A 144,179-nucleotide genomic window follows, 5' to 3' on the forward strand; every position below is an offset into this window, starting at 1 on the left:
GGATATATTAGTACCATGGGGATGTACCAAAGCTCCCAGTACGGGAGGGAGAGCGCGGAGGCTCCTGCAGTACCGATTGACCAAACTTAAGGTCCTCAGAGGCCAAAGTATCGAACTTGTAGAACTTAGCAAACGTGTTCGACCCTGACCAAGTAGCCGCTCGGCAAAGTTGTAAAGCCGAGACACCCCGGGCAGCCGCCCAGGAAGAACCCACTTTACGAGTAGAGCGGGCCTTAACAGATCTTGGACACGGCAATCCTGCCGTAGAATAAGCATGCTGGATAGTAAACCTGATCCAGCGAGAAATCGTCTGCTTAGAAGCAGGACACCCAACCTTGTTGGGATCATAAAGGATAAACAGAGCGTCCGACTTTCTGTGACGAGAAGTTCTCTTCACATAAATCTTCAAAGCCCTCACAACATCCAAGGACTTTGAGGTAATTGAGAAGTCAGTAGCCACTGGCACCACAATAGGTTGGTTGATATGAAAAGCCGACACAACCTTCGGAAGAAATTGCTGACGCGTCCTGATCTCAGATCTATCTTCATGGAAAATCAAGTAGAGGCTCTTGCAGGACAATGCCCCCAATTCTCACACACATCTAGCAGATGCTAATGCCAATAGTGTGACCGCCTTCCAAGTAAGAAACTTTACCTCAACTTCCTGTAAAGGCGCGAACCAATCTGACTGCAGCACCACATTAAGATCCCAAGGTGCCGTAGAAGGCACAAAGGGAGGCTGGATGTGCAGAACCCCTTTCAAGAAAGTCTGAACCAACCTCAGGGAGGGCAGCCAATTGTTTCTGGAAGAAAATGGACAAGGCTGAAATCTGGACTTTTAAGGAGCCCAAGCGCAGGCCCACATCCACACCTGCTTGCAGAAAGAGGAGAACCCACCCTAGTTGAAACTCCACAGTAGGAAACTTCTTGGATTCACACCAAGACACATACTCTTTCCAAATTAGATGGTAATGTTTAGACGTTACTCCTTTCCTAGCCTGTATCAGGGTAGGAATAACTTTGTTCGGAATGCCCTTCCGAGCTAAGATCTGGCGTTCAACCTCCATGCCGTCAAACATAGCCAAGGTAAGTCTTGATAAGTGAACGGCCCCTGTTGCAGAAGGTCCTTGCGAAGAGGAAGAGTCCTCAGATTTTCCAGCAGTAACTCCAGAAGATCCGCGTACCAAGCCCTCCTTGGCCAGTCCTGAGCAATGAGGATCGCCTGAACTCTTGTTCTTTTTATTAGTTTGAGAATCCTTGGGATGAGTGGAAGTGGAGGGAACACATACACTGACTTGAACACCCATGGAGTCACCAGGGCATCCACCGCCACTGCCTGTGGGTCTCTCGACCTGGAACAGTACCTCCGAAGCTTCTTGTTGAGGCGTGAGGCCATCATGCCTATTTGAGGTACGCCCCAAAGACCTGTCACCTCCGCAAACACCTCTGGGTGGAGGCCCCACTCTCCTGGATGGAGATCGTGTCTGCTGAGGAAGTCCGAATCCCAGAATGAAGATTGCTGACAGCGCCACCGCATGCTTTTCTGCCTATAGGAGGATTCTTATTACCTCTGACATTGCAGCTCTGCTCTTCGGTTTATGTAGGCCACCGTCATTACATTGTCTGACTGAACCTGAATGGCCTGATCTTTTAGCAGATGTGCCGCTTGTAGAAGACCATTGTACACGTTCCTTAGTTCCAGAATGTTTATCAGAAGGATGGATTCTAGACTTGACCACCTTCCTTGGAAGTTTTCCCCCTGGGTGACTGCTCCCCAACCTCTGAGACTTGCATCCGTGGTTAGAAGGATCCAATTCTGAATCCCGAACCTGCGGCCCTCTGGTAGGTGAGAAGTTTGCAGCCACCAGAGGAGCGAAAGTCTGGCTTCCGGTGACAGATGTATCCTCTGGTGCATGTGAAGATGAGATCCCAACCATTTGTCCAGGAGATCCAGTTGGAAGGACCGTGCATGAAATCTTCCGTACTGTAGAGCCTCCTAGGAGGCAACCATCTTCCCCAGAAGGCGAATGCACTGATGAACCGATAACTGGGCTGGCTTCAGGACATCCCGGACCATTGTTTGTATCACCAACGCTTTCTCTGCCGGCAGAAACACCCTCTCCTTCCCCTCACCGCTCCCGGTCTCCGGCTGCTGTATGGCACCGGTTCGCTAGCCAATCAGAGCTCGCGGACCGGCAGCCAATCAGGAGCCGGTCCGCAAGCTCTGATTGGCTAACGGCGGAGACCGGGCGGACACAGCAGCGCTGCTAGGGCTTCCAGCGGCGGTGAGGGGAGGGAGAGACGGTGCGCTCTCCTCCCCTCACATCTCGGGTTGACAGGGGCGAGTGGGGCATGATGCCCTGGCCGCCGGTGGCGCCCCCCTCTCCTGGGCCTGCCAAGGCGCCCAGGGCACGTGCCCCACTCGCCTTACCCTAGATACGCCTCTGGTTTGTATCATTTTGAGCCATCCGAGATGAAATCTGGGATATCATTCCCCTAATAGAATCCACCCATGGGGGTTCGGACTCAGAAAACTGAGAAAGGACCTGGCATTCCTGAGTACATGGAAAAGACTCTTCAGGAAAAGATACACACTCTGCAGCACAAGATACAGAGTTCCTAGACATGCTTATGTGAGATATATAAACACACACACAGGAAAATGCAGACACAGTTTCCCCCAGAGTACCTTCAGAGAGTCACAGTATATGGAGCCAGCCACACAGTGCCCCAGTAGGCAGTTAATACAAAAAACCGCTGGCGCTGACTGAGTAACCTTAATATGATTAAACAGTTAATATAACAGGGTGTAGTATGGTATGCCGGCGGTCGGGCTCCCGGCGACCAGCATACCAGCGCCGGGAGCCCGACCGCCGGCATACCGATAGTGTGGAGAGCGCAAATGAGCCCCTTACGGGCTCACTGCGCTCGCCACGCTGCGGGCACGGTGGCGCGCTACGCGTGCCACGCTATTTTATTCTTCCTCCAGGGGGGTCGTGGACCCCCACGAGGGAGCATAAGTGTCGGTATGCCGGCTGTCGGGATCCCGGCGCCGGTATACTGTGCGCCGGGATCCCGACAGCCGGCATACTGAAGACCACCCAATATAACACTCTCCTCCCTGTCTATAACACCCTGGTACTGCAGAGGTGTGCTGGAGTTATGTGGAGGGCAGCGCTCCCTGTCAGCGTCTCTTCAGTGTGATCTGCAGGGAGAAAATGGCACTGGTAAGTGCTGGATCCACTCTGAGGAGAAGCCTTGCCCCCTGTAATGGCGCGTCTTCCTACACTTTATAGATTATACTGGCCTGAGGTTTTGTGCTGCTAACAGCGGGATTAGCCCCTGTTAGCATAGATGACCAGTGTAGGGTATGTGCGCTGGCCCAGGACGCCCCTCACAGCGCCGTACACCAAGTGCCGCTGAGCCTTCCGGAGTGCAGCCTGTCAGAGCAGCGGTCCCACCCTTGTTCCACCATTCCCGCCGGCGACTCTCTTCCCGGTCCGCCGGCATCATTCTCACCACTCTTCTATCTTCTGGCTCTGTTAGGAGGTGGCGGCCATGCTGTGGGAGTGAGCGGTCGCCTCGTGGGCTTGCGATCATCACCCTCAGGAGCTCAGTGTCCTGTCAGCGGAGATAGAGAACCATTAACTTCTAGAGTTGGTTCCTACTCGCCCCCTAAGTCCCACGAAGCAGGTAGGCTGTTGCCAGCAGCCTCCCTGTACCTAACACTCTTAGAAAACAATAAAACTAGAAAAATTCCTAGGAGCTTCTTCGGGTACATTTTCTAAACTGAGTCTGGTAGGAGGAGTATAGAGGGAGGAGCCAGCCCACACTATTAAACTTTTAAAGTGGCCATGGCTGCCAAGGGACCCGTCTATATCCCAAGGTACTAATGTGGACCCCAGCATCCTCTAGAACGTAAGACAAAATGGCGTGGATCGCGCAGCGTGCCCGCAAGGGGCTCTTTTGCGCTCGCCTCGCTGCCGGCATGCCGGCAGTCGGGATTCCGGCACCGGTATGCTGGACGCCGGGATCCCGACAGCCGGCATAACATAATACACCCAGTTCACATTTATCAAGTGCACTATTTATAACAGCACTCTCCTTTCAGTTTGCTGATTTATAGCCAAGTAGCACGTATAAGGGCAATATGACTAATTAGTGTCAATTTGCTTAGAGGACTGTTAAACCGTGTGAGCCAGTGATTTGATAAAATCAATTTATGTGCATCAGATCGTTCCTGTTGGAATCAGCATATGGTAGGAAGTCCAATACAATAAGTGCACAATTTGTTTTTAGTCTGGCCACCACTCTCCTCGCTCTTTCTACTACAAAAGATTCTCCCCGGTCAGGAGACTGCCGGCGAAAATACAGACGCCGGGATCCCGCCCCCCTAACAATCTCGACTATTTCCACTCGTGGGTGTCCATGACACCAATAGAGTGAGAATAGAACCTGCGCTCGACACTAAGCCCGCAAGGGGCTTTGTTGCGCTCACCCCCATCCCGCGCCAGCCATCTCGATACCGGGATCCCATCGTTGGTATGGTGATTGGCGTTCTCCTGACCGCCAGTCACACATACCCAACCCAAACTGAGTCTTGATGGCCTGTGGAAAAATGAGGTATATAAGTGTGTGAGATCACAGTAACAGCAATGACTTGCAAAAGTGTTCAATCACCATAAAAGGTCAGCAGATTTATATTTATTACAAATAAAAAGGGGAGTGTGGGCCGCACCCAGCTGTCACACCTTTCACACCAAAGTGCCAGCTCCTCCACAGTCAGTGGCGCCAAGAGGAGGGGGTGAGCGGGTACTCTTTACACAGGCCTGTTGGAGGGTCCCGCTGCCCCTCCCTTTCCATTGTAGACGGCACTGGCATGGAGGGAGAGGACACAGCTGCTGTGTGCTGCGCTATGGAGAGAGGCAGCTCCAGCAGTGTTCTCTCTCTCCCTGCATGGTGGTGGTGGCAGGGATGGGGGTGGGCTGGGTGGGTGAGCGATCGCACCCAGCCCCCGCTGAGGCGTGATACCAAAGTACAGGTGCTGCACTTTAACACTGTAACATTACGTTCAGCACTTGGCTCCTATCACCGTCTACAAGCTGGCACAGCAGACAAGGAAGTCTCCGGGGGCAGCCTGCATCTCCCGACCACCTCCCTCTACTCCGAGTAAAGGAGACGGGGGTCGGGATAAGTAGCTATGACCTGTCCCACAAAACCATGCCCCTTTTTATTGCGGCTTTGACTCAGCCACGCAAAGCTATGTCCCTTTTTTAATGGCCACACCCATGGGCTGCAAAGCCATGCCCCCTTTTAGCAGCAACCGCACTGAGTGTCTTGGCGGTAAGTTTGGTGTAAAAGGGTCAACCCAGGTTGTGTGTCCTAAGTTCGTTACCCGGGTCAAAGCTAGGTCGAACCCGGGAACGACCCAGGCAGGGGAGGAATAGGATGGAAAATCAACATGGGAAATATATGGTATCAGTCCTAGGGCCGTATTCAATAGCTGTCAGAAGCTGCCGTCTTGTCGGAAAGACGGCAGCTTCCGGCAGATTTCCTTCGGAAGGGGATTTGACCTATTCAATTTGGCCAGTTTTTTTCCGACAAGTCGGGAATTCTCAACTTGTTGTAAAATACATGGATAAGTGGAATAGGCGCCGATCCAAATGCTTCTGTCAGAAATGGGGCCAAATCCGACAGTTTTTGGTCCCCTTACCGACAATCTCAAACTGGCTTTAAAAAAGTCGGATTGAGCAGGGTGTCCCCCAGGCCAGGCTCCTCACTTCCGATAGCACCTCCCCCCCGCCGCAGACATCACCCCCCGCCGCAGACATGTCCTCCCGCCGCCAGCACTGTCAGCGCACTCGCCAGCCGCTGACAGCTCCCCCCGCCGCCACTGTCAGCGCACCCGGCAGCCACTGACAGCAGCAGCAGGACAGGACACCGGGGACGGCCAAATCCAACAGTTGAATTTGGCTCAAATCCGACAGGCACATGCAGTGATACTTGCATCTTTTGCTACAGTTGCATTTGCGACTTTATGCTAATGACACTACAATGCCCTTCCATGGTGTACATCAGACATGTCAAACTCAAAATCCCAACTGGGCTGAATTATCAAGGTCTAAAGGCCCGTACAAACTGGCCGATATATCGGCCGTTCTCTTGAACAGCCGATATACTGCGGGTCCGTCGGCCATTGTGTACGGCCAATACGTTTGTGAACTCCGTCGTTCACAGACGTATCGCGTCGAACCTGCAGCACAGCCGACGGCCAATATATCTAGATATATTGGCGCGTCGCTGTGTGTGTACGGCAGTTGGCCGACCGCCCGTACACATGCTGCGGCAGCCGGCGGTGATTGACAGCTGAACTGGGCGGGCGTGTGTACACGCCCGCCCAGTTCATGACGTCAGTCCCCGACGGATCGGGCAGTGTGTATGCTCACATCTTTCCAGTGTGTACTCACCTGCAGTCTTGTGTGGGTTGCAAGAAAAATAAATAACTAAATTAATAAATAAATAATAATAAAAATAAATAAATAAATATATATATATATATATATATATATATATATATATATATAGAAAGAAGGTGAAAACAGCGCCTACTAGTGTAGTATATTAGGATCCTTCAAATTAAAACCTCCACCAGTTCAATAACACCCTTAGAAAAACGCAAGTACCATCATGAGTGGAGTTAACCACTTCATTAAATCACACGCTCTCAAAATGGGATTTCCCGAACTGGATAGATTTCTCCCTTCAGCTTCAGAACCTCATGGTACTTCTAATGCTCAATGATCACCAATGAAAAGAAAGAAGGTAGCTGAAATAGTGTAATAAATAAGTCCAGGCTTGAGATGCCATAAGGACGAAACGCGTTGAGGAACAGAGACTGAACTGTGTCTACTACACATCAGATAAGCTATTTTTACATTATTTTGATGTACGGGTATTTGCTTTGATTTTTTTTTTAAAGTATAACATTTTTATTAACACATTGCTTCATATTACAATAATGGTTGCACTATTAAGGAATTAGCACATACGAAAAGCATCAGATGACCAGTAAAAGGAAATACAGCAATGACAGTTAAAAGCGAGATTGAATCATGAAATCTTGTCAGATAGCCACACCATATACATAGCATATTTCTATGAATATCATCTACAAAAAAAAATGTAAAAAAAATGTAAATAAATAAAAATAAAAATGAGTGCAAATCAGAGTATATACTAAAAGACCCGCTAGTCTACCCGTTGCAGAGATATGAGGAGGCTGGGGCTTCACGGCTCCCCCAACACTCAGTCTGTCAGTATTATGGGGGGTTCCCCAATTGCCATTCGCGTCTCAAACCATTCTGTGTTTTTCATTGAGTTACGAATTCTGGTTTGGAAGTCAACTGGAAGGGTAGCAATATAGCTTTCCCAGCATTCGAAGAATTGCCCCACCAGTTTGTCTTTTTGTAATGTTGTTTCTATCCAGTGCATTTGAAATAGGTGATGCAGTTTCCCTTTAAATAGAGATAAAGTAGGGGGATCTTTATATATCCAGGATTGCAGGATGGCCTTGCGTGCAGCTGCGCTGATTGCCATCAGTAGTCCCCTACCCCCCTTTGTTATTCTTTGCCTAGCCGGGATTATTCCAAAAATTGCCCATTCTGCCGTGAAGGGGATGAAGTTTATTAAATGTTCCATTGCATACTGGCGTACCTGAAGCCAAAATCGGCGGAGTAATGGGCACAACCAGAAACAATGTAAGAGGTCTGCCTTAGGTTTATGACATTTCAGACATTTGTCTGAATCCGTCATTCCCGCCATGTATTGTTTATAAGGGCAAAAATAAGCTCTATGGACTATATTGTAAAACATCTCCTGGTATTGTGCCGAGGACAAGAGTTTGCAGGAATGTAGCAAACTTTTCAATAGCGTGTCACGGGTCAACTCAGGAAAGTCTGATAGCCATTTTTGTATCCCTGAGTTAGACTGAGAGTGATCCAACTGAGTGGTTAATTTTTTGTAATGAATAGATAGGGCTCCCTTCCACTGGCGTGCGCAGCACATTTTATTAGGGGGTGCACCATGGGAGGGGCGTGTCTAGCACCATCTATTGATGGTCAACACATATAAAATATCCACCTTTGTACCAATCCTAATAAAGCAGATACATTGTCAGATGTTGTGGTGTGCACCAAACAAGCACCCCTGATGGCACTCATGCAATTACACTGCTCCTCCTCAGCCTGGTCTGGCTCCCCCTCTCTTTCCCCTGCAAGCTGCAGCAGCTTACTTACAAGTCAGTCACTCACTGACACTGACAGTCACAGACTAGTTACTGCTGGAAAAACAAGTGACCTGTCAATGCTGCTGCCGGCCGTCTGCCAGTATTGAATTTGTCTTCCTAAGAGGAACGCTGGCTGCATGCTGATCCTCATCAGTGGCTGGCGTTGGCATAGCATAGAAGGAGAGAGGGGGGCGTGTGACGGATGGGCGTGCGAGCAGCATGACGTAATCACATCACACTGTTTTTGTACATGGAGGTGGAGCTGGGAATTTGAAAGCCGGTGGCAGTGGCACCCTTGATTAACCCAGGCATCCGGTCAGTAATGCAGTCCTGCAGGGTGCAGCGCAGAGGGGACAGTAATCAGCCTGCTCGGCAATCGCTGCATCAGGCATGTGAGATCGGGGTGACAGACATTAGGGGGTGCCTGTGCGCACCAGGCACCCCCCCTGCGCACACCTATGCTCCCTTCGCGGCTGGCGGGGCTTTGCTTTGATTTTTAACAATTAAACTGGTGTTAAAACTTTATTACACTATTTCGGCTACCTTCTTTCTTTTCATTTGTGATCATTGAGCATTAGAAGTACCATGAGGTTCTGGAGCTGAAGGGAGAAATCTATCCAGTTCGGGAATTCCCATTTTGAGAGCGTGTGATTTAATGAAGTGGTTAACTCCACTCATGATGGTACTTGCGTTTTTCTAAGGGTGTTATTGAACTGGTGGAGGTTTTAATTTGAAGGATCCTAATATACTGCACTAGTAGGCGCTGTTTTCACCTTCTTTCTAGATCCATCAAAACAGACCGACTGAACACCGGTCACCTGGATTACAGCTGCCACCCTGTCAGAGGGAGTGTGGATTGGAGACAAAGAAATTGGACATTACCACTGTCTCTGGACTAAGACTCTCTTTATTTTCACTCATTTGGTGTAGCGCTAAGTACCACCTTTTCACCGATAGATATATATATATATATATATATATATATATAGAGAGAGAGAGAGAGAGAGAGATATATAGAGATATATATATATATATATAGAGAGATATATATAGATATATATATATATATATATATATATATATATATATATACATACATACAGGTTGAGTATTTCTTTATCCAAAATGCTTGGGATCAGAAGCATTTTGGATAACGGATTATTCCGGATTTTGGATTATTTTTATGCCCCCACTATAGTGCCAGTTACACATAACGTCCCCCGTATATTGTCATATAGAAATAATGCCCCCAGCATAGTGCCAGTTACACATAATGTCCCCCAATATAGTTCCAGTTACACATAATATCCCCCCAGTATAGTGGCATTTACCCATAATGTCTCCCAGTATAATGTCAGTTACACATTTTTCCCAGTATTATGCCAGTGACACATAATGTCCCCCAATATGGTGTCAGTTACACATAATGTCCCCCATATAGTGCTGGTTACACATAATGTCCCCCAGTATAGTGCCAGTTACACATAATGTCCCTCAGTATAGTGTCAGTTACACATAATGTCTCCTAGTATAGTGCTGGTTACACATAATGTCCCCCAGTATAGTGCCAGTTACACATAATGTCCCCCATATAGTGCTAGTTACACATAATGTCCCCCAGTATAATGGCAGTTACACATTTTTCCCAGTATTGTGCCATTGACACATAATGTTTCCCAGTATAGTGTCAGTTACATATTTCTCTTAGTATAGTGGCAGTTACACATAATGTCTCCCCGTATTGTGCCAGTTACACATAATGTCCTCCAGTATAATGGCAGTTACACATTTTTCCCAGTATTGTGCCAGTGACACATAATGTTCCCCAGTATAGTGTCAGTTACATATTTCTCTTAGTATAGTGGCAGTTACACATAATGTCTCCCCCGTATTGTGCCAGTTACATATAATGTCCTCCAGTATAATGGCAGTTACACATTTTTCCCAGTATTGTGCCAGTGACACATAATGTCTCCCAGTATAGTGTCAGTTACATATTTCTCTTAGTATAGTGGCAGTTACACATAATGTCTCCCAGTATTGTGCCAGTTACACATAATGTCCTCCAGTATAATGGCAGTTACACATTTTTCCCAGTATTGTGCCAGTGACACATAATGTCTCCCAGTATAGTGTCAGTTACATATTTCTCTTAGTATAGTGGCAGTTATACATAATGTCTCCCAGTATTGTGCCAGTTACACATAATGTCCTCCAGTATAATGGCAGTTACACATTTTTCCCAGTATTGTGCCAGTGACACATAATGTTTCCCAGTATAGTGTCAGTTACATATTTCTCTTAGTATAGTGGCAGTTACACATAATGTCTCCCAGTATTATGCCAGTTACACATAATGTCCTCCAGTATAATGGCAGTTACACATTTTTCCCAGTATTGTGCCAGTGACACATAATGTTTCCCAGTATAGTGTCAGTTACATATTTCTCTTAGTATAGTGGCAGTTACACATAATGTCTCCGAGTATTGTGCCAGTTACACATAATGTCTCCTATTATAGTGCCAGTTACACGTCTCCCAGTATAGTGCCAGTTACACAGAGGGGGTATTTGATTGTTTGAAAAGTCAGTTGGGGGTCTGTTTGTTTCTATCTAATAGACAGGAAAAAAGACACCCAGACGACTTTCACAACAATTGAATATCCCCCATAATGTTTCCCAGTATACTGCCAGTTACACAGGTCTCCCAGCATAGTGCCAGTTATACATTATGTCCCACAGTATAGTGCCTGCTACACATAATGTCTCCCAATGCACCCCCATCCCCTGTGCAGCATGCCCCAAAGACTTACATTAGCAGGATGCTCCTTCGTGTGCATGCTGCTTCATGTGTCATGGCGTCAGTGCTCCGGCTAGAAGGGCTCTGGCGGTCACGGCTGTGACTTGAAGTGCTGCGGCTGTCTGTCAAGGCACCCTGCTTCACACCGCTGCATTGCTGCCACTAGGCGGAGCCAACTAGCAGGCAATGTCACCATGGGCAGATGGAGGCGGAATGCCAGGGATACAGTTCCACCCCGTTCTGACCTGCCAAAGGGCCGCAAGAGGACCTCTGCCCGTGAGCTGCAAATTGTGTGTCATATGAAATTTATAACAGTAAGCTGTAACAGTAATAATAATTAGCTTTAAGAAAATCACATTTGCATAGCTACTGATTAACGTCATATATCACCACATTAATGAATCCAATCCATAGAGTGGTTATAAATGTGGAGAAAGTTATAAACAAAATAATAGATATTTCAAATGATTATTACAAACTCACAAATGGAATTAATTTATTGAGTGTAGGGGGACACAATTGGCTGATCTCACTCCTCTGAAAAGGAGGAGTCAATATATACTTAATTAGTAACAAGCGGATAAATGGGTCTAACTATATCTTATTGGAAAATTGATTGGCTATCCCATCCTTGGGTGTGTCTGTGTTGAATAGTCCTGGTTTTTAGGACATTAAAAGAGGTCTATGTATGTTCTAATAATACCATCCATGGTTATTTTATGCACTGGGGCTGTTGTACCTATGTTTCTACACGATGTATCTTTTTGAGACCAGCTTCTAACTCAAAGGCACTAGAAACCTAACCAATACGTAGTGGGTTAACAGTTATTTTCTGGTTACTAATTAAGTATATATTGACTCCTCTTTTTCAGAGGAGTGAGATCAGCCAATTGTGTCCCCCTACACTCAATAAATTAATTCCATTTGTGAGTTTGTAATAATCATTTGAAATATCTATTATTTTGTTTATAGCTTTCTTTTACTTACAGTTCTTATGAATGTAATCACAAGAGACAGTTTATTCATTATCTGATCTCTTGTATTTATTGTTATGCCAGCCATATAGTTGTTGCGAGTTGGTGGACATAACTTTGTATCAATTTACATCTGCACTATTACTGCAGTCTTGAACAGTAGACTGGTGTAAAAGATGGCTTTATGTTACAAAACTTCCACACTATCCTTTTAGGTACAAGCCTCGCCCTTGTAACAATCAGTGTCCTAGAAATCATAAGGGACTACTAATGTAATGAGTCGCCTAAATTAAAATTCCTTGAATTAATAGCCTATTAGCAATAATAATTTCTGAATAATAATTCACATAGCTTGGATAAAATTGTTTTTTGTTTATTCTATTAATTTATATTTGTATTCCAACATTTTACTTGCCCTAACCATATTGTAGAATCATATATCATCATGGTATTTTGATCTTAGGGCTATTACTCCATTACTCTGCACTCTCAGGCTAGCAGATGATTTGCTTTGCCTGGCTATAGAGATTTATTTTAAAAGATTGAATAAAAGTTATGTTTTAATATTGTATCAATATTTCAAAAGAGTGCGCCACACACTAAGCCTTTCTTTTAGTGATGAACCCACTAATGGTTTACACTAATAACGTCTAGAAAAACATTGTAATTTAGCTTAGTGGCGCACCTCCAACCTAGTTCCAATTTGACCAGGGCCTCCTTTCCTTTAGCCATTATTATAGTTTATCTATTGGTTAGTTATATATAATTATTTCTGTGAATTTTTTTTTTAAAAATACCTGTGCATTATCCTTCAGACGTTTTGTCTTTCCTTCAAGATGATAAAGGCACAAGGCAAACAACTCCAATATGTACATTAACAGTTGTGTTTAGTTTGTACTGCTGCCTTTATCATCTTGCACATATCAGTGTTTTTTCACTTCCTCATGCCTTCTCCAGGTTAATAAATCTACCCCACTGTTTTTGTACTTATTTACACGTAATTGTTAGGTTTACTCACCAGACAACTGAGGGGATTGTGGATCCTCACTTTGGGGGCTGGCCAAAAGAGCTAGTGGTGGCACGGCCGACACTGCAGAGATGCGCCGTTGGGGTGGTGATGCTGGTGCTGGAGCTTGAGCCTCAAGACGGGGCCTCTCGGGTGGCCTCGTAGCCACAGTAACCGAGCCCTGTGATGGGCGACTTAGTGGAGGTGGATTAGCCGAAGAACCTATGTGATAAGATAATCATTAACATTTTGTGTTTCTATGTGTTTGCAGAATATGTGTTTACAGTTAAATCTTACCTGCATTGCCACCATCTGCATCTCTTGGCAGTGTTGGATGTGGCCTGGCTGTGCTGCTTCTCCGGCGTACTGTAGAAATATGAAGAATGTCCTTATGAGCATACTCTTTTGTTGATATGTTTATGCAAATTACTTATTGGGATGTAAACATATGTGGTACCTGATGAGAAGTAAACTAAACGATGCTTAGGCTTGAATGCATGACTTCATTGGGTGTGTATACTTTAAATGCGAAACAATTTCACCAAACAATACATACACAAAGGCGCATAATGCACAATATTATACTACTTAAAACCCAAACGTCGTAGCTTGACACAGCCACAATATTGCACGCTAAGTTTCCAATTTTAGACGCTAACAAGAAAACACTAGCCACAAATATCTGCACAAAATTGTAAACATCAAATCCCCAAAAAAATCAATTGATCGGCAGATATATCTTCCAGTGTGTATCCACCTTTACACTGTGTTTATCCTCCTCCTCACAGAGTATTAATTCGTCCCCACTGGAGTCCACCATCACAGGTCCCTGTGTACTTTCTGGAGGCAAATGCTGGTCAAGGTCTTCCTGGAGGAATTTATCATTCATTTTGATGAACATCATCTTCTCCACATTTTGTGGAAGTAACCTCCTACGCCGATTGCTGAAAGGTTACTGGCTGCACTAAACACTCTTTCGGAGTACACACTGGAGAGGGGACAACTTAGGTAAAATAAAGCCAGTTTGTGCAAGGGCCCCTAAATTGCCTCTTTTTCCTGCCAGTATACATACGGACTGTCTGACATGCCTACTTGGATACTGTCACTCATATAATCCTCCACCATTCTTTCAATGGTGACAGAATCATATGCAGTTACAGTAGACATGTCAGTAATCATTCTCAGTTCAATCAGTCCGGACCAGATTATTATTATTATTTATTACCAGTTATTTATATAGCGCACACATATTCCGCAATGCTTTACAGATAATATTTGCTCATTCACCTCAGTCCCTGCCCCAGTGGAGCTTACAATCTGTATTCCCTATCACATATACACGCACACACATTCACACTAGGGTTAATTTTGTTGGGATCCAATTAACCTACCAGTATATTTTTGGATTGTGGGAGGAAACCAGAGTACCCGGAGGAAACCCACGCAAGTACGGGGAGAATATACAAACTCCACACAGTTAGGGCCATGGTGGGAATCAAACCCATGACCTTAGTGCTGTGAGGCAGTAATGCTAACCATTATACCATCCGTACTACCAGATGTCAGCACTCGCTCCTGACTGCCCTGCATCACCACCAGCGGGTGGGCTAGGAAATCTTATCCTTTTCCTTGCAGCCCCAGTTGTGGGAGAAATTGAAGGAGGAGCTGTTGACGGGTCACGTTCCGCTTGAGTTGACAATTTTCTCACCAGCAGGTCTTTGAACCTCTGCAGACTTGCGTCTGCCGGAAAGAGAGCTACAACATAGACTTTAAACCTAGGATCGAGCATGGTGGCCAAAATGTAGTGCTCTGATTTCAACAGATTAACCACCCTTGAATCCTGGCAAAGCGAATGAGGGGCTCCATCCACAAGGCCCACATACTTTGCGGAATCGCTCCGTCTTAACTCCTCCTTCAATTTCTCCAGCTGCTTCTGCAAAAGCCTGATGAGGGGAATGACCTGACTTAAGCTGGCAGTGTCTGAACTGATTTCACGTGTGGCAAGTTCGAAGGGTTGGAGGACCTTGCACAAAACAAAAATCATTCTCCACTGCGCTTGAGTCAGGTGCATTCCCCCTCCTTTGCCTATATCGTAGGTGGATGTATAGGCTTGAATGGCCTTTTGCTGCTCCTCCATCCTCTGAAGCATATAGAGTGTTAAATTCCACCTCGTTACCACCTCTTGCTTCAGGTGATGGCAGGGCAGGTTCAGGAGTGTTGGATGGCGCTCCAGTCTTCGGCACGCAGTGGCTGAATGCCGAAAGTGGCTGCAATTTTTCGGGCCACCGACATCATCTCCTGCACGCTCCTGTCATTTTTCAAAAAAGTCTGCACCACCAAATTAATTGTATGTGCAAAACATGGGACGTGCTGGAATTTGCCCAGATGTAATGCATGCACAATATTGGTGGTGTTGTCCGATATCACAAATCCTCAGGAGAGTCTAATTGGGGTAAGCCATTGTGCAATAATGTCCCTCAGTTTCTGTAAGAGGTTGTCAGTGGTGTGCCTCTTACGGAAAGCCGTGATACATAGCGTAGCCTGCCTAGGAACGAATTGGCATTTGCGAGATGTTGCTACTGTTGTCGCTACTGTTGTTGCTGCGGGTGGCCATACATCTAACCAGTGGGCAGTCCTTAGTCTGCCCTTCTCCACTTGTCTACATGTCCTTGGTTAAGTGGACAGTGGGTACAACTACATTTTTTAGGACACTGAGGAAACTTTTTCTGACGTATCTGTACATTCTCGGTATCGCCTGCCTAGTGAAGTGGAACCCAGATGGGATTTGATACCGGGGACACAGTACCTCAAACAATTCTCTAAGTCCCACTGAACTAATGGCAGATACCGGACGCACATCTAACACCAACATAGCTGTCAAGGCCTCAGTTAACCGTTTTGCAAAAGGATGACTACTGTCATATTTAATCTTCCTCACAAAGGACTGTTGGACAGTCAATTGCTTAGTTGAATTAGTACAAGTGGACTTCTGACTTCCCCTCTGGGATGACGATCGACTCCCAGCAGCAATAACAGCAGTGGCAGCAACAGCAGGCGTACCACTCAAGGATCCTCCGGAGGAATCCTGGTTAGGAGAGGACTCCTCAGTCTTGCCAGGGACATGGCCTGCAGGACTACTGACGTTGCTGACTGAGGAGGAGGTTGACGTTGAGGGAGTTGGTGCTGTGGCTTGCAGGAGCTTGGGTACAGGAGGAAGAAGGGATTTAGGTGTCAGTGATCTAGTTACACTCTTACCTAAAATTTCACAACTTGACACTGACTTATGATGAATGCGCAGCAGGTGACGTATAAGGGAGAATGTTCCTAGGTGGTTAACATCTTTACCCCTACTTATTACAGCTTGACAGAGGCAACACACGGCTTGAAACCTGTTGTCCAGATTTGTGGAGAACTAATTCCACTATACGAAGAGGTGGCTTTTTTTAGTATTTTGCCCAGGCATCACAATGGACTTCTTCATTCCACGGATAACAGGTGCCTCCCCCGGTGCCTGATTTAAACAAACCATATCACCATCAGAATCCTCATCGTCAACTTCCTCCTCAGCGCCAGCAACACCCATATCCTCATCCTGGTGTACTTCAACAGTGACATCTTCAATTTGACTATCAGAAACTGGACTGTGGGTGCTCCTTCCAGCACTTGCAGAGGGCGTGCAAATGGTGGAAGGAGCCACCTCTTCCCGTCCATTGTTGGGAAGGCCGACACACTTGGACTCTCCTTGGGGATTTATGATACCATTTTAGAATGCACAGTTCTTTTCTGTGCTCTTTCCAGCTTAACTTTTATCATTTTTTTAGCGGGAGGTTGAGGGCTTCCATCGTCATGTGAAGCTGAACCACTAGTCATGAACATAGGCCAGGGCCTTAGCAGTTCCTTGCCACTCCATGTCGTAAATGGCATATTGGCAAGTTTACATTACTCCTCAGACCATTAAAATTTATTTTTTGGGTTCTTTTTACTGAACTTTGGCTTTTCGGATTTTACATGCCCTCTACTATCACATTGGGCATGGGCCTTGGCAGACGACGCTGATGGCATTTCATCATCTATGTCATGACTAGTGGCAGCAGCTTCCACACTAGGGGGAAGTGGTTCTTGATCTTTCCCTATTTTATTCCTCCAAATTTTTGTTCTCCATTATCTTTCTGGAGTTATATAACAATATGCGGTACATATTGAAAATGATTTGGATTAAATATTAATAACCCCTTTATTAAATAATAGACAGCACAGTACAGCACCACTGAATTTATATAGCAGGACCACTGGACTGGATTTATACGGAATTATATGGACTTAGATGGAATTATACGTCAGGATAACTGGATTTATATGGCAATATCACTGGACATATATACGGCAATATCACTGGACTGGACTTTTACGCCAGTACCACTGGAATTATATGGCAGGATCACTGGATTTATATGCCAGTACCACTGGAATTATATGGCAGGATCACTGGATTTATACGGCAGTACCGCTGGACATATATGCCAGTACCACTGGAATTATATGGCAGGATCACTGCATTTATATGGCAGTACCGCTGGACATATATGGCAGTGTCACTGGACTGGACATATACGCCAGTACCACTGGAATTATACGGCAGGATCACTGGACATAAACGACAGTATCAATGGACATATACGGCAGTATCACTGGACATATACGCCAGTATCACTGGACATATACGCCAGTACCACTGAAATTATACGGCAGGATCACTGGATTTATACGGCAGTACCGCTGGAATTATACGGCAGGATCACTGGATTATATGGCAGTACCGCTGGACATATACGGCAGTATCAATGGACATATATGGCAGTATCACTGGACTGGACTTAAACGCCAGTATCACTGGACTGGATTTATACATTACTACTGGAATTATACGGCAGGATCACTGGATTTATACGCCAGTACCGCTGGACATATACGGCAGTATCACTGGACATATACGGCAGTATTACTGGACTTATTCGGCAGCACAGGGACACCACCACTGGACTGATGCAGGACAACACAACACCACTGCAATGGACTGGACTTATACAGCAGCACTGGACATATGGCAGCAGAGGACACCACCACTGTGACTGGACTGATGCAGCACAAGAAACCACCACTGGTATGATGCAGCACAACACAGCACCACTGGACTGGACTTATACAGCAGCACTGGACATATGGCAGCAGAGGACACAACCACTGTGACTGGACAGATGCAGCACAAGACACTACCACTGAGGACACGAGGACGGAGACACATCCTCTCTCTACACTCTCCATTGTCTTAGTGAAAATGGCGGGGACGCGCGGCTCCTTATATGGATTCCAAACCCCGCGAGAATCCGACAGCGGGATGATGGCGTTTTGCCTTGTTCTGGTTTCCGAGTCAGGCGGGAAAACCCGAGCCTGACTTTGATCCGGGCTCGTGACGTGAAGTCCAGGGGGGTTCAGTTCTCTGAGAACCGAACCCACTCATCTATAATAATAACTCATCGCCATTGTTAGATGTCATGGGGCGGGATGCAGCAAGCATTGTACTTTGCATGCGATGCTTCCTGCCACTCTCTGCATGCATATCACCATTTACTAATGCTGTATGCATGGAGAAAATGACAAAGAACAGCTCTTGCGGTAAGGTGATGATAGGACTGATGGGTTTAGGACCTGGAGTCCCATCTGCGCAGGCGTTGACTGATGTGCGTGCCATGAGGGGTGCTTGGAGGGATTTGGTTGGATATTTCTCAGAAAGGGCAGTGCGATAGATGGGCGTTGCCCATCGCATTTTGGTGTTTGGGTGCATATGCGGTACCCAGCCAAACCTCCGGAAACTGCATTTTCGGAGGTTTGGCAACCTATTTTAGCTTGCTGTATCTAGCCCAAGGGCACAGTCATATTACTGTGCATGTACCCCAACCCACCATACCATCAGCTGTTTGTGTCCACACCACACTCCCACTGCAGATGCCACCTCGCAGCGACCTTGTAATCCATAGCACTCTTTCAAATCAGAATTGTGTGTTGTATGTACGGAGTAACGGCCACACACCTTTATACAGTATCCATCACATACGTGCACTACTGGCGTGATTAGGCAATCCGTCCGCCTAGCCCCACCAGAGTGCAGAGATGATCTCCCATTCTAGTGAATGGGGCGTGTGCGCGAGACGTTCTCGGCGATAGGAGCACCTGGGCACAGACGGTGCCACGGTTAGTGTGGTTCCTTCTGTAGTACTAAGAGGGAAAAACTAATGGGTTAGGGTATTTAAATGGTTGGGTAGGGCATTATGGAAAGTGTATTACGGTTGGTATAGCGGTTTAGGATCGGGTATTAGGGTTACTTTAAGGGATAGGGTATTAGGTTTGTGTAGGGTTTAGTGGATTGGGTTCAGGATATTAGAGATAGGGGTTAAAGATGAGTTAGGGTCAGAAATAAGGTAAGGAATCCAATGTGTCCTGGATTTACAGATCTATATCTTTATGTAGATTCAGGCCCACACACGGATTAACAGGATTTTAATACCTACCGGTAAATCCTTTTCTCCTAGTCCGTTGAGGATGCTGGTGTCCACTTCAGTAACATGGGGTATAGACGGTTCCGCAGGAGCCATGGGCACTTTAAGACTTTTTCAGAGTGTGAACTGGCTCCTCCCTCTATGCCCCTGCTCCAGACCTCAGTATAGGAACTGTGCCCAGGGAGACGGACATTTCGAGAAAAGGATTTACTTTTAAGTTAAAGGTGAGATTCATACCAGCTCACACTTCAACCATGTCGCACACATGGCATTCAACAAAACACATGCCAACGGGCATGAACATCACAGCAACCATGCTTAAAACATTTTTAACAAATTAACAACTGCAGGTAAAGTACGCAGTGGGCTGGGTGCCCAGCATCCTCTACGGACTAGGAGAAAAGGATTTACCGGTAGGTATTAAAATCCTGTTTTCTCATACGTCCTAGAGGATGCTGGGTCCACTTCAGTACCATGGGGTTATACCAAAGCTCCAGTACAGAGGGAGAGTTCGGATGACCCTGCAGCACCGACTGACCAAACTGTAGGTCCTCATCGGCCAAGGTGTCAAACTTGTAAAACTTAGCAAACGTGTTTGCCGCTGACCAAGTAGCTGCTCGGTAAAGCTGCAATGCCCAGACCTCCCCGGCAGCTGCACAGGATGAGCCCACCTTCGTAGTAGAATGGGCAGTCACCGAATTCGGTATCGGCTATACTGCCGTAGAATGAGCGTGCTGAATCGTACTTCTGATGCAGCGCCCAATAGTCTGCTTATAAGCAGGACACCCAATCTTGTTGGGAGCATACAGGACAAACAGAGCCTCTGTTTTCCGTATCCGATCTGTTCTTGCGACATAGATCCTCAAAGCCCTGACCACATCCAGAGACTTTGAAGCAGCGAAGGTGCCAGTAGCCACTGGCACCACAATAGGTTGGTTTATATGGAAAGAAGAAACTACCTTTGGAAGAAATTGCTGACGAGTTCTTAATTCCGCCCTATCTTCATAGAAAACCAAGTAAGGACTCTTGTGAGACAAGGCCCCTAACTCAGACACCCTTCTTGCGGATGCCAAGGCCAACAGCATGACCACTTTCCAAGTGAGAAACTTCAACTCTATCTCCTGTAGAGGTTCAAACCAATCCGATTGAAGGAACTGCAACACCACGTTAAGATCCCATGGTGCCACCGGAGGCACAAATGTAGGTTGGATGTGCAGAACCCCTTTCACGAATGTCTGAACTTCTGGAAGGAAGGCCAATTGTTTCTGAAAGAAAACGGACAAGGCCGAAATCTGGACCTTGATCGAACCCAAATCGTAGGCCCGCATCCACACCCGCCTGGAGAAAATGGAGAAAACGTCCTAACTGAAACTCTTCCGTTGGAGCCTTCTTGGTTTCACACCAAGACACATATTTTCTCCAAATATGGTGGTAATGTTTAGACGTTACTCCTTTCCTGGCTTGAATAAGAGTGGAAATGACTTCTTTGGGAATACCCTTTCGGGCTAGGATCCGGCGCTCAACAGCCATGCCATCAAACGTAGCCGCGGTAAGTCTTGATACACGCATGGCCCCTGCTGCAGCAGGTCCTCGCGAAGAGGAAGAGGCCGAGGATCTTCTATGAGCAACTCCTGAAGATCTGGATACCAAGCCCTCCTTGGCCAGTCTGGGACAATGAGGATCGCTCGAACGCCTGTTCTTCTTATGAGCTTGAGAACTTTCGGAATGAGTGGAAGTGGAGGGAAGACCTATACCGACCAAAACACCCACTGGGTCACTAGTGCATCCACTGCTATTGCTTGATGGTCTCTCAACCTGGAACAATATCTCTGAAGCTTCTTGTTGAGACGAGATGCCATCATGTCTACTTGAGGAACTCCCCAAAGACCTGTCACCTCTGCAAAGACTTCTTGGTGGATGCCCCATTCTCCTGGATGGAGATCGTGTCTGCTGAGGAAGTCTGCTTCCCAGTTGTCCACTCCCGGAATGAAAATTGCCGACAGAGCTCTTGCATGTCTTTCTGCCCAGAGGAGGATCTTTCACACCTCTGCCATTGCCGCTCTGCTTTTCGTTCCACCCTGACGGTTTATGTACGCGACTGCTGTTACATTGTCCGACTGGATCTGTACGGGTTGATCTTGAAGAAGATGCACCGCTTGTAGAAGGCCGTTGTAAATGGCTCTCAACTCCAGAACGTTTATGTGAAGACAAGTTTCTTGACTTGACCATCTTCCTTGGAAGCTCTCCCCTTGCGTGACTGCTCCCCAGCCTCGGAGACTTGCATCTGTGGTCACCAGGATCCATTCTTGAATCCCGAACCTGCGTCCCTCTAGGAGGTGAGAACTGTGTAGCCACCACAGGAGCGAAATTCTGGCTTTGGATGACAGGATTATCCTCTGATGCATGTGTAGATGGGATCTGGACCACTTGTCCAATAGGTCCCACTGGAATACTCTGGCATGGAATCAGCCAAACTGTATGGCCTCGTAGGCCACTACCATCTTTCCCAACAACCAAATGCATTGATGAATCGACACTCTTGTTGGCTTCAGAATTTGTTTGACCATTCTCTGGATTTCCAGAGCCTTTTCGACTGAAAGAAATACTCTCTGTACTTCTGTGTCCGGTATCATCCCCAGAAAGGACAATCTTGTCGTCGGTTCCAATTGTGACTTTGGAAAATTTATGATCCAACCGTGATGTTGAAGTACTGTCAGGGAGAGTGCAATGTTCTGCACCAACCTTTCCCTGGACCTCGCTTTTATCAGGAGATCGTCCGGGTAAGGAATGATATTGATTCCTTGTTGTCGCAGGAGGACCATCATCTCCGTCATCACCTTGGTGAACACCCTCAGTGCCGTGGAGAGTCAGAACGGTGACGTCTGAAATTGGTAATGACAATCCTGCACTGCGAATCTCAGATAAGCTTGATGCAGAGGATAAATGAGAACATGTAAGTAGGCATCTTTTATGTCCGCTGACACCATGAATTCCCCCTCCTCCAGACTGGAAATCACTGCCCTCAGAGATTCCATCTTGAACTTGAACCTTTGCAGGTAGAGATTCAGATTTTTCAGGTTTAGAATCGGTCTGACCGAACCGTCCGGCTTGGAGACTACAAATAGGCTTGAATAAAACCCTTCTCCTTGTTGTAACAAGGGAACCAGGACAATGACTTGATCCTGACACAATTTTTGTATTGCTGCTGCTACCACTTCCCTGTCCGGGACAGAAGCTGGTAAGGCCGCTTTGAAAAATCGGCATGGGGGAATGTCTTGAAACTCCAGTTTGTACCCTTGGGACACTATTTGTACGACCCACGGGTCCAGGCCAGATTGAACCCAGAAGTGACTGAAGAGTTTCAGACATGCCCCCACCTGAGCGGACTCCCGCAAGGGAGCCCCAGCGTCATGCTGAAGATTTGGCAGAAGCAGAGGTTGATTTCTGTTCCTGTGATCCCGGAGACACTGTGGGATTTTTTCCTTTTCCCCTTCCTCTACCCGCAAAGAAAGGGGAACCTTTACCCTTTTTGTATTTATTGGGCCGAAAGGACTGCATCTGAGAGTGTGTCTTTTTTGCCGGTGCAGGAGCATAAGGCAAGAATGTCGACTTACCCGCGGTAGCCGCAGAAACTAAAACATCCAGCCCATCTTCATCATTGATATGACCTAACGTTAGGAGTATCTCGTCTCTATCTATTGTGTCAATGTCTGATGACAAGTTTTCTGACCACTTTTCAATAGCATTACTCACCCACGCACAGGCAATGGTAGGCCTGAGTAATGTCCCATTGGCCACATAAATAGATTTCAACATAGTCTCCAACTTGCGGTCTGCCGGCTCCTTAAGTGAAGCCATCCCAGGCGCAGGGAGAATCACCTTTTTTGTTAACCTCGACAGGGCACTGTCTAAAACAGGGGGTGACTCCCACCTTTTCCTGTCCTCTGCAGGGAAAGGATAAGCTACCTGAATTCTTTTGGGAACCTGAAATTTCTTTTCAGGATTTGTCCAGACTCCCTCAAAGAGACTGTTCAGCTCATGAGATGGAGGAAAAGTTACATTAATTTTCTTTTCCTTACAAAAATAAGCCTTCTGTGGTAAAGGAGGGGCCTCCATAACTTCTAACACCTCCTTTATAGCAACAATCATTTATTGAATGTTTTTTGCCAACTTTGGATGTGTTCCCCTGGAATCACTAGTGTCGACACAGGAATCAGAGTCTTTGGGGTATATTTACTAAGCTCCCGATTTTGACCGATTTGGTGTTTTTTCTTCAAAGTGTCATCCCGGGAATTTACTAAACCAAAATCTCGGCAGTGATGAGGGCATTCGTATTTTTTTGGAAGTCAAAGAAAAAAAATACGAATGAATACACCATCGATCAAATGCGCCTGTTATTTTATACAACTCGGTAATTTACTAAAAATTGTAATTCACAAACAGTGCCGGCAATAGCCAAACACTGGCGTGAAAAAATACAAATCGTAAAAAAAGCAGTTTTAAAATAGACCTGCTTTTTTTTTTACAGTGTTCTGATAGGCATGCACGGATCAGTGAGATCCGTGCATGTTATCAGTGGGAAGGGGTGTGAAGGGGTTAAAAATCAGAAAAAAAAATGCGTGGGGTCCCCCCTCCTAAGCATAACCAGCCTCGGGCTCTTTGAGCCGGTCCTGGTTGTAAAAATATGGGAAAAAATTTGACAGGGGTTCCCCCATATTTAAACAACCAGCACCGGGCTCTGCACCTGGTCCTGGTGCCAAAAAAACGGGGGACAAAAAGCGTAGGGGTCCCCCATATTTTTAAGCACCAGGTGCTGGTGTTAAAAATACGAGGGACCCCTATGCTCTTTGTCCCCCGTATTTTTGGCACCAGGACCAGGTGCAGAGCCCGGTGCTGGTTGTTTAAATATGGGGGAACCCCTGTCAATTTTCCTACCATATTTTTACAACCAGGAGCGGCTCAAAGAGCCCGAGGCTGGTTTTGCTTAGGAGGGGGGACCCCACGCAAATTTTTTCTTGATTTTTAACACTTTATATTTTTTTTTTTAAAGGTGCACAATGAAGCCCTGCACGGATTTCACAGATCCGGCAGAGATTCATTGTGTTAATGTCGGCAGTGTTTTACTATTCACTCCCGTAAAACACTGGCCGAAATTACGAATGACATCGATATCGGAAAAAACGAAAATGCAGAATACGACAGCATAGTAAATGTGGCGTAAAAAATTCAAAAAAAGTTGCAAATTCACACATTCGATGTCATTCGTGTTTGAACTTTAACCTCATTCAGAAAAATACGAATTTTAGTAAATATACCCCTTTGTCGGTATCAGTTTGTACTATTTGTGCAAATGACCTTTTATGTGTACCAGAGGGATCCCCTGTGGATGAAAAAGCACAACTATTAAAAATCACATCTTCCACGGATTTTCTCCAGGTTTCTGCATGAGACTCAGACTTATCCAATCTCTTACTGATATGATTCACACTATCACGTAATTCTTTCACCCATTCAGGCTCGTGGTGTGCTGGCAGCGCGTGTCCCTAAATGGCTCCCTCAGAGGAAGAGCTCCCTGCCTCAGACATGTCCCACACGTGCACAAACACACCACAGACACTCCGGGGCTTATAGGGGACAGACCCACAGTAAAATCTGTCAGAAGGACACAGAAAGTGACTTGCCAGTTCACAACTCAGCGCCAATGACTAAAATCCCTGTGTCATTAAAATGTCCACAAAGACCTTTAGCGCTTTTATAATGCCAAATAGTCTAATTGAGCACCAATTTACACTCTGCCCCCCCTTATTTGCACCGATACTTGATTTAGAAGTGGAGGAGGACCAGCGTTTCTTCCCCTGCAGCTTGCTTAGAGAAAATGGCGCTGAGCAGTGTGCTGGCTGACTGAGGAGGAAGCCCCGCCCCCTGTAATGGCGCGTTTCCCCTCAGAATTCATCACAATTTTTTTTATACTGGCGGGGGTGTAGGACTGTGCCACGCCATCATATGCTACCTTTTGCCAGTTTAAGAGTAGGTTTCATGCTGCCCAGGGCGCCCCCGCGCCCTGCTGTGCGCTGTTATGGATAGCATGCTCGCGCAGCGTTCCCGCCCACTGCTCAGTACCTTGATCCGTCACGATGACCGGAGGTCCCTCTTGCAGATCTTACTCACCAGTCTTCTGACTTCTGGCTGTTAGGGGGGTGACGGCGTGCTGTGGGAGTGAGCGCATAGCCGCAGCTAGTGTTCAGTACCCTTCAGGAGCTAAAGGTGTCCTGTCAGCAGAAGCAGAGCCAGGAAACTATTCAGGAAGTTGGTTCCTACTTCTGCCCCCTCAGTCCCACGAAGCAGGGAAACTGTTGCCAGCAGTCTCCCTGAAAATAAAAAACCTAACAAAGTCTTTTAGTAGAACTCAGTAGAGCTCCACTAGAGTGCGACCAGTCTGCCTGGGCACATTTTCTAAACTGAGGTCTGGAGGAGGTGCATAGAGGGAGAAGCCAGTTCACACTCTTAAAAAGTCTTAAAGTGCCCATGGCTCCTGCGAAACAGTCTATACCCCATGGTACTGAAGCGGAACCGAGCATCCTCTAGGACGTTTCTCTTATGTCCTAGAGGATGCTGGGGACTCCGTAAGGACCATGGGGTATAGACGGGCTCCGCAGGAGATAGGGCACCTAAAAAGAACTTTGACTATGGGTGTGCACTGGCTCCTCCCTCTATGCCCCTCCTCCAGACCTCAGTTAGATCTTGTGCCCAGAGGAGAATGGGTGCACTGCACAGAGCTCTCCAGAGTTTTCTGTGGAAAAAGAATTTTGTTAGGTTTTTTATTTTCAGGGAGTCCTGTTGGCAACAGGCTCCCTGCATCGTGGGACAGAGGAGAGAGAAGCAGAGCTGGCTTGTAAAGTTGGGCACTGCTTCTTGGCTACTGGACACCATTAGCTCCAGAGGGAGTCGGAACACAGGTCTCACCTGGGGCTCGTCCCGGAGCCGCGCTGCCACCGTCCTCCTCACAGATGCCGAAGATAGAAGCCGGGTGAGTATTGAGGAAAAGACTTGAGGCCGCAGAAGACATCAGATCTTCATGAGGTAAGCTGCGCGCCATTGCTCCCAGTCACACACACAAAGCAGGCACTGAAGGGTGCAGGGCGCAGGGGGGGGGGGGGCGCCCTGGGCAGCAATAAACCTTGTTTTTGGCCATAAATAAGGTGGATTAGGTGGGGGACAGTAAATCCGCGGACCCCCGCCATTTTATTAATATATGATGAAGGGACCGAAGCCCGCCGTCGGGTGGGCGGGGCTTGATCCTCAGCACTAACCAGCGCCATTTTCTCCACAGAGGCTGCACGAGAAAACGCTGGCTCCCTGTTCTCTCCCCTGCTGAGCTTCACAGGTTGGAAAAAGGAGGAGGGGGGCACTTTGGCGACGCAGTGAGTGGAGATTACGATTATAAACATATAAAAGCGCTATCTGGTTGTATATTCCAGTGTTTTTAAGCGCTGGGTGTGTGCTGGCATACTCTATCTCTCTGTCTCTCCTGAGGACCTGGTTGAGGTTTTGTCTCTATAGGTAAATCCCTGTGTGTGTAGGGTGTCGGTACGTGTGTGTCGACATGTCTGAGGCGGAAGGCTTCTCCAGGGAGGAGGTGGAGCAAATGAGTGGTGTGTCCCCGTCGGTTGTGCCAACTCCTGATTGGATGGACATGTGGCATACGTTGCATGCAAGTGTGGCATCTTTACATAAAAGGCTTGATAAGGCTGGTTTAGGGGGAACATCAGGCGGTCAATCCTCAGATTGGACCGACTCACAGGGCCTGTCGGGGTCTCAAAAGCGTCCCTTAACACAAGACACTACTACCGACACGGATTCTGATTCCAGTGTCGACTATGACGAAGTAAAATTGCACCCTAGGGTGACAAACTATTCAGTGTATGATTGTGGCAATAAGGGATGTGTTGCATATTGTGGATGAACCCTCAGTCCCCGACACAAGGGTACACGTTTAAGGAAAAGAAACAGATTATTAATTTTCCCACATGTCATGAATTAAATGAGTTCTTTGGAAAAGCTTGGGAGACTCCGGATAAGAGACCACAGATCCCCAAAAGAATTTTTATGGCATACCCTTTCCCTAAGCAGGACAGGGAGATTTGGGAATTACCCCCCACTGTGGACAAGGCCCTAACGCGCTTATCCAAGAAAGTGGCGCTACCGTCTCCTGACACAGCGGCCCTTAAGGACCCAGCAGATCGCAGGCAAGAAACTACCTTAAAGGGTATTTATTCTCATACGGGTGCTGTGCTAACACCGACGATTGCGTCGGCATGGGTGTGTAGCGCAATTGCAGCTTGGACAGATGAGCTGACAGATCAATTTGATACTATGGATAAGGATACTATATTCCTAACTCTAGCCCATATAAAAGATGCAGCCTTATTTATGAGGGATGCTCAAAGGGACATTGGATTGCTAGCTTCTAGGGCCAATGCGATGGCTATCTCAGCGAGAAGATCCTTATGGACTCGCCAATGGACGGGTGATGCGGATTCCAAGAAACATATGGAAGTACTACCGTATAAGGGTGATGTATTGTTTGGGGATGGGCTGACGGACCTGGTTTCCACAGCTACAGCAGGTAAATCAAATTTTTTACCATATATTCCCCAACAGCAAAAGAAAGTAACACCCTATCAGATACAGTCCTTTCGGTCGCACAAGTCCAAAAGAGGTCAGGGATCCTCTTTCCTCGCCAGAGGTAAGGGCAGAGGAAAGAGAGCACCTGCTGCGGCAGGTGCCCAGGAACAAAAGTCCTCCCCGGCTGCTCCAAAACCCACAGCATGACGCTGGGGCTCCCCTGAGGGAGTCCGCACCGGTGGGGGCACGTCTTCGACTTTTCAGTCAGGCCTGGGTCAGTTCGGACCTGAATCCCTGGGTGTTGGAAAGTTTCCCAGGGTTACAAACTGGAATTCGAGGAGGTGCCCCCGCGCACGATTTTTCAAATCGGCCCTACCAGCTTCCACATCGGAAAGGGATGTAGTGTTAGCTGCAATTCAAACGCTGTGTATACAGCAAGTGATAATCAAGGTTTCCCTGCACCAGCAGGGAAGAGGTTACTACTCAACCCTATTTGTGGTCCCGAAACCGGACGGTTCGGTCAGACCGATTTTGAATCTGAAATCCCTAAACCTGTACATAAAAAGATTCAAATTCAAAATGGAATCACTCAGAGCGATAATAGCCAACATGGAGGAGGGGGAGTTTATGGTGTCTCTGGACATAAAGGATGCATACCTTCATGTCCCCATATATGCCCCCCATCAGGAATACCTGAGATTCGCTGTACAGGATTGTCATTACCAATTTCAGACGTTGCCGTTGGACTTTCCACGGCCCCGAGGATTTTCACCAAAATAATGGCGGAAATGATGGTGGTCCTGCGCAAACATGGAGTCACAATTATCCCATACTTGGACGATCTCCTGATAAAAGCGAGATCAAGGGAGAAATTGCTGAGTAGTGTGGCGCTCTCTCTGAGAGTGCTCCAGCAACACGGTTGGATTCTAAATCTACCAAAGTCACAGTTGATTCCGACAAGTCGACTACCGTTCCTAGGTATGATACTGGATACGGAACAAATGAAGGTCTTTCTCCCAATAGAGAAGGCCCAAGACATCCAGAACATGGTCAGAGAACTGCTAAAACCGAAAAGGGTGTCAGTTCACCAATGCACTAGAGTTCTGGGAAAAATGGTGGCGGCCTACGAGGCCATTCCCTTCGGAAAGGTTCCATGCACGGACTTTTCAATAGGACCTTCTGGACAAGTGGTCAGGGTCCCATCTGCACTTACATCGGAAAATAACTCTGTCCCCAGGAACCAGAGTGTCCCTCCTGTGGTGGTTGCAAAGTGCTCACCTACTGGAGGGTCGCCGGTTCGGGATTCAGGACTGGATCTTGGTTACCACGGACGCGAGCCTCCGAGGATGGGGAGTGGTCACACAGGGAGAGACTTTTCAGGGTCGATGGTCAGACCAGGAGTCCTGTCTACACATCAATGTGTTGGAACTCAGGGCCATTTACAACGGCCTTCGACAAGCGGAGAGTTTTCTTCGAAACCTACCGGTTCTGATTCAATCAGACAATGTCACAGCAGTGGCTCATGTGAACCGCCAAGGCGGGACAAGAAGCAGAGTCGCGATGACGGAAGCCACAAGGATTCTTCGCTGGGCGGAAAATCATGTAAGTGCTTTGTCGGCTGTCTTCATTCCGGGAGTAGACAACTGGGAAGCAGACTTCCTCAGCAGACACGATCTCCATCCAGGAGAGTGGGGACTTCATCAAGAAGTCTTTGCAGACGTAACACGTCTTTGGGGAACTCCTCAAATAGACATGATGGCGTCACGCCTCAACAAAAAACTTTGGAGGTATTGCGCAAGGTCTCGGGACCCTCAGGCAGTAGCAGTAGACGCACTGGTAACACCGTGGGTGTCCGAATCGGTCTACGTGTTCCCTCCTCTTCCTCTCATCACGAAAGTGTTGAGGATCATAAGACGAAGAAGAGTACAGACGTTAATAGTTGTCCCAGACTGGCCTCGAAGGGCCTGGTACTCGGATCTACAAGAGATGCTCACAGGAGACCCCTGGCCTCTTCCTCTGAGGGAAGACCTGTTGCAGCAGGGGCCATGTGTATTTCAAGACTTACCGCAGTTACGTTTGACGGCATGGCGGTTGAACGCAGAACCCTAGCAAAAAAAGGGGATTCCGGAAGAGGTCATCCCTACTTTAATAAAGGCTAGGAAGGAGGTGACGATAAAACATTATCACCGTATCTGGCGAAAGTTTGTGCCTTGGTGTGAGACCAAGAATGCACCTACGGAAGATTTTCATCTGGGTCGTTTTCTCCACTTGCTACAGACAGGAGTGGATATGGGCCTGAAATTAGGCTCGGTTAAGGTACAGATTTCAGCCCTCTCGATTTTCTTTCAGAAGGAATTGGCTTCTCTTCCAGAAGTCCAGACGTTTGTAAAGGGAGTGCTGCACATCCAGCCCCCTTTTGTGCCTCCAGTGGCACCATGGGACCTGAATGTGGTGTTGCAGTTCCTAAAATTACACTGGTTTGAACCGCTTAACAAGGTTGAGTTGAAATTTCTTACTTGGAAGGTGGTCATGTTGTTGGCCTTAGCATCAGCAAGGCGAGTGTCAGAATTGGCGGCTCTCTCACACAAGAGCCCCTACTTAATTTTTCATGTGGATCGAGCTGAATTGAGGACACGTCCGCAATTTTTGCCTAAAGTGGTTTCTTCGTTCCATATGAATCATCCTATTGTGGTGCCTGTGGCTACCGGTGACCTGGAGGATTCCAGATCCCTAGACGTAGTCAGGGCCTTAAAGATTTATGTAGCCAGGATGGCTAGAATTAGGAAAACAGAGGCTCTGTTTGTCCTGTATGCGGCCAATAAGATTGGCGCTCCTGCTTCAAAGCAGACTATTGCTCGCTGGATCTGTAATACGATTCAGCAGGCTCAATCTACGGCTGGATTGCCGGTACCAAATTCGGTTAAGGCCCATTCCACTAGGAAGGTGGGCTCTTCTTGGGCGGCTGCCCGAGGCATCTCGGCCTTACAACTTTGCCGAGCGGCGACTTGGTCGGGGTCAAACACTTTTGCTAAATTCTACAAGTTTGATACCCTGGCTGATGAGGACCTAGCGTTTGCTCAGTCGGTGCTGCAGAGTCATACGCACTCTCCCGCCCGATTGGATGCTTTGGTATAAACCCCATGGTCCTTACGGAGTCCCCAGCATCCTCTAGGACGTAAGAGAAAATAAGATTTTAAACCTACCGGTAAATCTATTTCTCCTAGTCCGTAGAGGATGCTGGGCGCCCGTCCCAGTGCGGAAACTCTGCAAGACTTGTATATAGTTGTTGCTTCCATAAGGGTTATGTTACAGTTGACATCGGTCTAGGACAGTTACTGTTGTTTTTGTTCATACTGTTAACTGGTTATGTATGTTCCAGGTTACATGGTATGATTGGTGTGGGCTGGTATGAATCTTGCCCTTGGATTGCTAAATCCTGCCTTGTATTGTCCATCTCCTCTGGGCACAGTTCTCTAACTGAGGTCTGGAGGAGGGGCATAGAGGGAGGAGCCAGTGCACACCCATAGTCAAAGTTCTTTTTAGGTGCCCTATCTACTGCGGAGCCCGTCTATACCCCATGGTCCTTACGGATTCCCCAGCATCCTCTACGGACTAGGAGAAATAGATTTACCAGTAGGTTTAAAATCTTATTTTTCATCTGCTGTGTAAAGTGGAATTGTCGTCTCCTTTACACACTCATCTATACACCTAGATCCTGTCCAGTCCAAAAAATACAAGTTTCTGAACCAATAATCCTGAGAGTGCTACCTACCTACTTACCAGGGACTAGGGACAATGTTGTTCTTTGATAACATGAGAAATGTTTGGAGAAAAATGATTTCATCCACTATATGTGGGCAATCGGTTTACTATAAATGTGAAACAGGTTTCAAGGCTGCTTCCAAGAGACCTGAGGCCTGATTTGTGATGTAGTTATGTGACCGGCAGTCAGGAGACCGCTGGTCACAATACTGATGGCTACATCCCGCCCCCTCTAAATCCTGACAGTTGGTATGCCAAATAGCAGGGACTATTCCCACTCATGGGTGCCCACGACACCCATAGAGTGGTAATAGAACCTGTGGTGAGTGCAGCGAGGGGCTTTGTTGCGCTTGTCCCCCCCCTTGCTGGAATTCTGCTGCCGGGATCCCCAACTCCAATTCAGAGTTATATGCAATGCCGATGATCATACAACTGAGCGATTATTGGTATTCTGCGCACGTGCTGCGATGGAGAGTGTCAGAGGCATAGGAAGGGTCACTGGTAAAAGTGAACAGAAAAGAAGTAAAATAACTATTCTATACCACCTATGTTGCCACTGCAGTTTGAGATGGATTTCTTCTGAAGCATTTTCCGCAGCCCTGGAGACATCCCTTTATGATTAGCAATGGCGCATACCTGTGCAGACAGGGGAGGCCCTGGGGCAAGAGTAGTGTGAAGAAACTGCACATTCAGTAGGCAAACTGTGCGGCAGAATTTGTCAATATTTTAAATAAGAGCTAAGTGTCTGCCCGCCCTCAAAAGGATTCTGACTACAGCCTGGGAGGTAGCATATACCAGTCAGACTCAGCATAGAAAGGGTATGGGGGCCTGGACAGAGTTGAGGGACGGGGCTGTACCTCCGAAACCAGATACTGCTCGGCTCCTCAAATGCTTCTATACCTGGCTGCTCACAGTGCCCGCCTTATCACTGGTGCTGATCGCAGTCTGCAGACAGACATTTAGAGCAGTGCACTGAGCATGGCTGGAGCTGTCTGTGTGACAGAGAGCTGTACGGTCAGGGACTGCCAATCCAGAAGGTGACAGCAGCCCTGGTAGAGGAGGGGGGACACGTCTCAAGGTAGGGATCGCGCATCGTCAGCGACAGTGTGTACACACTGGCCTATTTTAACTAAGTGCTGTTCCAATCAGGCAGAATCTGCCACATGTCAAAAATCATCTAACGTGTACCCAGCTTAATGCTGACTGTTCCTATACTATTACAATCCTACTTTGCTATTTGATGAATCACAAGGACATAATATCAATGAATACACATTTCTGGAAGGCAATTTATTCTGATACTAAAGTAGCTTTTATTTACATCATTTGTATGAAGACAATCCTGATGTCCACTACAAACTCATGACCTATTTTGAGACACAAATACAAAATAAATACCAATTTATACATTAACTATTTATGAAAATTCCTGAATTCCAAAATGGTAATGCAAACCAGCCCTTTACATAAATGAATGAATTGCCCTTGTAACTGCATGGTAAGATAAGCAGATACCTATGTACAAGTGTCTGAGTAGTATGAAATAATCACCGTATTACTGCAGGATTTAAGAAGGGGGGGAAGAGAGGGGGCGCTACTTAGTGCCTGTGATTCCATACATTACATATTTTACAGAAATATATTTAGTGATTTTATTGCTGCAAAAAACAAACCACAATGCTGGGTTATTATATTACACCTTCATAAATAAGATTTTTTTTGCAGTCTGTGTGCTCATAAACCACACATTTAATTACAAGCATCAACTACATTTAAAATAAAACATTCAATAGGTAATTAAAATAAAATTAAGACAAAATCTTAAAACAAATCCCATATTCCTTTATTCATTAATTACAAAACCAATATATACACAAGCTAGTTATGTACATTACATGCCATATTAGAAAACCAGCAATGAAGTTAGTATACAGAGCAGTTATATGAATGGTGATGATGATACATAGGATATCCGAATACTGTACAGCTTAGGGGCTAACAGGCCAGCAATACAGCAGACGCATATGGCGCAGGATGTGACCTAACTAAAATACTGTCATGAAGCATGTGTGTCCCGATTAAATGTCTCCTTGTAAAGGATCTAAGTGTTCCCAGTATTCCAATATGACTTGGTAAGTATTAAGGTGTGTACACACGGTGAGATATGCACTTAATTTTTCTTACGATTTGACTATATAGTCAAAATCGTAAGGAAAGTTAGTGCATATTGCACAGTGTGTACACAGCTTGCATCCCGCGGGATCGGCATCACAAGCAAAAATAGACTGTGCAGGCAAGTAAATTTTGACTATCTCGTGTAAAAGATAGTTAAAATTGTCACTTAGCCAAAATCGGTATCGCAAGCACAGTAGTCATCTTTACTTGCGATACCGATCACAGTTCACGTCGCATAGTGAGAACCGGGCATAGTCCGAATCTCGTGTGTATGGACCTTCAGACCTACTTTTCTCATCCTTAACGCTTCATCGCTCTCACCACTGACTTCCGTCACCAGGGAAATGTACCCGCCCTTTAACATTTAGAAAGCTGCTCAAACATGAAGAGCCACGTAGCCCTGTGTGTAGCCGGCATACAATTACCATATGTTGCCATATGTAGATTTACCAGCACTAGTTTTAGTTTCAGCAACTATTGAGAACAAAGACACAATTAGTTTTCACAAATGAACTTGGACGTAGTCTGTAATGAAATACCCCACGGTATAAATACCCGATTTGGTCTAGTGACATCTCTACAGATTCTCTTTATATTATACAAGCCATAGGCATATTTATACACAACTGGAGATGCTTTCCATGCACTAACAATGTATAAATTACAATAGAAGATGGGGGGGACCTAAGCCCATGTCTGTCCTGCTTATATTCACATTTTTTTTATATAGAAAACCTTCATACATAAAAGTACACAATGAAACAAGTTTAAAAGTTATGCAATAGGACTCACATTATAAATACAAACATTTAGCGTAACAGAGATTGCCAGCAAAATGCTATCACTACTGCAGTGCAAAATGAGCAATAAAGTGCCCAGCTCAGTTGTTCGTGTAAGTCAGCCATACTGCACCTTTGTGAGGACACAACGAGGAGCAAGGATATTCTACAAAACGACTGCTGTATCAATCCACCAAAATGTCAACATCATCAGCGGCGGCTGCAAACAGTGCAAGGGGGAACCGCTCAGCACATATAAACATACATGTATATAATATATATGCTGGCTGTTTACCCTGGGGATCAGATTCGCCAAGTGTATCTGGAGCCATACGGCACCCGGGAATCAGCGCAAGACTTCACTCAGTCCTTCTTAGCCAGCCCTCAGACTCGCATTGGCTAGTTTGACAGGAGTCTGGGGGCAGGCTTAGGTGTGTGAGAAACCTTATGTGGATTCCCGGGTGCTGCACAGCGCCAGATACACTCAGCGGACCCAACCCCCAGGGGAACCAGCCAGCACATATATTACATACATAATCACGTTTATTATGTGCTAAGCGGTTCCTCGATACACTATATGGTCGACACTGCAGCCGCCGCTGAACATTATGTACAATAGTATATTTAAGCATACACATTCCGGTGTAACCAAATAATCCATTGTCTTAATAATCCATGATCCTTTCTTCCCATATAAAACGTAGAGGACAGATAGCATTCACTGTGCTAGAAAATGAGAACGATTAGTTGATTTGATGAAGATAAAATGGACTGTGCTTGAAGATGGACGTTTTTGTGCTTCATAGTAACAAATATGGAGCAGGACTTAATCATGCCCATCTCCCGCTTGATGCAAAGCCGCGGCTGAAAGAGAAACTGACTTCAGAACTCTTGTGTTTTCCCCAGGCCCCGAAGGGAACAATGATAGCGGTACTGTTATCCTCTGCACCGTACTGGAGAGCCTGAAAATGACAAATGCAGAGTTACCTTAGTACTACACCTCCCAGTACATTTCTGCAAATACATAGATTTCAGGTTTTAGCTCATTTACAAGGATTACCCTATGGAGCTCAAATTTTCACTATTATCTTGAGCAAGTGCTATTAGATTTCTTCCACAGCGCATAGGCTTACAAAGCAAGACAGTGCATAAATTAGATTTTATTTAAGGTGAGATTACATGGGCGTCCCCATTCTACTAAAGATTTTCATTTTGAACCATTTTTACGAATTGGTGTAGATCTCACCTTGTCCTATACTTTCCCTGGGACCCCCTTAGCTCAATACAAAATGGCTTAAAAAAGAAAAAAACATAAAGACAGCCCCAATTATCTAATTTTTCCCCAATTAATTTAGACCATAAATGGAGAGTATTGTAGGAGAAGAATGGTTAAGTATTATATATCTCCTTTTCACACTGCAATCCCGGCTCTGACACGGCATACTGAACACGGTTTCAACTCATGCCAGACCCCTTTCTCGCCGCACATTGAACCCAGGTTATTCCCGGGCCAACTCAATTCACACTGCACCCATGCCTGCTGCTCCCTCTTTCAGCTGATGACAGTCAATCAGCAGCCTCTTAGCGTGACCCAGGTTGAATTACCTGGGTCTCACCATTCACACTGAAGACTTCCTGGACTGGACCCAGGTTAACCAAGGTCCCAACCCAGTTTGCGGACCTGGGATGAAACCGGGTCTAGCCCTTCACACTGTGCCAAGACCCAGGTCATGCCGGCTTGCACTGCTTGGTGTGAAAGCAGTTTTAGTGGTTTTAATGTGGTAGAAGATGAACTGCTGATTAGAGCTCACCTCTCCACACACTCCTAAATCTGGAAATTCAGAGTTGATCGCAGCAGCAAATTTGTTAGCAGTTGGGCAAAACCATGTGCAGTGCAGGGGGGCAGGGGGGGGGGGGGGGGGGGGGCAGATGTAACATGTGCAGAGAGAGTTAGATTTGGGTGGGGTGTGTTCAGACTGAAATCTAAATTGCAGTGTAAAAATAAAGCAGCCAGTATTTACCCTGCACAGAAACAAAATAACCCACCCAAATCTAACTCTCTCTGCACATGTTATGTCTGCCTCCCCTGCAGTGCACATGGGGGGTCATTCAGGCCCGATTGCACGCTAGCTTTTTTTTTTGCGCGTCGGCCGCCGGATAGCAACTGATTTTACGAAGAAAGCGAACGCATCGGCGATTGCAAGAAGATTGACTGGAAGAGGCCATTTGTAGGTGGCAACTGACCGTTTTTAAGGAGTGTCCGGAAAAACATAGGCGTGTCCAGCCGTTGGAAGGGAGAGTTCCTGACGTCAGCTCCTGGCTGAATCATCGCCCTGGAAGAGTAAGTCCTGAGCTGTGCAGAGACTGCACAAACTTTTGTTTGTGCAGCTCTCTGCACATGAGATCGCAGCCCTGCACAGCCACTACCCACTCCCCCTGTAGGCGGCGCTTACCTGATCGCAGGGATGCAAAAAACGCACCCTAGCGATCAGGTCTGAATTAGGCCCATGGTTTTGCCCAACTGCTAACAAATGTGCTGCTGCAATCAACTCTGAGTTACCCCATATTTCCTAACTAGCATTTGTTGATGTGCACAGGGTCAGCGGCTAATGCCATACCAACCCGAAGAAGCTAAGTGCGTCAGGGTGGGCGCCTTGTGGAGCCCAGTGTACCTCGCAGAAAGAGTTTTAACAAAGGTAAGTTCTTACCATAAAACTCGTTTTCTGCTGCGGGGTACACTGGGCTCCACAAGGATGGACAATGGGGATGTCCTAAAGCAGTTCCTTATGGGAGGGGACGCACTGTAGCGGGCACAAGAACCCAGCGTCCAAAGGAAGCATCCTGGTAATCGGCAGTATCGAAGGCATAGAACCTTATGAACGTGTTCCCGAAGGACCACGTAGCCGCCTTGCACAATTGGTCAAGGGTCGCACCACGTTGGGCCGCCCAAGAAGGTCCAACAGACCGAGTAGAATGGGCCGTGATGTGAGCAGGAACTGACAGACCAGCCTTCACATAAGCATGTGCAATCACCATTCTAATCCACCGGGCCAGGGTCTGCTTGTGAGCAGGCCAGCCACGTTTGTGAAATCCAAACAAAACAAAGAGAGAATCAGATTTTCGAATAGAAGCAGTTCTCTTCACATAGATACGGAAAGCCCGTACCACATCCAAAGACCGCTCTTTGGGAGACAAATCAGGAGAGACAAAGACCGGAACCACAATCTCCTGATTAAGGTGGATCGAGGACACCACCTTCGGTAAATAACCGGGACGAGTCTGAAGTACCGCCCGGTCACGGTGAAAAATCAGATATGGGGAACTACAGGAAAGGGCACCCAAATCCGACACTCTTTTAGCAGAGGCAATAACCAGCAAGAACACCATCTTAAGGGAAAGCCACTTAAGATCAGCTGAACCAAGGTGTTCAAACGGAGGCTCCTGCAACGCCTCCAAATACACAGACAAGTCCCAAGGAGCCACAGGCGGGACATAGGGAGGTTGGATACGCAACACACCCTGAGTGAAAGTATGAACATCAGGTAAAGTCGCAATTTTTCTCTGAAACCACACCGACAAGGCAGAAATATGAACCTTGAGGGAGGCCAGACGCAGGCCTAAATCCAGGCCCTGTTGCAGAAAAGCCAAAAGTTTGGCTGTACTAAACTTGGAAGCGTCATAATTGTTAGATGCGCACCAAACAAAGTAGGAATGCCAGACCCTATGGTAAATCCGAGCAGAAGCCGGTTTCCGGGCCCGCAACATTGTTTTAATGACCTCTTCAGAAAAACCCTTAGCCCTCAAGACGGAAGCTTCAAGAGCCACGCCGTCAAAGACAGCCGGGCTAGGTCCTTTTAGACACAGGGGCCGAGGAGGTCTGGGTGTTGTGGAAGTAGAATTGGACGCTCTGACGATAGGCCCTACAGGTCTGAGAACCAGTGCCGTCTGGGCCACGCTGGAGCTATGAGAAGCAGAATTCCTTTTTCTTGCTTGAACTTGCGAATTACCCTGGGCAGGAGTGACACCGGAGGGAACACGTACGGCAGCCGAAACCTCCACGGCACCGCCAGCGCATCCACGAATGCTGCTTGAGGATCCCTTGTCCTTGCTCCGAAGACCGGAACCTTTTGATTGTGTCGAGACGCCATCAGATCTACGTCTGGAAGACCCCACTTTTCCACTAGGAGTTGAAACACTTCTGGATGGAGGCCCCATTCGCCGGCATGCATGTCCTGACGGCTGAGAAAGTCCGCTTCCCAATTCAGGACTCCCGGAATGAAGATTGCCGGTATGGCCAGTAGATGGCGTTCCGCCCAATGTTGAATCCGTGAGACTTCCTTCATTGCCAAACGGCTTCGAGTGCCGCCCTGATGATTTATGTAAGCCACTGTGGTGGCTTTGTCCGACTGTACTTGAACAGGACGGTTCTGAATTAAATGCTGGGCCAGGTTCAATGCATTGAAGACCGCCCGCAATTCCAGAATGTTGATCGAGAGGAGAGATTCCTCCTTGGTCCACCGACCCTGAAGGGAGTGTTGCTCCAGCACCGCACCCCAACCTCTTAGACTGGCATCTGTTGTCAACAGGACCCAGTTGGATATCCAGAAGGGACGGCCCCTGCACAATTGTTGGTCCTGGAGCCACCAGAGCAGCGACAGACAGACCTCCGGAGTCAATGAGATCATTTGAGACCTGATCCGGTGAGGCAGGCCGTCCCACTTGGCTAGAATCAGCCTCTGGAGGGGGCGAGAATGGAATTGAGCATACTCCACCATGTCGAATGCTGAGACCATGAGGCCCAGCACCTGCATCGCCGAATGTATCGACACTTGCGGACGAGAAAGGAAGTAACGAATCTTGTCCTGATAGTTCAGGACCTTCTCCTGACACAAGAACAACCTCTGGTTGTGTGTGTCCAATAGCAGTCCCAGATGCACCATGCTCTGAGCAGGGATCAGGGAGGATTTCTTCCAGTTGATGAGCCACCCGTGGGCTTGTAGAAACCGGACCGTCATATCCAGATGACGTAGGAGAAGTTCTGGGGAATTTGCCAGGATTAACAAGTCATCCAGATACGGCAGGATCCTGACGCCATTACTTTGGTGAAGACTCGCGAAGCCGCTGTTAAACCAAAAGGTAACGCCCGAAACTGGTAATGGAGGTTGCCAATAGCAAACCTCAGGTATTGCTGATGTGACGCTGCTATAGGAATATGCAGGTAAGCATCCTGTATGTCCAGGGAGACCATGTAGTCCCCAGGTTCCAAGGCCAGAACTATAGAGCGAAGGGTTTCCATACGGAACTTGGAAACCTTCACAAACCTGTTCAATGCCTTGAGGTTGAGAATGGGCCGGGAGGACCCATTCGGTTTCGGGACTAGAAACAGCGGAGAATGGTACCCCCGGCCCCTCTGTGCAAGAGGCACCTGTACTACGACTCCTGTATCCAGGAGGGTCTGTACCAGTGTTAGCCTTTGTCTCTAACTGTAGAATGGTAGCCTTTGTCTGGTCCGACAGGACGTCTGTCTGGCAAAAATCGATGAGGGGGTCGGTTTTTGAAGGCAATGGCGTAACCTTGAGTGACGACTTCCCGTACCCAGGCATCTGGAGTGGTCTTCAACCATTCCTGGGTAGACCCTAGAAGCCGGCCCCCACCCTGGGATCCCCCAGGGGGAGGCCCGCCCCGTCATGCGGCAGGCTTATCGGCCTTGGAAGCTGGCTGACGGGCCACCCAGGCTCTTTTTGGCTTCGGCTTACCAGGTTTGGAAGTGCGGGCCTGCTTGTTGCACGCCTGACCTTTTGCTTTACCTGAAGGACGAAAGGGGCGAAAGGAAGTACTTTAGCCTTCGACACAGAAGGAGCGGTACTTGGCAGACAGGCAGTTTTGGCAGTAGCCAAGTCAGCCACAATCTTATTTAAATCCTCCCCAAACAGAATATCTCCCTTGAAAGGGAGTACCTCCAGGGTTTTTCTAGAGTCCAGATCCACAGACCAGGATCTCAGCCACAATATCCGGCGAGCCAGGACTGACGTAGTAGAGGCCTTGGCTGCTAGGATACCGGCATCAGAAGCCGCCTCTTTAATATAGCGAGAAGCTGTGACAATATATGACAAGCATTGTCTAGCATGGTCAGAGGAGATTACAGCTTCTAACTCCAAGGCCCATGCTTCAATAGCCTCTGCAGCCCATGTAGCTGCAATAGTGGGCCTTTGTGCAGCACCCGTGAGGGTGTAAATCGCTTTCAGACAACCCTCCACACGTTTATCCGTAGGCTCTTTTAGAGACGTGACGGTAGTGACAGGCAGAGCTTTGGAAACCACCATCCTAGCCACATGTGAGTCTACTGGAGGGGGCGTTTCCCAATTCTTAGCTCTGGCGCGAGGGGATAGCAAGCCAGCATCTTCTTTTGAGGCACAAACTTCGTACCCGGGTTTTCCCAGGGTTCCTGACGTATACCCACTAGGTGATCAGAGTGAGGTAAAACTTGTTTATCCACCTTCTGACGCTTGAACCTATCAGGTTTCTTAGGAGGGACGGATGGCTCGGGATCATCCGTAATCTGTAGAATTAACTTAATAGCCTCCAAAAGATCAGGAACATCCACATGTGAACTACCCTCCCCATCAGCCGTTTCAGAGTCAGAACCTGTGGGGTCAGTGTAAGTGCCGTCTTCATCAGATGAGGTGTCAGTGACAGCAGTGGATTGTGAGGAGACAAGCGCTCGCTTAGAGGACCCCTTGGACTTAGGCGAGCAATGGTCAGACTTTTTAGTAGTCAGGGACTGGCTCAACTTCTTCAAATGAGCAGATAAATCGTCCGCCCACGGCGGGTTAGCTGCAGGGACCACATACGGTTGTACCGCCATTGGGTGTCCCATAGGGGGTGTTAGTTTATGAACTAGCGTATGCAGAAGCGTGGAAAAAGCGGCCCACGGTTGGTCATTATGTGCCTCCGTTGCCACAGTCCCACTGGGAGGCAAGGAGCCCCCAGAACCAGAGCCCACAGCTGCTATATTCCCCTCATAGGGATCTGTGGCTTCAGCAACACCGGCAGTGTGTTCAGCCCCAGAACCGTTACCCTCAGAAGCAGACATGATATAACTTGCAGTATGAGGTAACACAGTACAATTGGCAGCAGCACAATACCTCTTACCCAAACCCCTGCGCAGTGTAGTCAGCACTAGCAGAGATAAAGGAGAGATATGGTGACTAAATCACAGAGAAAAATACGTATTAAAGTATACCTTTGTGAAAATCCTATATCAATATAAAACCTGACGCACCAAGCCCCCTCAGGTTATAGAATATAGGGATAGCAGGTTGAGTAAAAGACACGAAAATAGGATTTTGGTACTTACCAGGTAAATCCTTTTCTTTGAATCCATAGGGGGCCCTGGAGTACTCTTAGGATATGGACGGCTTCCACAGGAACAAGGCACTGAATAATTAAATTTAGAACTCTCCCCCCCTCCATATCCCAGAGTACCTCAGTGTTTTTTTACTGAGCCGAACAGGAGCGATAGAGAGGTTGACAATGGAGAATTACATATAACATAACGGACAACAATAAAGTTGACACATAACGTGACTGACAACTAAACAGTTGGCACTATAACCGCTAGAACTTGAAACTTTGAACCAATCGGTGAGAATGTGTTACCATAAGTTCCCCTGAACTTACCACAAACCAGGTAAAACTGCTCTGGGTGGGCGTCCAGTGCCCCCTATGGACTCAAAGAAAAGGATTTACCTGGTAAGTACCAAAATCCTATTTTCTTTTTCATCCACTAGGGGTCACTGGAGTACTCTTGGGACGTACCAAAGCTTCCCCCGTGGGCGGGAGAGCTGTTTGGCACCTGTAACACTAGACTGCCAAAGCTAGATGCTGATGCCGCAAACGTATCAAACTTGTAAAAGCGCACAAACGTGTGCACTGATGACCATGTAGCCGCACGGCAAAGCTGCGTCGTAGAAGCCCCACGACCAGCTGCCCATGAGGTTCCCACAGAACGTGTGGAATGAGCTGTCACTGATGTAGGTGGCTGTAACCTAGCATGAAGGTAAGCCTGATGAATGGTCAGTTTAATCCATCTGGATAAGGTCTGCTTAGAAGCAGGCCAACCCATCTTGGCAGCATCATAGAGAACAAACAACGTATCCGTCTTACGAACTGTAGACGTTTGGGATACATAAACGAGTAATGCACGTACCACATCCAAGGTTCCAGCATTTCCTGTCAACACAGGAACTACTATTGGTTGACTGATGTGAAAAGATGACACTACCTTTGGTAAGAAAGCGGGATTCGTCCGGAGTTCCGCTCTGTCATCATGAAACACCAAATACGGTGGCATGCATGACAAGGCACCCAAATCTGAAACACGCCTTGCCGAAGCTAAGGCTAGTAGAAATTTTTTTTCCAAGTGAGAAACTTAATATCCACTTGTTGTAAGGGTTCAAAATATGAAGACTGTAAGAAATCTAAAACCAGATTCAAGTCCCATGGCGCTGTAGGTGGAATGAATGGAGGCTGTACTCTGAGGACACCTTGCAGAAAAGTGTGTACCAACGGCAATAGAGCCAATCGTCTTTGAAAGTAAATTGACAACGCAGATACCTGCACCTTTAGTGTAGATAAACGCAGTCCTCCTTCTAACCCCGTCTGTAGAAATATCAAAAGACGGGACAACTTGAAAGATGATGTCGGAAACTTCCGATCTTCACACCAACCTATATAGGCACGCCAAATTCTGTAATAATGAGCTGCCGTAACCAGCTTCCTAGCTCGTAACATGGTTGGTATAACCGATTCTGGAATGCCCTCTCTTCTTAAGAGGGTGGTCTCAACAGCCACCCCGTCAAACGCAGCCGCGCTAAATCGGGGTAAAGGAACGGACCCTGTTGTAACAGGTCCGTACGTAGTGGGAGCGGCCAAGGATCGTCTGCGAGTAGTCCGCGGAGATCCGAGAACCAAGCTCTCCGAGGCCAATGAGGCGCCACTAGTATGACTGTGACAGACTCTCTTTTGATCCGTTTTAGCAATAGAGGGAGCAGCGGAAACGGTGAAAACAGATACACGAGGCTGTACGGCCACGCGATGGTGAGCGCATCCACCGCCACTGCCTTTGGATCTCGCGTTCTGGACACATACTGGGGCGTTTGGTGACTGTGGCGAGATGCCATCAGGTCCACCTGAGGATACCCCCACCTCTGGACCAACATGTGAAACACTTCTGGATTTAATGCCCATTCTCCTGGATGAAAATCCCGACGGCTGAGATAATCCGCCTCCCAGTTGTCCACTCCCGGAATGAACACTGCCGACAATATCACTTGGTGATGCTCGGCCCAATTGAGGATTCGAGCTACTTCCCGCATTGCCATGCAACTTCTCGTTCCTCCTTGTTTGTTGATGTATGCGACCACCGTCGCATTGTCTGACTGCACCTGAACAGTCTGAGACCGAAGCATGTGCACTGCTTGTCGTAGCGCATTGTAAATTGCCCGGAGTTCCAGGACATTTATAGACCGCAATCTTTCGTGATCTGCCCAGAGACCCTGGAGCTGACAATTTTGAACTACAGCTCCCCAACCTCTGAGACTCGCGTCCGTCGTTAGAATTATCCAATTCCAGGCGCCGAACCGTTTCCATGCAGTTAGATTGTGTACTTTGAGCCACCAGAGTAGAGACACTCTGGCCCGTGGCGACAACCTCACCCTGTGGTGAATCTGCAGATGCGAGCCCGACCACTGTGCGAGCACATCCAGTTGAAAAGGACGTGAGTGAAATCTCCCGAACGGAAGCGATTCGAAAGCCGCCACCATTGTGCCTAAGAGGCGAATGCAGAAATGTACAGAGACTGTGCGTGGCTTGAGCACTAATTGTACCAGATGACGAATGACCTGTACTTTCTGTTCTGGTAGGTAAATTCTTTGATTTACCGTATCGAGAATCATACCTAGGAATTGAAGTCTTTGAGACGGAATCAGATGTGATTTCTTGAAGTTGACAATCCAACCGTGCTGAACCAGTACATTGTACGTTAGCAATGCATATTGGAGGAGCATCTGTTGAGACGGAGCTTTGATGAGCAAATCGTCCAAGTACGGAACTATTATCACTCCCAGGGATCTGAGATGAGCTATCATCACAGACATCACCTTGGTGAATACCCGAGGTGCTGACGAGATGCCAAACGGTAGAGCCCGAAACTGGTAATGGTTCTGCGGTATTGCAAACCGCAAGAACCTCTGATGAGGTGGCCAAATCGGAATGTGTAAGTACGCATCCTTGAGATCCAGTGCAATCATGAATTCCTGTGGCTCTAATCCTGCAATTACTGACCGCAGAGATTCCATCTTGAATCTGTAGTAAGTGACGTACTGATTGAGACCCTTTAAGTTCAATATTGGCCTGACCGAGCCATCCGGCTTTGGTACCACAAACAGACTGGAATAATAACCCTGACCTTGTTGGTGTACAGGGACCGGAATCAAAACTGCTGCATCCAGCAGAGACTGAACGTCAATTTGCAGAACCACCTTCTTGTCGTCCGACACAGGCAGTCCTGTCTTGAAAAACCGCAGTGGCGGGAGACAGTCGAACTCTATTTTGTAACCTTTTAACACTAAATTGCTGATCCACCCATCTGTGGACGTCTGGAGCCACGCCAACTGGAACGTCTGAAGGCGTGCTCCCACAATTGGAGATCCGAGATGGGCTGGGAGCCCGTCATGCCACTGGCTTGTCGGTGACCTTAGCGTCCTGACGACTGGTGTTGGTTTGTTGGAAACCACGTCCTCGACCTCGTCTACCAGGCGTGGCTGTTTCTCTGCCACGCCTGCGAAAGGACTGAGGTCTAAAGGATTTGAACGCAGGTCCAGAGTATCTCCGTCTAGGTACTGTTGGAGGCAATGGTAAGAAAACAGACTTTCCTCCCGTGGCCTCAGAAATCCATTTGTCCAATTCAGGACCAAACAACTTCTCGCCACCGTAAGGTAACGCCTCTATACCTCTTTTGACATCCGCTTGCCAAGAACGCAGCCATAGTGCTCGTCGTGCTGTAACTAGCGACGATGAAAGGCGAGAAGTGAGCTGACAGACGTCAGTAGAAGCTGTACATAGATAATCAGCAGCTTCCCAGATTTGATCAGCGAGAAGTATAAGGTGATCGTCACGTAGGGCAGACTTGAGTTCTGATATCCATACCATTAGCGCCTTAGTTACCCAAATGCCAACCAACCCAGGTCTAAGCAACACGCCTGCTGCTATATACATGGACCTTAGCATAGCTTCTATTTTACGGTCCGAAGGGTCTTTAAGCGTAGTAGCAGTTGGTACTGGTATGGTTAATTTCTTTGTAAGTTTAGACACAGACGAATCCACCAATGGCGGATTCTCCCATGTAGCTGTCACAGATTCTGGAAATGGGTAACTAGACTTAAATCTGCAAGGTATAGAAAACCGTTTATCCGGATTCTTTCGTGTTTCTAGTAACATCTTATTAAGAGATTCCGAAACAGGAAAACACATTGGAGTTCTCTGTCGTTTAGTAAAGACGACCTCATCATTTGTCAGAGGCTCCTCAGTTTCTGTAAACTTCAGAGACTGACGCACCGCTCTGATGAGATTATCAATGCCCGGGCTGTCAAAATCATCACTATCTGACTGCTGGTCTACTTCGCCCTCCTCACCGTCATCTTGCGCAAAGAGGTCTGGCATAGAATCGTCAGAATGCAACATATCAGAAACTGGTAAATCATAAGACAAATTAAATTTATCCCTTCTACCCAAAGTGGACTTGGACTTTTGGTAAGGCTGAGACCCCTCCGGTAGTTCTAGCGGTCTCACCCTCGACTCAGATCTTGCCGCTTCCCGCTCTTGTCGAGCGGCGGCCAATTCTGATTGCAATCCAGCCAGGACATCTGCTAGCATAGTCCATGGAGGGTCCGGGGATGAAACCGGCTTTGAAACCGGAGCCGAACTTGTATTCGTAGCTGAATCCACAAAACATACTGTACATGTGGTAGATCCATCCGGTAACACACTCTTAAAGACACGGCAGTGAAACTGCTTTTTTGTTTTTGCTGGTGCCTTACTCATTATGCAGACAGACAACACAAAATACAACGACAGACAACTTGCACGACTCAGTAAAATAGTACTAAGGTGTCTCTCTCTCTCTATATATATATATATCTGGCCAAGTGCAGTGCACGCCAGTCTATGTGCAAACTGATCCCAAATTCCCCCTAACACCCCTGCGCCTTCAGTGGAGTAGAGATGTAGTACAGGAATTCTGGAATCACAACAGGAAGCATGGTTAAAATGGCCCCCCCATGCTTACAGTATAAACAGAGTACAGATTATGGGGTATATGCAATTCCAGGCGAATTGCGGCACTTTTTCGCCCGTTTTTAAATTCGACACAATTTGACCGTCGAATTCCGGCAGGTGGGTGCCGGAATTCGACATATTCAATAAAAAACGAATTTGACAGTCCCACTGTCGAAAAACGTCCGATTTGACGGATTTTGATTAGATTTTTAAAAATGTTAAAAAAAACCGGGAAAAAACCCGAAAAAAAATTGCGTGGGGTCCCCCCTCCTAAGCATAACCAGCCTCGGGCTCTTTGAGCCGGTCCGGGTTGCCAAAATACGGGGAAAAAAATGACAGGGGATCCCCCGTATTTAAACAACCAGCACCGGGCTCTGCGCCTGGTCCTGGTTCAAAAAATACGGGGGACAAAAAGAGTAGGGGTCCCCATATTTTTTGGACCAGCACCGGGCTCCACTAGCTGGACAGATAATGCCACAGCCGGGGGTCACTTTTATACAGCGCCCTGCGGCCGTGGCATTAAATACCCAACTACTCACCCCTGGCCGGGGTACCCTGGAGGAGTGGGGACCCCTTCAATCAAGGGGTCCCCCCCCCTAGCCACCCAAGGGCCAGGGGTGAAGCCCGAGGCTGTCCCCCCCCATCCAAGGGCTGCGGATGGGGGGCTGATAGCCTTGTTGAAAATTGAAGAATATTGTTTTTTGCAAAAGAACTACAAGTCCCAGCAAGCCTCCCCCGCAAGCCAGTACTTGGAGAACCACAAGTACCAGCATGCGGGGGGGGGGGGGGGGAACGGGCCCGCTGGTACCTGTAGTTCTACTGCAAAAAAAAAAAACCCAAATAAAAACAGGACACAGACACCGTGAAAATACAACTTTATTTTACACATGCCGACACATACATACTTACCTATGTTGACACGCCGACTCTGGGCTCGTCTCCAATGCCGACATCCGGGGTACCTGAAAATAAAATTATACTCACCTGATCCAGTGTCCGGTTCTTTTATTGTAATCCACGTACTTGGCAAAAAAAAACAAAAAACGCATTAACCCGAACCAGATGGACTGAAAGGGGTCCCATGTTTACACATGGGACCCCTTTCCCCGAATGCAGAGACCCCCCGTGACTCCTGTCACAGAAAGGTCCCTTCAGCCAATTAGGAAGCGCCACGTCGTGGCACTCTCCTGATTGGCTGTATGCGCGTCGGAGCTGTCAGACGCGCATCGCACAGCTCCCTCAAATTAGTTTCAATGGTGGGAACTTTGCGGTCAGCGGTGGGGTTACCCGCGGTCAGCCGCTGACCGCGGGTGACCTCACCGCTGACTGCAAAGTTCCCACCATTGTAACTAATGGAGGGAGCTGTGCGATGCGCTGTCTGCCAGCTCAGACGCACAAAGCCAATCAGGAGAGTGCCACGAAGTGGCGCTTCCTGATTGGCTGAAGGGACCTTTCTGTGACTATATATATAGCTATATAGTCAATAGATATAACACTACACAGTAAGAACTAGATGTATATCACAGGGTAATTGTACTAGAAAACCCTGACTAAATGCACTCTTTCTTAACTAGCACTGTCTAAAAAGGCAGGTAGAATATTTAAGTGTCATGTAAAGTCACAGCACTGACAACCAGGCGACTTTACACAGGAGTATTTGCCCAAGCAGTCCCAGGAACAGTGAAGCTGAGGGATAATGGCGCCCAGACACTGACAGAGAGTGAGGGAGAGACAGATATGCAGCTCCAGGGCGGGAACATTTGCGGGAAATGGCGCCCTGGGGCTTGGGGAGGGGCTTCAGGTCTTAGCCTTATCCCCCTGCTGGCAAAACCACCGGGTACTGTGGGCTCTTATTAAACTGGTTTAGAGAGAAAACCTGACCTGCGCCCATGCCCTGGTGATCTAGTGGGATCGCCTGTACTGCCACAGTGTCCACCGCGCGCGTCCCGCCTCCCACTGACCGCGCCGGATCGCGATAAAGACCGGGTCCCGCAAGCGGGACCCACTCACCACCTCCCAAAGCGCGGCCACGCGATCCCGGAGAGCCCCCGTCGTGTGTGCCTGACGTGAACAAAACCGGAGCCTCCTGCTGTAGTTACCCGGCAACCAGGGCTCGGGAGTGTACAGCGCCGCTGGGGAGAGCTGGAGCTGCAGCAGTGAATGTCTTCTGACATTTACCACCGCTGCTGCCCTTGAAGTCTTCACTTTTTCTTCATAAAAAAGCTCTTCTTAGGGCTGCCTGGAGCAGCCCCTCTGTTAAGTGCCTGCTTACTGCAGCACCAACTACAAAACTGAGCTCCTGTGCAGGGAGGCGGGGTTATAGAGGAGGCGGCGCTGTGCATTCTGGGAACAGTCAAAGCTTTGAGCCTGTTGGTGCCTCGGATCAAGATCCTACTCTACACCCCATTGTCCATCCTTGTGGAGCCCAGTGTACCCCGCAGCAGAAATAGGTATAATAGTAAAGGCCAAGGAGCACCACCTTATTACCATACTTCTTTTTAGTGTTTAGTATTGTGCTACTTTTCTCCTTTCTATTTAATGTCTGAAGATTAATAAAGTTAATTTTGGGCAACACAAATTGTATAATAACATTTTATAGACGGAGTTTATAGAATGCAGTAAACAAATAGAAACCACGTAATCTGTGCATTTAGTTTATTAAATGACTTTCAGAACAGACTATCTATTGCCCTCTATAGCACTATGTCTCAGCCACCCAATGATACAGTTACAGAATTCCTCTTATGTCTGGGCACATAGAACTGGATTACTGAGCTAAAGTACCAAATCAAGGTACGCAGCTCTTACCTGTTCAGTGAGCACTTGCGCAGCATCACCTGGGTCATGGCACTGGTTAATGATGTCACAGATTTCCTGGCTGTTTACTATGAAGTTAATGCCATCAGTAGTTAATACCAAGAAGCCGTCATCAGCATGATGTAGCTACAAACAAAAGATAAAAGGATTACCAAAGATACAAAAAGTTGTTATAAACTCAAACAGGTGTTATTTTTTATTTATGTAACTACTACTGTAATATATATTATTATTTTTTTTACAGTTTCTTATATAGTGCAGCAAATTCCGTTGCGCTTTACAATTGGCAATAACAATGATATAACAAAACTGGGTAATAACAAACAGTCAGAGGTAGGAAGGCCCTGCTCGCAAGCTTACAATACTATAGTTAAATAGTATACACATGCATGTGTGATACAAGACTTTGATGAATCTATAGGCTGCTCCTTGACAAACAAACACCAATGACTGTTCCTAAATACCTCGCAGAGGGAAGACTCCACTCACTGGGCTGGCCACATCACCCAGGAATGCGCTGTCTATTTATCCAGTAATGTAACCATCATCACAAAACTAATCATTAAATGCAAAGGTTAAGTAGATGTTAAAGTTGAACATTGGCAGTATCATAAATAAAAATAAGTCTCACCGTAACTCGCTTAGTTTCAGGCTCTGCTATCACTCCAAATGATTTCAGATCCAAGTCTCCTATGCTTCTAGTCATTGCAAGCCTGCCATTCACATGGGGCTGCCCCAAACTGTTCCACGCAACAAAGCCGCCACTTTCCCTGATCCTGAGAACAGACAACAGCAATACAAGTAACTGCAATGAGCAATAAGAGAATGCATTTATCAGTACACTGCCACTTGTGTATGTTACATATAAAAAATGTGCACTGCCTCACGCTGCACGCGGGGACAGGTGTACCGTGCACTGCCTCACGCGGGGACAGGTGTACCGTGCACTGCCTCACGCGGGGACAGGTGTACCGTGCACTGCCTCATACTGCACGCGGGGACAGGAATAGCAACACCTGAATTAACGTTTCCTTAAGAATGATGCAACACTAAAGCCAGGTACACATTAGACCATGGGTCTTCAACATGTGGCCCTCCAGCTACTGTGAAACTACACATCCCAGCATGCCCTGACACAGTTTTGCTAGTAAGCTATGATAAAACTGAGGCAGGACATGCTGGGATATGTAGTTTCACAGCAGCTGGAGAGCCGCAGGTTAAAGACCCATGCATTAGATGATGTGTACCCAGCATGACATCGGGGTGCACATTTGCCGATGCTGACAGTGACAGAGCGACGGCAGGAGGGGGCCTTGCTGGCAGTGTCACCCATCAGAGGACATCGGTAACACATGGGAACGCGCATCGCCAGCGACACAGTGCTTACACACTGAATGTGTCGTACAGATCAGTCGGAATTGGACACATTGTTCACAATATCATCTAGTGTGTACCCGCCACAAGTCTGCAGACAATGGAATCTTAATGATCTGACTGAATGAGAGAGAACAGCTCTAAGATCTAGCTAGGAAGTCTCCAAGAGTGTAACCTACACTGCTGATAAAGTTATTTATATTTGAGATCATACATCCCTGAGGACATGTTGATCTTGCTGAACAAAAACAGTAAACTCCCATCTTAGGATAAATCAGGGCCGGACTGGGACTAAAAATAGGCCCTGGCATTTTTGAAGCACACAGGCCCACCTTTGTGACTCCTCCCCTTACTATTCCTGACTCCTCCCACTTATTAGTCTATGCTCTTACAAATATAATTAATATTCTAACAACATACAAGCGTACATAATTTTCTATTAAAATACACACAACCTGTGGTTGAAGTGGAAATTTTTAAGTGGGGGTATGTAAATGTGAAGTTTGTAAATAAGCGCGCGCTCCGGAAAAGGGGGCGTGACCACTCAAAAGGGGCGTGTCCTTCAGTGTAGTTTATCACACCATACACCCCTTATACGCATTATGCACCACAATAGTAGGACCCCTTATACTATCTAGTACTGGTGCCTCTTTCACATTATACCACACAGTATGAGCCAAAATTCACATTATAGCACACAGTATGAGCCGAAATTTACATTATATGCCCCCAATAGTGCAGTGCCAGATCCACAATTGCCCCCACAGTGCCAGGTATACAAATGCCCCCACAGTGTCAGGTATACAAATGCCCCCACAGTGCCAGGTAAACAATTGCCCCCACAGTGCCAGGTATACAATTGCCCCCACAGTGCCAGGTAAACAATTGCCCCCACAGTGCCAGGTAAACAATTGCCCCCACAGTGCCAGGTATACAATTGCCCCCACAGTGCCAGGTATACAAATGCCCCCACAGTGCCAGGTATACAATTGCCCCCACAGTGCCAGGTATACAATTGCCCTCACAGTGCCAGGTATACAAATGCCCCCACAGTGCCAGGTAAACAATTGCCCCCACAGTGCCAGGTATACAAATGCCCCACAGTGCCAGCCAATTGCCCCCACAGTGCCAGATATACAATTGTCCCCACAGCAGCCAGTGCTGCAGCTACTTACCGCTGCTGCACTGCTGCTGCTGCTGCTGCTCCTCCGGGCTGTGAGGGACGGGGGTGAATCAGGAGAGCAGAGCGCCCGCCAGCGCGGCTGTGTCTGGTGCTGCGGCGGCTTCGTTCAAACCAGCCGCCGGTTCGTGAGCCAATCAGAGCTCGCGGACCGGCGGCTTCTGATTGGCTGCCGGTCCGCGAGCTCTGATTGGCTCATGAACCGGCGGCTGGTTTGAACGAAGCCGCCGCAGCACCAGACAGAGCCGCGCTGCGGGAGCTCTGCTCTCCTCTCCTGACAGCTGAGACATGCTGCCGCCGGACTGAGCGGCAGCGTGTCTCAGTGACCGCTGGACCGGCCCAAGTGGCCATCGGCCCTTCTGGCATTTGCCAGAAGTGCCAGATGGCCAGTCCGGCCCTGGGATAAATGCAAGTGACTGTTGAACTACTTTATAGTTTGCCCAGCAGGAGGCACCATGTCCTGAAATCTCCAGGCGATGCCCCAATAATTTTTTAGCAACTGTGCCTAGAACAAGGGAATGCACATGCTTAACATATGTATTAATGAAAACCGAGGTGTTTGTAAGTGCCCATGACCTTTGTCTATTCACTCTTAAGGGTCAATCCAATTAGGTGTGAGCTGAGAATTGTTTCATGAAACTCGCACGAATGCACACTCCCAAGAATTCACCAATGCAATTAAAAATGCCTATTCACGGTACTCTCAGCGGGGGTTTGTGAATAGCCACATGTGATGTGAGAGAAGTGCATGCAAAAGTGCGGTGACCTTACTGGACCCCCCCACCCCCAAAAAAAAAAAAACGGACCATTTTGATATTAGTGGTCATAAGTACTGGAGATTTTTTTAAACAGTGTATAATGGCCGATTTGTGCATTTTTTTTAAATTATACAAAGCAAACTTCATTTACTTTCAAGTAAAAAAAAAAAAAAAAAAAAAAAGCGTGGGGGGGGGGGAGGGAGATGCTTTTGTTGTGCTCTGAGGTGACTGAAAAATGAAAAAATATAAAAATAAATACTGTGATTAAAATTTTGGGGTGCATAAAGCAGCAAAATATAAAAAGTTCATTTTGGGGTAATTTGAGGCCATGTTTATTAACCCCAAGAAGAGACACGTAGTTATTGGACTAATTAAGCTAATTGGAAACTTCTAACTGACTAATTAGGGGTTTTGCAGAGTGTACCGACATAGTGACCTAAAAATAAGGATTTTCCCTACGATCTTTCACACTCCGTGAGGTGCGAACGACAAATAGTGAGTATACACTGCCTTTTTGCTAGTTACTAATTTGATTGCAAAATGATCATTTGCAGAGAAAACGGCAACTCGCATTCTGCAACTTGCACCTAACAAGACTTAATGCCACCTGTCCCCAGACTAAATGCCAGCTGTAGTATCATATACCTGGGGGGCAGATTCAGTTCAGTCTGAAACTTGAGAGTTGTCAGGGAAGTAAAATCTTGTTTATTTTTGCAAGTGCCCCACAGAGGTGCATGCATTAATTAGCAAGTTTTAAATACCTTAATATACAAAAATGTGCCCTGCCGCACAGTACATGATATTCCAATATGGCTAAGTGAATATCCATATCCCTATTTTATACCTAACCCCATACCAAAATAAATAAGCGTACCTTTGCCTTTCCTCTTTGCGTTCAGGTGTATGATCAACTGTGAGCTTCAGAGGCTTTCCTTTTCGGCACAACAATGCCCGGCTGTCACCAGCACTAGCCACCACTAGCTCAATGCCATCACGCAACAAAGCTACTGTTGCAGTGGTCCCAGAGTTCAAAAGAGTTGCTAAAATGCCATAAGGAGAGAGCAAAATATTAATAACAGAATAAAAGCGTGAGAAAGAAAAGCAATGCTACAATAATTCATTATTTTTGGTTACCTCTCTTTGTGTGTCAGTAGAAATGGAATAAGCAGCAGCATGCAGAATGTAACTGGATAGCAGTAACACGGCTCAGTACACGCCCAATAAACACAAACCCGGTCTAAGTCATGCATTGTAGTACTGCACCAACATTACTGCTACAAACAATGCTACAAAGCCAGCTCTCTAAACACTACAGTACAACGCATACTAAATGTTGTTGAGAAGTTTATCCGACTGCTTTATAGCAACTTACAGGACTGCTAAAATTAAAATGTAAATGGCTTTAAATAGAAATCACCAGTGAATAAGGTTTGCAGATATAATCCATGAAAGCAACAATAGTAAAGTTTACTACAGAAAGCTCTGCAGCATCTACAATGGATGGATGGATAATGCATAATGTCATTAAGCATGAAGGAGCATACACACTAGAAGATAGAAGTGGACGATATGCAGGATAAAGATAAAGACGTGCATATCATCCAGTGTGTATGCACTACAATGATAACGATGCGCGCTCCCGAGGGTATCGTTTGTCTTTATCAACTGAATATCCAGTGCAATTTAGGCTATATCTTTGAGGGGTAGGAGGGGTGACGTCACTGAACGATATCTCACTATATCGTTCACTGTGTATGCTCTCTATCATTCATTCCGCTGCTGGGGACATTTCAAGGGAGATCTTTATCCTAATTGAGGAAAAATCTTCTTGTGTGTACGCCCCTTTAGATTCGTTTGTGCAGGGCCATCTTTGCGGTTTCATGTTCTTGTAATAAATTATGACCACCGGAATGTACTATGTAATATGTTAATGCTTTATAAACAATAGACGCATTGCATACATATAATGTGAAAAACCCAATGATGTATTAAATAGAACACACACATTAGTGGGTGTCACAAGGTGCTTAACGCTGGGTGAACTGCTTTTCTTGGCAGTGTAGCTCTTTAATTCTTTTAAGGCAGTAGGATCACAGCTTGTCGAACTTACAGTTTAATAATTAGTATATATTATTTGGTGCTATTAAATGCAAATCACACAATAAAAGTGTTTAATGTAACCAGTAAAGTGTGCTTGGGACATCAGCCCTCATTTTATATGGAAAAAGTTGTATGCAGGCAATATTGTAAAACCAGAAACCGATCTAGAAATGAAAAGACTACTCCACAGTAATACATTACTGATGACAAAGTATTTCCCCTCCAAACAGCTGACAATTCTTCTGGGGTACAGCTGCATGTACTGAGCCATGTTGTACACTGGATGAGTCACAGACAGCTAATGATCACATGTAATAGCTTGACGTGTAATTTCATTATGATCATGTTTTAAAGCAGGTATTATTACAGATACTGAAGCTGGTAATAAGCTTAAATACATTTATAGATTTAGAAAATTGACCATAACAAATGGAACACACTGCAGGCCTTGATTTTCAGCTCCCCCTGATTTACTGAGAATTGTTGGTGCAATTACCAGGATGACTAGAGACAATTGCTCTTCTAGAATTAAGGCACCTAGACACTGGTAAAGGGAATAGCAGCGAGATCCTGAAAGGCATAGTGACCCCACAACAGCCTCATCTATGCAACAGTGTGCCTAGATGGTTTGTCCAGCTCACCTTACTTGCTGCTCTTGGGGTTCCTCTACACTCAAGGTGTGCCAAAGTATAAATGTCCCATTGAAGCCCAGCCTAACCTTATACATTGCCACATGTATGGGCACAAAAGAATGTCAATAGTAATTTAAAGCAGAAAGGGACCCAATAGGTGCTAAATAGGACAAATGATAGCTGCAGTAAGACAATGGCCATACCCGGCCACGTATGCAGTCATTGTCCGACAATGGTAACAAACGCCATATACTATTAGTATGTAAATATCAAGAGGCTGATCTTGTACAGAGTGCACTGCTAGCGCCCATTATACAGAGTGATAAGTAAATTGAACAAGTTACATAATACCCCTTAAAGGCCTTGATGTAATCAGCAAGTATATTACATCATCCTTTACATTAAATGAAGGCTACAAGGGCATAAGGAACCAGTCTAAAACAGGTCTAACTGGCTTGAAATACCAATACTAAATCATTAGCCACAGGAGAAGAAAGCAGCAAATATAAGTAGTGCTTTCACATGAATATTTGCCATTGAGGAGCTTCCATGTGCTTATAAACAGCCAAGCTTTAGGAGAGGTTACATTTGTGTTCAATCGTAAAATAAACCTGCTTTAATGTGAACCATGAACTATTAGTTGCAAACAAAAGATAAAACAAAGCTGGCTAGGATAACAATGGTTATGCTGGATTCCTAGATTTTGGAACACTTCCTAGGCAGTGATAGTTCATCAATGTGACCATCTCCAGGGAGATGCTGTGCTTGAGAAATTGCCTAGATTATTTAGGTTACATGTAAAGCACAGGGTAACTAAGTGACCAGCGAGCCACCAAAATTATTTTGAATTAGTATAAATTGCAATGACTTGTGTTCCAAACACATTTAAGTTCAGCATACCACCAATTAACATATTTCTAATATATTATATATATTTATATACACACAAAAACACAAACATACACTTACATGACATGGTTCCAAAATCTAGGAGGCGTTTGCCAAAGACAGTGGTAAAGTGTGTCAAGTGTGCCTAATTTGAAGCGATGCAGAGGAATCTATATATATATATATATATATATATATATATGTAGCTATAAACAAATTATACTTTGCAATTTTTTGTCTTTCAACAGTACTAAAAACAAAACAAAAATAACCAAACTAAAAAAAAAAAAAGAGAAAACTGAGATCTTTCAAGATATCTTAACACTCACTGGACATTTTTTTTTTACTTCATGTTCATCTCAACTAATGTGACAAAGTGGATGTTGGGACCTTCCTGTAGTCCAGGCTAGGAACCGCTGGACTCCTTCACCTGGGACAAAATTTAGGAGATCTCCCTTTCCACTGAAGCCCAGCATTATAACGTCCGGGGCCTCCAAGTCTAGAGCTGCTCACCACGTGCAGTCTGTCACAAATAACACGCACACAGAGGCAAATAGGAAATTCACCCAGGGGGTTTATCAGACAAAAAACAAGCCTGCAACACCAAGATGTTAAAAAAAAAAAGTTGCAAGTAACACAATACCATAAAAATTTAAATATTTAGTTATAAATAAATAAAACAGGACAGAGCTTATGTAGACGAGTAGTTTTAAAGTGCATTTTGCAATTATCACAAGGTATATAGCAGGGGCAAGCAACGTCCGCCATTCGTGCTCCTGTGGAACTATAGCTCCCAGCATTCCCTAACAGCAAAACTGTAATAGGGAAAGCTGGGATGTGTAGTTCCAGAGCAGCTGAAGTGCCACACATTGTCTACAACTGCATACGGTACACAGGAGGAAGGAAAGTGGCCAAAAATTAGGCAAATGCTATTTTAAACGCTTTTTAGATTTGCGGGAACTTAACTACACCAAAGAAACAAAAGAAAAAATAACATCTACTTTCTCTGTCATGGGGGGGGAGAGTACAGCTTTTCTTCCCCCCTCTTGGTGCTGCAAGCTAAACATTTCAGGTATGAAAATGTAAAAATAGTTGTCATGGTTTAAATTACCTATGAGAAACAAGACTACAGTATGTCAAGGGTTATTAACTTGTCCCTAGTTGTGGAGGCTCCAAAATACATTGAGCAGCTGACTGCTGAAATCTGGTCCCCATCACGTATGAGCCCGCTGCCTGACTAAAGGCACGGAGAGCAGCTCTTTCTTTCTAGTAACCATTCTTACTTGCCAGATGAATAATTCAGAGTGATAGACATTTTTCTATCAATAGAGCCAGTATCAGGTGACACAAATAACATGGAAATTAAAGAGACAGGCTGTATACTACACAGGGGTGGTATTCAGTATGCCGGCTGTTGGGATCCCAGCACTCAGTATACAGGCGCCGGAATCCCGACACACCGACAATTATTGTCCTTCTTGGGGGTCCATGATCCCCCTGGAAGGAGAATAAATAGCGTGGTGAGCGCAGCGAGCCCGCAAGGGGTTAATTTGTGCTCGCCCAGCTGTTGGGATGACGGCGGTCGGGATCCTGGTGCCAGTATGCTGTCCGCCGGGATCCCAGCCACCGGCATACCATACTACACCCCTATACAGAATGCAATATGCAGCACATTGCTTGTTGCCAAACACCGCAATGGAGAATTGATTTCAGAAGATATACTTAAAGCTAGGATTTCTATTAAATGAATAGATGCAGGAAGTAGAACAGATTGTTACACAGGTAACAATAACAGTAAGAGGCGATTTTAAGATATTGCTCTCTTTTAGAAAATAGTCATAAAGTACCTACATGTAAGAAAAAGAAAGGAATGATCCAAATTATTGTACGATGTAAAATGAAGAGTAGATAACAAGCATACTATACAACACGCTATTTTTGGAAAGTTACAATGCCAAATCATCAATTTAGCTGCAGTCATTTATTTGGGGCAAATAATAAAATAAGGCGATACTCTCCAATCACCTGCAAGGACAGAGTACTCCTGCATTCTCTTGTGAGTTTACAAGCGACGCCTTACTCAGGCAGCCAACTCAACGTAAAGACGGACACAGATTTTCAGTAAAATCAGTCATTAAAAGCAAAAAGAAAATATTCAAATACTACGATCGAGAACAGTCTTTTGCCTAGTGTATTTTAGAGCCAAGATAATAGACCCCTTAGTAGTATAAAAGATAAATGAGGAAATAAAATGTTTTATATTTACATACAAGAAATAGCTACTATTAAAGTTCGCAACAAAAACTTTTTATTTTATTGGCTAAGCATAATAATTAACTCTCAGTTTACCAGCATCATTATCCTGTACGCTGTACGGAAATGGAAATTCTGCCACCATAAATAGAACTGCCTATGGTTTCCAGCCATCTACTAGAAACTGTGATTGCACAGTGGTCAGTTTAAGTAAAGCTAGACACCTATGCATACATGTAACAATGCATCCGATGCAAAGGTTAGATCATTAAAAAGCATTCCGTACTGTCACACTGCATGTTAAATGGTAATCTTAACGGTGGGAATATGTACAATAATATGCCATGCTCAATTTTTATTTATCCATTTACTTAATATGTGTGAACAAAGAGTAGAAACTGCTACAACCTGGGATTCTATTAAACTATAATGTTTATATTGTATGAGTTCTTCAATGGGAGAATTATCCTAAAAGCAGATTCATTATACATTTCCAACTTAGTGTAATACTTTGGATAATGAGGAGACTGCTGGGACAGTCTGTACTAATGCAATGCAGTTTAACAAGAGTATAAACAGAGGTAAACTGGTCACGAACCTTGCTAGTCCCAGAATTGGTTTTACCTTGGAAGGTCTCCAATTAAATAAAACCAACAGACCTTTTGTATAAGATAAACAAATCCTAAAATCATCTAATGCATTCTGTAGTACTGCATGTCTACGAAACTAAACAATGCTTGTGATAAACACACAACTTACTGCAAACTAAATAATGTAAGACAGACTTTACTTTCTTGCCATTAATCTAGAACCCTCCTTGTGCTAAACTATTTACGGAAATACTGTGCCCACTGAAGATAGATAAATCAAATACAGGACCTACCGTCAACAGATAGATGAGCTTGTCTTGCAAATGCCTTATCAATTTCTAGAAAAGCTTTGGTCAACACTTTCTCCATATCTTCTTCTTGTGTAAGCAACGCCCTGTGGGTGCGAATTTTATATTACTCATTGCAACTAATCAAAAACATGAAAGCAAAGCAAATACACGAGGACATTTACGGGATGCGGTTATGTGATTGGCAGTCAGGAGACTGTCAGTCACTATTCCAACGTCGGAATCCCACCTGGTGGAAAGCCCGAGAGTCGTCTTGCCGATTGACAGGGACTATTCACACTCATGGTGTCCACGACACCCATAGAGTGGGAATAGAACCTGTGGCGAGCGCAGTGAGCCACCGAGCCTGCAACAGGCTTAGTTGCGCTTGCCCCTACCCCCCACCGGTAATCTAAATACCGGGATCCCGGCGTTGGTATGGTGACCGGCAGTATCCCAACCGTCGGTCAACCATACCCAGCCCACATTTACAGCTAGAAGTAAATGTGGTTAGAAGATACAATACTGCACAATGGCACAGAGTTGCGTAGCAGGGATTGGTTACAAATTTAAAATGGCTCGATAGAAATAGAGTTGGAAGGAGGCTTGTTCTGTCTCCATTCTCTATTAGGTTTTAACATATGGCTGACCAGTACTTGTATGCTACATGCAAAAACTGGCAGTATCTTCCCTGCAAACTTGCCTCCTATTGTACCAAAGGTTAAGAAAGAACCATCCAGCAAACCCATGCAAGTTGCTTACAAGAAGTGCTGACTTACTTGATGTACTTTGCCATGAACCGGTCACAGAAATCAGCTGCTGCAGGCCCTCCGTGTCCATCATAGACCGCAAAATACAAAACCTCATCAGTGAGTTTGGCAAAGTTGAACCTGTCTTCATTTTCTTTCCTGTTTCCTAGCTGAGTGGCACATCCAACCTTAGACAAGTTGATGTGTGGAATAAGCTTGCCATACTTAATACTGGGCGGAAGCTGAATAGGCTCATCGATTCGATTGTCCCAAATGCCAAAAGAGTCCCAGGTGGCCGGATTCCCACTTCCATCAGGGTCAAAACGGGATGAAAAAGACCTGCGATTGATGGTGGAGCACTGGCAGGTTGAAGCTCTACGAGTGTGATCTTGCAGGACCCGGGATATCAGCAGCGCTCCTCTCCTCACCCCGGACCCTCCATGCCTTACAAATGTAACTAATATAGCTGTTGACATTCCTTGACTACACAGTGCGTGGATTGAAAAATAAAGTCCTGATGTTCAATAACTTCAGTGTCTTCAGGTGGACAAAACTACATTTTGTGAAACAGAAAAAGGAACAAAGTTTTAGTGAACATACAGAACACAAAAATGGCTTTGAATTATGTATTTATGGATCATAAAAAGAAAAGATGACTTGTTGTGGAAACAATTTAGTGATGAGCGGATTCGGTTTTACTCGGTTCTCAAAACCGAATCTTATTGGCTCACTGATGTCACGTGTTTTGGATAGCCAATAAGATTCGGTTTTGAGAACCGAGTAAAACCGAATCCGCTCATCACTAGGAAACATACAGATTATTATTAACAAAATGTACTTATATAGCAAAAACATTTTACACATCTCTTGAAGGAGACCTTCTGTAGTCATTCACATCTCTCCCTGATGCAGTGACGCTAACTACATAAACCAATTCACATTCAGATTTTTTTCGCCAGAAGCAGGTTAACCTGCTAGTACGTTTCTAGGAGGAAAGTGCAGTACCCAGAGAAAACATACAATTTCAACAGAGACAAGGATGGCTCTAGGCAGGAGTGGAGCCCCCTCCTGGAGGGGAGCAGGTAGGGAGGTAACCACTTTCCAGTGTTTAATGTGTATCGTGCTAATGCGTGCTGCAGACGTATCGGACCACCAATCAGCATCAACTGCTGTTTTCCAGCAACAAGGTGTAGCCACGTAGTGAGCAGCTGCACAGATACTAGTAGGTCAATTCATGAAACAGTGAAAAGTGTGGAAAAGTAAGCCAGTGGAGAAGTTGCCCATGGCAACCAGTCAACATTGAAGTAACATTTACAATTTGTATCCTATATAATTATACAGATCAGCTGATTGGTTGCCATGTGCAACTTCTCCACTCTTTTCCCTGCTTCCTGAACAGACCCTAGGTATGAGAGTTATCATACCCAGTGGCACACTAGTTGGTGTATGGTGCTGTCCATTTACAAGATTAGCGAGATGACTCAACTACTCCTGTAATTGGTGAATGGCCGGAACTAATCAGTGTACAGAGCTTTTATACAGTCTGGACAGCAGAAGGGAGTACTTGTTTGTGATACTCCCATAGAACTGTAGTCTGATCTTTAAATAGAGAATATAATAAACTGAGATGACATTTGGCAAACGTAGAAAAGGGTGACCCAAAAAGCTGAATCCCCTCTACAATAAATACACGTATCTATGGCATACATGTGTGTATTCATTGTAGAGGGGATTCAGCTTCTTAGGTCACCCTTTTCTAGGGTAACCGACCGGTAGATTCTATGCCCATGTGCAGCCACTGGCTGGGCATTATACTGGAGCATTCACCAGCAGTAGTATGCTTTCAGTGAGGGTATCCCGACTATAGATCTACACTAAAAAGGTCTACCGTCAATAGGTCTACCACTAATGGTAGACATGCATTAGATTGACAGGGTCAAAAGGTTGACATGTAAAAGGTAGACTAGTCAAAAGGTCGACATGACAATGGTTGATACAAGTTTGTTTTTTCCAACTTTTTCATACTTCACCATCCACGTGGACTACGATTGGGAATAGATACCTGTGCCAAGCGCAGCGGTAGCAGAGCGAGGCATCTGGTTGGTAGGTACACTAATAGGGCTTGTTTGTGGCAGAAAAGTGACAAAATACCCCCAAAAAATAATAATTTGTGTCTACCTTTTTTGTGTCGACCATTTACATGTCGACCTTTTGACAGTGTCAACCTTTCCTACTGTTTATCTATTCTATGTTGACCTTTTGACCCTGTCATCACTGGTAGACCTTTTTAGTGTAGATCTAATAATCCATACCAGTCAGTGAGGGGGAGAAACCCTCTTCATAGGAGCGGGTTTTTTAACATGTGGCGAATGGATAAATTTAGGTGCAGCTGTATTATGTGCTGCTGTGAGATGCAGCGATGCATAGTTCTCACATATAAAAATGCTCAGGGTTTAGTATATTGTGAATTTGCCATGGACAACCTGAAAAAAATATATCTAAAAAAATAAATAAAAATAATAAATAAATAATATTATTATATAATATCTCTTTACTTGTATCTCCAACTGTCTCTCTGCTAGCTCTTCCTGGATGTCCCAGCGCTTTCTTAAACTTAACATGTCTAAAGGCCCATATAGACGGGCCGATGCGGGAGAGATGTGTGCTGAGCGAACCGCTCAGCACACATCTCTCCCGCCGCTCAGCAAGGGGGTACACACAGAGCGATAATGCTCAAATTCTAAGCAATCTAGTCAGATTGCTTAGAATATCGCTCCGTGAGTACTCCCCTTAAGACTGAGCTGATCATCTTCCCTTCATCCCACCATTTCATTATCCATTGATGGCACTACTATCTCTTCTAGCCCCCAAGTGCGCTGTCTTGGAGTAATCCTTAACTCCTCCCTCTCCTTCAAACCACACATTCAGTACCTCTCACAAACCTGCTGTTTCCATCTCAAAATCACAGGGGATCAGACCAGGACGCTACTAAGACCCTCATCCACTCAGTGGTCATCTCCAGATTGGACTACTGTAATCTCCTCTCATCGGGCCTCCCTGAAAAATGCCTCTCTCCACTCCAATCTATCCTCAATGCTGCTGCCCGTCTTATCTTCCTCACCAAACGAACTACTGTACATCCACCTCCCCTCTCTTGCAGAACCTCCACTGACTACCCTTCCCATTCAGAATCCAATTCAAGCTTCTCACACTCACCTACAATGCCCTCACCCACACTTCTTCCTCTTGCATCTCTGACCTTGGCCCTCATTCCGAGTTGTTCGCTCGCAAGCTGCTTTTAGCAGCTTTACACACGCTAAGCCGCCGCCTACTGGGAGTGAATCTTAGCTTCTTAAAATTGCGAACGAAAGATTCTCAAAATTGCTACCACACACCTCTTAGCAGTTTCTGAGTAGCTCCAGACTTACTCTGCATCTGCGATCAGTTCAGTGCTTGTCGTTCCTGGTTTGACGTCACAAACACACCCAGCGTTCGCCCAGACACTCCTCCGTTTCTCCAGCCACTCCCGCGTTTTTCCCAGAAACGGTAGCGTTTTTTCGCACACACCCATAAAACGGCCTGTTTCCGCCCAGAAACACCCACTTCATGTCAATCACATTACGATCACCAGAACAAAGAAAAAACCGTGAGTAAAATTCCTAACTGCATACCAAATTTACTTGGCGCAGTCGCAGTGCGGACATTGCGCATGCGCACTAAGCGGAAAATCGCTGCGATGCGAAAAAATTTACCGAGCGAACAACTCGGAATGACCCCCTTATCTCTCTTTACATTCCCACCTGTCCTCTTCGCTCTGCTAATACACGCCGTCTCTCCTGCCAACTGATTACCTCATCCCAGTCTTACCTACAAGATTTTGCACATGCTGCTCCCTATCTCTGGAATTCTCTACCTCTCCCCATCCGACTCTCCACCTCTCTACAAAACTTCAAACGGGCTCTCAAGACCCACTTCTTCAACAAACTCAGCCAACTCTCACCCTAACCCTCTTGTCTATGCTCACTGTCTACCCCTTCTGTGTCACCCCGGTATGTTAGCCCCTCACCTTTTAGATTGTAAGCTAGCAAGAGCAGGGACTTCTTGCCTCATGTGCCTTTCCTTCTCTTACTTACACATAACTGTACTCTATACTCCCTTTGATGGCACCTAGCCCCTGGTTTTCCATACCTGTCCTATGTTGTCCTGAACTGTAAGTGCTGTTTTTGTGTGTGTGTGTGTATATATATATATATATATATATATATATATATATAGAGATATAGATATATATAGAGATATAGATATATATAGAGATATATGTAGAGATATATATATATATATATATATATATATATATATATATATATATATATATATATATACACATACACACACACACACACACACACACACACACACACACACACACACACACACACACACACACACACACACACACACACACACACACATACATACAGAAATAAACAAACTGCGGCACTCGGGGACCGATAGACGAATCAATGTATTGAGCAATGCAAGATGTCCATCGACGTTTCGGGGAATTCAACCCCTTTCTCAAGATGTGCAAGTGGTTTTTTTGACACTTGCACATCTTGAGAAAGGGGTTGAATTCCCCGAAATGTCGATGGACATCTTGCATTGCTCAATACATTGATTCTTCTATCAGTCCCCGAGTGCCGCAGTTTGTTTATTTCTGTGTTCATACCTTTCTGAGGGCACCAGGGCATGTAGCCAGCTGTGGGAGTGCCGGGCTTTCCATACAAATAAATAAATATATATATATATATATATATATATATATATATACACACACACACATACACATACATACATATACACACAGATGTGTCCACTTACATCTTTGCTTTTTTACCAATTTGGCACAACATGCAAAACACGACTAAGCTGTTTTTCACGAGTAGCGAGTTGGCAAATTTGAAATTTTTTAGGTGCCATAACAGAATATGTATAAAGTAACATATTAAAGAAGCAAATTAAGAAAAATCACAAGGCATGGCTAAATCTCTGAGTCTATGGCATGCAAAACTGTGTCATACATGGTGGGATATAGCAAAGATGTATGTGGACACATCTGTATAAACATTCACACTCCAGGCTTCAAAAAAAACAACAGTTCGGTGCTCCACAAAAGGGCCCCAAAGGCCAGTATATAGCAAGCTGGAATTGTAGGCACTCACCAGTAGTTTTTCAACAGGTAAATTTAATGATAACTCACGGATACATGAATATTATGTCGACGTTTCGGTCACCTCAGGACCTTTTTCAAGACATCATTGAACAAACAATCAGGAAAAAAATAAGAATTTACTTACCGATAATTCTATTTCTCATAGTCCGTAGTGGATGCTGGGAACTCCGTAAGGACCATGGGGAATAGCGGCTCCGCAGGAGACTGGGCACAAAAAGTAAAAGCTTTAGACTAGCTGGTGTGCACTGTCTCCTCCCCCTATGACCCTCCTCCAAGCCTCAGTTAGGATACTGTGCCCGGACGAGCGTACATAATAAGGAAGGATCTTGAATCCCGGGTAAGACTCATACCAGCCACACCAATCACACCGTACAACTCGTGATCTGAACCCAGTTAACAGTATGATAACCGTAGGAGCCTCTGAAAAAATGGCTTCCAACCATAAACAACCCGATTTGTTTGTAACAATAACTATATACAAGTATTGCAGACAATCCGCACTTGGGATGGGCGCCCAGCATCCACTACGGACTATGAGAAATAGAATTATCGGTAAGTAAATTCTTATTTTCTCTGACGTCCTAGTGCAGGCCTGGCCAACGTGTGGCTCTCCAGCTGTTGTAAAACTACAAATCCCATCATGCTTTGCCACAGTTTTGCTATTAGGGAATGCTAAAACTGTGGCAGGGCATGCTGGGATGTGTAGTTTCACAACATCTGGGGAGCCACAGGTTGGCCAGGCCTGTCCTAGTGGATGCTGGGAACTCCGTAAGGACCATGGGGATTATACCAAAGCTCCCAAACGGGCGGGAGAGTGCGGATGACTCTGCAGCACCGAATGAGAGAACTCCAGGTCCTCCTCAGCCAGGGTATCAAATTCGTAGAATTTAGCAAACGTGTTTGCCCCTGACCAAGTAGCTGCTCGGCAAAGTTGTAAAGCCGAGACCTCTCGGGCAGCCGCCCAAGATGAGCCCACCTTCCTTGTGGAATGGGCTTTTACAGATTTTGGCTGTGGCAGGCCTGCCACAGAATGTGCAAGTTGAATTGTACTACAAATCCAACGAGCAATCGTCTGCTTAGAAGCAGGAGCACCCAGCTTGTTGGGTGCATACAGTATAAACAGCGAGTCAGATTTTCTGACTCCAGCCGTCCTGGAAACATATATTTTCAGGGCCCTGACTACGTCCAGCAACTTGGAGTCCTCCAAGTCCCTAGTAGCCACAGGTACCACAATAGGTTGATTCATGTGAAACGCTGAAACCACCTTAGGGAGAAATTGAGGACGAGTCCTCAATTCCGCCCTATCCGAATGAAATATCAGGTAAGGGCTTTTATAGGATAAAGCCGCCAATTCTGATACGCGCCTGGCTGAAGCCAGGGCCAACAGCATTACCACTTTCCATGTGAGATATTTAAAATCCACTGTGGCAAGTGGTTCAAACCAATGTGATTTTAGGAACCCTAAAACTACATTGAGATCCCAAGGTGCCACTGGAGGCACAAAAGGAGGCTGTATATGCAGTACCCCTTTGACAAACGTCTGAACTTCAGGCACTGAAGCCAGTTCTTTCTGGAAGAAGATCGACAGGGCCGAAATTTGAACCTTAATGGATCCTAATTTTAGGCCCATAGACAATCCTGCTTGCAGGAAATGTAGGAAACGACCCAGTTGAAATTCCTCCGTAGGGGCCTTCTTGGCCTCACACCACGCAACATATTTTCGCCAAATGCGATGATAATGTTTTGCAGTTACATCCTTCCTGGCCTTGATCAGGGTAGGGATGACTTCATCTGGAATGCCTTTTTCCTTCAGGATCCGGCGTTCAACCGTCATGCCGTCAAACGCAGCCGCGGTAAGTCTTGGAACAGACAAGGTCCCTGCTGGAGCAGGTCCTTCCTTAGAGGTAGAGGCCACGGGTCCTCCGTGAGCATCTCTTGCAGCTCCGGGTACCAAGTTCTTCTTGGCCAATCCGGAGCCACGAGTATCGTTCTTACTCCTCTCCTTCTTATGATTCTCAGTACTTTTGGTATGAGAGGAAGAGGAGGGAACACATATACCGACTGGAACACCCACGGAGTTACCAGAGCGTCCACCGCTATTGCCTGAGGGTCCCTTGACCTGGCGCAATATCTGTCCAGTTTCTTGTTGAGACGGGACGCCATCATGTCCACCTTTGGTTTTTCCCAACGGTTTACAATCACTTGGAAGACTTCTGGATGAAGTCCCCACTCCCCCGGGTGGAGGTCGTGTCTGCTGAGGAAGTCTGCTTCCCAGTTGTCCACTCCCGGAATGAACACTGCTGACAGTGCTATCACATGATTTTCCGCCCAGCGGAGAATCCTTGCAGCTTCTGCCATTGCCCTCCTGCTTCTTGTGCCGCCCTGTCTGTTTACGTGGGCGACAGCCGTGATGTTGTCCGACTGGATCAATACCGGTTGACCCTGAAGCAGAGGCCTTGCTTGACTTAGGGCATTGTAAATGGCCCTTAGCTCTAGGATATTTATGTGAAGAGACGTTTCCATGCTTGACCACAAGCCCTGGAAATTTCTTCCCTGTGTGACTGCTCCCCAGCCTCTCAGGCTGGCATCCGTGGTTACCAGCATCCAATCCTGAATGCCGAATCTGCGGCCCTCTAGAAGATGAGCCTTCTGTAACCACCACAGGAGAGATACCCTTGTCCTTGGAGATAGGGTTATCCGCTGATGCATCTGAAGATGCGATCCGGACCATTTGTCCAGCAGATCCCACTGAAAAGTTCTTGCATGGAATCTTCCGAATGGAATCGCTTCGTAAGAAGCCACCATTTTTCCCAGGACTCTCGTGCACTGATGCACTGACACTTGTCCTGGTTTTAGGAGGTTCCTGACTAGCTCGGATAACTCCCTGGCCTTCTCCTCCGGGAGAAACACCTTTTTCTGGACTGTGTCCAGAATCATCCCTAGGAACAGTAGGCGTGTTGTTGGAATCAGCTGTGATTTTGGGATATTTAGAATCCACCCGTGCTGACGTAGCACTACCTGAGATAGTGCTACTCCGACCTCTAACTGTTCCCTGGACCTTGCCCTTATCAGGAGATCGTACAAGTAAGGGATAATTAATACGCCTTTTCTTCGAAGAAGAATCATCATTTCGGCCATTACCTTGGTAAAGACCCGTGGTGCCGTGGACAATCCAAACGGCAGCGTCTGAAACTGATAATGACAGTTTTGTATCACAAACCTGAGGTACCCTTGGTGAGAAGGGTAGATTGGGACATGGAGATAAGCATCCTTGATGTCTAGAGATACCATATAGTCCCCTTCTTCCAGGTTCGCGATCACTGCTCTGAGTGACTCCATCTTGAATTTGAACCTTTTTATGTAAGTGTTCAAAGATTTTAGATTTAAAATTGGTCTCACCGAGCCGTCCGGCTTCGGTACCACAAACAGCGTGGAATAATACCCCTTTCCCTGTTGTAGGAGGGGTACCTTGATTATCACCTGCTGGGAATACAGCTTGTGAATAGCTTCCAATACTGTCTCCCTGTCGGAGGGAGACGTTGGTAGAGCAGACTTCAGGAACCGGCGAGGGGGAGACGTCTCGAATTCCAATTTGTACCCCTGTGATACTACCTGCAGGATCCAGGGGTCCACTTGCGAGTGAGCCCACTGCGCGCTGAAATTCTTGAGACGGCCCCCCACCGTGCCCGAGTCTGCTTGCAGAGCCCCAGCGTCATGCTGAGGACTTGGCAGAAGCGGGGGAGGGCTTCTGCTCTTGGGAAGAGGCTGCATGGTGCAGTCTTTTTCCCCTTCCTCTGCCCCGGGGCAGGAACGAGCGGCCTTTTTCCCTCTTGCTCTTATAGGGACGAAAGGACTGGGTTTGAAAAGACGGTGTCTTTTTCTGCTGAAAGGTGACCTGGGGTAAAAAGGTGGATTTTCCAGCCGTTGCCGTGGCCACCAGGTCCGATAGACCGACCCCAAATAACTCCTCCCCTTTATACGGCAATACTTCCATATGTCGTTTGGAATCCGCATCACCTGACCACTGTCGCGTCCATAACGTTCTTCTGGCAGAAATGGACATCGCACTTACTCTAGATGCCAGGGTGCAAATATCCCTCTGTGCATCTCGCATATATAGTAATGCATCCTTTAAATGCTCTATAGTTAATAATATAGTGTCCCTATCCAGGGTATCAATATTTTCAGTCAGGGAATCCGACCAAGCCACTCCAGCGCTGCACATCCAGGCTGAGGCGATCGCTGGTCGCAGTATAACACCGGTATGTACCTTTTAAGATATTTTCCAGCCTTCTATCAGCTGGTTCCTTGAGAGCGGCCGTATCAGGAGACGGTAACGCCACTTGTTTTGATAAGCGTGTGAGCGCCTTATCTACCCTAGGGGGTGTTTCCCAACGTGCCCTAACCTCTGGCGGGAAAGGGTATAGTGCCAATAATTTATTAGAAATCAGCAGTTTTTTATCGGGGGAAACCCACGCTTTATCACACACCTCATTTAATTCATCTGACTCAGGAAAAACCACTGGTAGTTTTTTCACACCCCACATAATACCCTTTTTTGTGGTACTTGTAGTGTCAGAAATGTTCAATGCCTCCTTCATTGCCGTGATCATGTAACGTGTGGCCCTACTGGACATTACGTTTGTCTCGTCACCGTCGACACTGGATTCAGTATCCGTGTCAGGGTCTGTGTCGACCATCTGAGGTAACGGGCGTTTTAGCGCCCCTGACGGTGTCTGAGACGCCTGAACAGGCACTAATTGATTTGTCGGCTGTCTCATGTCGTCAACAGTTTTTTGCAAAGTGCTGACATTGTCACGTAATTCTTTAATTACTACCATCCAGTCAGGTGTCGACTCCCTAGGGGGTGACATCACTAACACAGGCAATTGCTCTGCTTCCACATCATTTTCCTCCTCATACATGTCGACACAATCGTACCGACACCCAGCACACACACACAGGGAATGCTCTGATAGAGGACAGGACCCCACTAGCCCTTTGGGGAGACAGAGGGAGAGTTTGCCAGCACACACCAGAGCGCTATATATATATACAGGGATAACCTTATATAAGTGTTACTCCCTGTTATAGCTGCTGTATTTATATATTAGCTGCCAATAGTGCCCCCCTCTCTGTTTTACCCTGTTTCTGTAGTGCAGGACTGCAGGGGAGAGTCAGGGAGCCGTCCTTCCAGCGGAGCTGTGAAAGAAAATGGCGCTTGTGTGCGGAGGAGAAAGGCTCCGCCCCCTTCACGGCGGCCTTTTCTCCCGCTTTTTTCAGGAAACTGGCAGGGGATAAATGCATCCATATAGCCCAGGAGCTATATGTGATGCATTTTTTTTAGCCATAAAAGGTTTTTATATCGTTTTTATTGCGTCTCAGGGCGCTCCCCCCCAGCGCCCTGCACCCTCAGTGACCGGAGTGTGAAGTGTGCTGAGAGCAATGGCGCACAGCTGCAGTGCTGTGCGCTACCTTATTTGAAGACAGGAACGTCTTCTGCCGCCGCTTTCTCCGGACCTCTTCGCTCTTCTGGCTCTGTAAGGGGGCCGGCGGCGCGGCTCCGGGACCCATCCAGGCTGAACCTGTGATCGTCCCTCTGGAGCTAATGTCAAGTAGCCAAGAAGCCCAATCCACTCTGCAGTCAGGTGAGTTCGCTTCTTCTCCCCTTAGTCCCACGATGCAGTGAGCCTGTTGCCAGCAGGACTCACTGAAAATAAAAAACCTATTTAAACTTTTACTTCTAAGCAGCTCAGGAGAGCCACCTAGCTTGCACCCTTCTCGTTCGGGCACAAAAATCTAACTGAGGCTTGGAGGAGGGTCATAGGGGGAGGAGCCAGTGCACACCAGCTAGTCTAAAGCTTTTACTTTTTGTGCCGTCTCCTGCGGAGCCGCTATTCCCCATGGTCCTTACGGAGTTCCCAGCATCCACTAGGACGTCAAAGAAATAGGATTTTAATACCTACCAGTAAATACTTTTCTCCTAGTCCGTAGAGGATGCTGGGGACTCCAAAAGGACCATGGGGTATAGACGGGATCCGCAGGAGCTTGGGCACACTAAAAAGACTTTGACTGGGTGTGAACTGGCTCCTCCCTCTATGTCTCTCCCCCAGACCTCAGTTATAGGAACTGTGCCCAGGAGAGACGGACATTTCGAGGAAAGGATTTTGTTAACTAAGGGCGAGAAACATACCAGCCCACCCCACAAACATACCGTACAACTGGAGTAGCGTGAAATCAGACAACAGTATGAACTAACCACAGCAACAAGCTGACATAACTGATACACAAACCATGTGTAACCGAAAATAACCAGTATCAACTCAACTGCAAGGAACAGTCCGCACTGGGATGGGCGCCCAGCATCCTCTACGGACTAGGAGAAAAGGATTTACCGGTAGGTATTAAAATCCTATTTTCTCTTACGTCCTAGAGGATGCTGGGGACTCCAAAAAGGACCATGGGGTCTATACCAAAGCTCCAGACTGGGCGGGAGAGTGCGGACGACTCTGCAGCACCGATTGAGCAAACATGAGGTCCTCATCAGCCAGGGTATCAAACTTGTAAAATTTTGCAAAAGTGTTTGAACCCGACCACGTAGCTGCTCGGCAAAGTTGAAGCGCCGAGACGCCTCGGGCAGCCGCCCAAGATGAGCCCACCTTCCTGGTAGAATGGGCCTTTACTGACTTCGGCAACGGCAGCCCAGCCGAAGAATGAGCTTGCTGGATCGTACTACAAATCCAGCGTGCAATAGTTTGCTTAGAAGCAGGATTCCCAATCTTGTTGGAAGCATACAGGACAAACAGAGCCTCTGTCTTCCTAGTAAGAGCCGTTCTGGCGCCATAAATTTTCAAAGCTCTGACAACATCAAGAGACTTTGGGACCGCCACAGCATCCGTAGCCACAGGCAGCACAATAGGTTGGTTTATGTGAAAGGAAGAGACCACCTTCGGCAGAAATTGTTGACGAGTCCTCAATTCCGCTCTATCCGAATGAAAAATCAAATATGGGCTCTTGTGAGACAAGGCCGCCAACTCGGACACTCGTCTGGCAGACGCCAGAGCCAAAAGCATGACCACTTTCCAAGTGAGGAACTTTAACTCAACCTTACGCAAAGGCTCAAACCAGTGAGACATAAGAAACTGCAACACCACTTCAAGATCCCACGGCGCCACTGGTGGGACAAATGGGAGGATGGATATGCAGCACTCCCTTCACGAAAGTCTGAACCTCAGGAAGGACGGCCAATTCCCTTTGAAAGAAAATAGATAAGGCCGAAATCTGCACTTTGATGGAACCTAACTTCAGGCCTGGAGGAAACGACCCAAGTGAAACTCCTCCGCAGGAGCTGCTTTGGTTTCACACCAGGACACATATTTTCTCCAAAAACGGTGATAATGTTTCGCCGTGACCTCCAGCGGAGAATTCTTGTGGCTTCCGCCATTGCCGCCCTGCTCCTTGTTCCGCCTTGGCGGTTTACATACGCCACCGCTGTTATGTTGTCCGACTGAATCAGTACCGGGTGACCCTGAAGAAAGCTCTTCGCTTGCAGGAGGCCGTTGTAAATGGCTCTTAACTCGAGAACATTTATGTGGAGAGAAGATTCCTGCCTTGACCATTTTCCCTGGAAACTTCTTCCCTGCGCGACTGCGCCCCAGCCTCGGAGACTTGCATCTGTGGTGAGTCCTGAATTCCGAAGATAGACCTATTTTCCGGTGCATGTGTAGGTGAGACCCGAATCATTTGTCCAACAGGTCCCACTGAAACACCCTGGCATGAAACCTGCCAAACGGAATGGCTTCGTAAGCCGCCACCATCTTCCCTAGCACTCGAGTGCATTGATGAATCGACACTCTTGTTGGTCTCAAAAGCTCCTTGACCATGGTCTGTATTTCTAGAGCTTTGTCCTCCGGAAGAAACACTCTCTGAAGCTTCGTGTCTATGATCATGCCCAGGAAGGGCAGCCGAGTTATCGAAATTAACTGAGACTTTGGCAAATTTAAAATCCAACCGTGATGTTGCAGAACTGTCAGGGAGAGTTCCACATTCTTTAACAATTGTTCCTTTGACCTCGCCTTTATCAGGAGATCTTCCAAGTACGGGATAATTGTGACCCCCTCGCTTGCGAAGGAGTACCATCATTTCTGCCATAACCTTGGTGAAAACCCTTGGGGTCGTGGAAAGCCCAAATGGCAACGTCTGAAATTGGTAATGACAATCCTGCACCGCAAATCTCAGGAAGGCCTGATGCGGAGGATAAATCGGGACGTGTAAGTAGGCATCCTTTGTGTCGACTGATGCCATAAAATCTCCCCCTTCTAGGCTGGAGATCACAGCTCGAAGAGATTCCATCTTGAACTTGAAAGTTTTCAAGTATGGATTGAGGGATTTTAGGTTCAGAATCGGTCTGACCAAACCGTTCGGCTTTGGTACGACAAAGAGGCTCGAACAGAACCCTTCCCCCCATTGGGAAGGGGGAACGGGAACAACGACCCTCTGTTGACACAACTTTTTTATCGCTGCATTTACTACTTCTTCTTTCTGGAAGAGAAACTGGCAAAGCCGATATGAAAAAGCGGCGGAGGGGCATCTCCTGAAACTCCAGCTTGTACCCTTGGGACACTATGGGGTCAATTCAATTCGGCAACTTATGAATAGCGCCGGGAATTATCTCCCGACGCTATTCAATTCAGCTCCAGTTAAGTCGTCGATGTCCCGTTCTCGCCGACTAAACAGGTTGAATTGTCGGGAGAACGGGCATTCCGGCCGCGAGGCAGCACTTTTGTCGGGTTTCTTCTCTCATCCCCGGGGATGAGAGAAGAATTCCCGACAATTGCGGGTAACTAGCAGCTGAATTGAATAGCGTCGGGAGCTAATTCCCGGCGCTATTCATAAGTTGCCGAATTGAATTGACCCCTATGTCTAAAACCCAAGGATCCAGGGCTGATTGAAACCAGACCCGACTGAAAATCCGGAGACGGCACCCCACCGGCACGGACTCCCGCAGGGGAGCCCCAGCGTCATGCTGTGGACTTGGTAGAGGCGGGGGAGGACTTTTGGTCCTGGGTGCCTGATCCTACAGGCGACTTCTTTCCCCTTCCTCTACCCTTTGAAGCGAGGAAGGACGAGCCTTTACCTCGTTGGTATTTATTAGGTCGAAAGGACTGCATCTGTTGATGGGGTGCCTTTTTCTGTTGTGTGGGAACATAAGGAAGAAAAGATCACTTACCCGCAGTAGCGGTAGACACCAGGTCAGGCCGGGCCGTCACCCAACAAGACACTACCTTTGAAGGGAAGAACTTCCATATTTTTCTTGGAGTCTGCATCAGCATTCCATTGATGGATCTACAGCGCCCTCCTGGCCGAGACCGCCATGGCATTGGCTCTTGATCCCAAGAGGCCAACATCCCTCGCCGCATCCTTTAGGTAATCTGCAGCGTCCTTGATATAACCAAGAGTCAAAAGAATATTATCTTTATCAAGGGTATCCATATCAGAAGCTAAATTATCATCCCATTTAGCAATAGCACTACTCACCCATACCGATGCCACAGCAGGTCTGAGCAATGCACCAGTATTAACGAAAACGGCCTTCATGGGCCAGAAAATCCACCAATTTCCTGGACTTGTGGGCTGGTGGATTGTCATAATGGAGAAGAGCACCACAAGTGCGAGTTCTTGGGTGGTGCCTAGAAATGGCTTCCAGATCTTGCAGCAGGCGTTGGTTGGCGTACCAATCCACAGTGATGGTGCGCTGCTGCACAAGTGGAATAGTAGCTATATGACCAGTCTTGGCCACGCTGTGCTCATGTCGGAACCTCTGTGACAGTGCACCTCCCACTGGGGTATATGGGGCAGAAACTAGATGTGGCTGCCATCAAACCTGACCAGCAAGCTGCGGCACCAAGTTACCCAAGCCTCCTTCTGCTCTTGAGTCAGCTGATGAGGCACCCAGCGTGCAGAAAACATGCTCAGGACAAGATTTATGTGGAGTACCAAGTGGACGGATCTCGATTAGATGCCTATCTCTTTCTCTAACTGGGCCACGACCACCCTGGCATCCAACTCAACTATGGCCCGCTCGGCAGAGAGCATTGTCCTCAGTGATGGTGAACACAGGTCGGCTAAAGAGCTTCTCATCTTCTAGGGACCGCTTTCAGCGCCAAAATTCTGCAAACCACTAAAACACAGTGGTTTGGGAAGGTGCTTCCTCCCCAAAAGCAGCTTGCAGTATGGTAGATGCTAAATCCTAATGGGCTATGGGACCTGCGACATAAGGATACTACTTTCAGTATCCACGCCACCAATTATTACCTTTAGTAATCAGGTGGCGAGCGAAGTGGAGCGGAGCGAGCCACCGTGCCCGAAGCGTGGCGAGCGAAGTGAGCCCGCGAGGGTCCATTTCTGGACCCTTTGCCAAACTTGCTCCTCCCCTTCTCTTGCATGTCAAGTGGGTCAAATGTCCCTTAACCCACTAGGAAATAGACACAACCCTTGCAGTATGTCAAAACTCTCCTGCTGTCACAGACCACTCTGCTAGTCTTCAGTGGCCTCTGTTGAGCTTCATAATGAGCTTGTGAAGGAAGTGAACATGCTTCCTTCCGTGTGCAGTGCTGCTTATATACAGTCAGATTGTCCGTACGCTCTGCGCAGCCGGAAACTTATACATACACACACATTTTATTATTTTTTAAAATGTACATAACTTTTTATCAGTTACTTGGCTCTGCTGCATTCAGCCTTTACACCATGACATCAAGAAAATATTCAATATAGAATAATTTATAACATCATCATAAAGATTTATTTCTGCCACCAGTGAGATGCCTTCAGACAAGTCTATTAATCAAAGACTGGAATTTAACTTAAACATTTGTCAGTGCTCTAGAAAACAATTTCCCACAATTAGAAAAAGAAATATATCATATGACCTAAATGTGGCAGCAGGCACAATATTACAACCTTCGCGTATCATAGCTGTAACCTGCTCACTGTGCAAAGGGGATGTAGTCAGGTGACAAAGAGTAGGGCAACAGTTAAACTAGTGGGAACAATTGCATGTATGCATGCTATGCAAAGAGGAAGATAAGGACAAGATACATGTATATTATGCACAGTGGGAGATAAAGAAAGTATGTGTGTTGTATGTATGTATGTATGTATGTATGTCATGCACAGAGGAATATAAGGACAGGATGCATGTATGTTATGCACAGTGGGAGATAAGGAAAGTATGCGTGATGTATGTTATGCACATAGGAAGATAAGGGCAGGAAGCATGTATGTTATGCACAGTGGGAGATAAGGAAAGTATGCGCGATGTATGTATGTATGTATGTTATGCACAGAGGAAGATAATGACAGGATGCATGTATGTTATGCACAGTGTGAGATAAGGAAAGTAACTGTGTTGTATGTATGTATGTATGCATGCATGCACAGAGGAAGATAAGGGCAGGATGCATGTATGTTATGCACAGTGGGAGATAAGGAAAGTAACTGTGTTGTATGTATGTATGTATGTATGTATGTATGCACAGAGGAAGATAAGGGCAGGATGCATGTATGTTATGCACAGTGGGAGATAAGGAAAAGTATGTGTGTTATGCACATAGGAAGATAAGGGCAGGATGCATGTATGTTATGCACTGTGGGAGATAAGGAAAGTATGTACGTACGTACGTACGTACAGAGGAAGATAAGGGCAGGATGCATGTATGTTATGCACTGTGGGAGATAAGGAAAGTATGTACGTACGTACGTACGTACAGAGGAAGATAAGGGCAGGATGCATGTATGTTATGCACAGTGGGAGATAAGGAATGTATGTGTGTTATGCACATAGGAAGATAAGGGCAGGATGCATGTATGCTATGCACAGTGGGAGATAAGGAAAGTATGTATGTATGTATGTATGTATGTATGTACAGAGGAAGATAAGGGCAGGATGCATGTATGTTATGCACAGTGGGAGATAAGGAAAGTATGTGTGTTATGCACATAGGAAGATAAGGGCAGGATGCATGTATGCTATGCACAGTGGGAGATAAGGAAAGTATGTATGTATGTATGTACAGAGGAAGATAAGGGCAGGATGCATGTATGTTATGCACAGTGGGAGATAAGGAAAGTAACTGTGTTGTATGTATGTATGTATGTATGCACAGAGGAAGATAAGGGCAGGATGCATGTATGTTATGCACAGTGGGAGATAAGGAAAGTATGTGTGTTATGCACATAGGAAGATAAGGGCAGGATGCATGTATGCTATGCACAGTGGGAGATAAGGAAAGTATGTATGTATGTATGTATGTATGTACAGAGGAAGATATGGGCAGGATGCATGTATGTTATGCACAGTGGGAGATAAGGAAAGTATGTGTGTTATGCACATAGGAAGATAAGGGCAGGATGCATGTATGCTATTGTCGAAGTCAGAAAAATGTCTCCATGCACGATGCCATATTTGCACCGCACACTGGTCCGTGCTGCGCATGCGTACGCTCTCCCGTGGAAGCGCATACCCGCAATAGCGTGCACTCGCACGCGCAGTATGCGCATTTACGGTAGAGTTTATGTGATCGTAGCGTGCGACTCATTCGTTACAAAAGTTCACAATTAATGTAGTTTATAGATCATGTTCCCCTCAATAGTTTCTGTAAGTTTGGTTTAGATAGAATGTCCCTGAGCGGAGGAATCCCTCTTTGTATTGCACGAAGGGTCTAACAGGAGTCATACAGCAGTATTTGGTACCCATCGGAAGAGTATTTAATTAGCAATATTCCGGTGTTGGTTTGGAGCGTATTAATCGCTCGTGCGAATAGTTATGAACATAAGAAGTTTATGTCCATTTCTATTATTTACCCATACTCAGGTATGCGGCGGGAAACCCAGTTTCCCACCCACCTGAGCCGTTTAAACTCAGCACAGCCCACCTGTATGAATCAACCTATGACCTTTGGTTACAGTACAGGGCCGAATTCCTGTGTCCAATAAACTGAAGGATTGTAGGACCAGGAGATTGCATTGTGTGTGGGGCATAAATAGGCAGGCCGACCACATCCAGCTCTCACTCTCTCATCAACGGTTATCTGCTGATAATCGGGAGCTGGATATCGAGGCGCAGGCGATCATACCCTTTGTGCGTAAGTTCTCTCCGTAATCATTGTCTTTCTGTGAGCCAATTCCTCTCTCTCCCTCTGTGTCTATCTCTCTCTCTCTATTTTCTCTTTTCTCTCGTAACTCCCCTAGACTAAACTTTATAGTATTGTATTGTATTGTATTGTATTAGACCAGGATAGTATTGTAGTTTATCCCTTAGTTAGGTGTTTGGTTAGGAAGTCTTTGTTATATTGTAGTGTATCATTTGTACTGTGTTACTCTTTTACAAGTATACTAGATATAATACAGATAATAGGCTTTGGAACCCTAAAACAGTATCTGTGTATTTACTATAGTGTTAAGTGTTCACTTGAGCGTCGGTGACGCTCAAACAGCTTTGTAGGTAGTCAGGCTACACAAAGTTGCATTTACACCCTGTACTCACATTAAAGGTATTCTGTGTGTTTCGTCGGTATAAGGTTTAATATCAAGGTATAGTGTTGTGAGCGTCTGCATCGCTGGTGACCTCCTCGTGGTCTCGAGTGTATGCTACGCCATAGCGAATCATTCCCCTAGACATAACCAATAACGTGTCCTGTGATCGCTGGGCCGTGAGCGAACGTGACGCTTGAGCGTCTCGCCTACGGCTGAGCGATCGTTACGCAAATAGCGTACCATTACGGTATTTCTTAAGTAAACAGCGTACAGTGTTCTTAGCTTCATAAGGGTTGTTTATACGACATAGGAATTTAGCATTGTCAATTGGGGACTCGTCCGATCCTTTTCACATCTGCACTAGGTAGATCAGCAGACATTATCCCCCAGCAAAAGGGTGGGAGGTTGTCTCGCAGTTGCTGACGGGATAAGCGTCTGCTTCACTTAGGTAAAGAGTGCTGAAGGAATCCGGTAACCGGAAGTAAGAACAAAACGCTTGTCTTTTAAAAACTGTTTATTTGTCTTTTGTCTTGCGTACGCACGCATATATCTGCATTTCTGTTCCATTTTTCGTATATCACTATTCCTGTTTGCCAAATTTTATAGTTGATAGAAAGTGCTAAAAGGAGATTTGCTGTTATTTAATAAATAGAGGTAATAGTTAAAGAATAGAACAACACACGGCTTGTCCGAGAGACGAGGCAGCCAGTGTGCAGTGTGGATTGCGGTAGATGATCAGGGATCATCTACATTGATAAAATATATTGTGTTACGGTGGATCCTTTGCATTGCGTACACGTGTCGCTAACAAAGACTAGCGTACGCAATCCGAAAGGCAGACGCACGCAGCGTACATTACGCAACGTAGCGTCTGGTTACGCCCACGTAGCTCAAGTTGTGATAAAGTTGAATTAGCGCAAAAGCGATAAGTAGCGCAAAAGCGATAAGTGGCGCAAAGGCGATAAGTAACGCACAGCGGTAGATAACGCGACGCGGTAAATAACGCAAATCTATTTTTGGAAAATCTGAAATTTAGTTTAACAGATCCTGCTCCTAATTGGTAACACTCTTGGCCTGAAGACAATTTCTGCGCAGAAATAGATATAGAAACAAAAGTGTACATGTGTTGAGTGAGTGTGTTTTGTATACAAAAGTTTATATAACTTTAAGGTGGAACCAAAAGGAAAGTCGGGTACTCGTTAAGGAACATACGTGTAAGTGACATATACGGTGGCCAGGGAGGCATCTCTGGTTAAATAATATTTGAGCATTAGAGTATAGCGGACCATAAGGTAACAAGACCAGGAGGTCATAAGGAACAAGACCAGGAGGTCATAAGGTAAAAAGGTCCGCTATAAAAGTCCAGTGGCACAACGCCTGGGGTGTTGGTGCAGAACCCATATAGGCCATTAAGCTCTGGCTGAAGGAATTCGCAGCCGAAATTTTCGATTCCACTGGTCGCTCCGCACATAAGATTAGTTGCTTATGTGCTGAACGATTGTACCGCACGTGATTGTGTGCATTAGTAAACCTGACCGGTACTATTTGTGTACGAAGGTCATAAACGCTATTTGTACATTCTGACGTGATTTGTGTAATTTTTTATTTTTGGAAGGGAAGTTCGCTGGTCACTCAGGAACTATCTAACAACCCCAACGTTTACTGGAAAGAGTAAGTGTCCTGCGGGTATCCCTCATATGTTCCAGTAAACTGAAGGTTCCATAGGGGCCCTGTATCGAGTACGCCAGCACCACGTCGGTGTGATCAGGTCGTATTGGTCGAGGTGGGCGAGTGAGTGGGGTACTCGGTAAACCGCCACCGCCGGCCTACTGCGGAGTAATTTGGTTGTCTGTAAAGGCTTGCTGAAAACCTTGATACAGAAAATCCAAGGAGGACTAAGCAACACCTACAGACGATGGGGGCCAGTTGCTCAGGTAGGGGGCGATCAACCCTGGTTCAGGTTGATTCTGTGAACCGACCAGTTGGGTCGGCACGATATGTAATGTGTGAAAAATATGGAATTCACACCGAATCTTTATGTGATGAATGGGAGAGAATGACTGTTCAAGACAGAGACAAGTTCCCAAGAATAGGTAGCTTCAGTCCGGAAGTGTTACAAAATTTAAGGAGGAGGATATGTCTCGTAAAATCATCAAAGAGACGAATTCAGCATCATGATTACTTACAGTTATGGCACCAGGAAGGTGAGATACAGAGAGGTTTGGCTCTGGCGGCAGGATCTGGGGCAGTCAGGAAGTTGATTGCCACAGCTCCTCCTCCACCATATATTGCAGGAGAGAAGTTGATTGCGGAGAGAAACGCACTGGGTTGTAAAACACAAACTCTTAGTAACAATGTAAATGTTAATGATGTTAACCAAATAACTCATGCAAGTATTAACCCGTGCAAGTTGTACCCTGTTTTGAACCTTCCTCAGGAGTGTGAACAAGAAGACGATTCGGCAACGATTTCAGCGCTCTCTCTAGCGGCCACCATAGCAGAGACCACAGTAGGCACAGCACCACCCACGAGATTAGTGAAGGCCCCTAGCGGAGGGATAGGTGAGGTCGTGTCAGCGGGTAAGTACGGCACCATGCATTACACTGAAACAATTGTACCACAAGTTGTAGAATCTACACAGAATGAAGTTGTTAGAATTGCTCCTGTAAAGGTGATAGTAGTTCCCAATGGGAAAACAGATGCATCAGGAGTCACACCCGTCAGGAACATTGCCATGTATTGCCCGTTAACTAGAATGGAATTGAGGACCATAGTGTCTGAATTCCCAGACCCCAGAAAGGATTTAGTGGCAAGCCAAAAATACATCAGGGATTTAGGAAACACTTTAGAGCCCAATAATAAGGATTGGCAGATAGTGTTAAGAGCTTGCTTACCTCCCAGTGTCGACTCAGTTAAATTCTTAGCTGATTGTCTATTAGATAAAGATGTACCACTTACAGATGTGTACGACCAGGATAATGTAAAAAGGATAAATTTGCAGCTAAAAGAATATTTCCCAGCCGTTGCTAAATGGAATAAACTATTCTCCATTAAACAAAAGGAGTCTGAAACGGCAGCAGAATATTTCCACCGGGCATTATCAGAAATGGCAAAATACACTGGTATAGAAGACATAAAGACCAACCCAAACCATCGAGAAGTAGCAGTATCTGTACTGATGGATGGTTTGAAAGAAACATTAAAGGCTAGGGTACAGACCACGCAGCCATGCTGGCGAGGTCTGTCAGTGTCCACTTTGAGAGAGGCTGCTGTTGATCACGACAAAAACATCACTAGGCACAGGGAGTCGCAAAGTGATAAGTTGATGTCCGTAAGTATACAGGCGCTGACCACAAGGCAGCCTGCGTATGTACCACCGAATCCTGTGGATAAGGCAAGTATGATAACATGTTTTTCTTGTAACAAACCAGGACATTTTGCACGAGACTGTAGAGTAAGAAATGTACAAAGATCTTTTCAACCCCCTAGACAACAACACCACACACGACATTGGGAGCAGGGTCCACAGAGGCGGAGTTTTGAGCCACATACAGGGGAAACAAAAAGATATCCCCCAAACAGAGATTGGCATGCCTCTGGTAGTTCCCAGCTAACCCCCGCACAAGCAGTTGCTGCCAATGGGATTCAGGGCGGTCAGCATACCCAATAGGGGTGTGGCCATACCTGTAATCTGCAACCAGTTAAATTGATTGCCAGTCTTGGAAGCGAACCAGAGATTGCAATCAATGTGGCTGGTAAAACTTTAAACTTTCTTGTAGACACAGGGGCGGCCAAGTCAGTGATAAATTCGACAGTGGGCATGAGAACCACTGGTAGGACAGTTCCAGCCATAGGAGTAACAGGAGTAGTCCAGCACTACCCTGTTAGCAAACCAGCCGAGATTACAATAGGGCCTCTGCACACCAAGCATTCCTTTTTGCTGGCTGCATCGGCACCGACCAATCTCCTGGGAAGAGACTTACTATGTAAAATGGGTTGCGTCATTTATTGTACTCCTGAAGGTGTATTCTTGGACATACCTGAGAATCACGCTCAAGAAGTACGAGATATGTTAGACTCCCCATCAAAATTAATGTCACATTCCATTATGACAAATAGGAATCCATCCCAGGTAGAAGAGATGACATCTCAGATACCAGATTCACTTTGGACAAAAGATGGACAAGACACTGGATTAATGGCAAACGTAGCTCCAGTAGTAGTGCAAGTAAAAGATGGTAGGATAGCTCCAAAAATCCCACAGTATCCTCTGAAGCCAGAGGTGGAGTTAGGAGTTTTTCCCGTAATAGAGCGCTTGCTACAACAGGGCATTCTAGTAAGAACGTCCAGCACAGCAAATAGTCCCATCTTCCCTGTTAAAAAGAGTGGGGGGAGGGGTTACAGGCTAGTGCAGGATCTAAGGGGGATTAACAAAATAGTCGAGAGTCAGTTCCCCGTAGTGCCTAATCCAGCTGTCATCCTAATGCAAATTCCTCCCACTGCCAAATTTTTCACTGTTATTGACCTCTGCTCCGCTTTCTTTTCGGTACCTCTGCACCCTGACAGTCAATATTTGTTTGCATTCACATACAGAGGAGTCCAATACACGTGGACTCGATTACCCCAAGGTTTCATAGATAGTCCAAGTATATTTTCTCAGGCTTTGCATGATTGTTTACAGTCTTTTCAACCAGAAAGTGGATCAGTGTTGATACAGTATGTGGATGATCTACTACTGTGTTCTGATTCATTGGAGGCATCCCTGAAAGATACGAAACAGCTCCTGTTTCATCTTTCAGACACAGGTCACAAGGTCTCCAAAGACAAGTTGCAATTATGCCAAGCTAAGGTAAAATACTTGGGACACTGTCTAACACAAGGACTGAGACACCTGACCGCTGATAGAATCCAAGCCATTAGAGACATGACACTACCACAAACCCAGCAACAGATCAGAACGTTTTTAGGAATGTGTGGGTATTGCCGTAATTGGATCCCAGGGTTTTCCATATTGGCACTACCTCTGCAGGAAATGGTCTCCTCAAACAAACCTGATCGGATTTCGCATACAGACGAATCTGAAACGGCATTTGAGAGACTCAAACAGTGTCTAACGCAGGCACCTGCACTAGGTATGCCAGACTATGGGAAACCCTTTGAGCTATACGGAACAGAAAGTGCTGGGTGCGCAGCAGGTGTACTAACACAAAAACACGGTGACGCCAGCAGGCCAGTTGCATACTACAGCGCTCAGCTAGATACGGTAGCGCGGTCCCTCCCCACATGCTTGCGTAGCGTTGCGGCGATAGCATTGCTAGTGACGAAAAGCGAAGATGTCGTGCTAGGCCACAACCTCACAATCCATACACCACATGCAGTATCTGCCTTATTAAATTCTGCCCAAACCAGACATGTCTCATCAGCAAGGTTTACGAGATGGGAATTGGCATTAATGGCCCCAGTAAACATCACCATAAGGAGATGCAGCGCATTAAACCCTGCAACATTTCTCCCAGGTGTGCCTGGACAGGCACAAAGGGTGGGAGGTGAGAGTGATGGGGAAGGAGGATTTAATGCAAAGGAAGATGCACATGATTGTATGGAATATTTGACCCAAAATTTTACCGCAAGGCCTGACATCAGTGACAATCCACTAGAAGATGCAGAACTCACGTTCTACACGGACGGTAGTTGTCACAGACAGTCAGACTCGGGAGACTTGTGTACTGGATACGCAGTCGTAGATGACCAAGACACCATAGAAGCGGAACCGCTAGGCCCACCTCACTCAGCCCAGGTTGCTGAACTGGTCGCCCTAACCAGAGCATGTGAATTGGCTAAGGGTAAGTCTGCCAATATCTACACCGATTCTAGATACGCGTTCGGGGTAGTCCATGATTTCGGAGCCCTATGGCGGCTCAGAAATTTCATGACGGCAGCTGGCACACCGATAGCGCATGCAGCGTATATAAAAAGGCTTCTAACAGCGATACAGGAACCCGACAGAGTGGCTGTTATCAAATGTAAAGCACATACGTATAGCCAAGACCCAGTATCCCTTGGTAACAGCCGAGCAGACGAAGCTGCAAAGCTTGCAGCTGCTACCCCCATACGGACAGACACCACACAGTTGATGGTATTTAATACCATCAACACACAGAAGTTGTGTGAGATGCAGAGTTTGTGTTCCACTCAAGAGAGAGCAGTCTGGAAGGCAAAGGGATATGGCCAGGAGCCCTCAGGGCTCTGGACGGATGGACATGGTAAACCAGTGGCCCCCAGGGCATACCTTCCATGTCTGGCTGAAGCAGCTCACGGGCTGACTCATCTAGGCAAGGAGGGGATGTGCAAATTGGTAAGAGCATACTGGTGCGCCCCAGGATTCTCCTCCCATGCTGGTAAAAGAGCAATGTCATGCCTTACCTGTCTGAGAAAGAATATTGGAAAGGCAATACCTACAGAACCCTCCCATATCCCACCTGCCGGCGGCCCTTTCCAAGTAATACAAATTGACTTCATCCAATTGCCCCCATGTAGAAACTTAAAGTATGTACTTGTCTGTATAGATGTTTTCTCGAATTGGGTCGAAGCTTTTCCAGCAGCTACAAATACCGCTATGTTTACAGCTAAGAAAATTGTGCAGGAATTTGTATGTAGATATGGTATCCCTAGAATCATTGAAAGTGATAGGGGTACCCATTTTACAGGTGATGTCTTTCAAGGAATGTGTAAGTTGATGGGAATTGATAGCAAGCTGCACACTCCGTACCGTCCACAGGCGAGTGCGAAGGTCGAAAGAGTGAACAGCACTATTAAAAATAAATTGAGTAAAGTAATGGCAGAGACAGGATTGACGTGGCCAGAAGCTTTACCCATTGTTTTGTATAGCATCAGAACCACTCCCAGGTCCCCTCTTAATCTGTCTCCTTTTGAAATTCTGTTTGGTCGACAACCGCATGTCATGATTAACCCTCAGGATGATTTGAAATGTAACAATGAAGTAACTGTAAAGTACTTGATTAACATGAGTAAGCAGTTGAGGAGTCAAAATGATAATCTGAAGTTGGTGATTCCTGATTTACCAGATAGTAATTGTCATGACATTGAACCTGGGGATTATGTAATGATACGAAATTTTCTACGCTCAGGTTGTCTTATTGATAGATGGGAAGGACCATACCAGGTCTTATTGACTAGCACCACAGCATTGAAGGTTGCTGAGAGAGAGACTTGGGTCCATTCATCCCACTGCAAGAAGGTTGCTGACCCAGAGAAGTCCCGTGATAAGGAACAGACGGTAGAGGTTGTATCACTGGAGTGTCTGTTCCAGGAGGACTGAGGCGGCACCTGAGCCTTGAAGATCGAAAGCAGTTGTCGACTCCCTTCTCCCTTTTATTGTTTTTCTCCACTTCCCATCCCTTCTCCCTTGATATTTCTTTTTCCCCTTTCTCATTCTTCTCCATTTCCTCCTCAAAGATGGACTTGCCCAAAGAGACTGTGATCCGGATTTTGATGTTAACCATGATGTTGACCAGAGCAGTCTGTTCCGGCGAGAGTACCATAGAGGTCGAGAGAGGTTCTGGAATGGGTTCCGATTATGATGATGGAGGCGTAGTTTTCCAAGATCAACCAATCCAACAAGCAAAGGCGAGTATCAGAAAACGATCCGATAGAAGAAATTGTGATGGATTGTTAGCTGAGGAAAATTGTATCTGTAGGCTCTGTGGTAATCTGGTTGAAGATGGATGCATAAAGCAATGCCAATCTAGTTTTAATATCCATATGGACCGGCATCCATTGAGTGACTATCACTCTCTAGTGGGTAACGTGTTGAACCAAACAGATTGTTGGGTATGCTCTCAAGTACCTCAGGGTCACAGCAAATCAGGGCTAGTACCATTTCCTTTAACGTTAGGGGAGGTACTTGAGCTAAGTGGTGGGAGACCGGTGGACCGGAGGTTTAACATCTCCAGCCCTCCCAGTTTGAAGCTCCACCAATACCATGTGGATAGGTCCCTCTTATGTTTTAACATCTCCAATCCTAGAAAACCGGGAAATTGGGAAGTGTCATGGAGCAACCTTACCATGACCTTTTCACACAGAGCAGATAGAATGCCTACAGATACAGAGCTTGTACGCCACATAGCCAGTAGAGGAAAATCTTTCCGGTATAGGTATACCTTAGGAAATAGAATTACTAAAGTTGGAGAGGTATCACCAGGATACTGTGCACATATCGTACAAACCGATACATGTATTAGACAGATGGAAGAATTAGGGTCAGGAGATTTCACCTGGAAGGTTTGTAACATGGTCATGTCCTTCTCCGTCCCTTATGTTCTCCCCGATGATGCATATTTCATATGCGGGAGAAAGGCGTACAAGTGGCTTGCCCCAAACTCTGAAGGATTGTGTTATATTGGAAAAGTATTGCCTGAAGTGATGACTGTAACACATGACAAAATGAAAGACATACACCGTGGTGCCCAAGCTCCTTATACTCACACTCACTACGAGCACCTTGTTAAAAGACAACTGTCAGAAAGGTTAGAGCATCCGGCCTCTGATCTTATCCATGAATCCACCGGGATTCAGGTTCTGGTAGCGTTAGATTTCACTCGTACCGCTCGAGGAGTGATGAATTATAAATACATTTCCGCACTCGCCAATTTGTTAGATAATATCACTGAAATGTATGATGACACGTTTAGATACACTGGAAGAGAACTTCAAGCTTACAAAACAGAACTAGTTCAGCATAGGATGGTTCTTAATTACCTTACAGCAGTAACAGGCGGATATTGTGTTACATTGGCAACACAGTACGGTATAAAGTGTTGCACGTATATCACAAATAACACCGAGGATCCGGTAGAGGTCATAGACCAAAAGATGGACGATATTCTGCAATTAAAGTGGGAATTTCGTCGGAAACACAATCTCACCCTTGCTGCTGTAGGTAATGAGCTGACTGGTTGGGTGTCATGGTTGAACCCGCGAAATTGGTTCTCCGGTTTGGGAGAGTGGGCTCAAGGAGTCATAATGGATGTTGGAAAGTTTCTCCTGTGTATCTTAGGTGTTGTTATATCTATTGGATTGATATTTAGATGCGGGCAGGCTTTGATGAGGTGTAAACAAAGTACGAAAGTGATGAGCTTGAGGAGTGAGGAAACTGTAATTAACCTGGATTTGATTTATGACCCAATGCTAGAAACCATGACGTAATGATGTAATGAGTATACGGTCCGTCTTTCACCCATTTCTATGTTTTCCTCCGAGGTACAAAGACCCACGTAGACGAAGGACCTGATGAGCCAAGGGTCCGACAACGGAAAGATGGAAAGAAGAAGAGCAGACGACCTGATATACAAGATTTTATGGACAATGCCATGGGTACCCCAGTTTCCCTAGGAACTTTAAAATCACGCTAGCCCAACATTTTTTGTAAATCCATGGACGTTGTTTGCTTTACTCACGATTTATGAGCAAAAGCACAAAGAAGAAGACTGCAATCAAACGACACCAATCAAGACCTCAATCGACGAACGTACATTAACCTGACATAGAATATCATTGCATTTTTCGTAAGTGTTCTTTATCTTCATCTCTGCAACCCTCAGGTAATAACACACATAGTCGATAGGGAATACAGGCACAGATAGCAGCAACCACATACCCCCCCCAATTCATGTATCATCAACTAAAATGTGCATCCCCATTGTGTTACAACCACAGCCGAAATGAGCTCGGTAGAGTTTGACAGCCCATCCACAGACCTGTACCACAGGATAAGAAGGAATTCAAATGTATACTTCGCAATACCTCGAAGCTTGATTTACCACACGTACGGCACGATGATACATGACCCCCCCAAACATGGACTCATACACACATGCTCCTGCTTTCTCACTAGGTCATACTCTCTTCACACCTACTCCATTCTTCCTCCTTTCCCCACCATGGAAATCAATTAACCCCTGACTTACATTTTTCTCCTTAAATATTTTGTGGCAGTTATTATTGACTGCCAAAGGGTGGACTGTCGAAGTCAGAAAAATGTCTCCATGCACGATGCCATATTTGCACCGCACACTGGTCCGTGCTGCGCATGCGTACGCTCTCCCGTGGAAGCGCATACCCGCAATAGCGTGCACTCGCACGCGCAGTATGCGCATTTACGGTAGAGTTTATGTGATCGTAGCGTGCGACTCATTCGTTACAAAAGTTCACAATTAATGTAGTTTATAGATCATGTTCCCCTCAATAGTTTCTGTAAGTTTGGTTTAGATAGAATGTCCCTGAGCGGAGGAATCCCTCTTTGTATTGCACGAAGGGTCTAACAGGAGTCATACAGCAGTATTTGGTACCCATCGGAAGAGTATTTAATTAGCAATATTCCGGTGTTGGTTTGGAGCGTATTAATCGCTCGTGCGAATAGTTATGAACATAAGAAGTTTATGTCCATTTCTATTATTTACCCATACTCAGGTATGCGGCGGGAAACCCAGTTTCCCACCCACCTGAGCCGTTTAAACTCAGCACAGCCCACCTGTATGAATCAACCTATGACCTTTGGTTACAGTACAGGGCCGAATTCCTGTGTCCAATAAACTGAAGGATTGTAGGACCAGGAGATTGCATTGTGTGTGGGGCATAAATAGGCAGGCCGACCACATCCAGCTCTCACTCTCTCATCAACGGTTATCTGCTGATAATCGGGAGCTGGATATCGAGGCGCAGGCGATCATACCCTTTGTGCGTAAGTTCTCTCCGTAATCATTGTCTTTCTGTGAGCCAATTCCTCTCTCTCCCTCTGTGTCTATCTCTCTCTCTCTATTTTCTCTTTTCTCTCGTAACTCCCCTAGACTAAACTTTATAGTATTGTATTGTATTGTATTGTATTAGACCAGGATAGTATTGTAGTTTATCCCTTAGTTAGGTGTTTGGTTAGGAAGTCTTTGTTATATTGTAGTGTATCATTTGTACTGTGTTACTCTTTTACAAGTATACTAGATATAATACAGATAATAGGCTTTGGAACCCTAAAACAGTATCTGTGTATTTACTATAGTGTTAAGTGTTCACTTGAGCGTCGGTGACGCTCAAACAGCTTTGTAGGTAGTCAGGCTACACAAAGTTGCATTTACACCCTGTACTCACATTAAAGGTATTCTGTGTGTTTCGTCGGTATAAGGTTTAATATCAAGGTATAGTGTTGTGAGCGTCTGCATCGCTGGTGACCTCCTCGTGGTCTCGAGTGTATGCTACGCCATAGCGAATCATTCCCCTAGACATAACCAATAACGTGTCCTGTGATCGCTGGGCCGTGAGCGAACGTGACGCTTGAGCGTCTCGCCTACGGCTGAGCGATCGTTACGCAAATAGCGTACCATTACGGTATTTCTTAAGTAAACAGCGTACAGTGTTCTTAGCTTCATAAGGGTTGTTTATACGACATAGGAATTTAGCATTGTCACTATGCACAGTGGGAGATAAGGAAAGTATGTATGTATGTATGTATGTATGTACAGAGGAAGATAAGGGCAGGATGCATGTATGTTATGCACAGTGGGAGATAAGGAAAGTAACTGTGTTGTATGTGTGTATGTGTGTGTGTGTGTGTATGTATGTATGTATGTATGTATGTATGCACAGAGGAAGATAAGGGCAGGATGCATGTATGTTATGCACAGTGGGAGATAAGGAAAGTATGTGTGTTATGCACATAGGAAGATAAGGGCAGGATGCATGTATGCTATGCTATGCACAGTGGGAGATAAGGAAAGTATGTATGTATGTATGTATGTATGTATGTATGTACAGAGGAAGATAAGGGCAGGATGCATTTATGTTATGCACAGTGGGAGATAAGGAAAGTAACTGTGTTGTATGTATGTATGTATGTATGTATGTATGTATGTATGCACAGAGGAAGATAAGGGCAGGATGCATGTATGTTATGCACAGTGGGAGATAAGGAAAGTATGTGTGTTATGCACATAGGAAGATAAGGGCAGGATGCGTGTATGCTATGCACAGTGGGAGATAAGGAAAGTAGGTATGTATGTATGTATGTATGTATGTATGTATGTACAGAGGAAGATATGGGCAGGATGCATGTATGTTATGCACAGTGGGAGATAAGGAAAGTATGTGTGTTATGCACATAGGAAGATAAGGGCAGGATGCATGTATGTTATGCACAGTGGGAGATAAGGAAAGTAGGTATGTATGTATGTATGTATGTATGTATGTATGCACAGAGGAAGATAAGGGCAGGATGCATGTATGTTATGCACAGTGGGAGATAAGGAAAGTATGTGTGTTATGCACATAGGAAGATAAGGGCAGGATGCATGTATGTTATGCGCAGTGGGAGATAAGGAAAGTAACTGTGTTGTATGTATGTATGTATGTATGTATGTATGCATGCACAGAGGAAGATAAGGGCAGGATGCATGTATGTTATGCACAGTGGGAGATAAGGAAAGTATGTGTGTTATGCACATAGGAAGATAAGGGCAGGATGCATGTATGCTATGCACAGTGGGAGATAAGGAAAGTATGTATGTATGTTTGCACAGAGGAAGAGAAGGGCAGGATGCATGTATGTTATGCACAGTGGGAGATATGGAGAGGATGTATGTAGAAGGTAATGATAACGTAAATAGTGCTAGCGACTGTATGAGACGGTGACCACTGTAGCCATCAATGTACACTACAGACATACAGGGAAGGTTCTAGAATAGGATTGTTGTGTCGCGATACTGGACTCCAAGCAAGTGACGTCGGTGACTCCGACAGAGAGCATATCAGGGTCTGTGTATATATAAATATACACAGTCACACACACACACATGTATCATCGTTTACCTCCTGCACCCCTCCCCCTGCCCAGAGCGGGTATGGCTGCAGCATACTCTCCGCCAGGCGGACACACCCACCCCGGGCATTGTCCCCGTACCACATACGCTGCGCACTCCGCATACATGTACACACCGCGCCGGTATGTGTGCACCCCGTCCGCACAGACGTTACAGCACACACCGGCCACTGCCCCACAGGCAGCGGTCAGTGACCGGTCACCCCGCTGCATTACGGCCCAAACATGGAGACGAGACTTACGTGTAAGGGGCGGCCAGTGAGCACCGGGCACACACAGATACCCAGCGGCAACAGTCCTTCTGCAAACCCTGATCTGTCTGTACCAGGGGAACCGGAGCCGCAGCAACCAATCACAGCTTCGATACTGTCACTGTGTCCCGTCCCCAGCTGCAGGCAGCCAATAGGAGGAGGAAGCCAGAGCCACCGCCTCCACCAGCTGGCCGCTCTCCAGAGTGCCCAGGCAGTGGCGGCTGCCGCGGGAGAGGCTGGGCCGCTTGTTCTGTGCTGAGTGGCGGATGCCGCTGCCTGTAACCCACATGGGCGTCACCGCCCCTGCTACACCCGTGTGGTTGCTGTCTGTGTTATTATCACTGGTACTGTGCTGCTACCATTATAGGAATTTCGGATACTTATTCCGCTTACTGGGCGACACTGTCCCGGGCGGAGGCACAGTACCCATGGTCATAGAACACGGTTACTTACACCCCCTTCCCCCATACATAATACAGTGCAACACGTATGTAGAGCTGGGCTAACAGTCACGTGCATGGTTGCTGCATGCTGTGAACCACCCTCCATACAACACCACCAGGGTGGCAGAGGGCACTGCGGCATAATGTGAGGGGGCGCTAAGGCGTGTGTATTACATTTGTGGTGCTGGGAATATTTACGCATTTTATTTTTTAATAACATCATCAGCAATTCAATTTGACAATTGTTTTTGTTAGCGGCCCTCACAAACTTTAATCCAGCCCTGCGGTACCAGACAGAGGGGCTTATTTATTAATCAATTCTGCACTTACAATATACAGAAATTGCTTCTTCCGCATGTCTAAGGGGCAGACTCTACTGTAAGTTTACTTTCAATGTACCAAATAGGAGGTACCGTATTGGAGATTTATCCTGCTTTCCGTCCACAAGCTGCTCCAGCAGCTATCCCCGTAGTTTTGTGGATGTTGCCATATGGATTTGACCGATTTTGTGCAATGGGGCTGTTCTGCCAGAAAGATATTGCAATCAAATGACAATTTCCAATTTTACACTATGGGGTTTTTTGCCTTCCCTTAAAGATGCATACCCGGCTCTCCCTTCTCTAAAGGAGGGTACTCACAGAGCGATCGCTGCTTAAAATCTAAGCAATCTGACTAGATTGCTTAGATTTTAAGCAGTGATCACTCCGTGTGTACCCCCGCAGTGATAGCGATGTGCGGCCCCGTGCATCGCTATCGCTGGTGCTAGATTGCTAGCTGGTCGCTCATTTCAGCCCCCCCCCCCATCGCACGCTCAGCACACATCATGCTGTGCTGAGCAGGGGGAGAGACGTGTGCACACGTCTCTCCCCGAATCGGGCCATTAATAGGCCCTACACACTGGACGATAAAACTAAACGATATGAACGTTCTCGTTCATTAATGAATGAGAACGCGTTCATATTGTTCAGTGTGTAGTCACCAATGATGAACAATGCGCAACCCCGCGCTCGTTCATCGATGGTGCCCCGTCGCTTGCGCATGCAGGCCAGTATGGATGATCTCATCCATATTTGCATGCACTGCTATGGAGCCGGGTGACTGGGGAAGTGAAGAAACCACTCCCCCCGTCACCTCCCCACCGCCGCCGGGTCGCCCGTCAGCCGTATCCTCCGTCGGGCAGCTCGGCGGCAGCTCGCTAGGTGTGTAGGGCCCATAAGACTGAGTATACAATTAGCCGATGTATGGCCCCACATAGCCGATCTGCTGACCGATCTAACGATTGGTAAGGTTTATGCACAAAGGATCTTGTGCCTACACACTTACCGATCATCTGCCTGATATGTCTGGCCAGCAGACCATTTGAATATACCCACCCACTTGTGTCGTCATATTCAATGGATTCTGCAATCGATACAGTATATCATGCATTTGGTGGTTCTGCTGTACACACAGCTAGATGTACTTATATATCTGCATGATACATCGTTTGAAAAATAACAGGAGCTGATTGATTGGTACTTCATCTCCTCCACTTTATCTCTGTCCAAGGCTTAGTACATCTGCCCCATAGTGGCCTTGATTCATGTTTAGAAGTTATGCAAAAAAGAATCTAACTTTGTGTCTGGAACAAGCCGTGTTGCCATGCAAGAGGAGCAAATACATTTATATTATTTCTGTGCAGGGTAAATACTGGCTGCTTTTGCATGTACTGTAGCCCACAAATGTTAGACAGCTTTATTTTTACACTGCAATGTAGATTTCATTTTGAACACATCACACTCAAATCTAATGGTCTCTGCACATGTTACATCTGCCCCACCTGCTGTGCAACATGGTTTTACCCAGTTGCTTGCTTTTTTGCTTTTCTTTCAAACATGAATCAGGCCCAATGTGACCAGCTAGACATCATCCTGCTGCCATAATAATGGGATTTTTTTTATGTGGATACCTGGAGTTGTAGCTCCATCCGCCCCATTGTTAGTCTGGCCCTGACCATTCCTATGGCAGGTGCAGATTTTCTGTCCGAGTACAGCCTCCATAGTGAACGAATGTGTACGCAAATATTTCAGTGACACACCTGCAACACTCCCATGACAGATCATCTCTGTGTGTCACTGCCTAGGAGCACCCAGCACTTTTTTGGAACATATTTGATACCAAGCGTCTCAAGCACAACAGAGCCTTTGGGGAAGATGCATGGACTAAGCTTTAGAGAATGATAAAGTAGAGAGAGTTAAAGTTCCAGGCAATCCGCATCTAACTGCTATGCTACAGGCTGTATTTGAAAAATTGCAGTTAGGAGCTGATTGGTCGGTTTATCTCTCTCCACTTTATTACTCTCCAAGACTTAATGCATCTGCCCCAGTGTGTGTACATGCTGTGTATCGCATGCGCTGAAGGAGTTTTTATTTATTATTTATTTATTAACAGTTTCTTATATAGCGCAGCATATTCCGTTGCGCTTTACAATTAGAACAACAGTAATAGAACAAAACTGGGTAAAAACAGACAGACATAGAGGTAGGAAGGCCCTGCTCGCAAGCTTACAATCTATAGGGAAATAGGCATAGATACACAAGGATAGATGCTACCTATTGCACAATGGTCCACCAGATTGCTAGGTTCTTAATGGGTTGTATGATGATACCCCACAAAGTTATCCAAGTGTCAGGAGGGTGTGAGACTAAAGAAAGACAAGATATGTGATATTATGAATACTCTACAGAGGATGTAATTAGATAGGGAAGCACTGAAGGTTATGTGGGTGGGTCTGGAATTTGATAGGCTTGTCTGAAGAGGTGAGTTTTCAGGGAACATTTAAAGGTTTGGAGACTAGAGGCGAGTCTTACAGTGCATGGGAGGGCATTCCACAGAGTGGGTGAAGCCCGGATAAAGGGGCAGATGTATTAACCTGGAGAAGGCATAAGGAAGTGATAAACCAGTGATATGTGCAAGGTGATAACGGCACCAGCCAATCAGATCCTAACTGTTCATTTACATATTGGAGCTGATTGGCTGTTGCCTTTATCACCTTGCACATATCACTGGTTTCTCACTTCCTTATGCCTTCTCCGGGTTAATACATCTGCCCCAGAGTCCTGTAATTTTGAGTGTGAACAAGTAATGCGTGTGGATGAGAGACGTAGATCTTGTGCAGAGCGGAGAGGTCGGGTAGGGAGATATTTTGAGATGAGTGAAGAGATGTATGTTGGTGCAGTTTGGTTAATAGCCTTGTATGTGAGTAAAAGTATTTTATATTTAATATGGTAGAATACCGGTAACCAATGGAGGGACTAACAGAGCGGATCTGCAGACGATAAACGTCTGGCAAGGAAGATTAGCCTCGCAGCTGCATTCAAAATGGATTGTAGTGGTGAGAGCCTATGTTTGGGAAGACCGGTCAGGAGACTATTACAATAATCAATGCGGGAGATAATGAGAGCATGGATTAGAGTTTTTACTGTGTCTTGTGTAAGATATGGGCGTATTTTGGATATGTTTCTTAGATGTATGTAACATGATCTTGAGACAGATTGAATGTGGGTAACAAAGGACAGTTCAGAGTCAAGAATGACACCTAGGCAGCGAGCTTGTGGGGTAGGGGTGATTGCAGAGTTCTCAACAGTGATAGAGATATCAGGTTGGAAACTACTATTGGCCGGTGGAAATATAATTAATTCTGTTTTGGAAATATTAAGTTTGAGGTGGCGAGATGTCATCCAAGATGAAATGGCAGAAAGGCATTCAGTGACACGGCCCAATACAGATGGTGACAAATCAGGGGAGGATAGGTAGATTTGAGTATCATCCGCATACAGATGGTACTGAAATCCGAAAGAGTTGATTAGTTTGCCAAGAGATGTAATATAGATAGAGAAAAGCAGAGGACCTAGGACTGAGCCTTGCGGTACTCCAACTGAGAGAGGTAGCGAAGGAGAGGTGGAATCAGAGAAACGAACACTGAAGGAGCGATTAGATAGGTAGGATGAGAACCAAGAAAGGGCTGTGTCCTGAATACCTAGGGATTGTAGTGTTTGTATGAGAAGAGAGTGGTCAACAGTGTCAAAAGCAGCAGAGAGATCAAGGAGAATAAGTAGAGAGTAATGTCCTTTAGATTTAGCAGTGACCAAATCATTCACTACCTTAGTCAGTGCTGTCTCTGTGGAGTGTTGGGCACGAAATCCTGACTGAAGTGGGTCCAGTAGGCTGTGTGAGTTAAGAAAGTGTGTGAGGCGAGTGTAGGCAAGTCTCTCCAGTAGCTTGGAGGGGCATGGGAGCTGAGAGATGTAGTTAGAGAGAGAGTTCGGGTCAGAGTTTTGTTTTTTCAGAATGGGAGTAATCACTGCATGCTTGTATAGAGAAGGAAAGATACCAGTAGACAGGGAGAGATTACAGATTTTCGTTAAGGTTGGGATGAGCACAGTAGACAGAGCTTTACTAATTTGTGAGGGTATAGAGTCAAGGGGAGAGGTATTAGAGTAGGCAGATGAAAAGAGTGCAGATACTTCATCTTCATTTGTAGGATCAAAGGAAGAGAAGGTGTTAGAGGGTTCAGGCAGGGAATTGAGCAGGTCACTTGCTGTGGAAGAGCATACCATTTCATTTCGGATCTTGTCAATCTTGTCCTTGAAATAGGAAGCAAGATCTTGCGCACTGACAGTGGCTGGTGGGTTAGGTGAGGGAGGGACAAGAAGTGATTTAAATGTATTAAAAAGTCGCTTGGGGTTAGAGGCTTTAGCAGAGATGAGAGATTGAAAATATGTTTGTTTGGCAGTGTCCAGAGCATTACGATAAGAGTGGTAGGTGGTCTTATATGTGAGAAAGTCACTTGAACTACGAGATTTACGCCACTGGCGTTCAACTTTACGTGAGAGTTTTTGTAAGTGTCTAGTGTATTTAGAGTGCCACGGTTGACATCTAAGTCTACGTGGAGTGTGATGGGTAGCTGGAGCCACTTCATCAAGTGCTGTTACTAGAGTTTGGTTAAGGTGTGACACAGCAGTCTCTGGAGAGGTGAATGTAGAAATTGGTGAGAGCAGTGGTTGCAGAGAGGTAGATAGTTGTTGAAAATTAATAGCGTTAATATTTCTGTGGGTAAGAGGTGTCCTTGTAGACTTTAGGGACATGGAGTTTGAAGTAATGGAGGAGAGCATGCATGTGATAAGGTTGTGATCTGAGAGAGGGAAAGGAGTGTTAGTGAGTTCAGAAACAGAGCATAGTCTGGTGAATACAAGATCAAGGCAGTGGCCCTCCTGATGAGTAGGGGAGTCAGTCCATTGGGAGAGGCCAAGAGAGGAGGTTAGAGAGAGTAGTTTAGAGGCATGGGGAGATTGTGGACTGTCAATAGAGAGATTGAAATCACCCATAATGATGGTGGAGATGTCAGAGGATAGAAAGTGAGGGAGCCAAGCAGAAAAATCTTCCAGAAACTTTTTGGGTTGCCCAGGTGGGCGATAGATAGCTGCAACATGCAGAGAGAAAGGGGTGAAAATCCTAATAGAGTGTACTTCAAAGGATGTAAATGTGAGTGAGGGAACAGGTGGTAAAACAATGTGTGTGTAAGATTTGGACAGTAATATTCCAACACCCCCTCCTTTGATGTTACCAGGCCTGGGGGTGTGTGTGAAGTGGAGGCCACCATGTGACAGTGCTGCAGGGGAGGCAGTGTCTGATTGTGTGAGCCAGGTTTCTGTTATAGCCAGCATATTGAATTTTTTTGCTATGAAAAGGTCATGAATAGCTGTTAATTTGTTGCAAACAGAGCGTGCATTCCATAAAGCACATTTTAGTGACTTGGAGGTAGATGGGAGACAAGTGATGTTGATAAGGTTTGTTGATTTTATATTCCGTTGTGAATCAGCTGAATGTGAGCGTAGTATGTGGATGGGACCTGGATTTGGGGATATGTCACCAGCTAGTAGAAGCAGAAGAAGAGAGAGATAGGTATAGTTGGGGGAGGTGTGTGATAGTTTCTTATGGTGACAGGTAGAGGATGTGACAGTTAGTGTACATAGATAGGTTAAAAGCTCATGAGTGTTAATAAGAGGGGAGTGGATTAATGAGGCTGCAATGTGTACAGAGCGATGCATAACAGGAATAGTGAAGGACAATGTCATTTTATAGAGGATACCATGAAGTGCTATGAGGAAAAACAGTTTGTGGAGCATGGTGTTTATAAAGAGAAAAGTATAGATAGGAAAATGCTTATGGAAATTGTTAGTTAAATGGTAGATTTACCTGCTTTCCAATGTTTTTCAATGTTTGTTCAACTGTTGGTTTAACTGTTCTTTTTAAAATTTCCTAACTTTGTAATTTCCAAACTTCGTATATTTCTAAACTCCTGACAACTGCCCCGCATACAACTGCCCCATAACTGAATGCTAACATATACTAGTTCTAATTTACAAAGGCTTCAGCTGAAGCCAATTGGACATCTAATCAAAGGGCGTATATCTACAAATACAATTACATACACTGCTAAATTATACATTGGTGTGAATAGAGATCAAGAGTTATAGTTTGCAGGAATCATCATTTAGGGATTTTATCGCAGTATCAAAAGTGTCTCAACTCCGTGAACACAATCTTTAATGCCAGACTACTTATGAAAATCAGTATCTAAATGTAACCTATTCAAAAGAAATTACTAAAACATATAGATCATTTATAATAAATGTAATAAATGTTGGTTTGTAAATCAGAAAAATAAATAATTCGACCAAACAGGCTGCAGGCGTTGAGTTCGATTTGCAGGCGTATGGGATGCTGGCTGTCAGGATACCGACCACGGCATCCCGATGATCAGAATCCCGACAGGGGATGGTAAGTATACTTACCTCCCCCCCCCCCCCCCGGCCCCCTAACCCACCCACCCCGTAGCCTAAACCTAACCCTCCCTACAGCATAACCCTCCCCGGTGGTGTCTAACCCTAACCCTCCCTTCCCACATCCTAAACCTAACCTAACCCTCCCCTGCAGCCTAACTCTAACTCTCCCTAGGAAGTGGCTAAACCTAACCTCCCGGGGCCGCAGCCTAACCCTAACTCCCCAACTTCCCATTGGCTTACTTCTACTGTGGCCCGGTGTCAGTTCGTTCGGCATTCCGGCTGTCGGGATTCTGACGCCGGGATGGTGAATCTATTCGGGATGCCGGTGTCGGCATCCCAAATACTGTCAGGATTCCGGCGTCGGCATCCTGATCAGATATGTGATGTGATATCCCCATCAAAATCCTGTATTTACCAAAATATATACAGTATCAAAGTTTGGTTATAAAATAATCTAATAGTTAAATTTAGGCTCATGAGAGTCAGTCGGACTGATTGCATATAACAGCTATTTCTCTATCGTCCTAAGTGGATGCTGGGGTTCCTGAAAGGACCATGGGGAATAGCGGCTCCGCAGGAGACAGGGCACAAAAGTAAAGCTTTTACAGGTCAGGTGGTGTGTACTGGCTCCTCCCCCTATGACCCTCCTCCAGACTCCAGTTAGATTTTTGTGCCCGGCCGAGAAGGGTGCAATTCTAGGTGGCTCTCATAAAGAGCTGCTTAGAGAGTTTAGCTTAGGTTTTTTATTTTACAGTGATTCCTGCTGGCAACAGGATCACTGCAACGAGGGACAGAGGGGAGAAGAAGTGAACTCACCTGCGTGCAGGATGGATTGGCTTCTTGGCTACTGGACATGAAGCTCCAGAGGGACGATCACAGGTACAGCCTGGATGGTCACCGGAGCCACGCCGCCGGCCCCCTCACAGATGCTGAAGCAAGAAGAGGTCCAGAATCGGCGGCTGAAGACTCCTGCAGTCTTCTTAAGGTAGCGCACAGCACTGCAGCTGTGCGCCATTTTCCTCTCAGCACACTTCACACGGCAGTCACTGAGGGTGCAGGGCGCTGGGGGGGGGGCGCCCTGGGAGGCAAATGAAAACCTTTAAAAAGGCTAAAAATACCTCACATATAGCCCCAGAGGCTATATGGAGATATTTACCCCTGCCTAAATGTACTAAATAGCGGGAGACGAGCCCGCCGGAAAAGGGGCGGGGCCTATCTCCTCAGCACACGGCGCCATTTTCTGTCACAGCTCCGCTGGTCAGGAAGGCTCCCAGGTCTCTCCCCTGCACTGCACTACAGAAACAGGGTATAACAGAGAGGGGGGGCAAAATAAATGGCAATATATTAATATAAAAGCAGCTATAAGGGAGCACTTAATCATAAGGCTATCCCTGTCATATATAGCGCTTTTTGGTGTGTGCTGGCAGACTCTCCCTCTGTCTCCCCAAAGGGCTAGTGGGTCCTGTCTTCGTATAGAGCATTCCCTGTGTGTCTGCTGTGTGTCGGTACGTGTGTGTCGACATGTATGAGGACGTTATTGGTGTGGAGGCGGAGCAATTGCCAAATATGAGGATGTCACCTTCTAGGGGGTCGACACCAGAATGGATGCCTTTATTTGTGGAATTACGGGATAGCGTCAACTCGCTTAAGCAGTCGTTTGCCGACATGAGGCGGCCGGACACTCACTTAGTGCCTGTCCAGGCGCCTCAAACACCGTCAGGGGCTGTAAAACGCCCCTTGCCTCAGTCGGTCGACACAGACCCAGACACAGGCACTGATTCCGGTAGTGAAGGTGACGAATCAACCGTATTTTCCAGTAGGGCCACACGTTATATGATTTTGGCAATAAAGGAGATGTTACATTTAGCTGATACTACAGGTACCACTAAACAGGGTATTATGTGGGGTGTGAAAAAACTACCAGTAGTTTTTACCGAATCAGAAGAATTAAATGACGTGTGTGATGAAGCGTGGGGTGCCCCGATAAAAAACTGCTAATTTCAAAGAAGTTATTGGCTTTATACCCTTTCCCGCCAGAGGTTAGGGAGCGCTGGGAAACACCTCCTAGGGTGGACAAAGCGCTAACACGCTTATCAAAACAAGTGGCGTTACCCTCTCCTGAGACGGCCGCACTTAAAGATCCATCAGATAGGAGGATGGAAAATATCCAAAACGGTATAGACACACATGCAGGTGTTATACTACGACCAGCTATTGCGACTGCCTGGATGTGCAGTGCTGGGGTAGTTTGGTCAGAGTCCCTGATCGAAAATATTGATACCCTGGACAGGGACAATATTTTACTGTCGTTAGAACAAATAAAGGATGCATTTCTTTATATGCGTGATGCACAGAGAGATATCTGCACACTGGCATCACGGGTAAGTGCTATGTCCATTTCGGCCAGAAGAGCTTTATGGACACGACAGTGGACAGGCGATGCGTAGAGGAGTTATTTGGGGTCGGTCTATCGGATTTGGTGGCCACGGCTACGGCCGTGAAATCCACCTTTCTACCTCAAGTCACTCCCCAACAGAAAAAGGCACCGACCTTTCAACCGCAGCCTTTTCGTTCCTTTAAAAATAAGAGAGCAAAGGGCGATTCATATCTGCCACGAGGCAGAGGACGAGGGAAGAGACAGCAACAGGCAGCTCCTTCCCAGGAACAGAAGCCCTCCCCGGCTTCTACAAAAGCCTCAGCATGACGCTGGGGCTTCGCAAGCGGACTCGGGGGCGGTAGGCGGTCGTCTCAAGAATTACAGCGCGCAGTGGGCTCACTCGCAGGTAAATCCCTGGATCCTGCAGATAATATCTCAGGGGTACAGGTTGAAATTAGAGACAGAGCCACCTCGCCGTTTCCTGAAGTCTGCTTTACCAACGTCCCCCTCAGAAAGGGAGACGGTTTTGGAAGCCATTCACAAGCTGTATTCTCAGCAGGTGATAGTCAAGGTACCTCTTCTACAACAAGGGAAGGGGTATTATTCCACTCTTTTTGTGGTACCGAAGCCGGATGGCTCGGTAAGGCCTATTCTAAATCTGAAGTCCTTGAACCTGTACATAAAGAAGTTCAAGTTCAAGATGGAGTCACTCAGAGCAGTGATAGCGAACCTGGAAGAAGGGGACTTTATGGTATCCTTGGACATCAAGGATGCGTATCTCCACGTTCCAATTACCCCTCACACCAGGGGTACCTCAGGTTCGTTGTACAAAACTGTCACTATCAGTTTCAGACGCTGCCGTTTGGTTTGTCCACGGCACCTCGGGTCTTTACAAAGGTAATGGCCGAGATAATATTTCTTCTTCGAAGAAAAGGCGTATTAATTATCCCATACTTGGACGATCTCCTCATAAGGGCAAGGTCCAGAGAACAGCTAGAGATGGGTTTAGCACTATCTCAAGAGGTGCTAAAGCAGCACGGATGGATTCTGAATATTCCAAAATCCCAATTAATGCCGACAACTCGTCTGCTGTTCCTGGGGATGATTCTGGACACAGTTCAGAAAAAGGTTTTTCTTCCCGAAGAAAAAACCAAGGAGTTATCTGACCTGGTCAGGAACCTCCTAAAACCAGGAAAGGTGTCTGTACATCAATGCACAAGAGTCCTGGGAAAAAATGGTAGCTTCTTACGAAGCAATCCCTTTCGGCAGATTCCATGCAAAGGGATCTGTTGGACAAATGGTCAGGGTCGCATCTTCAGATGCACCTGCGGATAACCCTGTCGCCGAGGACAAGGGTATCCCTTCTGTGGTGGTTGCAGGAGGCTCATCTATTGGAGGGCCGCAGATTCGGCATGCAGGATTGGATCCTGGTGACCACGGATGCCAGCCTGAGAGGCTGGGGAGCAGTCACACAGGGAAGAAATTTCCAGGGAGTGTGGTCGAGCCTGAAAAAGTCTCTTCACATAAGCATTCTGGAACTAAGAGCAATCTACAATGCTCTAAGCCAGGCGGAACCTCTGCTTCAAGGAAGACCGGTGTTGATCCAGTCGGACAACATCACGGCAGTCGCCCATGTAAACAGACAGGGCGGCACAAGAAGCAGGAGGGCAATGGCAGAAGCTGCCAGGATCCTTCGCTGGGCGGAGAATCACGTGATAGCACTGTCAGCAGTATTCATCCCGGGCGTGGACAACTGGGAAGCAGACTTCCTCAGCAGACACGACCTTCACCCGGGAGAGTGGAGACTTCATCCAGAAGTTTTCCACATGCTATTAAACCGTTGGGTAAAACCAATGGTGGACATGATGGCGTCTCGCCTCAACAAAACACTGGACAGGTATTGCGCCAGGTCAAGAGATCCGCAGGCAATAGCTGTGGACGCGCTGGTAACACCTTGGGTGTACCAGTCGGTATATGTGTTTCCTCCTCTGCCTCTCATACCAAAGGTATTGAGGATTATACGGCAAAGAGGAGTAAGACTAGTGGCTCCGGATTGGCCAAGAAGGACTTGGTACCCGGAACTTCAAGAGATGGTCACGGACGATCCGTGGCCTCTACTTCTGAGAAGGGACCTGCTTCAGCAGGGTACTTGTCTTTTTCAAGACTTACCGCGGCTGCGTTTGACGGCATGGCGTTTGAATGCCAGATCCTAAAAGGAAAAGGCATTCCAGAAGAAGTCATTCCTACCTTGATAAAGGCAAGGAAGGAAGTCACCGCGAAGCATTATCGCCGTATTTGGCGAAAATATGTTGCGTGGTGCGAGCAGAGGAGTGCTCCGATGGAGGAATTTCAACTGGGTCGTTTTCCTACATTTCCTGCAATCAGGATTGTCTATGGGTCTCAAATTGGGATCTATTAAGGTTCAAATTTCGGCCCTATCAATATTCTTCCAAAAAGAATTGGCCTCAGTCCCTGAGGTCCAGATTTTTATCAAAGGAGTACTGCATATACAGCCTCCTGTGGTGCCTAAGGTGGCACCGTGGGATCTAAATGTAGTTTTAGATTTCCTCAAATCCAATTGGTTTGAACCACTAAAGAAGGTGGATTTGAAATATCTCACATGGAAAGTGACTATGTTACTGGCCCTGGCTTCGGCCGGGAGAGTATCTGAACTGGCGGCTTTGTTTTATAAAAGCCCTTATTTAATTTTCCATTCGACATAGGGCAGAGCTGCGGACGCGTCCGCATTTTCTCCCTAAGGTGGTATCAGCGTTTCACCTGAACCAGCCTATTGTAGTGCCTGCGGCTACAGACGACTTGAAGGACTCCAAGTTGTTGGACGTTGTCAGAGCCTTAAAAATATACATTTAAAGGACGGCTGGAGTCAGAAAATCTGACTCGCTGTTTATACTGTATGCACCCAACAAGTTGGGTGCACCTGCTTCTAAGCAGTCGATTGCTCGTTGGATTTGTAACAAAATTCAACTTGTACATTCTGTGGCAGGCCTGCCACAGCCTAAATCTGTTAAGGCCCATTCCGCAAGGAGGGTGGGCTCATCTTGGGCGGCTGCCCGAGGGGTCTCGGCATTACAACTCTGCCGAGCAGCTACGTGGTCAGGGGAGAACACGTTTGTAAATTTTTACAAATTTGATACCCTGGCAAAGGAGGACCTGGAGTTCTCTCATTCGGTGCTGCAGAGTCATCCGCACTCTCCCGCCCGTTTGGGAGCTTTGGTATAATCCCCATGGTCCTTTCAGGAACCCCAGCATCCACTTAGGACGATAGAGAAAATAAGAATTTACTTACCGATAATTCTATTTCTCGGAGTCCGTAGTGGATGCTGGGCGCCCATCCCAAGTGCGGATTATCTGCAATACTTGTACATAGTTATTGTTAACTAATTCGGGTTATTGTTTAGGAAGCCATCTTTCAGAGGCTCCTCTGTTATCATACTGTTAACTGGGTTTAGATCACAAGTTGTACGGTGTGATTGGTGTGGCTGGTATGAGTCTTACCCGGGATTCAAAATCCTCCCTTATTGTGTACGCTCGTCCGGGCACAGTACCTAACTGGAGTCTGGAGGAGGGTCATAGGGGGAGGAGCCAGTACACACCACCTGACCTGTAAAAGCTTTACTTTTGTGCCCTGTCTCCTGCGGAGCCGCTATTCCCCATGGTCCTTTCAGGAACCCCAGCATCCACTACGGACTCCGAGAAATAGAATTATCGGTAAGTAAATTCTTATTTTCAGCACTGCTGGCCAATCAACATGAAAAAAAGAAACACTGACACGAATATTAGAGAACCCGGGCAATGAGTTAGTCTTTATATACCAAACAGATATTTGGAAGTTTCTGAGGACCCCAATCTAGTTCTGCTTACATGAATAAAATCAAGTTAATGTGTAAATGATCTCTAGTAAATAAAGTCATTATTTTTTTTCGCTTAAAGATTTAACAAGCAATTGGGGAACATTTTTGTATAGATTTGAAGTTTCACGTTACCGTAATCTGTTCTGCGCTGCTTGTACGTGTGCACTTTGCTTGGTGTGCCAGGACTGAGAGGACACAGCTGGTAATATGACAGCCGGCTTAGGTTGTTATCATGGGTTCAGCAGCAGGTCTTTATGACACATGAAAATTCAGCACATGACAAGAACACACCCATCTTTTCTGTATATAGAGTGAGGCAACAAGATAGGCGTTGTTCATATATCACTGTGTCACTGGCTGGTCTCTTATCCAATAACAGCAAGACTGTTCACATTTAGAAAATTCTTGCATTCATCACAGGGCTAGACTCAGTAAGCTCTCTGTGCCAGCTAAGAAGTGACAATTAACTGCTTCTCTACTGTGCAATCAAGGGACTGTTTATGATCCTGATATATAAACATGTATAGGTGACCTCAGTGGCGGAACTAGCGAGCGGTGGGCCCAGGTGCGACAAAATGCTTTGCCCCCCCCCCCCCCCCCCACACACACACACATCCCCCCCACACACATCCCATCCAAGTCCACCCCCTCACCCCTGGAGAGGATCTGGTGAGGGGGACCTGCTCAGGGCCAGAGAAATGGATACCTAGCAACAGTGCCGTAACTAGACATTTTAGCACTGTGTGCAAGAAACGGCATCGGAGCCCCACCCCTGCATGCAAAACAGGGGCAGTGCGCGCCGTAGGCGCGCGCAAAAATACATAGTGGCGTGGCTTCGTGGGGAAGGGGTGTGGCCACAAAATAATACCAATTCATAAAACGGTACACAGTAGTCTCCATTATTCAAATTACGCCGCACAGTAGCACCACTACACCAGTTAGAGACCTTTTTACACCTTACAGCGGACAGATTCCTCTTTTTACACATTACAGCAGACAGCGTGCACTTTTTACACATAACGGCAGACAGCGTGCCCTTTTTACACATTACAGCAGACAGCGTGCACTTTTTACACATAACGGCAGACAGCGTGCCCTTTTTACACATAACGGCAGACAGCGTGCACTTTTTACACATAACGGCAGACAGCGTGCCCTTTTTACACATTACGGCAGATAGCGTGCCCTTGTTACACATTACGGCAGACAGCGTCCCCATTTTTACACATAGCGGCAGGCAGATTACCCCTTTTTACACATAGCGGCAGGCAGTCCCCCATTTTTACACATTGCGGCAGGCTGATTCCCCCTTTTTACACATTACGTCAGGCAGTCCCCCCTTTTTACACATTGCGGCAGGCTGATTCCCCCTTTTTACACATTACGTCAGGCAGTCCCCCCTTTTTACACATTGCGGCAGGCTGATTCCCCTTTTTACACATAACGGCAGGCAGTCCCCCATTTTTACACATAGCGGCAGGCTGATTCCCCTTTTTACACATAGCGGCAGGCAGTCCCCCATTTTTACACATAGCGGCAGGCAGGCACAAGAAAAAAGAAAGAGAAAGAAAGAAAGAAAAAGAGAAAAAGAAAGAAAGAAGAATTATACTTACCCTCTCCGCCGGCTCAGGCTCCTCGGTGCAGCCGCGTCAGACGATTCCCGGGCAGTAGAGGAGGTGAAGGACGGAGGTGAAGAAGGGAGCCGCAGCAGCGCTTTGTTACTGGTGGAGGCGCTGCTGCTGCTGCCCCTCTGCTTCCCTATAGGCTGTTCTCGGAAGACAGCCTATAGTGAAGCAGAGGGGCAGCAGCAGCAGCGCCTCCACCAGTAACAAAGCGCTGCTGCGGCTCCCTCCTTCACCTCCCTCCTCCTCCTTCCCCCGTCCGTGCCGCTGCTCCTCTCCTCTCCTCTCCGTGCGGCTGTGCGCTGCGGGCAGCGGTTGCCTGCAGCGCACAGCGGCATGTAATGAGTCAGTTTGACTCATTACCTGCTTGGGCCCCTGGACAGAGGCGGGCCCCAGTGCAACGCACTGCTTGCACTGCCGGTAGTTCCGCCTCTGGGTGACCTTTTATGGGGCCAGTACATTTAGGGCCTAATTCAGACTTGATCGCAGCAGCAAATTTGTTAGCAAATGGGCAAAACCATGGGGGTCATTCCGAGTTGATCGCTTGCTAGCTACTTTTAGCAGCCGTGCAAACACATAGTCGCCGCCCACGGGGGAGTGTATTTTTGCTTTGCAAGTGTGCGAACGCCTGTGCAGCCGAGCGGGACGAAAACGTTTTTCTCATACGTCCTAGAGGATGCTGGGGATGCTTCAAGAACCATGGGGTATAGACGGGATCCGCAGGAGACATGGGCACTTTAAGACTTTAAAAGGGGTGTGAACTGGCTCCTCCCTCTATGCCCCTCCTCCAGACTCCAGTTAGAGTCTGTGCCCAGTGAGACTGGATGCACACTGAGGAGCTCTCCAGAGTTTCTCAGAAAAAAGACTTTGTTAGGTTTATTATTTTCAGGGAGACCTGCTGGCAACAGGCTCCCTGCATCGTGGGACTGAGGGGAGGGAAGCAGACCTACTTCTCTGAGTTCAAGGGCTCTGCTTCTTAGGCTACTGGACACCATTAGCTCCAGAGGGTCCGATCACTTGGTGCGCCTAGCTGCTCGTTCCCGGAGCCACGCCGTCACCCCCCTTGCAGAGCCAGAAGATAGAAGCCGGGTGAGTAACAGAAGATCAGAAGACTTCAGTGACGGCAGAAGACGGTTTGAGATACCGCGCAGCCGCCGCGCTGAGCGCCATGCTCCCACATAAGAAATGCACTGCAGGGTGCATGGCGCAGGGGGGGCGCCCTGGGCAGCATAAATCCTAAATTTAGCGACTGGCAGAAAGTGTATAAAGTGCCTGGGCACTAATTACAGACCCCCACCAGTATAAAGATATAAAAATAAGCGGGACTGAAGCGCGCCTTTAAGGGGGCGTGGCTTAGTCCTCACAGCTCTGACCAGCGCCATTTTCTCTTCACAGAAGCTGCAGAGACGCTGAGCCTGGCCTCCCACACTGCTGTACAAGTAACAGGGTGCAAAACGGGGAGGGGGGGGCACAAGTGATTTGGTGCTAGTTTATTTAATATAAAGCGCTAACAGGTCTGGGCAGTAATTTTACTCACTTCAGAATCGGGATAGTCGCTGGGTTGTGAGCTAGCAGAACTCCCTCTGTGTTTCTCTAACAGGCTTTGTTCTGGGTCTGTCTCCTATAGCCCCAGTGTGGTTGTGGGTGTCGGTACGTGTGTGTCGACATGTCTGAGGCTGAGTGCTCTTCCCAGGAAGAGGCTGGAGTGGGGACAGAAAAGGCTGTGGGAGTGACCGTGTCCGCACCGCCGATGGCTGATTGGGTAAATATGTTGAGTGTTTTGAATGCTAATGTGGCTCGGTTGACTAAGAGATTTGATAAATCTGAGTCTAAAAGCCAGACATGAAGGAAATCCATGGAAGATGCATTGTCACAAGCTCAGACCCCTTCGGGGTCACAGAAACGTGCATTTACCCAGATAACAGATACGGATACCGACACAGACTCTGATTCCAGTGTCGACTATAGTGATGCCAGATTGAATCCTAAACTGGCTAAGAGCATTCAGTACATGATTGTGGCGATAAAAGAAGTGTTGCATATAACAGAGGACCCTGCTGTTCCTGATACTAAGGTCTGTATGTATAAAGGAAAGAAACCTGAGGTAACATTTCCTCCCTCTCATGAACTGAACGCTCTTTTTGAAAAGGCTTGGGAAAATCCTGACAAGAAGGTACAGGTTCCCAAAAGAATTCCAGTGGCATATCCGTTTCCTTTTGGGGACAGGGAAAAGTGGGAGTCAACCCCCACGGTGGACAAAGCGCTATCGCGTCTATCCAAAAAGGTGGCGCTTCCGTCTCCTGACACAGCAGCCCTAAAGGATCCTGCGGATTGTAAGCAGGAAAATACACTAAAATCCATTTATGTCACTACGGGTTCACTACTCAGGCCTGCCGTTGCTTCGGCATGGGTGAGTGGCGCTATTGAAAAGTGGGCAGATAACTTGTCATCTGAGATAGATTCCCTAGACAGAGATAGCGTACTTTTGACTCTGGGTCATATCAGGGACGCTGCAGCATACTTAAAAGAAGCTGTAAGGGATAATGGCCTTTTGGGATCAAGGGCCAATGCCGTGGCAGTCTCAGCTAGGAGAGCATTGTGGATTCATCAATGGAATGCTGATGCTGACTCTAAGAAGGCGATGGAGTCTTTACCGTTTAACGGTAGTGTCTTGTTTGGTGACGGCCTCACTGACCTGGTATCTACGGCTACCGCGGGTAAGTCGTCATTTTTACCTTATGTTCCTGCACAACAGAAGAAAACGCCCCACTATCAGATGCAGTCCTTTCGGCCCAATAAATTCAAAAAAGGACGAGGGTCCTCCTTCCTTGCTGCAAGAGGAAGAGAAAGGGGAAAGAGGTCACAGGCTGTGGCAAGTTCCCAAGAGCAGAAGTCCTCTCCGGCTTCTACCAAATCCACCGCATGACACTGGGGCTCCTCTGCACCGGTGGGGGCACGTCTCAAACTCTTCAGTCAGGTCTGGGTGCACTCGGACCTGGATCCTTTGATATTAGAAATAGTAACCCAAGGGTACAAATTAGAATTTCAAGACGTGCCCTCTCACCGATTTTTTCAAATTGGCCTTGCCAGCTTCTCATCTAGAAAGGTAGATACTAAAGCTGTGTCAAAATCAAGCCATTGTCACGGTACCCCCGTCACAACGGGGGGAGGGTTTTTATTCGAGTCTGTTCGTGGTCCCGAAGCCGGATGGCTCAGCCAGACCGATTCTGAACCTAAAATCCCTCAATTTCTTTCTGAAAAATTTAAATTCAAGATGGAATCTCTCTGAGCAGTGATCTGCAGTCTGGAGGAGGGGGATTTTATGGTGTTGGTCTACATAAAGGATGCTTACTTACACGTTCCCATATATCCTCCACATCAGGCATACCTGAGGTTTGCTGTTCAGGATTGTCATTACCAATTTCAGATGTTGCCATTTGGTCTCTCCACAGCACCAAGGATTTTCACCAGGGTTATGGCGGAAATGATGGTTCTCCTGCGCAAGCAGGGAATTACAATTATCCCGTACTTGGACAATCTCCTCATAAAGGCGAGATCCAAGGAGCAGTTGCTGTAAAATGTTGCGCTCTCACTGACGATTCTGCAACAACAGGGTTTGCTCTTAAACTTGCCAAAATCACAGTTGGTTCCGACAACACGGCTGTCATTCCTGGGTATGATTCTGGATACAGAATTACAGAGAGTTTTTCTTCCAGTGGAGAAGGCTCTGGAAATACAGAACATGGTAAAACACATTCTGAAACCGGCAAAAGTATCAGTTCTTCAATGCACTCGGTTGCTGGGGAAGATGGTGGCGGCCTACGAGGCCATTCCGTATGGCAGGTTCCATGCCAGGGTGTTTCAGTGGGACCTGTTGGACAAGTGGTCCGGGTCTCACCTCCACATGCACCGGAAAATAATCCTATCTTCCAGGACCAGGATCTCCCTTCTGTGGTGGCTGCACAGTTCTCACCTTCTGGTGGGATGCAGGTTCGGGATCCAGGATTGGATCCTGGTGACCACAGATGCAAGTCTCCGTGGCTGGGGAGCAGTCACTCAGGGGAGAAACTTTCAGGGAAAATGGTCAAGCCAGGAAGCTTGTCTGCACATAAACATTCTGGAATTAAGGGCCATTTACAACGGCATTCTGCAAGCGGAACATCTTCTTCGCAGTCTGCCAGTCTTGATTCAGTCAGACAACATAACAGCACTGGCGTACAAAAACCGCCAGGGCGGAACAAAGAGCAGAGCGGCGATGGCAGAGACCACGAAAGTTCTTTGCTGGGCGGAAAGACATGCAAGCGCTCTGTCAGCAGTCTTCATTCCAGGAGTGGACAACTGGGAAGCAGACTTCCTCAGCAGTCACGATCTACATCCAGGAGAGTGGGGTCTTCATCAAAAGGTTTTTGCAGAAGTGACAAGTCGTTGGGGAATTCCTCAAATAGACATGATGGCGTCCCGCCTCAACAAGAAACTTAAGAGATATTGTTCCAGGTCGAGGGACCCTCAAGCAATAGCGGTGGACGCCTTAGTGACACCGTGGGTGTTTCCGTCAGTCTATGTGTTCCCTCCACTTCCACTCATTCCAAAGGTGATAAAGATTATAAGAAGAACAAGGGTTCAGGCGATACTCATTGTTCCGGACTGGCCAAAGAGGGCCTGGTATCCATATCTTCAGGAGTTGCTCATAGAAAATCCCTGGCCGCTTCCTCTACGGGAGGACCTGTTACAACAAGGTCCGTGCGTGTATCAGGACTTACCGTGGCTGCGTTTGACGGCATGGCAGTTGAACGCCAAATCCTAGCCAGAAAGGGTATTCCCAGTGAAGTCATTCCCACTCTTCTTCAGGTTAGAAAGGAAGTAACGGTGAAGCATTACCACCATATTTGGAGAAAATATGTGTCTTGGTGTGAATCCAAGAAGGCTCTTACGGAAGAATTTCAGCTGTGGCGTTTGCTCCATTTTTTACAAGCAGGTGTGGATGCGGGCCTAAAGTTAGGCTCTATTAAAGTACAAATTTCAGCCTTATCAATTTTCTTTCAGAAAGAATTGGCCTCCCTTCCAGAAGTTCAGACCTTCGTGAAAGGGGTGCTGCACATCCAACCTCCATTTGTGCCTCCTGTGGCACCGTGGGATCTTAATGTGGTATTGCAGTTCCTGCAATCTCATTGGTTTGAACCTCTACGTAAGGTTGAGTTAAAATTCCTTACTTGGAAAGTAGTCATGTTGTTGGCCTTGGCATCCGCAAGGCGGGTTTCTGAGTTGGCAGCTTTGTTTCACAAAAGCCCCTATTTAATCTCCCATGCTGATAGAGCGGAGTTGAGAACTCGTCAGCAATTTCTGCCAAAAGTGGTTTCATCATTTCATGTAAACCAGCCTATTGTGATGCCAGTGGCTACTGACGCCCTGGCGGAGTCGAAGTCTCTCGATGTGGTCAGAGCTTTGAAGATCTATGTCGCCAGAACGGCGCTGATTAGGAAAAGAGGCTCTGTTTGTCCTGTGGGCTCCCAACAAGATTGGGGCTCCTGCTTCCAAGCAGACTATTGCTCGCTGAATCTGTAATACGATTCAGCAGGCTCATTCTACGGCGGGATTGCAGTTACCAAAATCGGTAAAAGCCCATTCTACCAGAAAGGTGGGCTCATCCTGGGCGGCTGCCCGAGGGGTCTCGGCATTACAGCTTTGCCGGGCTGCTACCTGATCAGGTTCAAACACCTTTGCAAAGTTTTACAAGTTTGATACCCTGGCTAAGGAGGACCTCTTGTTTGGTCAATCAGTGCTGCAGAGTCATCCGCACTCTCCCGCCCGTTCTAGAGCTTTGGTATAAACCCCATGGTTCTTGAAGCATCCCCAGCATCCTCTAGGACATATGAGAAAATAGGATTTTAATACCTACCGGTAAATCCTTTTCTCTTAGTCCGTAGAGGATGCTGGGCGCCCGACCCAGTGTGGGCTGTATCTGCAGTTTTTGGTTACACTCATGTTAAGTTAAGTACAGTCAGTCTGTGGCTGATGTTGGTCATGCCGTTGCATGCGTTGTTGTTGAATGCCATGTTGTACGGCGTGTTTGAGGTGTGAGCTGGTATGTATCTCACCTTAGTTTAAAAAAAATTAAATAAAACATTAAATAAATCCTTTTCCTCAAAATGTCCGTCTCCCTGGGCACAGTTTCTATAACTGGAGCCTGGAGGAGGGGCATAGAGGGAGGAGCCAGTTCACACCCCTTTTAAAGTCTTAAAGTGCCCATGTCTCCTGCGGATCCCGTCTATACCTCATGGTTCTTGAAGCATCCCCAGCATCCTCTACGGACTAAGAGAAAAGGATTTACCGTTAGGTATTAAAATCCTATTTTTGCAGTTTCTGAGTAGCCCTGAACTTACTCAGCCCTTGCGATCACTTCAGACTTTTTGGTCCCGGAATTAACGTCAGACACCCGCCCTGCAAACGCTTGGACACGCCTGCGTTTTTACAAACACTCCCTGAAAATGGTCAGTTGACACCCACAAATGCCCTCTTCCTGTCAATCTCCTTGCGATCGGCTGTGCAAATGGATTCTTCGTTAAATCCATCGCCCAGCAACGATCCTCTTTGTACCCATACAACGCGCCTGCGCATTGCGGTGCATACACATGCACAGGAGTGACCTGATCGCTGCGCTGCGAAAACTGGCAGCGAGCGATCAACTCGGAATGAACCCTAATGTACACTGCAGGTGTGGCAGCTGTAACATTTGCAGAGAGAGTTAGATTTGGGTGGGTCATATTGTTTCTGTGCAGGGTAAATACTGGCTGCTTTATTTTTACACTGCAATTTAATTTCAGTTTGAACACACTGCACCCAAATCTAACTCTCTCTGCACATGTTATATCTGCCCCACCTGCACTGCACATGGGCAACTTTTTGCTGCTGGTGTGATCAACTAATCTCCGCCTATGGGGGAGTGTATTTTAGCATAGCAGGGCTGCGATCGCTTGTGCAGCCCTGCTAAGCTAAAAAGGTTCCTGCAAAACAAGACCAGCCCTGGACATACTTATCCTGTGCGACGGATCCAGCGATGATGGGCTCGGCTTTGACGTCAGACATCCACCCTCCGTTCGCCTGGACATGCCTGCGTTTTTCTTACCACTCCCCGAAAACGGCCTCCAATGGTGAGTATCCGCCCCGGAACGCCTTCCTGCAGTCAATATTGGCAACATTGCGCATGCACAATGCGCACGCTGCACAATGTGCAATGCGCACGCCGCGAATGCGCATTCCAGACCCGATCGCACCGCTACAAGGAAGTGCAGCGTGCGATCGGGTCGGAATCAGCCCCATGGTTTTGCCCATTAGCTAACAAATTTGTTGCTGCGATCAGGTCTGAATTAGGCCCTTCATTTCCAGATAAATTTCATTCTGCAGTCATTTATTTTATTAAGTACACATTGATCCAGTATGTAAAGGCATGTTGTAACACTCATATATGTATATGTAAACTTTCCATACAATTATGGTATAATATGGCATAATATGTACTTGTCTCTAACTAGTGATATAGGCGTATAAAGATTAAAATGTTGTTCAAGGAAAATGAACAGAAAAATCAGTTTTAGGTGACATCTTATGGTTAAAATAAACAGCCCTGGCACCGTGCTGGTTATACCCAGGAAGGCAACCCACGTGTGTTTTTGTAAGCCTGACTACCCTGCGAAAGCCAGCTCTGGTGCCAGTTGGCCTTGGGGGGTGGGGAGGATGGAATCATGGTGCAGACACTTCATTCAAAAATATACAGGTAGGTTAATTGGCTCCCAACAAAATTAACTCTAGTGCGAATGTGTGTACATGTACATGTGATAGGGATTATAGATTGTAAGCTCCACTGGGGCAGGGACTGATGTGCATGGCCAAATATTCACTGTAAAGCGCTGCGGAATATGTGTGGGCTATATAAATAACTGGTAATAAATAAATAAAATAAATCAGATGGAACCCCATGTTGGCTTCTTCCTTATATTGTGGGAACCAGCATTGGGATAAAAGGTTTTTTTTTACATGCAGATCTACAGTTATTAGGTCTACAGTCATTAGGTCAACCCCATTGTCAACGTACACAAGGTCAACACTGACAAAAGTTCGACAATGGAATAGGTTGACATGGACAAGAGGTCAACATTAAAATGGTTGACACAAAAATGGTTGACCCACTTTTTTTTTACATTATTGGGGTAAGTGTGGATAGTTTTTCCATCTGAGACCTCAATTTGTAGAAATGCATCCCCTCATGGGTTCGCTTCCCTTGCCACGCTTTGGGCGCGGTGTCTCACGCCACGCCCCACAGGGTCACTAAAGGTTATAATTTGTGACATGGACATTCAAGGATGGAAAAGTCCAAAAACATGAAGAAAAAAACGACCTTTTGCGCCTGTTAACATTTTCCAATGTTGACCTTACAAACGTCGACATTTTGTCCATGTTGATATTTGTGTCATCATCGACTTAATGCATGTCGAACATATGGTGTCGACCTGTTGACTGTCAACCTAGACATTGTAGATCTATAGTCCTGATCCCCCCGCTTACATCTGAAACATCACAAGCTAGTTCTGTTGGAGAGAAATTGTCTGGCCTGATGAAAAGGTGTATGGATCACACCTAGGGCCTGATTTTCAGAGCTGGATTTAGACCTCATTGGGCCCTAGGCAATATACCAGTTTGGGGCCACCCTCCTTTAACAGTCCATAGCACTATATTTTCATTCCTGATTGTGAGCGGCATCACAAAAATACCTTGGTGCATGTGTAATGCAATCGCAGCACGTGAGCAGACTACCAATAATCACTCAGTTCCATGATCATCGGCACTGCGTACAAATCTGAATCAGGTTCTAGGTCTCTTGGAAGCAGCCTTGAAACCTGTGTCGCATTTAAAGTAAACCGACCGCCCACATACAGTGGATGAAATCATTTTTCTCCAATCATTTCTCATTTTATCAAAGAACATCACTTATCATTGTCACTAGTCCCTGGTAAATAGGTAGGTACTAGGTAGCACTCTCAGGAATATTGGTTCAGAACCTTGTATTTCTTGGACTGGACAGGATCTAGGTGTATAGATGTGTGTGTAAAGGAGACGGCAATTCCCCTTTATACAGCAGTTGAAAACTGTATAATCTGTGAGTGGGCATGAATCTACAGAAAGATATTTAGATCTGTAAATCCAGGACACATAGCATCCCTACACTAATCCTGACCCTAACTCATCTTTAACCATTATCTCTAATATCCTGAACCCAATCCATTAAACCCTACACAACCCTAATACCCTATGCCTAACCCCTAAACTAATCTTGATACCATAACCCAAACCATTACACCAAACCTAATACCCTCTCCCTAACCCCTAAACTAATCTTAATACCATAACACAAACCACTACACCAAACCTATTACCCTATCCCTAACCCCTAAAGTAACCTTAATACCCTAACCGATATACCAACCCTAATACCCTTTTTATAATGCCCTAACCCAACCACTTAAATTAACCATAATACCCTAACCCAGTGGTTATCAAACTGTATGTCGTGGAAACTTGCAGGGGTGCCTCAGGAAACTTGCAGGGGTGCCTTGGGTTGGTCATCCAGGCACAATTCAAATTATTTATGGTCAATGTAATACACAAATCCAGTGCTGGTGTCTACCAGTCATAACATATGTGGACAAACAGAAGTGAATCTTGTCTCGCCACATAATTAAACCTAATGATGACATAGAATTATAAACACAGTTTACTTAATTATTTTTTTTTTTGTCTAAATTTCTTAATAAGTAACTTAGGCCTATTGGTGCCATTAAAAAATACTCTGATACTTAGAGGCGCTGTGATTCAAAAAAATATGAGAACCACTGCCCTAACCCTCTTAGTAGTATAAAGGTGTGTGGCCCTCTCCCCGTTACTCCATACATACAACACACAATACTGATCTGAAAGAGTGCTAGGAAATAGAAGTTCGCTGTGAGGTGGCATCTGCAGTGGGAGTGTGTTGTGGACACAAACAGTTGGTGGTGTGGTGGGTTAGGGTACATGCACAGTAATATGTGTGATGGTGCCCAGCCCAGCTTAGTGCCTATGGGCTAGATACAGGAAGCTAAAATATGTGGCCAAACCTCCGAAAATACAGTTTCCAGAGGTTTGGCCGAGTACCGCATATGCACCAAACCCCGGAATGCGATAGATTCCATAGTTTGAATGTGGTGGGCAACGCCATCTTCAGATGGCATTGTCCTATAGAAGCCTATGGGCTTCTATTGCACTGCCCCTTCTGAGAGGAATCCAACCAAATCCCTCCCAGCACCCCTCACAGCGCGCACGTCACTCAATGCATGAGTAGATGGGACTCTGAGTACTAAACCCATCAGTCCTATCATCGCAAAGAACAGCTTTTACTGCAAGAGCTGTCCTTTGTGATTTTCTCCATGCATACGGCATTAGTAAATGGCGATATGCATGAGGAGAGTGGCAGGATGCATCGCAGGCAAAATCGTGGCACGGCATCTGGTAAAGGGACATGGCTTCACATTTTCATCACCAAGGTGGCATGACCTCCATTTTCATCACCACAGGAGCATGCCCAGCTTTCTGTGAGCTGCTGGCCATGCCCCCAGCCTCTCTGCCTCCCCTGAATAGACGTTGTGCTTAACTTGATGAGTGACAGGAGCCTCCTAACTGTCCCCCCCCCAACCATGGGACACTGTGGCCCGCAGGTGGGACAGTCCCAAAAAAAGAAAAAAGGGACTGTTCCACGAAAATAAGGACAGTTGGGAGGTATGCAAAGTCTGTTGCAGTCTGGACAGCTGTCATCAGAAATGTAATAGAAAAGTGATAGGTATTCCAGGGCAGTGACTGGAAGGTGACTACTAGTGGGAGTATTATGGGCATTGGGGGCATTTCTAGAGAGGAGCAGGCCTGTGTGCAGGCTCTGTTTGGGCCCCCTCCTCTCTAGCCGGCAGTGAAGACACTGGGCACTAGGGTCAGCGCTGTCCCAGAGTCTAGGGTGCATGCACAGATCTCTGTGAAATTGGCGCTGTGCCATTTCCCCAGTGATTTCTGCAGTGCCGTGGCACTCTGGAACGTAAGTATTAAGCATAATGGATGCAGGGTGTGTAGTGTGTGCCCCCCTAAAACCCAGGGGCTCGTGTGCACCGCACACAATGCATCCATTAAAAATATGCCAGTGATGGGAGTGTAGCGGGCATGTCAATGCAAGCTGTTGCATTCCCAGATGCATAGCCAGGCATAGGAGGCCATAGTCAGACAGAGAAACTGCACCTGCTGTAGGGCTACCACAAGTACAATGGTTCAGCTGTTGGTGCTGTATAAGCATGTAATACAGCATGTATAAACAACACTAAAACTAGGCATTATCAGTCTTTGCACATTTGGCCACACAAATGTACACAAGGGAAGGAATTTGTAGCGCCATTTGCATAAACTCACAGACCACCATTAGACATTGCTGCATGCACTTTTGATAGTTGGGGGTGTATTTGCTAAGCTTTGGAGTGAGATAAAGTGGACAAAGCTAAAGTACCAGTCAATCAGCTCCTGTTACTTTACAAACACAGCCTGCGACATGGCAGGAGTTGTCAGCCTTGAATCTAGGGTAATCTCCCTATAGTAAATGTGTGTTTTCATAGGAGATAGGGCTTCTTTTGAAAGCCCATCCATAAAATATATAGCTCCATAAATACACTGCTCAAAAAAATAAAGGGAACTCTTAAACAACACATCCTAGATCTGAATGAATGAAATATTCTTATTAAATACTTTGTTCTTTACATAGTTGAATGTGCATTGTGCTGACAACAAAATCACACAAAAATTATCAATGTAAAACAAATTTATTAACCCATGGAGGTCTGGATTTGGAGTCAAACTCAAAATTAAAGCGGAAAAACACACTACAGGCTGATCCAACTTTGATGTAATGTCCTTAAAACAAGTCAAAATGAGGCTCAGTAGTGTGTGTGGCCTCCACATGCCTGTATGACCTCCCTACAATGCCTGGGCATGCTCCTGATGAGGTGGCGGATGGTCTCCTGAGGGATCTCCTCCCAGACCTGGACTAAAGCATCCGCCAACTCCTGGACAGTCTGTGGTGCAACGTGGCGTTGGTGGATGGGGCGAGACATGATGTCCTAGATGTGCTCAATTGGATTCAGGTCTGGGGAACGGGCGGGCCAGTCCATAGCATCAATGCCTTCATCTTGAAGGAACTGCTGACACACTCCAGCCACATGAGGTCTATCATTGTCTTGCATTAGGAGGAACCCAGGGCCAACCGCACCAGCATATGGTCTCACAAGGGGTCTGAGGATCTCATCTCGGTACCTAATGGCAGTCAGGCTACCTCTGGCGAGCACATGGAGGGCTGTGCGGCCCCCCAAAGAAATGCCACCCCACACCATTACTGACCCACTGCCAAACTGGTCATGCTGGAGGATGTTGCAGGAAGCAGAACGTTCTCCTTGGCGTCTCCAGACTCTGTCACATGTGCTCAGTGAGAACCTGCTTTCATCTGTGAAGAGCACAGGGCGCCAGTGGCGAATTTGCCAATCGTGGTGTTCTCTGGCAAATTACAAACGTCCTGCACAGTGTTGGGCTGTAAGCACAACCCCCACCCGTGGACGTCGGGCCCTCATACCACCCTCATGGAGTCTGTTTCTGATCGTTTGAGTAGACACATGCACATTTGTGGCTTGCTGGAGGTCATTTTGCAGGGCTCTGGCAGTGCTCCTCCTGTTCCTCCTTGCACAAAGGCGGAGGTAGCTGTCCTGCTGCTGGGTTGTTGCCCTCTTATGGCCTCCTCCAAGTCTCCTGATGTACTGGCCTGTCTCCTGGTAGCGCCTCCATGCTCTGGACACTACGCTGACAGACACAGCAAACTTACTTGCCACAGCTCGCATTGATGTGCCATCCTGGATGAGCTGCACTACCTGAGCCACTTGTGTGGGTTGTAGACTCCGTCTCATGCTACCACTGGAGTGAAAGCACCGCCAGCTTTCAAAAGTGACCAAAACATCAGCCAGAAAGCATAGGAGCTGAGAAGTGGTCTGTGGTCACCACCTGCAGAACAACTCCTTTTGGGGGTGTCTTGCTAATTGCCTATAATTTCCACCTGTTGTCTATTCCATTTGCACAACAGCATGTGAAATTGATTGTCAATCAGGGTTGCTTCCTAAGTGGACAGTTTGATTTCACAGAAGTGTGATTGACTTGGAGTTACATTGTGTTGTTTAAGTGTTCCCTTTATTTTTTTGAGTAGTGTATATACCTGTTTTCATTGAAACATATTTTTGGATATTTATTTGAATTATTAGTTATGTATAAAATCCATTTTATTTAACATGCTGAGGGGTACATTTACTGTACTGTAGGCTGATTTTGTGTGATTTTGCAAATAAGATATTTACTAAATACAAAACTGACTGAAACATCTACAAAAAAAAAAAAATTATTCAGAACAAAATCAGAAATCCCCAGATTTACCAACCAAAAACCAAACTCAAAATTGAAGGCAGCTGAGTTTGGGGAATCACTGCATAGATCACTATTAGAGTGGCCTGACTCTTAAGGGGCATACACATGGAGAGATTCTTGCTTAATTTTTAAGCAACTAGATTGCTTAGAAATTAAGCATGGATCACTCCGTGCATATGCTCCATCGCGATAGCGATGCGCAGCCCCGCGCGTTGCTATGGCTGGCTCAGATCTTGACTGCATGCAGTCAAGATCTGGCTAGATCGCAAGGTTCTCATTGAGGCTTGTGGTCTAGTTTGAGGCTTGCGGTCTAGTTAGGATCGGGCTCAACACACATCTACCTGAGCCCGAATCGGGTCATGTGTACCCCCCTTTAGCCAATCAGCGTTATATTGCAGAAAACCACGTGGGAAGTGTCATTCAGGTGACTGTACTTTGTCTGCAGCACAGCATGTCTGTGGGCTCGGTAGGCTGCAATTTTTATTTAACAAGACCCCTGAATGCTACTTGGACAGAAGGAACAATGTATGAGGCTCTCCCTGTACTGTGCACAGCATCTGTTCACCTGCTGCGTGTGTGCTCCCCCCAACTGTGAGACACTGTGGCCCGCGGGTGGAATAGTCTCAGAGAAATTGAACTGTCCTGCTGAAAGTGGGACAGTTGGGAGGTATGCATGATGAATGTGAGGCCCCAGCAGAGAGGGCAGCAGGAGATTTAGTGTCAGAGGGGGTAATCCAAGTTTCAGTAATGGCTAAGAGATGCAGGGAGTTGGAGATGAAAAGGTCATGGGTGAGGACCAGTTTGTTACAAACAGATCTGGCATTCCAGAGGGCAGAGGATAGGGGGGGGGGGGGGGGGGGGGTGAGTTGGTGGGAGAGATGGGAATAAGAGTTACTGTAGCACTGAGGCAAGATTCATTTGGATGGCAGGGATAAAGCGGATGTAAGCTAGGAGGAAATCTGTAGGAAGAGAACATAGTACACATGATAGCGAGGGAGGTGTTGGAATCAACTAATGGTGCAAAATACATTATTTTGCCACGGCTGATATGTAACATCCTTCATTACCTCCAGTTATTTTTAACTTCAGAAAGTATAATACCTCAGACAGCACACAGTGGGGATAGTGGCAAGATGTTTAACAATCCAGATGTGGCATAATTGCCTTATTTATTGCAAGAAAATTACTGTAGCCACCACATTAATATAAATTGTAAGGGTGAAAGTATGGTTAGGGGAAGACCAGTAACAAGGGAATTGTCAGTGTTAATGTGGGAGATTATGAGTTCGCAAATAAAACTTTTTGCAGTTTCTTATGCAAGATACATGTGTATTATGGATGCAGATTGGATCTGGAGGATAAAATTATAGGTTTGAGTCTAGATGTATTGAGAATACGGTATGGTTTATTATTGTGTTGTCAACAGATACAGAGATGTCAAGTAGTAACTCTGGGGAACATTATTATCTTATATTTGAGATTGAGGGGCAGATGTATTAACCTGGAGAAGGCATAAGGAAGTGATAAACCAGTGATACGTGCAAGGTGATAAAGACATCAGCCAATCAGATCCTAACTGTTAATTTAAATATTGGAGCTGATTGGCTGGTGCCTTTCACCTTGCACATATCAATGGTTTATAAGGGACAGATGTATTAACCTGGATAAGGCATAAGGAAGTGATAAACCAGTGATATGTGTAAGGTGATAAAGGCACCAGCCAATCAGATCCTAACTGTTAATTTACATATTGGAGCTGATTGGCTGGTGCCTTTATCACCTTACACATATCACTGATTTATCACTTCCTTATGCCTTCTCCAGGTTAATACATCTGCCCCTCAGTTCCTTATGCCTTCTCCAGGTTAATACATCTGCCCCTGAGTGTTAAATAGCTAGAGGATATCCCAGAGGAAATTATATTTCTCATACGTCCTAGAGGATGCTGGGGTCCACTTCATGACCATGGGGTATAGACTGTTCCGCAGGAGCCATGGGCACTCTTAAGACTTTTCAATGGGTGTGAACTGGCTCCTTCCTCTATGCCCCTCCTCCAGACCTCAGTTTTAGAAATGTGCCCAGGCAGACTGGATGCACTCCAGGGGAAATCTACTGAGTTTCTCTGAAAAGACTTATGTTAGGTTTTTGATTTTCAGGGAGAACTGCTGGCAACAGTCTCCCTGCTTAGTGGGACTGAGGGGGCAGAAGTAGGAACCAACTTCCTGAAGAGTTTCATGGCTCCACTTCTGGCTGACAGGACACCATTAGCTCCTGAAGGGAACTGAACGCTAGCCGTGTCTAGATGCTCACCCCCCTCACAGAGCCAGAAGTCAGAAGACAGGTGAGTGTAAGAAGACAGATCTTCAATCAAGTAAAGTGACGGCTGAGGTACCGCGCGGCTGGCGGGAGCACAGCGCGCCATTGCTGTCCACACATACACAGACACTGCAGGGTGCAGGGCGCTGGGGTGCCCTGGGCAGCAAATAATCTCGTAAACTGGATAAAAGGGGGCATAAGATGCCACGGCACAGCGCTACCCCTGCCAGTATAAATATTATGTGAAAAATCTCTGAGTAGAAACGCGCCATTGTGGGGGCGGAGCTTCCTCCTCAGGCAGCCAGCACACTGTTCAGCGCCATTTTCTCTCATTCACAGACTGCAGAGAAGACGCTGGTCCTCCTCCACTTCTGAACAAGTATCAGGGTGAAAAAAGGGGGGGCCTGGGTGCTAAAATATAATATAATAGCGCTTAAAGGTTTCTGTGTACGGAGTACGCGACACTGGGATTTTGTCTCTGTGTACAAAGTACGCGGCACAGGGATTTTTTCTTTGGCGCTGAGTTGTGAACTGGCTGCTCCTAAACTGTGTCCCTCTGACAGATTTTACTGTGGGTCTGTCCCCTATAAGTCCCAGTGTGTCTGTGAGAGTGTGTTGTACACGTGTGTGACATGTTTGAGGCAGGGAGTTCCTCCACGGAGGAAGGCATTTTTGGGACACATAGGGGTATATGCAATTGCGGTCGAATTCCCAAAAATGTCGAAAATCGGGACATTTTCGCCCCCAAAAAAAAATCGACAATGCAATTCAGTACTTTTCGTCAAAAAAACGGACTTTCCAAATTCGACTTTTTGAAATTCGACATTTGTCAAATTCGACATTTCTGCAATGGTACAAATGCGGCAATTCGACAAAAGTATATTCAATTGAAGATTGTAAATTCGACAACAGTGTTTTTAGACAGTAAATTCGTCATTTTCAATCCGCCACACTTTGCTGGCGGAATGTAATAAAAATTTTTAAAAACATGTTTTTTTTTGTGTTTTTTTTATTGATAATAGCATATCTATTTATATTAGAAGGGATTAGGTACATGGTTTGTCTATTTAGGAGGCACAAGTATTATTTATATATTTTTAAAAATATATATATATATTTTTTTTAAATGGAATGGGGTAAAAATCAGAAAAAAAAATGCGTGGGGTCCCCCCTCCAAAGCATAACCAGCCTCAGGCTCTTCGAGCCGGTCCTGGTTCTAAAAATCCAGGGGGAAAAACTGACAGGGGATCCCCCGTATTTTTAAAACCAGCACCGGGCTCTGCGCCTGGTGCTGGTGCAAAAAATACGGGGGACAAAAAGAGTAGGGGTCCCCCGTATTTTTTACACCAGCATCGGGCTCCACTAGCTGGGTAGATAATGCCACAGCCGGGGGTCACTTTTATACAGCGCCCTGCGGCCATGGCATTAAATATCCAACTAGTCACCCCTGGCCGGGGTACCCTCGAGGAGTGGGGACCCCTTCAATCAAGGGGTCCCCCCTCCAGCCACCCAAGGGTCAGGGGTGAAGCCCGAGGCTGTCCCCCCCCATCCAAGGGCTGCGGATGGGGGGCTGATAGCCTTTTGAAAAATGAAAGAATATTGTTTTTTCCAGTAGTACTACAAGTCCCAGCAAGCCTCCCCCGCAAGCTGGTACTTGGAGAACCACAAGTACCAGCATGCGGGAGAAAAACGGGCCCGCTGGTACCTGTAGTTCTACTGGAAAAAAATACCCAAATAAAAACAGGACACGCACACCGTGAGAGTCAAACTTTATTTCACACCTGCCGACACACACATACTTACCTATGTTGACACTCCGACACTGGCCACGACCCCCTCGTCAGTGAAGAATCCGGGGTACCTGCAAAAAAAATTATACTCACCAAAAACCAGAGTCCGGATCTTTTTTTATAATCCACGTACTTGTCAAAATAAAAAAACGAACACCCGGACCAGGCGGACTGAAAGGGGTCCCATGTTTACACATGGGACCCCTTTCCCCGAATGCAGAGACCCCCCGTGACTCCTGTCACAGAAAGGTCCCTTCAGCCAATCAGGAAGCGCCACTTCGTGGCACTCTCCTGATTGGCTGTATGCGCGTCTGAGCTGGCAGACAGCGCATCGCACAGCTCCCTCCATTAGTTTCAATAGTGGGAACTTTGCGGTCAGCGGTGGGGTTACCCGCGGTCAGCCGCTGACCGCGGGTGACCTCCCCGCTGACCGCAAAGTTCCCACCATTGAAAGTAATGGAGGGGGCTGCGCAATGCGTGTCTGAGCTTAGACGCGCAGAGCCAATCAGGTGAGTGCCACGAAGTGGCGCTTCCTGATTGGCTGAAGGTACCTTTCTGTGACAGGAGTCACGGGGGGTCTCTGCATTCGGGGAAAGGGGTCCCATGTGTAAACATGGGACCCCTTTCAGTCTGCCTGGTTCGGGTGTTCGTTTTTTTTTTTTTTTGCCAAGTACGTGGATTATAATAAAAGACCAGGACACTGGATCAGGTGAGTATAATTTTATTCACAGGTACCCCGGATCGTCGGTGACATTGGAGACGTGGCAGTCGGCGGGTCAACATAGGTAAGTATGTATGTGTCGGCATGTATGAAATAAACTTTTACTTTCACGGTGTCTGTGTCCTGTTTTTATTTGGGTATTTTTTTTCCAGTAGAACTACAGGTACCAGCGGGCCTGTTTTTCTCCTGCATGCTGGTACTTGTGGTTCTCCAAGTACCAGCTTGCGGGGGAGGCTTGCTGGGACTTGTAGTACTACTGGAAAAAACAATATTCTTTCATTTTTCAAAAGGCTATCAGCCCCCCATCCGCAGCCCTTGGATGGGGGGGACAGCCTCCGGCTTCACCCCTGGCCCTTGGGTGGCTGGGGGGGGGGACACCCCTTGATTGAAGGGGTCCCCACTCCTCCAGGGTACCCCGGCAAGGGGTGACTAGTTGGATATTTAATGCCACGGCCGCAGGGCGCTGTATAAAAGTGACCCCCGGCTGTGGCATTATCTGTCCAGCTAGTGGAGCCCGGTGCTGGTACAAAAAATACGGGGGACCCCTACTCTTTTTGTCCCCCGTATTTTTTGCACCAGGACCAGGCACAGAGCCCGGTGCTGGTTGTTAAAATATGGGGGATCCCCTGTCATTTTTCCCCCCGTATTTTGGCAACCAGGAGCAGCTCAAAGAGCCTGAGGCTGGTTATGCTTAGGAGGGGGGACCCCACGCAATTTTTTTTCCCGTTTTTCCCCGTTTTTAAATTTTTTTTTAAAATCTAATCAAAATCTGTCAAATCGGCCGTTTTTCTACAGCGGGACTGTCGAATCCGTTTTTTATTGAATATGTAGAATTCCGGCACCCACCTGCCAAAATTCGACGGTCAAATTGTGTCGAATTAAAAAACGGGCGAAAAATTACCGCGATTCGCCGGCAATTGCATATACCCCATAGTTGTAATGTGGTGGCGCTGCCGGCACACCAAGAGCCTGCATGGGTGAAAGAAATACGTGATAGTATGCATCATATCAATAGGAGATTAGATAAGTCAAATCTCATGCTGAGTGCTAGAGAAAATCTGTGGAAGATGTGATTTTTCAGGGCTCTGTTCTTCCATCCGCAGGCGACCTCTCTGGGTCACATAATAGACCATTTGCAAATATTGTGAATACTGATACCGACACGGACACTGATTCTTGTGTCGACGATAGTGACTCCAGAGAAATAGATCATAAATTGGCAAAAAATATACAATATATGATTGTAGCTATAAGGGAAGTGCTGGAAGTCACGGAAGCCACCCCTGTGCCTCAGGAGAAGGATTATGTCTACAAAGAAAAGACATCCAAGGTCACCTTCCCTCCTTCCCACGAGCTTAGTACTCTCTTTGAAGGGATGTGGGTGAATCCCGAAAATAAATTTTGTATTCCCAAGAGAATTCAGACAGCTTATCCTTTCCCGGTGGAGGACAGGAAAAAATGGGAGACAGTGCACTGTCCAGGTTGACAAAGAAGGTATTTCTCCCTGCACCTGGCACGGCTTCACTAAAAGAGCCGGCAGACAGAAAGATGGAACCTACATTGAAATCCATTTATGTTGCCAATGGTACGCTGCTCAGGCCTACTATTGCTTGCGCGTTGGTGAGTCGCGCTATTGAAAAATGGTCAGACTGCTTGTCATCAGAAATTGACATGATTGATAAAGATGAGATACTCAAGTTAGGGAATATCAAAGACGCGCCGCATACATGCTAGAAGCGATTAAAGATATTGGACTCTTGAGTTCACAAGCCGCTACCATGGCAGTATAGGCTCGGCGGGCGTTGTGGATTCGCCAATGGAACGCGGATGCAGATTCCAAAAGAAATATGGAGGCTCTCCCATATAAAGATGAGGCCTTATTTGGGGATGGACTGGATGCGTTAGTCTCGGCGGCTACCGCAGGCAAGTCGACATTTTTGCCCTCTGCACCTGCACCGGCAAAAAAGACATATCACCCACACATGCAGTCCTTTCGGCCCAATAAATACAAAAAAGCAAGAGGTTCCCCCTTCTTTGCAGGAAGGAGAAGGGGAAAGGGAAAGAAGTCCACAGCGACTTCAGGTTCCCAGGAGCAGAAGTCTACCCCTACTACTGCCAAATCTTCAGCATGACGCTGGGGCTCCTTTGCGGGAGGCCGCTGAGAACGGCGTGACGGGATATCCGCCGGCGGACTCCGGATTCACCCGTCAGTGGGAGCACTGGACACCAGGGGACCTATTTGGAAGACCTGCAGCACAGAACATCACCGGAGGTAATATATTTACACAACTCCGTTACCTATCTGCATGGGACATTTACACCTGGGGAGCCTGCTTTCTGTATTTATGTACTCAAAGAGAATATTGACTGATTTATCCTGATCTTCCATTGGCCGCACAAAATATAAGCAGCTACATTATAGAAGTGATTTGGAACCAGAGGGAGTAAGCCGCAGATTTGTGGGTTCCGGTATGAATGGTCGACCATGTTATGGTCGACAGTCATTAGGTCGACCACTATTGGTCGACACTGACATGGTCGACATGGACACATGGTCGCCACATGAAAATGGTCGCCACATGAAAGGTCGACATATGAAAAGGTCGACATGAGTTTTTTTAACTTTTTTGGGTGTCGTTTTTTGCGTAAAGTGACTGGGAACCCCAATTAGTGCACCGCGTCCCCTCGCATGGCTCGCTTCGCTCGCCATGCTTCGGGCATGGTGCCTTCGCTCCGCTACCGCTTCGCTCGGCACACTTTACCGTTCCAATCGTAGTCCATGTGGATCGTAAAGTATGGAAAAGTTCCCCAAAAGAAAAAAAAGTTAAAAACTCATGTCGACCTTTTCATGTGTCGACCTTTCATGTGTCGACCATTTTCATGTGTCGACCATGTGTCCATGGCGACGATGTCAATGTCGACCAATGGTGGTCGACCTAATGACTGTCGACCATAACATGGTCGACCATGTGAACGGATACCAGATTTGTGCACCCCCTGTGTATATAAGCACCTGATCTTCCACTACAGGTGCTATACCTTCTATCCGGATACAGAAATTTAGGAACAAAGAATTCATATATACCCATTTCGGGCACTATGGGGTACATTTACTAAGCAGTGATAAGAGCGGAGAAGTGAGCCAGTGGAGATATTTCCCCATCAACCAATCAGCAGCTCTGTATCATTTTATAGTATGCAAATTATAGATGTTACTTCAGTGCTGATTGGTTGCCATGGGCACTTCTCCACTGGCTCACTTCTCCGCTCTTATCACTGCTTAGTAAATGTACCCCTATTTCCCTATATGTTTTTATGTTTTTCGTTGTGTGTCATTTGTTTGTATGTTTACCGGTAATAGGCTAAGTACTTTTCCCGTACACTTTACTAATACAATTTTATTTATTTAAGCCAAACTTATTTAGAGATATAAAGACCTTTGACCAAATGCCAGTTTTGCAATACTTACCTTTTTAAAATAAAGAAAATATATACCATTGATTGTGATATTGTTTTCATTCGCTCTAGCTTGCGCTGGGGATATATTTTTGTACCTAGTGGGAGATGGAAAGGCAGTGTGTGATAGTAAGAGGCAATGGGTAAACCATGGAATGGGTGACAAGGGGAGGAAGTGGGTGATGCCAGGGGGAATCAGTGGGTGATGTAGAGGATGATGGTGAGAGGCAGTGGGTGACAGGGAAAGATAGTGGGAAATGGAGAAGCAGTAGGTGAGGGGGAGAGGCAGTGAGTGGCAGGAAAGGGGGATGGGGAAAGGAAGTAGGAGACAGAGAGGCAGAGGGTGACAGTGAGAGGCAATGGGCGAGGGTAGGGAGTGACAGGGAGAGGCAGTGAGTGACAGGGAGATTGTGGGTGACTGGGTAGGTAGTGGGTGACAGAGAGGCAGAGGTGACATGGAAGCAGTGGGCAACAGGGAGACAGTGGATGACAGGCAGATAGTGGGTGACTGGGGAAGAAGCAGGTGACGTGGGTGGCAGAGTGAGGCAGGTGTGAAAGGGAAAGGAAGATAGTGAAAGGGAGGCAGAGGGTGACATGGCGGCTGAAGGTGACAGTGAGTGATGGTATAGGGTGACAGAGAAAGGCAGAGAGTGACAAGGAGATAGTGGGTGACAGGGAGAGGCAGGGGTGACAGGCAGATAGTGGATGACTGGGGAGCCAGCTGGTGACGTGGGTGGCAGAGGTGATAGTGAAAGAAAGAGGGTGACAGGGAGATAGTGGGTAACATGGAGGCAGTTGGTGATAGAGAAGCAAGGGTGACAGATATGCAGAGGGTGACAGGGAGATAGTGGGTGACTGGGGAGGTACTGGGTGACGTGGAGGGAGTGGATGACAGGGAGATAGTGGGTTACAAAGAGAGAAAGCGAGAGAGACTGAGGGTTACAGGGAGATAGTTGGTGACAGAGAGACTGAGGCTGACAGGGCGATAGTAGGTGACAGAGACTGAGGGTGACAGAGAGAGATACTGATGGTGACAGGGAGATAGTGGGTGACAGAGAGAGACTGAGGGTGACAGAGAGAGATACTGATGGTGACAGGGAGATAGTGGGTGACAGAGAGAGACTGACGACAATTCCCGTGGCCTGAGCAGTAAGGATAGCGGTAGTTGAGACAGCCGTGGACGCCCGGCTCTCAGAACTATGCACAACATCAAGACACTGCTCACTGCAGGGGGAGTCTCTGACCTAATTAAGGTAGCCCATTCCGTGTGAGGGCTAAGTGGTGACCGAACACACAAGCGGAACAAGCAGCAATTCCAACTGGGGCCCTCATTCCGAGTTGTTCGCTCGCTAGCTGCTTTTAGCAGCATTGCACACGCTAAGCCGCCGCCCTCTGGGAGTGAATCTTAGCTTAGCAGAATTGCGAACGAAAGATTAGCACAGTTGCGAATAGAAATTTCTAAGCAGTTTCTGAGTAGCTCCAGACTTACTCAGCCATTGCGATCAGTTCAGTCAGTTTCGTTCCTGGTTTGACATCACAAACACTCCCGCGTTTTTCCCAGAAACGCCAGCGTTTTTTCACACACTCCCAGAAAACGGCCAGTTTCCGCCCTTAAACACCCACTTCCTGTCAATCACAGTACGATAACCAGAACGATGAAAATTCCTTGTTATGCCGTGAGTAAAATACCTAACTTTTGTGTAAAGTAACTAAGCGCATGCGCTCTGCGAACCTTGCGCATGCGCATTAAGCGACTAATCGCAATATAGCGAAAATCGGCAACGAGCGAACAACTCGGAATGACCACCAGGGGCTCCATACGGGCAGAGTGGCAACTCATTCATATATATGATAATAGCGGGACTGCTAACTGGTGCTGTATGTTGATCAGCTGGTAATACAAAGTATATTTATAGACCATATTCATTGATTTACAGCTCATCCCACCCACCCAGCGGGAGAGCCATTGTGATAAGATACAAAGTGTCTGGACTTCCACACAGTTGTTACATTCGTGACTGACACTCTGCAATATAGTTACAATTTGGCAACAAGTTTGTGCTAAAACTATGTGCTAACATTTGTGCTAAAACTATGAATTGGATATATTGAAGTGATGAATATCTCCAGATATTATCAATTCCTTTTATAATTTGTTGTAATGTATTTGTATGTGTTTTTTAAACTGTGATAAAGTATAAATTATTCTATTGAAAACCACTGACATTTCTACTTTTTAATACTATTATAATTCAATATTACACTGCTTGATCTTCTTTTTTTGGTGGTAATTTAGAGACTGAGGGTGACAGGGAGTAAGTGGGTGACAGAGAGAGAGAGAGACTGAGGGTAACAGGGAGTAAGTGGGTGACAGAGAGAGAGACTGAGGGTGACAGGGAGTAAGTGGGTGACAGAGAGAGAGAGAGACTGAGGGAGACAGGGAGTAAGTGGGTGACAGAGAGAGATACTGAGGGAGACAGGGAGTAAGTGGGTGACAGAGAGAAAGAGAGAGACTGAGGGTGACAGAGAGAGAGACAGAGGGTGACAGGGAGTAAGTGGATGACAGAGAGAGAGAGAATGAGGGTGACAGGGAGTAAGTGGGTGACAGAGAGAGAGAGAGAGAGAGAGAGACTGAGGGTGACAGGGAGTAAGTGGGTGACAGAGAGAGAGAGACTGAGGGTGACAGGGAGTAAGTGGGTGACAGAGAGAGAGACTGAGGGTGACAGGGAGTAAGTGGGTGACAGAGAGAGAGAGAGACTGAGGGTGACAGGGAGTAAGTGGGTGACAGAGAGAGAGCGACTGAGGGTGACAGGGAGTAAGTGGGTGACTGTGGAGTGGGTGACAGAGGTGGCAGCAGCAGCAGTCTCCTTACTTCCACCTCTGTACTGACCTTTCTGCTGTCTCTAAGTTCAACCCCACCCGCTTCACACCCAGCTCATCCAGCACTGCGACTCTGCTCCTCACAGCACCCCCTCCCCAGCCCTCAGCAGCAGCAGACCTCCGTTCTCATCCACTCTCCTCCTCAGCAGCCTCTTAACTTTCACCTCTTGGCCCTTCTCCCTGCACACAGAAGCACTGATACTCCCCAATCCCAGACTAATTAAAGCAGGGCCAGGGCGTCATCTTCTGATTCAGGTCAGTGCTCACCTGATGGCCTGCTGAGTGCTCACCTCGTGGCCTGCTGAGTGCTCACCTTGTGGCCTGCTGAGTGCTCACCTCGTGGCCTGCTGGGCATACGGATCGCGGCACCGGCATTGTCGTGGTCATGGTGGTGGCTGACCTGGCTGGCTGGAAGTCCCTGCAGCAGCGCTGCGCGGCGCTGTCCCTCAGCAACACTGGGTCCACCTCCTCCGGGCCCCATGTGATGACTGGGCTGAGCTGTCACTTGCAGTATGGCATCCGCGTTGTGGCTGCTGAGCTCCTCTGCACTGCACTGCACATCACGTGTGTACTGTGCGGGGAGCCAATCTAGATCAAGCCTAGCAGAATGCTGGAGGCAGAGCTGCTGAAAACGGAGGGCTGACAGCAGCCTAAAGTAATGAAGCTGTCCGCGGCAGTATAAAAAAAAAATCTCTAAATGACAGGGGGGGCACGTGCCTTGGTGCCCCCCCTGTATCCACCACTGTGTCTGTAGACATAAAGGATGCTTACCTGCATGTTCTCATTTATCCTCCTCACCAGGCTTATCTGAGATTCGCGGTTCAGGATTGCCAGTACCAATTCCAAACGTTACCTTTCGGTCTCTCCACGGCGCCGAGGGTATTCACCAAGGTGATGGCGGAGATGATGGTTCTCCTGCGTCAAAAAGGAGTCAATATAATTCCTTATTTAGACGATCTCCTGATAAAGGAGAGATCCAGGGAGCAGTTGTTACAAAACATCACACTCTCCCTGTCGATACTCCAACAACACGGTTGGATCATAAATTATCCAAAGTGACAGTTGGAACCGACGACAAAATTGTCTTTTCTCAAGATGATTCTGGACACAGAAGTTCAGAGAGTTTTTCTTCTGCTTGAAAAGGCTCTGGAAATCCAGAAAATGGTAAAACAAATATTGAAACCATCAAGTGTGTTGATCCATCAGTGCATTCGGTTGTTGGGGAAGATGGTGGCGGCCTACGAGACCATACAGTTTGGCAGGTTCCATGCCAGAGTATTCCAGTGGGACCTGTTGGACAAGTGGTCCGGATCCCACCTTCACATGCACCAGAAGATAATCCTGTCGTCAAAAGCTAGGATTTCGCTCCTGTGGTGGCTACACAGTTCTCACCTACTAGAGGGACGCAGGTTCGGGATTCAGGACTGGCTCCTGGTAACCACGGATGCAAGTCTCCGAGGCTGGGGAGCTGTCACTCAGGGAGAAAGCTTCCAGGGAAAATGGTCAAGTCAGGAAACCTACCTTCACATAAACGTGCTGGAATTGAGAGCCATTTACAACGGCATTCAACAAGCGGTACATCTTCTTCAAGATCATCCCGTGCAGATCCAGTCGGACAATGTAACAGCAGTCGCGTACATAAACAGGCAGGGCAGAACGAAAAGCAGAGCAGCAATGGCAGAGGTGATGAAGATCCTCCTCTGGGCAGAAAGACATGTAAAGGCTCTGTCGGCAATTTTCATTCCGGGAAGCAGACTTCCTCAGCAGACACGATCTCCATCCAGGAGAGTGGGGCCTCCACCAAGAAGTCTTCACAGAGGTGACAAGTCTTTGGGGAGTTCCTCAAATAGACATGATGGCATCGCGTCTCAACAAGAAGCTTCAGAAATATTGTTCCAGGTCGAGAGACCCTCAAGCAATAGCAGTGGATGCGCTGGTGGCCCAGTGCGTGTTCCGGTCTGTGTATGTCTTCCCTCCACTTCCGCTGATCCCAAAAGTGCTCAGGATCATAAAAAGAACAAGAGTTCGAGCAGTCTTCATTGCCCCAGACTGGCCAAGGAGGCCTTGGTACCCAGATCTTCAGGAGTTGCTCATAGAAGATCCTCGGCCTCTTCCTCTTCACGAGGACCTGCTTCAGCAGGGGCCATGCGTGTATCAAGACTTACCGCAGCTACGTTTAACGGCATGGCTGTTGAACGCCGGATCCTAGCCTGAAAGGGTATTCCCAAGGAAGTCATCCCCACCCTTATTCAGGCCAGGAAAGGAGTAACGTCGAAACATTACCACCGTATTTGGAGAAAATATGTGTCTTGGTGTGAATCCAAGAAGACTCCTACGGAAGAGATTGAGTTGGGACGTTTTCTCCATTTTCTGCAGGCTGGTGTGGAGGCGGGCCTCGATTGGGATCAATCAAGGTCCAGATTTCAGCCTTGTCAGTGTTCTTCCAAAAACAATTGACCTCTCTTACAGAGGTTCAGACCTTTGTGAAAGGGGTTCTGCACATCCAGCCTCCATTTGTGCCTCCAGTGGCACCATGGGACCTTAACGTGGTGTTGCAGTTTCTTCAATCAGGTTGGTTTGAGCCTCTACAAGAGATAGAGTTGAAGTTTCACATTTGGAAAGTGGTGATACTTTTGGCATTGGCATCCGCACGGCGGGTGTCTGAATTGGGGGCCTTGTCTCACAAGAGCCCTTACCTGATCTTCCATGAAGATAGGGCAGAGTTGAGGACTCGTCAATATTTTCTTCCGAAGGTGGTTTAATCTTTCTACATAAACCAACCTATTGTGGTGCCAGTAGTTACTGACACGTTCACTGAGTCAAAATCTCTAGATGTGGTTAGGGCTTTGAAGATTTATGTCGCTAGAACAGCTCGAATACGGAAAACAGAGTCTTTGTTTGTCCTGTATGCTGCCAACAAGATTGGGTGTCCTGCTTCCAAGTAGACTATTGCGCGTTGGATCAGAAGTACGATTCAGCCCGCTCATACTACGGCTGGATTGCCGTTACCGATGTCGGTGAAGGCCCATTCCACTAGGAAGGTGGGCTCATCCTGGGCGGCTGCCCGGGGGGTCTCAGCATTGCAACTTTGCCGAGCAGCTACTTGGTCGGGGTCAAACACATTTGCAAAATTCTACAAGTTTGACACCTTGGCCGATGAGGACCTCAAGTTCGGTCAATCGGTGCTGCAGGGTCATCCGCACTCTCGCCCATACTAGAGCGTAGGTATAAACCCCATGGTCATGAAGTGGACCCCAGCATCCTCTAGGACGTATGAGAAAACAGGATTTTGATACCTACCGGTAAATCCTTTTCTCCTAGTCCGTAGAGGATGCTGGGCGCCCGTCCCAATCCGTACTTTACCTTCAGTTTTGTTATTAGAGTTACACAAGTTGTGTTATATTAGTTTCAGCATGTTGCTGTAATTGGTTCATGCGTGTTGGCATGTGTTATGTTGAATGCCGTATTGTGCGGCATGGTTGAGGTGTAAGCTGGTATGTATCTCACCACTAGTTTAAAGTAAATCCTTTCCTCGAAATGTCCGTCTCCCTGGGCACAGTTCCTATAACTGAGGTCTGGAGGAGGGGCATAGAGGGAGGAGCCAGTTCACACCCATTGAAAAGTCTTAAGAGTGCCCATGGCTCCTGCAGAACCGTCTATATCCCATGGTCATGAAGTGGACCCCAGCATCCTCCACGGACTAGGAGGAAAGGATTTACCGGTAGGTATCAAAATCCTGTTTTAGTAATGTTAGCGAACACATGTGGTTAAACATCAGGAGCAGATAGATAAGTATAAATGTTATACCAGCAGAGGAGTAGCATGGAATCATAGCATCTGCATCCCAGGATCCTCCCCGGGTGGCCAGCAGGTTAGGGCAAGTTGAAATTTAAAAAGAAAACACAGTGTTGAACTTGGGCATGAAGGTGCTAGAAGGGACAATTCAGTGCTATGGACCCATAGAGAAGCATGGGCAGCTGCAAAGGAGGTGTCTGGTTACTACAGTATTTTGGAAGTCTTTGAGAGAGATTCTCAGATCTGGCATTTCATTTCCACTATAGTGGAAAACATTAAAAAAAAAAAAAAAAGTTTCAAAATAGAATTGAAGAAAATGCTTTGTTCAAAGGATTGAGGTGCCTATTTATCATAAAAAATGTGCAGGATATTCTGTGAAAACAGCTATTTTCGGGGCATACCAGCACACATTAAGTATCCCCCAGATGTCCTATTGAGGGATTACAGCAGATATCTGATTTCTGCCACAGTTCCTCCAATTTAGTCTGCAAATGCAGCCCTATAAGTTTCTTATGGGGGCTACTGTGCTGCCAGATTTACCAAGCTCGCATTCTGGAGGTTGGCCCCAATAGGTAAAGCCATTCCCAGATGGTGATATCCTATTGTAGCCTATGAGCTACTGTTTCTAAAATCTTTACGGAGTGGGATCCTCAAGAACCCTCTTTGTTGATTCCCGCTGACACATACACCGGCTGATGGCCGTACATGCGCAGTGTGTGCCGAGGTTCCAAACCAGAAAGCAGTATTATAAGGTTATGCTATCACATTCCATGCCATTTTATCCTTGTTCTGTCAGGGACTGTTCCTTGGTGGGATATTTATCATTTATAACTGTATAGACACTGCTATTTCCCCTCCCCATTTGGCACCCTTTGTTAGATTCAGCCCCCAGAGCATACACTTCATTGGCTAAACCCAAGTGACATGCCTGCATACACTTAGAGGTGACAATTGAGTTCAAATGAGCCAATTCGTTTTTGAAAAGAAATTGTATAGCTAGAGAAAAACTGACAGAGGAAGTGGAGAGGTGCTAATGCAGAGAAATGGACTTGTGATAAGTAGGATGAGAAACAGGATAGGACAGAAAACCTAGACCAGTAGTTCCCAAACTTTTTCAGCCTAGCACCCCTTTCTACAAAATGTTGAATACAGTATGAATATACAGTATAAGGAGCATGCTGGATTTTAGAAATAGGTTTCTTGGATATGGACCTATGCCAGCATAGAGTGAGTCATTATAGACATTGTTAATTAGTCCTATAATTGCATTTACAGTGCATCCGGAAAGTATTCACAGTGCTTCACTTTTTCCACATTTTGTTATGTTAAAGCCTTTATTCCAAGATGGAATAAATTCATTTTTTTCTCTCTAAATTCTACACACAATACCCCATAATGACAACGTGAAAAAATATTTTTTTTTAGATTTTTGCAAATTTATTAAAAATAAAAAACTAAGAAATCACATGTATATAAGTATTCACAGCCTTTGCCATGAAGCTCAAAATTGAGCTCGGGTGCATCCTGTTTCCACTGATCATCCTTGAGATGTTCCTACAGCTTAGTTGAAGTCCACCTGTGGTAAATTCAGTTGATTGGACATGATTTGGAAAGACACACACCTGTCTATATAAGGTCCCACACTTGACAGTGCATGTCTGAGCACAAACCAAGCATGAAGTCAAAGGAATTGTCTGTAGACCTCCGAGACAGTATTGTCTCGAGGCACAAATCTGGGGAAGGCTACAGAAAAATATCTGCTGCTTTGAAGGTCCCAATAAACACAGTGTCCTCCATCATCCGTAAATGGAAGAAGTTTGGAACCACCAGGACTCTTCCTAGAGCTGACCTGCCATCTAAACTGAGCGATCGGGAGGGAAGGGCCCTAGTCAGTGAGGTGACCATGAACCCAATGATCACTCTGTCAGAGCTACAGCATTCCTCTGTGGAGAGAGGAGATCCTTCCAGAAGGACAACCATCTCTGCAGCAATCCGTCAATCAGGCCTGTATGGTAGAGTGGCCAGAGAGAAGCCACTGCTTAGTAAAAAGCACATGGCAGCCCGACTGGAGTTTGCCAAAATGCAGATGAAGGACTCTCAGACAATGAGAAACAAAATTCTCTGGTCTGATGAGACAAAGACTAAACTCTTTGGCATGAATGCCAGGCGTCATGTTTGGAGGAAACCAGGCACCGCTCATCACCAGGCCAATAACATCCCTACAGTGAAGCATGGTGGTGGCATTATCATGCTGTGGGGATGGTTTTCATCGGCAGGAACTGGGAGACTAGTCAAGATAGAGGGAAAGATGAATGCAGCAATGTACAGAGACAATGTGGATGAAAACCTGATCCAGTTCATCTTTCAGCAAGACAACGAAACCTAAGCACACAGCCAAGATATGAAAGGAGTGGCTTCAGGACAACTCTGTGAATGTCCTGGAGTGACCCAGCCAGAGCCCAGACTTGAATCCGATTGAACATCTCTGGAGAGATCTGAACATGGCTGTGCGCTGACACTTCCCATCCAGCTTGATGGAGCTTGAGAGGTGCTGCAAAGAGGAATGGGCGAAACTGATCAAAGATAGGTGTGCCAAGCTTGTGGCATCATATTCAAAAAGACTTGAGGCTGTATTTGCCGCTAAAGGTGCATCAACAAAGTATTGAGCAAAGGCTGTGAATACTTAGGTACATGTGATTTCTTAGTTTTTTATTTTTAATAAATTTGCAAAGATCTCAAAAAAAGTTTTTTCACGTTGTCATCATGGGCTATTGCATGTAGAATTTTGAGAGAAAATGTGGAAAAAGTGAAGTGCTTTGAATACTTTCCGGTTGCACTTTATATTGGGCATCACAATGTATTTATTTTTTGGATTTAAAAAGGGGACCCAGATAGTCTCCAAATGGAATATCTTTATATAATCATGTATTGAAGACTTTGCTTTATTATTCTATGTGATTTTTATGGATTCAGTATGAATTACCGGTGGCTGGGATGCCGACCGTCAGTATACCAACAGCGGCATCCCATACCTGCATATTAATAAGAATTTACTTACCGATAATTCTATTTCTCGGAGTCCGTAGTGGATGCTGGGGTTCCTGAAAGGACCATGGGGAATAGCGGCTCCGCAGGAGACAGGGCACAAAAAAGTAAAGCTTTACTAGGTCAGGTGGTGTGCACTGGCTCCTCCCCCTATGACCCTCCTCCAGACTCCAGTTAGGTACTGTGCCCGGACGAGCATACACAATAAGGGAGGCATTTTGAATCCCGGGTAAGACTCATACCAGCCACACCAATCACACCGTACAACTTGTGATCTAAACCCAGTTAACAGTATGACAACAGAAAGGGCCTCTTAAAGATGGCTCCTTAACAATAACCCGAATTAGTTAACAATAACTATGTACAAGTATTGCAGATAATCCGCACTTGGGATGGGCGCCCAGCATCCACTACGGACTCCGAGAAATAGAATTATCGGTAAGTAAATTCTTATTTTCTCTATCGTCCTAAGTGGATGCTGGGGTTCCTGAAAGGACCATGGGGATTATACCAAAGCTCCCAAACGGGCGGGAGAGTGCGGATGACTCTGCAGCACCGAATGAGAGAACTCCAGGTCCTCCTTTGCCAGGGTATCAAATTTGTAAAATTTTACAAACGTGTTCTCCCCCGACCACGTAGCTGCTCGGCAGAGTTGTAATGCCGAGACCCCTCGGGCAGCCGCCCAAGATGAGCCCACCTTCCTTGTGGAGTGGGCTTTTACAGTTTTAGGCTGTGGCAGGCCTGCCACAGAATGTGCAAGTTGAATTGTGTTACAAATCCAACGAGCAATCGACTGCTTAGAAGCAGGTGCGCCCAACTTGTTGGGTGCATACAATATAAACAGCGAGTCAGATTTTCTGACTCCAGCCGTCCTTGCAATGTATATTTTTAAGGCTCTGACAACGTCCAACAACTTGGAGTCCTCCAAGTCGCTAGTGGCCGCAGGCACCACAATAGGTTGGTTCAGATGAAATGCTGATACCACTTTAGGGAGAAAATGCGGACGAGTCCGCAGTTCTGCCCTATCCGAATGGAAGATTAGATAAGGACTTTTATAAGATAAAGCCGCCAATTCAGATACTCTCCTGGCAGAGGCCAGGGCTAGTAACATAGTCACTTTCAATGTGAGATATTTCAAATCCACCTTTTTCAATGGTTCAAACCAATGGGATTTGAGGAAATCTAAAACTACATTTAGATCCCACGGTGCCACCGGAGGCACCACAGGAGGCTGTATATGCAGTACTCCCTTGACAAAAGTCTGGACCTCAGGGACAGAGGCCAATTCTTTTTGGAAGAATATTGACAGGGCCGAAATTTGAACCTTAATGGATCCCAATTTGAGACCCATAGATAATCCTGATTGCAGGAAATGTAGGAAACGACCCAGTTGGAATTCCTCCGTCGGAACCCTCCGATCCTCGCACCACGCTACATATTTTCGCCAAATGCGGTGATAATGTTTCACGGTGACTTCCTTCCGTGCCTTAATCAAGGTAGGAATGACTTCTTCTGGAATGCCTTTCCCTTTTAGGATCTGGCGTTCAACCGCCATGCCGTCAAACGCAGCCGCGGTAAGTCTTGAAAAAGACAGGGACCCTGCTGTAGCAGGTCCCTTCTCAGAGGTAGAGGCCACGGTTCGTCCGTGAGCATCTCTTGAAGTTCCGGATACCAAGTCCTTCTCGGCCAATCCGGAACCACTAGTATTGTTCTTACTCTTCTTTGCCGTATGATCTTCAATACCTTTGGTATGAGCGGCAGAGGAGGAAACACATACACTGACTGGTACACCCAAGGAGTTACCAGTGCGTCCACAGCTATTGCCTGTGGATCTCTTGACCTGGCGCAATATTTGTCCAGTTTCTTGTTGAGGCGAGACGCCATCATGTCTACAATTGGTCTTTCCCAACGGTCTATTAACATGTTGAAGACTTCTGGATGTAGACCCCACTCTCCCGGATGAAGATCGTGTCTGCTGAGGAAGTCTGCTTCCCAGTTGTCCACGCCCGGGATGAACACTGCTGACAGTGCTATCACGTGATTCTCCGCCCAGCGAAGAATCTTGGCAGCTTCTGCCATTGCACTCCTGCTTCTTGTGCCGCCCTGCCTGTTTACATGGGCGACCGCCGTGATGTTGTCCGACTGAATCAACACCGGCTTTCCTTGCAGGAGAAGTTCCGCCTGGCTTAGAGCATTGTAGATTGCTCTTAGTTCCAGAATGTTTATGTGAAGAGACTTTTCCAGACTCGTCCATACTCCCTGGAAGTTTCTTCCTTGTGTGACTGCTCCCCAGCCTCTCAGGCTGGCGTCCGTGGTCACCAGGATCCAATCCTGAATGCCGAATCTGCGGCCTTCTAATAGGTGAGCCTTCTGCAACCACCACAGAAGTGACACCCTTGTCTTTGGTGACAGGGTTATTCGCAGGTGCATCTGCAGATGCGACCCTGACCATTTGTCCAACAGATCCCTTTGGAATATTCTTGCATGGAATCTGCCGAATGGAATTGCTTCGTAAGAAGCCACCATTTTTCCCAGGACTCTTGTGCATTGATGTACTGACACTTTTCCTGGTTTTAGGAGGTTCCTGACCAGATCGGATAACTCCTTGGCTTTTTCCTCTGGAAGGAAAACCTTTTTCTGAACCGTGTCCAGAATCATTCCTAGGAACAGCAGACGAGTTGTCGGGATTAAATGGGATTTTGGAATATTCAGAATCCACCCGTGTTGTCTTAGCACCTCTTGAGATAGTGCTAAAGCTGTCTCCAGCTGTTCTCTGGACCTTGCCCTTATTAGGAGATCGTCCAAGTATGGGATAACTAATACGCCTTTTCTTCGAAGAAGAATCATCATCTCGGCCATTACCTTGGTAAAGACCCGAGGCGCCGTGGACAATCCGAACGGCAGCGTCTGAAACTGATAGTGACAGTTTTGAACAATGAACCTGAGGTACCCCTGGTGTGCGGGGTAAATCGGAACGTGTAGATACGCATCCTTGATGTCCAAGGATACCATAAAGTCCCCTTCTTCCAGGTTCGCTATCACTGCTCTGAGTGACTCCATCTTGAACTTGAACTTTTTTATGTAGAGGTTCAAGGACTTCAGATTTAGAATAGGCCTTACCGAGCCATCCGGCTTCGGTACCACAAATAGAGTGGAATAATACCCCTTTCCTTGTTGTAATAGGGGTACTTTGACTATCACCTGCTGAGCGTACAGCTTGTGAATGGCTTCCAACACCCTCTCCCTTTCGGAAGAGACGGTTGGTAAGGCCGACTTCAGGAAACGATGAGGAGGATCCGTCTCTAATTCCAACCTGTACCCCTGAGATATTATCTGCAGGATCCAGGGGTCTACCTGCGAGTGAGCCCACTGCGCGCTGTAATTTTTGAGACGGCCCCCCACTGTCCCCGAGTCCGCTTGAGAGGCCCCAGCGTCATGCTGAGGTTTTTGCAGGAGCCGGGGAGGGCTTCTGTTCCTGGGAAGGAGCTGCCTGTTGGTGTCTCTTCCCTCTTCCTCTGCCTCGTGGCAGGTACGACAAGCCCTTTGCTCTCTTATTTTTGTAGGAGCGAAAAGGCTGCGGTTGAAAGGTCGGTGCCTTTCTCTGTTGGGGAGTGACTTGAGGTAAAAAAGTGGATTTCCCGGCAGTAGCCGTGGCCACCAAGTCTGATAGACCAACTCCAAATAACTCCTCCCCTTTATACGGCAAAACCTCCATGTGACGTTTTGAATCCGCATCGCCTGTCCACTGTCGTGTCCATAAGGCTCTTCTGGCTGAAATGGACATAGCACTCATCCGAGATGCCAGTGTGCAAATATCCCTCTGTGCATCACGCATATAGATAAATGCATCCTTTATTTGTTCTAACGACAGTAAAACATTGTCCCTATCTAGGGTATCAATATTTTCAATCAGGGATTCTGACCAAACTACTCCAGCACTGCACATCCAGGCAGTTGCTATAGCTGGTCGTAGTATAACACCTGCATGTGTGTATATATTCTTTTGAATAACTTCCATCTTTCTATCTGATGGATCCTTAAGTGCGGCCGTCTCAGGAGAGGGTAACGCCACTTGTTTGGATAAGCGTGTGAGCGCCTTGTCCACCTTAGGGGGTGTTTCCCAGCGCGCCCTAACCTCTGGCGGGAAAGGGTATAATGCCAATAACTTTTTTGAAATTATCAACTTTTTATCAGGAGCAACCCACGCTTCATCACACACGTCATTTAATTCTTCTGATTCAGGAAAAACTGTTTGTAGTTTTTTCACACCATACATAATACCCTGTTTTACGGTATCTGTAGTATCAGCTAAATGTAACGTCTCCTTCATTGCCAAAATCATATAACGTGTGGCCCTACTGGAAAATACGTTTGAATTTCTACCGTCGTCACTGGAATCAGTGCCCGTGTCTGGGTCTGTGTCGACCGACTGAGGCAAAGGGCGTTTTACAGCCCCTGACGGTGTTTGAGGCGCCTGGACAGGCATTAATTGATTGTCCGGCCGCCTCATGTCCTCAACTGACTGTTTAAGGGAAGATAAACCATCACGTAATTCCACAAATAAAGGCATCCATTCTGGTGTCGACCCCCTGGGGGGTGACATCTGCATATTTGGCAATTGCTCCGCCTCCACACCAATATCGTCCTCATACATGTCGACACCACGTACCGACACACACCGCAAACTCACAG

At 46.5% G+C, this 144,179-nt stretch overlaps 1 protein-coding gene across 2 annotated transcripts; it reads right to left on the reverse strand.

Annotated features, from left to right (window-relative positions):
• Nucleotides 1-33,825: 33,825 nt before the first annotated feature.
• PPM1K (protein phosphatase, Mg2+/Mn2+ dependent 1K) lies at nt 33,826-106,575 on the reverse strand. Of its 2 annotated transcripts, none has more exons than XM_063917069.1 (7): nt 106,477-106,575; nt 60,953-61,475; nt 60,180-60,280; nt 54,298-54,463; nt 50,743-50,887; nt 50,103-50,237; nt 33,826-35,920 (listed from the first exon to the last, which is right to left on the reverse strand). In XM_063917069.1, exons 2-7 carry the CDS (start codon nt 61,396-61,398, stop codon nt 35,789-35,791), a joined length of 1,125 nt encoding a protein of 374 aa, XP_063773139.1. In that variant the 5' UTR covers nt 61,399-61,475; nt 106,477-106,575; the 3' UTR covers nt 33,826-35,788. The 2 variants fall into 2 exon arrangements, with proteins under 2 accessions (XP_063773139.1, XP_063773131.1); XM_063917061.1 differs by lacking the exon at nt 106,477-106,575 and adding an exon at nt 92,817-93,099.
• Between the last annotated feature and the right edge of the window lie 37,604 nt (nt 106,576-144,179).

This window comes from Pseudophryne corroboree, chromosome 1 (assembly GCF_028390025.1).
Source record: "Pseudophryne corroboree isolate aPseCor3 chromosome 1, aPseCor3.hap2, whole genome shotgun sequence".
NCBI classification, from domain to species: domain Eukaryota; kingdom Metazoa; phylum Chordata; class Amphibia; order Anura; family Myobatrachidae; genus Pseudophryne; species Pseudophryne corroboree.

Coding starts and splice junctions, on each gene's coding strand:
- PPM1K (XM_063917069.1), bottom strand. CDS start 61,398: ATGTCAACAGCTATATTAGTTACATTTGTAAGGCATGGAGGGTCCGGG. Junction 50,888..54,297: donor CGCAAAGAGGAAAGGCAAAG/GTACGCTTATTT, acceptor GTCTGTTCTCAG/GATCAGGGAAAGTGGCGGCT. Junction 35,921..50,102: donor CGCAAGTGCTCACTGAACAG/GTAAGAGCTGCG, acceptor TGTCATTTTCAG/GCTCTCCAGTACGGTGCAGA.